The 136053-nt window shown below is 52.9% G+C and overlaps 36 protein-coding genes and 1 non-coding gene across 37 annotated transcripts; 19 read left to right on the top strand and 18 right to left on the bottom strand.

Annotated features, from left to right (window-relative positions):
- Nucleotides 1-3022: 3022 nt before the first annotated feature.
- Nucleotides 3023-4330, bottom strand: COL26b_004444 (uncharacterized protein; the record flags this gene model as incomplete). The annotated part of the gene is made up of 3 exons (XM_053177321.1): nt 3023-3657; nt 3787-4117; nt 4196-4330. The coding sequence occupies 3 exons, from the start codon at nt 4328-4330 to the stop codon at nt 3023-3025; spliced, it is 1101 nt and encodes a 366-aa protein (XP_053038680.1).
- Nucleotides 4331-5802: 1472 nt separating this feature from the next.
- Nucleotides 5803-7442, top strand: COL26b_004445 (uncharacterized protein; the record flags this gene model as incomplete). Its single annotated transcript, XM_053177322.1, has 3 exons — nt 5803-6101; nt 6152-6423; nt 6502-7442. The coding sequence occupies 3 exons, from the start codon at nt 5803-5805 to the stop codon at nt 7440-7442; spliced, it is 1512 nt and encodes a 503-aa protein (XP_053038681.1).
- Nucleotides 7443-7858: 416 nt separating this feature from the next.
- COL26b_004446 (uncharacterized protein) lies at nt 7859-8776 on the bottom strand (the record flags this gene model as incomplete). The annotated part of the gene is made up of 1 exon (XM_053177323.1): nt 7859-8776. The coding sequence occupies one exon, from the start codon at nt 8774-8776 to the stop codon at nt 7859-7861; it is 918 nt and encodes a 305-aa protein (XP_053038682.1).
- A 6781-nt stretch (nt 8777-15557) lies between these two features.
- On the bottom strand, nt 15558-16173 carry COL26b_004447 (uncharacterized protein; the record flags this gene model as incomplete). Its single annotated transcript, XM_053177324.1, has 3 exons — nt 15558-15580; nt 15798-16007; nt 16098-16173. 3 exons carry the CDS (start codon nt 16171-16173, stop codon nt 15558-15560), a joined length of 309 nt encoding a protein of 102 aa, XP_053038683.1.
- A 1139-nt stretch (nt 16174-17312) lies between these two features.
- Nucleotides 17313-17608, bottom strand: COL26b_004448 (uncharacterized protein; the record flags this gene model as incomplete). The annotated part of the gene is made up of 2 exons (XM_053177325.1): nt 17313-17395; nt 17452-17608. The coding sequence occupies 2 exons, from the start codon at nt 17606-17608 to the stop codon at nt 17313-17315; spliced, it is 240 nt and encodes a 79-aa protein (XP_053038684.1).
- Nucleotides 17609-18818: 1210 nt separating this feature from the next.
- On the top strand, nt 18819-21056 carry COL26b_004449 (uncharacterized protein; the record flags this gene model as incomplete). Its single annotated transcript, XM_053177326.1, has 11 exons — nt 18819-18986; nt 19130-19223; nt 19281-19427; nt 19484-19495; nt 19547-19580; nt 19761-19785; nt 19852-19932; nt 19989-20194; nt 20260-20417; nt 20780-20872; nt 20929-21056. The coding sequence occupies 11 exons, from the start codon at nt 18819-18821 to the stop codon at nt 21054-21056; spliced, it is 1146 nt and encodes a 381-aa protein (XP_053038685.1).
- A 3441-nt stretch (nt 21057-24497) lies between these two features.
- COL26b_004450 (uncharacterized protein) lies at nt 24498-25495 on the bottom strand (the record flags this gene model as incomplete). The annotated part of the gene is made up of 3 exons (XM_053177327.1): nt 24498-24839; nt 24905-25324; nt 25379-25495. The coding sequence occupies 3 exons, from the start codon at nt 25493-25495 to the stop codon at nt 24498-24500; spliced, it is 879 nt and encodes a 292-aa protein (XP_053038686.1).
- A 507-nt stretch (nt 25496-26002) lies between these two features.
- On the top strand, nt 26003-26890 carry COL26b_004451 (uncharacterized protein; the record flags this gene model as incomplete). Its single annotated transcript, XM_053177328.1, has 1 exon — nt 26003-26890. The coding sequence occupies one exon, from the start codon at nt 26003-26005 to the stop codon at nt 26888-26890; it is 888 nt and encodes a 295-aa protein (XP_053038687.1).
- Nucleotides 26891-28401: 1511 nt separating this feature from the next.
- On the bottom strand, nt 28402-30005 carry COL26b_004452 (uncharacterized protein; the record flags this gene model as incomplete). Its single annotated transcript, XM_053177329.1, has 3 exons — nt 28402-28409; nt 28570-29280; nt 29525-30005. The coding sequence occupies 3 exons, from the start codon at nt 30003-30005 to the stop codon at nt 28402-28404; spliced, it is 1200 nt and encodes a 399-aa protein (XP_053038688.1).
- Nucleotides 30006-30519: 514 nt separating this feature from the next.
- COL26b_004453 (uncharacterized protein) lies at nt 30520-31686 on the bottom strand (the record flags this gene model as incomplete). The annotated part of the gene is made up of 1 exon (XM_053177330.1): nt 30520-31686. The coding sequence occupies one exon, from the start codon at nt 31684-31686 to the stop codon at nt 30520-30522; it is 1167 nt and encodes a 388-aa protein (XP_053038689.1).
- Nucleotides 31687-32318: 632 nt separating this feature from the next.
- Nucleotides 32319-32690, top strand: COL26b_004454 (uncharacterized protein; the record flags this gene model as incomplete). The annotated part of the gene is made up of 2 exons (XM_053177331.1): nt 32319-32411; nt 32466-32690. 2 exons carry the CDS (start codon nt 32319-32321, stop codon nt 32688-32690), a joined length of 318 nt encoding a protein of 105 aa, XP_053038690.1.
- Nucleotides 32691-35364: 2674 nt separating this feature from the next.
- Nucleotides 35365-37420, bottom strand: COL26b_004455 (uncharacterized protein; the record flags this gene model as incomplete). Its single annotated transcript, XM_053177332.1, has 5 exons — nt 35365-35709; nt 35765-35834; nt 35899-36535; nt 36560-37109; nt 37340-37420. The coding sequence occupies 5 exons, from the start codon at nt 37418-37420 to the stop codon at nt 35365-35367; spliced, it is 1683 nt and encodes a 560-aa protein (XP_053038691.1).
- Nucleotides 37421-38139: 719 nt separating this feature from the next.
- COL26b_004456 (uncharacterized protein) lies at nt 38140-38743 on the top strand (the record flags this gene model as incomplete). Its single annotated transcript, XM_053177333.1, has 3 exons — nt 38140-38224; nt 38284-38317; nt 38374-38743. 3 exons carry the CDS (start codon nt 38140-38142, stop codon nt 38741-38743), a joined length of 489 nt encoding a protein of 162 aa, XP_053038692.1.
- Nucleotides 38744-47543: 8800 nt separating this feature from the next.
- Nucleotides 47544-49557, bottom strand: COL26b_004457 (uncharacterized protein; the record flags this gene model as incomplete). Its single annotated transcript, XM_053177334.1, has 2 exons — nt 47544-49359; nt 49415-49557. The coding sequence occupies 2 exons, from the start codon at nt 49555-49557 to the stop codon at nt 47544-47546; spliced, it is 1959 nt and encodes a 652-aa protein (XP_053038693.1).
- Nucleotides 49558-53266: 3709 nt separating this feature from the next.
- Nucleotides 53267-55086, top strand: COL26b_004458 (uncharacterized protein; the record flags this gene model as incomplete). Its single annotated transcript, XM_053177335.1, has 4 exons — nt 53267-53385; nt 53450-53950; nt 54006-54222; nt 54277-55086. The coding sequence occupies 4 exons, from the start codon at nt 53267-53269 to the stop codon at nt 55084-55086; spliced, it is 1647 nt and encodes a 548-aa protein (XP_053038694.1).
- A 1112-nt stretch (nt 55087-56198) lies between these two features.
- On the bottom strand, nt 56199-57299 carry COL26b_004459 (uncharacterized protein; the record flags this gene model as incomplete). Its single annotated transcript, XM_053177336.1, has 1 exon — nt 56199-57299. One exon carries the CDS (start codon nt 57297-57299, stop codon nt 56199-56201), a length of 1101 nt encoding a protein of 366 aa, XP_053038695.1.
- Nucleotides 57300-61353: 4054 nt separating this feature from the next.
- On the bottom strand, nt 61354-62154 carry COL26b_004460 (uncharacterized protein; the record flags this gene model as incomplete). Its single annotated transcript, XM_053177337.1, has 2 exons — nt 61354-61689; nt 61747-62154. The coding sequence occupies 2 exons, from the start codon at nt 62152-62154 to the stop codon at nt 61354-61356; spliced, it is 744 nt and encodes a 247-aa protein (XP_053038696.1).
- A 1815-nt stretch (nt 62155-63969) lies between these two features.
- COL26b_004461 (uncharacterized protein) lies at nt 63970-65612 on the top strand (the record flags this gene model as incomplete). The annotated part of the gene is made up of 5 exons (XM_053177338.1): nt 63970-64246; nt 64309-64376; nt 64430-64868; nt 64920-64996; nt 65046-65612. The coding sequence occupies 5 exons, from the start codon at nt 63970-63972 to the stop codon at nt 65610-65612; spliced, it is 1428 nt and encodes a 475-aa protein (XP_053038697.1).
- A 1171-nt stretch (nt 65613-66783) lies between these two features.
- On the bottom strand, nt 66784-68334 carry COL26b_004462 (uncharacterized protein; the record flags this gene model as incomplete). The annotated part of the gene is made up of 1 exon (XM_053177339.1): nt 66784-68334. One exon carries the CDS (start codon nt 68332-68334, stop codon nt 66784-66786), a length of 1551 nt encoding a protein of 516 aa, XP_053038698.1.
- A 2196-nt stretch (nt 68335-70530) lies between these two features.
- COL26b_004463 (uncharacterized protein) lies at nt 70531-72494 on the bottom strand (the record flags this gene model as incomplete). The annotated part of the gene is made up of 9 exons (XM_053177340.1): nt 70531-70923; nt 70983-71093; nt 71152-71335; nt 71389-71758; nt 71808-71956; nt 72012-72018; nt 72125-72221; nt 72281-72369; nt 72422-72494. The coding sequence occupies 9 exons, from the start codon at nt 72492-72494 to the stop codon at nt 70531-70533; spliced, it is 1473 nt and encodes a 490-aa protein (XP_053038699.1).
- A 985-nt stretch (nt 72495-73479) lies between these two features.
- COL26b_004464 (uncharacterized protein) lies at nt 73480-74740 on the top strand (the record flags this gene model as incomplete). Its single annotated transcript, XM_053177341.1, has 4 exons — nt 73480-73555; nt 73615-74018; nt 74041-74409; nt 74462-74740. 4 exons carry the CDS (start codon nt 73480-73482, stop codon nt 74738-74740), a joined length of 1128 nt encoding a protein of 375 aa, XP_053038700.1.
- A 1276-nt stretch (nt 74741-76016) lies between these two features.
- On the bottom strand, nt 76017-80281 carry COL26b_004465 (uncharacterized protein; the record flags this gene model as incomplete). The annotated part of the gene is made up of 7 exons (XM_053177342.1): nt 76017-76438; nt 76572-76665; nt 76716-76847; nt 76911-77426; nt 77493-77543; nt 77593-78669; nt 79142-80281. The coding sequence occupies 7 exons, from the start codon at nt 80279-80281 to the stop codon at nt 76017-76019; spliced, it is 3432 nt and encodes a 1143-aa protein (XP_053038701.1).
- A 1182-nt stretch (nt 80282-81463) lies between these two features.
- Nucleotides 81464-81547, top strand: COL26b_004466. Its single transcript has one exon. It is a non-coding gene; the product is annotated as a tRNA-Arg (tRNA).
- Nucleotides 81548-82650: 1103 nt separating this feature from the next.
- Nucleotides 82651-83715, top strand: COL26b_004467 (uncharacterized protein; the record flags this gene model as incomplete). Its single annotated transcript, XM_053177343.1, has 1 exon — nt 82651-83715. The coding sequence occupies one exon, from the start codon at nt 82651-82653 to the stop codon at nt 83713-83715; it is 1065 nt and encodes a 354-aa protein (XP_053038702.1).
- Nucleotides 83716-83867: 152 nt separating this feature from the next.
- On the bottom strand, nt 83868-85452 carry COL26b_004468 (uncharacterized protein; the record flags this gene model as incomplete). Its single annotated transcript, XM_053177344.1, has 4 exons — nt 83868-84169; nt 84228-85040; nt 85074-85128; nt 85180-85452. 4 exons carry the CDS (start codon nt 85450-85452, stop codon nt 83868-83870), a joined length of 1443 nt encoding a protein of 480 aa, XP_053038703.1.
- A 1164-nt stretch (nt 85453-86616) lies between these two features.
- On the top strand, nt 86617-88146 carry COL26b_004469 (uncharacterized protein; the record flags this gene model as incomplete). The annotated part of the gene is made up of 3 exons (XM_053177345.1): nt 86617-86745; nt 86816-87454; nt 87523-88146. The coding sequence occupies 3 exons, from the start codon at nt 86617-86619 to the stop codon at nt 88144-88146; spliced, it is 1392 nt and encodes a 463-aa protein (XP_053038704.1).
- An 840-nt stretch (nt 88147-88986) lies between these two features.
- COL26b_004470 (uncharacterized protein) lies at nt 88987-93198 on the top strand (the record flags this gene model as incomplete). The annotated part of the gene is made up of 3 exons (XM_053177346.1): nt 88987-89165; nt 89219-91420; nt 91473-93198. 3 exons carry the CDS (start codon nt 88987-88989, stop codon nt 93196-93198), a joined length of 4107 nt encoding a protein of 1368 aa, XP_053038705.1.
- A 2307-nt stretch (nt 93199-95505) lies between these two features.
- Nucleotides 95506-97672, top strand: COL26b_004471 (uncharacterized protein; the record flags this gene model as incomplete). The annotated part of the gene is made up of 5 exons (XM_053177347.1): nt 95506-95638; nt 95762-95784; nt 96154-96472; nt 96617-97413; nt 97472-97672. 5 exons carry the CDS (start codon nt 95506-95508, stop codon nt 97670-97672), a joined length of 1473 nt encoding a protein of 490 aa, XP_053038706.1.
- A 640-nt stretch (nt 97673-98312) lies between these two features.
- COL26b_004472 (uncharacterized protein) lies at nt 98313-101591 on the top strand (the record flags this gene model as incomplete). The annotated part of the gene is made up of 8 exons (XM_053177348.1): nt 98313-98412; nt 98463-98852; nt 98905-99059; nt 99117-99854; nt 99901-100028; nt 100075-100496; nt 100543-101106; nt 101155-101591. The coding sequence occupies 8 exons, from the start codon at nt 98313-98315 to the stop codon at nt 101589-101591; spliced, it is 2934 nt and encodes a 977-aa protein (XP_053038707.1).
- Nucleotides 101592-101739: 148 nt separating this feature from the next.
- Nucleotides 101740-104487, bottom strand: COL26b_004473 (uncharacterized protein; the record flags this gene model as incomplete). Its single annotated transcript, XM_053177349.1, has 1 exon — nt 101740-104487. One exon carries the CDS (start codon nt 104485-104487, stop codon nt 101740-101742), a length of 2748 nt encoding a protein of 915 aa, XP_053038708.1.
- Nucleotides 104488-106514: 2027 nt separating this feature from the next.
- On the top strand, nt 106515-107966 carry COL26b_004474 (uncharacterized protein; the record flags this gene model as incomplete). Its single annotated transcript, XM_053177350.1, has 2 exons — nt 106515-106641; nt 106708-107966. The coding sequence occupies 2 exons, from the start codon at nt 106515-106517 to the stop codon at nt 107964-107966; spliced, it is 1386 nt and encodes a 461-aa protein (XP_053038709.1).
- Nucleotides 107967-109452: 1486 nt separating this feature from the next.
- COL26b_004475 (uncharacterized protein) lies at nt 109453-113073 on the top strand (the record flags this gene model as incomplete). The annotated part of the gene is made up of 7 exons (XM_053177351.1): nt 109453-110210; nt 110260-110464; nt 110525-111262; nt 111323-111531; nt 111596-111688; nt 111737-112102; nt 112182-113073. The coding sequence occupies 7 exons, from the start codon at nt 109453-109455 to the stop codon at nt 113071-113073; spliced, it is 3261 nt and encodes a 1086-aa protein (XP_053038710.1).
- A 2516-nt stretch (nt 113074-115589) lies between these two features.
- COL26b_004476 (uncharacterized protein) lies at nt 115590-117354 on the top strand (the record flags this gene model as incomplete). Its single annotated transcript, XM_053177352.1, has 4 exons — nt 115590-115858; nt 115914-115941; nt 116015-117244; nt 117322-117354. The coding sequence occupies 4 exons, from the start codon at nt 115590-115592 to the stop codon at nt 117352-117354; spliced, it is 1560 nt and encodes a 519-aa protein (XP_053038711.1).
- Nucleotides 117355-120724: 3370 nt separating this feature from the next.
- COL26b_004477 (uncharacterized protein) lies at nt 120725-121075 on the bottom strand (the record flags this gene model as incomplete). Its single annotated transcript, XM_053177353.1, has 1 exon — nt 120725-121075. The coding sequence occupies one exon, from the start codon at nt 121073-121075 to the stop codon at nt 120725-120727; it is 351 nt and encodes a 116-aa protein (XP_053038712.1).
- Nucleotides 121076-124101: 3026 nt separating this feature from the next.
- Nucleotides 124102-125327, top strand: COL26b_004478 (uncharacterized protein; the record flags this gene model as incomplete). Its single annotated transcript, XM_053177354.1, has 2 exons — nt 124102-124255; nt 124309-125327. The coding sequence occupies 2 exons, from the start codon at nt 124102-124104 to the stop codon at nt 125325-125327; spliced, it is 1173 nt and encodes a 390-aa protein (XP_053038713.1).
- A 3946-nt stretch (nt 125328-129273) lies between these two features.
- Nucleotides 129274-131097, bottom strand: COL26b_004479 (uncharacterized protein; the record flags this gene model as incomplete). The annotated part of the gene is made up of 1 exon (XM_053177355.1): nt 129274-131097. The coding sequence occupies one exon, from the start codon at nt 131095-131097 to the stop codon at nt 129274-129276; it is 1824 nt and encodes a 607-aa protein (XP_053038714.1).
- A 1583-nt stretch (nt 131098-132680) lies between these two features.
- On the top strand, nt 132681-134926 carry COL26b_004480 (uncharacterized protein; the record flags this gene model as incomplete). Its single annotated transcript, XM_053177356.1, has 2 exons — nt 132681-132772; nt 132835-134926. 2 exons carry the CDS (start codon nt 132681-132683, stop codon nt 134924-134926), a joined length of 2184 nt encoding a protein of 727 aa, XP_053038715.1.
- Nucleotides 134927-136053: the final 1127 nt, after the last annotated feature.

Genomic DNA, 136053 nt, shown 5'->3' on the forward strand with positions numbered 1-136053 from the left:
CTGACAGGCAATCACATAGTGATCGTCTGTTTGGTAAGCGACGTGATACATGTTGCTTTCCTGAGACGTCGGTTGGTTCGTGTATGCTGACAGTCGCTGCTGCCTTAAAGTGCTCTGGGACCCCGTGGACGTGTGCGTGTGTGATGCTAATGCGGATGTGGTGTGTCTGGAATTGCAATAGGAGTCAGTATATCGTGGCCGTGTTTGATGAATGGAATCAGTACCCGAAATGAACTGATTGCTGAGAGGACATGGTGCGCACAAAGATTCGCAGCGTTTCAATATTTCGTTCAGATTTGAACTAGAATCTTCACTTTCTCGCAAAGGAATACTCAACCAAGTACCAACAAGTCACAATAAGAATGTACCAATTCGAAATCGAAGTGATTGCCCAGTGCCGTTGCCCCAATTCAACGAAGAATGTAAGGCACTCTCGATCCCAGACCTTTCTCTCATCGCCGGCGCAGCATCCCTCGAATTGCGGACTGGTTTGCCAGGTACTGCATCTTGATCCCAACAACAACCCTGCGCTTTGATGCCCTTCAGAAGACGTCTTTTCTCCTTCGTAACCGATAAAACCTGGTCTCAAGTTCCGAAATTTAATCAATTTCAAGTGTGATCGCTGCGGATGGCGGTAGGCAGTCGCGGTAGTGCCGCCGCCTTGTCGCCTGGCGGTGTGGGGTTCCCCTTTGGGGGACTGGAGGTGCGCTTAGCTCGGATGGGCGTGCATCCAACAACAAGGCAAAGGTTTGGAAAGGAAGACACATCACTTCTGAATGACTGGTGATGATTAGCAACAGCTTCCTCCATCTCAATCGCATCATACGACGCATTGAAGGGCCATAGATATGTTGCGTGGCATGATCTCTGGGTACAGCGGGCGGGCGACGTCGAGACCACACAGGTGATGCATTGAGTGACACCGCAAGATGTCCAAGAAAGTCATCTCGTTACAGCAATACCTGAACGTGAAGCCATTGGGGTTGGTTGATAGAAAGAAGTATGAAAAGGAGGCTTCGGGCCTGGTGCCGGCCGGTCTCATGATCATCGGGCTCGGTCGGCGGCCCCGCAGGTGCCCGGTATTCCTCAAAGACAACCGGAGGTGGACCCCGGAATGGCATACCGAGTCCGACTGACCTCTATGGCTACATTCAGTAGCGTCGTGAATCTCTCTGAACACCCGTTTTACTGAGTGAAACGATCGTGAGATGCTCGCTTGGGCAACAACGTGAAATCAGGATCCGCTGGATCTGGCTTCAGTACCAAGCGTGCTCACCCCGGTGTGAAGACATCATGACAGGCATGGCTCCGTTCATCGGCGTCGGCCCGTGTGGTCGCCGGAAGGTTGCGAACCAGATAACGCCAAGGGGAGACGGGAAAGACGGCGTACTCTCATGATCTGGTTGGTGGAACCGAGCCAACGAGAATTACCGCAGCGACTGTTCAAAACGAATGGGCCGTGATGAAAGAGGAAGGTAACGTCGGAGCCCCGGTAATTCTGTCAACGGCAGCGTTTTGATGGTCAGCATGAGAGGCAACGAGTCGGTAGTGCTGGCTGCCTGAGACAATGGAGGGGGCGATGTTGGTCTCATGAGAGAACGCCTTGCTGCCTGGCGGAAGCAATGGTGCGCTGGCTCGTCTGCAAACTTGCAGGTGTCCTATCGGAGGCGAGAAATTCTGACGAATCAAGAGATAGCCTTTCTGCCCGCTCAAAGGACAGGAATTTCGACGACTCATACGTCAATTCCTTCTCACCAATCAGAAAGAAAGGGATGGGGAAACTGCCCGAACAGCTCGAATGGCTCAAACGGCTCGAACGCTCGCTTGGGGCTAAGAAGCCTGAAATTTGAAGCATCGACAGCGTGACCAACGCCCCGCAACATCGTGATTTGATTATGCTCGTTTTTGTTTGTACGCGCAGAGCGACTCTTTGCACGCGCGACGGTTTCGTGCTCTCAGATCAATTCTCGCCTTAGCATTGGACACATTGTGGTTGACGCCGGCAATTTCGACTGAGTTCATGAGGACTGGTTTGTGTCGTGTTCTGGAAGATAATTAGTACAAGGGTTCGTACGTACGGGAGATGGTCAACTTACTGATGATGGACGTTCGCAAAAGATAAAGCGTCAGAGGTCTTGCTCGGTTTGCTCTTTAGAGATGGGGTGCTGATGTGTTTATGTAGGTGCGGGCGGGAACGCCGAGAAGTGGAAAAAGTCAAGTAGAAAAAGTAGAAAAACTGGAAGAAGTGTAATAAGCCCAGATCCTGGAAGTAGAAAAAACGGCGGCTCGATGCAAGGCGACCAGAATGGTCGCCTTATTTCAAGGAGACTGTCTACTCCCAGGTTTCGAGTACATGTTTGGTAGCATGTCTGGAGTGAAATTGTACTGACTGGACGGGCAACATTAAGCGCCTGATGTGATTTGTGTAGCGGGTACTTTCTTAGGGTGGGGCAGCAGGTGCAGGGATACAAACTAGGTAGTTGGCCGCCTGGGGACCAGAAGCCTCTGCCCTCGCGAAAACCAGCGCAATGCGCGTCATCAGAAATGCATGACTCAACTGCCACATTTATGCATAGTTGAACGCGGCCAAACAGTTGCTCGGTCATCTATTTGTTTCGGGCGGCATGGACATTAGAGTGAAGGGCGAAGGGCAAATGCAACGGGTGGAGATAGCTAGCGTTGAACCCGGGTTACCTACGCAGTACACGGCTTGATGCGTGACGCCGCACGTCACTGCATTGTCTTGTGGGGGGAAGACGACACAACTCATCGTTCCTCGTAGGGGTCGGTTCACGCCACCATCTCTTTGGACCTCCATGGTTGTGGTATATCAAGTGTGTCGCTGCGACGAGCCCCTTTCCAAGCTCGACTGCACGCGATTGTTTGTAACAGTAGATGGCATTCCACCGTAGAAGCGGCTCAATGTCAGCGCATCAACAGCCGTAGCTTTATCGCCCGCAATACAGAAAGCTCCCGAGATCTCTGTAGATCGTAATATGTTTCGATCTTTGCTTCAACCTCATCAGGAGTACCCCCCGTGAACCTCCACATCGCTAAGAACAACACCAGCATTCTTATCTCCAACCAGTTCCGTCAAAGCAGCCAACAGCGCATTGGCTCCATTGTCGGTGACCTGATGATGGAAAACAATCCTTCCATTCGGGAAGACTGAAACCCGACGCCTTGCACAGTAGTCCACAAACGAAGCGGCCGGGATGTCGACGGCAGCCAGATCAAGAACGATCATGTTCGTCTGAACCGGAAGCGCCAACTTGTAACCCAATTTTTCAATCTGGGCGGCCGTTTTCTTTGTTAATGCGTGAACATTGCCCATGCGTGGAAGTGTGTAGTTCAAGGCTTCCAGCGCAGCAGCGGCCATCATTCCTGGTTGCCTAGTGCCGCCTCCAAACATCTTGCGGAACCATTTGGCACGCTCGATGAATTGCTTACTTCCAAGGATCACGCTTCCCATGGGTGCACCGATCCCCTTTGCCAGGCAGATGGACAGGCTGTCAAAGCAAGCTGCATATGCCTTGAGGTCGACGCCTTCGCCGATGACACCATCAAACAAGCGAGCGGCGTCGAGATGCATCGCCACTGGCTTCTGTCCCTCTGGTACGGGGAAAGACCGCACATATTTCGAGATGGCCTGGGCGTCTTTGAGGGGAAGAATTGTACCACTGAGTGTATTTTCCAGAGACACCACACGGGTCGGTGGGAAATGGACTGAGTACGACAACTGTTACACATACTGATCGTGTTTTTGGGGATCCGAATGCAACTCACTGTTTCCATCCGCAATCATGTTCGCTTTGACATCGTCGAGAGTCAGGTGAACTCCATTCTTGGGATGAACCGTGGTGGCAGACGCCTGAGACATGACTGGCAGGGCGCCGGACTCCCAGCAATGCACATGGGCACGGTAGTCCAGAAGAACGGTATGAGGCGGCTGAGTAAGATGGGTGCGGAGGCAGATCTGGTTGCCTTGAGTGCCAGAGATTGCCCAGAGAGCGGCTTCCTTGCCAGTCAACTCCGCCAGTCTAGCCTCGAGAGCCTTGACGGATGGATCGCCGTCAACATCGTATATGTCATCGTTCACCGTAGCCTCGAGGATAGCCTTTGATGTACTCTAGGTCAGTGGAACAACTCCATAAAATTCTACGTAGGCGCCAGAGATACGAAAGATCTGCTATACCTGCATCATGTCTGGCGTTGGAACCGTGACGACATCAGAGCGGAAGTCTCTTGATGCTTTATCAGCTGCCGCCTCCCACTTAGCCATTAGAGCAGGGGAGAACGCCATGAGCTCATCATTCTTGGTAGAAGACATGTTTGCTGGATGATACAGGAGTCAGGAGCTTAGTGTTGATTGCATAAAAAAAGTATTGTGGTTTAAGGCGCCTCTGTGCTAATCGATGGCCGGGTAGTCTTAGACAACTTTGAGTATCTGGAAGGATGCAGCCGGGCCTTTTCCTTAAATCTGACAGCATTAAGTTCAGTACTGAGGCATTTGATGGTATACCGAACGCCGAGGTTGTTGCTCCGAGTGCAGCATCGAATCTGCTCAGAATTTCTCGAGTTTGGTATCTGGTGCTGCTCGGGTTCCCCACGGGGATTACACATTGCGACGAACATCTCCACCTACCCCGCGTTTCTCATGCACACAATTGCGAATCTACCAGTAACAGCGGGTTCCATTGAGAGAAGTTGCCCGAGGCAAACTACAGTTTCCCTAGGAGCCGGTCGGAGACTTCAACGTGCGTAGCTGATTGGCTTTGATTTACATACAGCCGTAGACAGACAGACAACATGAGGCCACGGAAGTAACGGGTCGCCGAAGCAGCGGAGAGACACTAGGTTTCCGGATTTGCGGCCCCACGGCGGCGCCCGTGGACGGCGAAAGTTGTGGGCCCATCACTCCGATATTCACAATCATGTGGATTGCCTCATATCAAATCATCGCAGGTAATAGTCTGATTGAATTCGGCAGCTGTTCTGACTTCTTCATGGTGCAAATTCGAAAAAGACCGCATCAATGACTAGGACAAACGGGCTGTGATTCTAGAGCATTGCCATGAGACAGGCTTCGTCATATTAGGCACTGATGAAAACGAGTACGCGAAGAAGTGTCGTGCTGTGAGAGAGTGCGGCAGTATGCGGTCTATTAGGGAAATCTTTACGTCGCACGAAACCGACTTTAGGCTCAAGAAGCTCGACAACGACCCTTAAACGGACTTGGGAGGTTTCAAGTGCCTGCGGAACAGTCTTGGAGGGAACCACTAATGTAAAGTAATTGGAGACTCCAGAAACCTGGGTCAACACAGTGGGCAAACGGTGTAAATGCCATCCGCCGGCGCAGAGTTGGATGACCAGGGAGGTGCACTGATGCATCGGTCGTTCCCGCTTCGTCCCGAAGATCGGAGATTCGGGTCCTCCCTTTGTCCTTATTATCACGACATCCCATAATTCCACTGTGGGGACACTTAGTTCAGGAGACGATGACACGCCCTGTTCTTTTTTTTTTTTTTTTTCAAGCTGGCGATACGAGCTGTTACGTGCCAAGCACTGCGGCCGGTGGGTATCGCGGGATGCAAGGTCCTGATGCCGTGACACCGCGATGCCGGCGGCGCGGAACTTGCCAAGATCCGAAGACTGCGATCTGCGTGCGGCATTGAACACGGGTGAGACCGTCCCAGACCAGTGACAAGGGCCACAGAGAATCTATATCTGCACTTTCTGCTAGTCTTGTTGATATTCCATCATCGCTAGTTATTTCATGCTTCATCGTACAACACAAACGCCATGGGTATCAAGATCATCATCGTAGGCGGCAGTGTCGCCGGCCTTTCTCTTGCCAACATGCTTGAGAAGTTCGACATCGACTACACAATTCTCGAAGCGTATTCGCAGATTGCTCCCCAAGTCGGAGCCAGCATCGGCTTGCTTCCCAACGGCCTGCGCATTCTGGACCAATTGGGCTGCTACGAGCGACTCCGAGAGGCTGCTGGAAACTACTACCACAGAGTGGTCTTTCGCGATGCTAAGGGGAAGCCCATTTCCTCAAACTCCGGTCCGACCATCTCTGAAAGGATGGAGAAACAGTTAGTCAATTCCTTTCAGTCGTCGATGCTCAAGATACTGACAGACAAAGTGCCGGATACGCATCCTTGTGGGTGGACAGACAGATGCTGCTGCAGATTCTGTATGACAACTTGAAGCAGAAGGACAAAGTCCTCACCAACAAGCGCGTCGTCCATGTGAAAACCAGCTCTACTGGAGTTGAGGTGAAAACGGAAGATGGATCGACATATGCTGGCGACATCTTGGTCGGCGGCGACGGAGTTCACAGCAAGGTACGGCAAGAGATGTGGCGGATAGCGAGTGTCTCTGATCCAACCGCTTTTCCGCCCGAAGAGAGATCGAGTAAGTGCAGAAAGACTTTTACAACATTGCCACTAATCCAGGTCTTGCGAAGAGAGACATACTAACAAGTCCGCGCAGTCGTACAATCAAGCATGAAGTGCATCTTTGGAATCTCCAAACAACCAGCAAACTTCCCACCTGGGGCCACTCAACAGTCCTCCTTCTTCCGAGGACATCTGTACCTGGTCATATCCGCACCGGGCGGCCGAGTTTATTGGTTCCTGTTTCATGAATTATATGGGACCAAGCATGGAAAAGACATCCCGAAGTTTTCCAAGGACGACGAACTGCTCCTCGCGACTCAATATCGAGGCGACCACATCACGGAAGATATGACCTTCGGGGACCTCTACGACAACCGCATCAAGTCTACATTGGTCCCATTAGAAGAGCACGTCTTCAGGAGGTGGCATTATCAGCGAATTTTGATCATCGGAGATGCGGCAACCAAGGTACTGCGACCCATCCACAATGAGCACATGTACTTTGTCGTGGAAACACGCGCTGACAACGTCTTCCAGGTCCATCCGATTGCTGCCCAAGGAGGCAATGGCGCGATTGAAGCGGCAGCGAACCTTGTTAACGCCCTCACCCGCACCGAGATTCCATCCTCTCCAGAGCTGCAACTCGAGTTCATCGAAAAGGCGCTCGGTGAAGTGTGCGCTATTCGATATGAACGAGCCTCGAGCATGATGAAGAAGGGTCGTCGTGATGGCTCATTTCTTTGCCAACAGCCTCCGTTTTCAGGGATCCTCATTCACTACGTTTTGCCCTGGCTCGGGGACGACCTATTTTTCAAAGAGGTTCTTAAGCAGTCTCTTGCTGGCCCACGTATTGAAAAGCTCCCCGCACCGGAGAGACCTCATACGACACCCTATAATGACGAGCTGCCTCAGACTTCTGCCGGATCTTTTTGGTTCGGTTGGACGACCGGGACGCTCGCAGTAGTCACGCTTGGCATGGTCGTGCACCTCGTCCAGAGTACTGGACGGTTGGCATGGATGGCGAGGAGCCGCTGATGTGACTCCTGCACTGGATGTCCTCCCTATGACCCGGCATCTTGGAAGCTTAAAATGTTTCTTTAACTTTGGCTGATTTCATTACCTACTTATTTTGTTCTTCTTCCATCTTTGCTATTAGATCTATCAATAGCCAGTCCATCAACCAAGCTAGTTTTGCTTGTATGAGTGTATATGTGTGTTTCACTGAGCCGTCCCCGAACTAATATATGTCTAGAGCTCGGCTTGTCAATTTTCTTAATCTAGAGCATCATCTATGTAATTTTGTCTGCTGCAAGAATCCCACTCTCCATACCAGGGCGCTAATAGAGATACTACACGCGGAGGTGACTCAACCCACAAACCTATGAGCAACAAGTTCAACAAGATCCAATGCTGAATCCAATAGCCCCCCAAGTGACTCATTTCGAAAGAAGTCATACCCAGCGACGACCCTCTCTTCGCTCACGGGCCTCTGCTTTCGCCTTCTCTAAAGTCCGAAGAATACCCATGAACTTAAAAGTCTTCGGAGCTGATTCAGGTATGGGCCTTGAGTTGCGCTCAGAGACTAGATCACGACTAACTCGTACTATAACATATTCGTCGCTGATGAACTGGACCACAAGTTGACGGTCGTTCTGATACAACTGTAGTGCGTGCTTCGTTCGGCTTGGGCGTGTGGGTGAACGGAAAGGGTGAAACTGGTAGTCCGTTTTCGAATCCAGACAGATTTGACCCTCGACAGTGAGCGTATCGGTCCTAGGTTTTTTTCCGTGGGTCAAATCATCATGGCTGTCTGGATAGTAAAATCCGATGTACTTGAACGACGAAGATTCCGTCCAGAAATGTTCAACGTGTTCTGGGCAGTAAAGTCGGAATGTCTTGTAATGAAGGGACCCCATGTGCAGGGTCTCACTTTCCTTCTCAGCCTTTTTCAGAGCTTCGTATGCTGTGCGAACCTCTTCCACTTTGCGCCTCTCGTAGTCCTTCTCGTCCTCTTTTTCTTTTGCAAGCTTTCGAAGATGTTCTTTCCGATCCTCCCGTAGCTCTTTCAGCTCGTAGTACCGATCTGCGTCGGAGCCGTCATACGATCTTTCTGATGCGCTGTCATCTGAGCCAAGTACATCTTCGTCGTCCTCTGCTCGGTGCTCGCAGTCGTCATCCTCGCAGTCGCAGTCACGCTCAGCCGTCACCGCTACTTTGTTGGTGGATCCATGCTTGAAGCTCTCCAGGTCAGAAATATCTTCGTCGAAGTCCTCAGAGATGAAATCAGTGTCGGAGCCAGTGTACAGTGCATTGACTCGGTAGTACCAAGCTGGCAACGGCCGCTCTTCCAACTTTTGGGAGCTGGTCATGGTGGGTGTTGTCGTCGGATGCTGTCGACCTGAAGATGTTAGCGTTGAAAGACGATAATTTTAATTGAGTAAAGACCAAGCTACTGTAGTATCCCCTGTTAGTGCATTGCTGGAGACGGTTCTCGTACCCTCAGCGTTGTAATCCTCCCCACTGCAGTGGATCAGTCCCACGCTAATTATTCCTATGCGAAACAGCGCACATTTTCCCCATTCTTATTTTGACCGGACATGGCATGGCCATGTATCGATTGGCTTCGGCGGTGAAAACACGTGGAACACTACATGGTGTGCCCATTACTACCAAATCTTGGAGGTGATGAGCTACTGTCGGGGCCGAACCATGTCGGCAGGAAAGATGCTGAAATGGACTGTGACGTTCGTTCCCGTAAGGCGGCTCCCGTTGCCAAAGGTGCCACTGAGGGCCAGGTAAAACGGCGTCGCAGCTCTACCACACACACAATCTAACCAGGAAGGGCACAGGATGAGTGACCAAAGTCCCCCCTATGGTGGCCAACGAGGAGACACAAATTCAACCCCGCCTTATCAATTCCACCTCCGAGTTTCCCCCGCCTCTCCCCAATGACAACCAACCCTTGCTAAGGCACCGCTACCTCATCACACACCAGTTTACGAGAACAGCTTTCATTGGACACAGCAACTTTCAAAAAGGGATCAAATCCACATGTCAATGATGTGATTCGATGAGAAACAATAACACTCCGTGCCTAGAGATGGCACCCGCAGCCCCTTTTTGGGGCTTCCTAAATACTCGTGTAACCACCTCTTCTGACCCCCCACCGAAAGAGCCCTGACGAAGCCTGTCCCCTTCAAAAATTGCCCAGTCACCACAGAGTCGTATCCTCCGCATGCAAGACTTGTCTTTGAATGCATCTTGTTGGCCATCGTGATTGGCTGCCGCTTGCGATAGCTTTGCTCCTCTGCTTGCAAGTGAAAAAGGTCAGGACCGACCACTGTACTTGTCGTTGAAGATTGCCAGTTGCTCTTCCATCCTCGTGTTGTGGTGAGCTTTGGTGACATTGGCGTCGGTGCTTTGGTACGAGATGCGGTGCATGCTTCCATCGTTGTAGAGTTGCTGGCCTGTGTATTGTGTGGATCTTCGTCTTGCGAGTTCGCTGTTCGATTCGGTCGAGGAATGCTGATGAGTTGGTTTCGAGGGGGCGTTGCTAGGAACTTCAGTTTACATACCACATGCAGTTCTGAAGACTGTTTACCCATTGTAGACAGAATTGGTAGAGCTCATGATGAGTTAAAACGAATGTCTTGGTTGAAATTGTGACGACAGTTCAAAGAACAAAACAGCAAGCAACCAGCCAAGCTTGGAAGGACTAAATCTGCACTGGCACTGAGGAATTGAGTGGCTGACGACGCCTAAGATACCGGTGATAGGTTGCAAATCATACTCCTGTCCCAGCTAAGGTACACCGTGCTTTTATACCGGACAAACTTGCTCTTTGACCCCTCGTCTCCCCAGTCGAACACATTAGTTTCCCTTGACCGACTCAGTCCATCAAACAACCAAGTAATGGTTCGCCATAGACTCCTCGTTCTGAGAGCTGGCCAGTCTAACCATGTGTGTACTAGCAAGCTGTTTTTGCAACATGGGAGAACGTGCCGTGGTGTGGAGCCACGCGGTAAGTGTGCAGTCGAAGTGGGCAAGGACGTCATTTGCAAGACAATTCGTTCCGCTGGGATGATTCCGCATCGACATGGGGTTTACTGATGGCAGATTTCAGACGTAACTAGTTGTTGATGGGAAGACTTGGCATGTATTGCAATTGGCCTATGCGTGATAATGCATCAACGAAGTTAGTGTATGATGCGTTCGGGTACAGCATCCGCTGTGTCTTGCGTTATTAAGACTTGACCTGACTAAAGTCCCGTGTGGCACAATGATAACTGACATACGGATTGTGACACGGATCCGATGCGAACGATAATCAAGCCTAGATTTCAATGGCTGAATGACTGAAGAAGAGTGTCTTGCGTCCTCTTGGTTCAACTTCGCTTCCCGGGTCCGACACCGGATCCGACACCGGAGGCTATTCCGCGGCATATCCCGCAGCCATGGGTCTACAGGGCGTCCGGAACGTGGCTGTTCAACTTTGAAGCCTCTGAGGAAGCATATGTGGGAAGTTTCACCCATCAGATTGAAATAATGCGCATCGGACCGTGCCTTGATCGGAGCATCTCGCGCCGAGGCCGAACGGGTTGCTCTCGATGATAACCAATCGTATCATGATTGGAGACTGGCCAGGTCTTAATACGAAGATAAGATCAAGGCAACGAATCTGGCGCCCAACTCGGGCGGAAACGTCTTTGACCTGCCTCTAACGGGCAAAGGCGACAAGAAATTGTGGAAAAAGCACCGTGGGAAGGTTACAGTGACACAGCATGAAAGTACTTCGCATGCCCTGGTGGGTAATGTGATAGAGACAGCACTAGCTGCAGAGGGGCGGCAATGGCGAGTGAAGAGATAGTTGGAGGGTCTGGACTAGACTAGTCGCGGATTCACGTGTTGTCGTCCGACCAGTGCTGAAAACTGGTTGTCCGATATTGCGGCGACACCACTTGGATGCCGCCTCACGACTCAGATCCTTGACGCAGAACAGGCAGACACAGTATACGTGTCCCGGTTGCCTGAGCCTTTGTGTTGGTTGGCCGCTGGACGAGAAAAGGCGGCTATCGGAATGAGACTGGGAATGTTGGAGTGGCTGGTATTTAAGTAGGTGGCTTGCTGCTGTGGCTCGAGGATTGTGGCTCGCGGATGAGGCTTCGTGGCGTTATTCGGGTCGGTGTGTCTGTTCATGATGGGGGAGGTAACTTGTCGATAGAGAAGGAACTCGTCGATGAGAAGGACGGAGGGTATCTGATGGTGGAGGAAGTAAATTGTCAGTAGGAAGGACACCGTAGAGAAAACAAAAACAGAGAGAGAAGTGGGTGATGGGAAGAGCACACATATAGCGGCTGGGTGAGGGGGTAATGGGCAGGGCTTCCGTGGTTTGGATCAGGCTGGAAGCTGGTATGACCGGACGGTATTGGGCGTATGAAAATCTCAGGAAAGACATCTCAAATTGCCCGCGAAGGTATTCTTGAGGGAGGGAACAAAGGGATTAAATATGTGTATTCCTCTGTTATCCTTTCTGCGCCAATAATCAACCGACTTTCAAGCTCTTCGACTTGTGCTGGGTCAGTTGGCGTGATCAGGCTGCGCCATTCCTTGATGCTCTCGATCAATCACCGAATTTAATTGGACTTGACTTCAGGGATGTGACGTCGACATTCCGACATGGGTCCGCGAAAATTCTCATTTATGAGTCGGTGAGCGCGCAAAAACGCTGCCTGCCGCCGTTACGATGAGAATCAGGCTGTGCTTGACTTGGGGGGGTCGGCAGGTCAGTGGGGTCTATTTCTCGTCATGTTCAGTTGTGAATGGCCAAGTTCAAACGCAGGAAGGTTAATCGACGGCGCGGCATGTGTTCGATATATGTCGCAGGCGTGCAATGATGGTAGGAATACGCAAGATGAAAGGAGGTGCGCTGAATAGATCGATATCATTCTTGAATTCGGGCATGGGTGCGACAACCATCCTTGATGTGTAGCGATACGCACCAGCAGACCAGCCTTCGGGCTCGGTCTCCTGCCTTTTTCAGCATGGCAATGCCGGGGTTTTGCTAGTTGTTGTCGTTGAAAGGGCCCTCTGCAGACTATGAAGAGGGAACCAGAAGAAACATAAGGGCATCATCATCATCAACACCGACGAGGGGAACATTGACAACCCCGCGCCAGCATGCAGACAATTTCCATGCGACCAAACGGGACATTTTGCGCGTCTGGAAATCAGATGGCACATGCTGCCAATCAGCAGGGTCAGACCAAAAATCGCATATCTCGGGCCAATGGCTCATCGGTCTCAGCACGGGGATGAATCCGAAAAGGGCAAGCAGGAAGAGGGGTGCGATCAGGCTCTGGTGGCCAAGTACCATTCCAGCTACTTGATCGATAGGGCTGACTACTTCGTTGAACCTCCAAGCTCATTATTGGTATCAAGGTGTTAATAGCGGCGCAGTCGTTTGTCAGCTGTAACCACGCAATTCAGAACCTTTTGCTTTCTGATATTGATGAGTTGTCGCGAAGATTAGGCGCAATTGCTGCTAGCAATTGTGATTCCACTTTTGCAACATGAGTAGCATGAAAGACAGAACCCCAATAACTGTGGCACGAAGAATGCTTAGCACTCGCTTCAGGCGGCCCAAGCCAAGCTACCGCTGCAGAGCGCTAATAGCCGGACGCTTGCTGCAGCCTTACAACGTACCTATCAGCAACCTCCGACTCTTGCGGTTGAATTCAAATTGCTGTCGTCAAAGATCAATTTGTTGGTTTCTAATGGAAATGCTGCCCTGCGTATATATCTTGCTGTCCTAAGAAGCGGTGGTATGTTGCAAACGTACACCGTCTGGCGCCGTGGTACGGGGGCAGTGACCGATCGCACTGGGTCGCCCCATTCCGGTCACCCACGAACGCCGTGTTTTGCAGATGGAAAGCTGCCGCCAGAAGTAACTAATTCCTCTTTTTGTTTTGCATCTTACTTGACTATTTGGAGCTCCTTCAAGACGATAAGTTAGCGAGGCTGAGAGCTCAGTTCATCAACATGCAGTATCATGCCAACCTTATCAGCGCTAACACGCCTGAGACAGAGTCTCCTGCAGGGTTGCCTCTCACTACGACATCCATGAACCTAAATTGCACAAACTCTTAATAGGCGTGAACGTGAATATTGAAGTCGACTGTTTTTTGATTCATTCCTGTACAACATCTGAGGCTCAGTAGCAAAAGGTGTACAAGACCCATCGGCAAGCATGAGTCCTCAAGGGAAGGCTGTTATGCTAAATTCAGGGTAACGAGCACAAAATATGTGAGCCCAATGACTTATCCACGTGAGCTTCTTTCAGAAAAAAACAATCTCAACTCGTTGTTCTCATACCATCAATCACATATCGGTACACGTTATCTTCGTCTGACTGGTGATGGAAACCCGCCTTTTCACTCTGAAAAATTTCTCGAGCTGGTGTTGGCGGTGCTGCCACTCTTGAGTCGATTCACTGACCAACATAACCACAAGTTCCGTGCAAGGAGCAGTTGTTGACGAAATCGCGGGCTCGGTCGTGATGCTCTGTGCCATCTTCTACGATGACACACTGTAAAGACAGTAGTCAGCATCGTTTTCCCAGTGGAGACGGGTTTAGATATTCACCTTGAGATCGCCGCCATCTCGAGTGACGAGATATCCACGATTGGCGCAGCCTCTCCTTACGCCGTCATCATCCGGAACAACTTCGCCATCTTTGAGGTCTGTACAGTCACAATCTACTTCCTCGCCCGGTGCCGGAAATTGGGCCATCGCGGTAGTAGCCGCCATACTGATTATTTATTAAAACCTCTCTGCAGAGTGAAGCAGTGTTCACTTACAAAGCTACTACAACGGTAGTGAAAGACACCATTTCTGCGATTGGGACTATGACAATGTTGGTGCGAAGGGGTGGTCGAAGTCGCAATTCCGATGGTGGCGCTTATCCCAGACAATGCTGCTGTGAGGCTGTCCGTTGAGCTTTATATGTAAGCGACTTGTATGAATATTCTCAATTTTAGTCATCTAGGATGCGAGACTCCTCGTATCAACCAGTAGAAGATCGTACAAAGTTTCTCATACGCGCATATCGGCTACTCTGGCGACTCGCGCCCCTGGTTGATCGCACTCGCCCCATACTGATAAGATGCTACCCGAATTAGACTTCGGATGCCCCGACATATTATCAGTTGTCCCCACTTACGAGTGAAAGTCTCCGACCTTGAGATCGTAGGCTAGGGCGAACTTTTCATCCTGATCTGCGATAGATGCATGTTGTAGGATATTTTTAGCGAACTCCTTTCATGAGCCCGTCAAGCCCGTCAGAAAACTGGGCTCTGGGGTACCGCAATGCATAATTCGAGCCCCTTCCTGTTCAAACATCATGCGGATAGTCAGCGTCCCTGTATGAGGCTTCACGGGCGCATCTCAGAAACTGAAGCCGAGAAGAAGATATTCACTACAATAGGGGTGTTGAGTCATGCATGCGCACTTCGCCGGCGCACACTGCGAAACTGCTATCGCACGATTGTGACCCTTGATTTGTGGCCCTTAATTAATAGCCTAATTGTCCGTCTGGGAAATTATGACGAATGGACGGCAGCAATCAGTGACCACGGTCAGTCACCGGCTGTGTGAATCTAATGCAGAAAGCATGCAGCAGAGGTGTAGAGTTCGTAACAAACATAGGGCTTGTCAAAATATCTTCCGCATATGACTTGGGTGATTGTCCAGGATTCGTAAAGCCATCTTTCTTTTACGTTTCTGGGACTAGGTATTCTAAGTTTGATGGTGTTTGGGAACTATAATTAAAATAATCAGAGCTTTACCCGTCATCTAGGGGCTTTCTAACCCGGAAGGCGACAGGTACGACACAGCTTCGCTGAACAAAAAGCAGTTCTCCAGATCGCCCTTAATCACTTGGATTTATTCTCAAAAACACTTTCAAATTCTTCCAAAGCTTATGAATCTTAGTTGTTCCGAGTATTGACTCGAATCAGCTACTCAAACTGTAGAGTTGGAACCTGCGTCCTCCTAAAACCGTATTTTCTGTTCCTCAGTCTTTGTTGTCCACTGGTTCTTTAGTTTTCAATGCCCGTGTTCTCAGCCGCTAGACCATCAGCCTGGAGAGCCGGTCTATCTGATCTGCCAGCGGTAGTCTGAGACCTGTCAGCCCATCATATGCTAGTAGAGATGTCGCTGGGAGAAGCAGACATACGCCGCCGTCAACAGGCATAATTAGTCCTGTGATCCACCCTGCCTCTTTACTGGCTAGGAATAAAATGGCTACATGTTCCTTATAAGCCGATCTCATTTCGAGCAAAGCTGGATCAGCTGTCGACAAATACTCACCGTACCCAACATCCCAAGCCGTACCTTCTTTCTTCATCAAGTTCTGGTCGATCCGAGCTTGTCTTGTTTCCTCGGTCATGCCACGACCTCGGACCATAGGTGTGTAAACCATGCCCGGAGCAATGCAGTTGACACGAATATTCTCCGAGCCATGTTGAGCAGCCATGGCTCTGGTCATCTGAATGATGGCACCTTTGGTAGTAGGGTAGAGCAGACTGGGGTTACCTCCGAGCACTAAACCATGTCAGCAGTACTTCATTGAGAAAATCTGGGGGATGTCGCAATGCGATGTCTCGATCTAGAGCATAAGCCACCTAAACTTACAGCCACTGACAGAAGAGATGTTGATGATGGAACCTCGCCCTTGCTTTCTCATCTCGGGAATCGCGTAGCGCGACATCATTATCATGCTTGTTACGTTGATCCGAAAGTCTCTTTCCCATGCCTCGAGGTTGATGTTCGTGGCGTTCCCGATAGCGCCCCCCACGCCAACTGTCCATGAAGTCAGACTTGTCATTTACGATCTGCATGCTTTCAAGAAAGTTCACTTACCGTTATTGACCAGTATATGAACGGCACCAAATAGCTCAACCGTCCTGGAAACCGCATCTCTGCAAGAGGTTTCTTTGCTGACGTCCGTCTGGATGATTTCCGACGTCCCACCTTCTTCATCTATCATTCGTTTGGTCTCTCTGGCCCAGTCCTCATTCAAGTCAAGCAACGCAACCTTCGCTCCGTGCCTGGCAAGGAGGATTGCTGCAGCCCGACCGTTTCCAATTTCACCTGAAGTATGTTAGTGTGCTATAGACTAAATTGACCGCGTTGGTGACCCATGCAAACAGACCATCCATTCGTGAGCCTGCGCCTGTGACGATCGCCACATCCCCTGCGAAGTCGAAAGCTCGAGGTGGAACCATACTGGCGACCTGCGTAATCTTCAGTTGTCTTTCAGGGGAGTTTGTTTCAATCGCTGTTACATGTAAACAGCGGTAGTTCGAGATGCTCTTGCGAAGATGATCCGTGTCTAGGCGCGTACCCCAAGAGCTTTCTGATTTGCGATGCAGCCAATTGTTACAGTCCGCTTGTTTTTTCTATGGCGGAAAATGATAACCTTCATGACATCACATGGCAGCCGAGTTCGGGGATACCAAGCGGGGTATTGAAATCTCTCACCCACCTGGCAGACTTCAGACGGAGTAGAACCAGCGCCTGCACAATTTGTGGTGGCTTGCCGATTGAAGAGGTGTGCGTATTTCTCGCACTTGTTTCTTCATCCCGGTAACAGTCTATGTAGAGAGGCATTTTAAGCCATGGTCTAAATTCAGCCGTCCCGAATACGTATGTCAATTGAATAATGTCATGTTCCTCTCAAACGGTTTGCCCATTGCTTGGTACACCGTAAGCATCCCAACACATGACAACGACCAATGGTGACCAGACCTATCAGTGTTGACTCTTACGATGCAAAATCTCTTGGTTCCCCATATTCTAGACTCCCATGATTACAGAAATCTACAGAAGCGCCCAGAACGACTCGGATTATGACGTTGTGGATGGTGGACAGGACAACCAATAGTTGAACCAACTCACAATCTCAGCCAGGCTCTGCTCCTTCACCCATCCTGGAGAAGTATTAGTTAGTAAAATACGTCCTACCCTAAGGAGTAGAGGTACTTACGTTGGTACGGGTCCTTGGGATCACCGCGTAAAGCGAACCCGTGCTCAACGCCCGAAAATAGTTGATAGTGATAGATCTTCTTCTCGGACTGAAGGATATCTAACGCTCGTCTACGAGATGGGACATCGAACGTATGGTCAACCTCGGAGCAGGACATGAAGAGAGGCTCTGATAAAGCGAGATCAGCTCATAATCCTTTGCAACCAGCATTCCAGCAACGGACTTGGGGAATATTCAGGATATAGAAAAAACCTCACTTTCAAGATTGAGGAAGTGATGTTCCTTCAGAAACGCCGGATGCGCAAATGCGCCGACTGTGACTGTATTTTTCGCCAGCTCATCGCAGACGTATGGCGCGCCAAAACAGTAGCCTACGCAGGCGAACCCCGTCGTTTCCGTTCCATATCGTTGCTTAACCGCGTCCACCCATTTGGGCACAGCAACATCCGCGAAAGTTGTGTGTTTGGTTTTCCAAGCCTCGTAGTCAAAGTCAGGGTTAGAGGTGTCATTTCTGTCCTTTCGATGTTTCCAGACTGGGTCCTTCGGCAATAGTCAGCTCCATGTCATCAGTGCGTGCTTCAAGAAACGCCCTTACCCCACGGAAGTAATCGAGGCCCATTACTAGATACCCTACATCCGCAAAGGCGTCCATGACCAGCAGTCCGTTGACAAACATACCCCAGACATCGGGGAAGTAAAGCACAACATGGCCGTTTGCCTTATCGGTAGGCGGTTTTGATACGTAAGTCTCAACATCTGCGATCACTTCCCAGGACCCACGTGCTTCACCTTCGTGGATCGTGCCTTTGAGACAACACTCACCACTCGGCTTGGCGAGATACCTTGGTATCTTGTCCGTAGACATGTTGTGTCGTTTTACGGGCTGTTGTTGAATGCTAAACTGACTGTATTTCGATTCTCATTACCAGTCTAATGAGATCTCATTGTACCGTGGCTGTGACGTATTTTCTGATCAGCGGATGTTTTTCTTGCTGTCGGCAAATCGGCTCGGCTAGGTTGATGACAACGGGCGTCATTCTCCTCACTCGCTCAAATTTGTCACTCACACCACATACCTGATAACAGTGACCAGTGGAGGAATTCTATCTGCCTAGCGTGCTGACCCCCGCACTCCATGCCCTCGGGAGCGGGAAGTGGGCTCCCCGCAGTCTTCCTGGGATCTCTTCCCCGCAGAAGCAATCCATGGGGCCAGTGGCATGAGAGCAATTATGAGCTCTTTTTCAAGCATGAGGCGTGTCTCTTCATTCTGCTTACTGTCAAATCCCAAGTCGGAAGAACTCTGAGGCATTTTGCATCCAGCATTTCCGTTTGAAAAGAGACTTGATTTGGTGTCAAGACTAGCAGAAATGACAGACGCTCCTATCAAGCCACAGAGTGGCGTAGGCGATATCGACCGGGGCGTCCTCCCCTCGTCTGATCTTAAACTCCAGGAGTTAGACGCAGAGCACCAAGAGAACGCTGTCGGATATAGAGAGTACCTTGAAGCCATAGACTTGGAGGTCTCGGATAAAGAGGTTTGTCCCCGTTTCCCACAGTGGAGTTGGGTTTGAACCGGAAATGCTCCAACCTCTGACAACTCGAACGAAAGCTACGAAGACTTCGATGGAAGCTTGATCTCACTATCCTACCCGTGTTTCTTGTTACCCAAGCTCTGCAGTTCATGGATAAGACGTCCCTGAACTATGCCAACGTCTTTGGGTATCAAGCAGCACTCAGTCTCAAGGGCCAACAGTTCAACTACCTCTCAGCGAGTGAGTCCCATTTACTTTGCAGGGGCCGAGGTAGACCTCGCTAAATTGTTATCACAGTGGTATATGCCGGGTATTTCTTCGGCCAGTATCCTTGCGGCTGGCTGATTGGTAGATATCCTGCTCAAAGAGTCATGGCCATTAGCATCTTCTTCTGGGGTCTGATGGTGATTCTCATGACCCAAACTCGAACTTACTCTAGTGCCTGTACGCCAGTCCCCAATCGTTTTTTTTTAATCAAAACTAACTGACCATGATTTTAGTAGGCGTCCGATGTGCGCAGCTTTTCCCGTAGCTAGGTGTCGTGATACTGACATGCGTGGTAGTCATCATGGGAATATTTGAAGCCGCCGTTACACCGTGGGTGATTTCCAAAGAATTGAAGCAGACTGTACGCCTCTAACAACGTTCTCAGTGGGTTGACACTTATGACGGGATTCTGGTATACGCGCAAAGAGATACCCCTTCGACAGTGCATATGGTAGTATGTATCATGCCAAAGCACATCGAGCCTCATACATTCGCTGACACTATGCCTAGCTCGTCTCTTGGCTGGGGCGGTATCGTGAGTCTGCTGTATTTTCTACATAGCTGAAAACGAAATCCTAACACTAGCTAACGCTGTGTTAAGATCGGATCTTACATCTCTATGGGCGTGTCCAAGCTTCCCGCTGACCTGAAACCAGAGCGCTGGGAACTCATCTTCTTCATGGTATGTGTTTAGTATGGACAGGCCGATAGATTCGTCTGACGAAAACATCTCGGTAGCTGGGCGGAGTGACGTGCGTTTGGTCGCTGGTGATCTGGTTTCTTTTACCAGACTCGCCCTCAAACGCGTTCTTCCTGAACCACCGCGAAAGACTTGTTGCAGTCAAACGGGTCTCTGAGAACGAGACTGGCATCAAGAACAAAGCGTTCGACAAGAAACAGGCTCTCTTGGGATCTTTCGACCCAAAGACTCTGCTGCTGTTTACGTCGGTTTTTGCAGCGTCAGTAGCAACCCCCTCATGAGACAAATCCCCTACTGATAAGAGCACAGCGCTATTCCCAACGGAGTTGTCAACTCTTTTTCTACGGTTATCATCCGTGACATGGGGTTCAGCATAACACAGACAACGCAGCTCAAGTCTGTTGGAGATGCGGTTCAGATCGTCGCTCTCCTCATTGGAGGCACTGTCATCCTGAATGTGAAGGACTGTGAGTCCCTCCTACAAATAATGCAAGCCTCTTGTAACTGACGTCATGTATGGAAAATAGCGCGTCTGATTACAGCCTCGGTAGCCAATCTGCTTTGCACAATCTCGGCTGCCTGCATGGCATATCTTCCTGAGTCAAATACCTGGGGTCGACTTGTGTCATTCTGGCTGGTCAACTCACAGTCGATCGGCTTCACAGTGTCTCTGACCACCATCTCCTCCAACATTGCCGGATATACACATCGTTCTCTCGCGAGCGCCATGGTTTTGTTAGTCCACCTGAATGAAGCATTTACCGGACTAGGCTTACGTGACGTTGCAGCACGGCGTACTGCTGGGGAAACTTTGCTGGACCATTTGTAGTAAAGCAATCGGAGGCGCCGCACTTTCGAGGAGCTACGATTGGGCTCCTAGTCGGCTACGCTATCAAGTTGATCTGCCACCTAACTCTGCTCGGTATGTCGTCAGGGATCCTATAACCTATTTTACCACGGCCGCTAATTCTCATCTAGTCTACATGTACCTGGTCAATCGGCATCGTGACAAGAAGTACGGCGAGCCCAATAGGGAGAGCAGCAAGGAAGCTGGAATGAGGGACCAGACTGAGTTTGAGAACAAAGACTTCAGATATGTCCTTTGAGCGCGTCACTGTGGGAAACTCGGAGCAATCAAGAAATACGAAAAGGGTGTTCAAGACAATGTATTGAGTCCCTGAAGTCCTAGCATCGTGACTTTGAGGCCTGAGAGTTGTATGTAAAGATGGGGTTGTGCCACCAAATCATGTTTCGTGAATCCGTCTATGTGCCTCCCACTATGCCAAACGCCTCACACCGAAGGTACAGCCCGTGTGCGTATCAAAGAATGAAGAAATGGTTGAAGTATTAGGTCTGACTTGCAGCCGACTACAAGACCAGACGTCGGTAACTTGAAATAGACTGGCCCGCCCGGGGGCCGTATGCGTTTCGGCGAGCCCGACGTTGTGAAGCCCAAGGCTATTGAGCCCTAGGAGCGGCCCTCCCTTGACTGAGCCGTGATACGTGCAAGCTCTGCCTCGATTCTTGCGCGGTGCTGTGCCTGACTCTCGCTGACGCTGGTGCCTTGGTTTGCGACGCGATACATGTTGCTGTCTTGGGAAGCAGGCTGGTTCTCGTATGCGGCCAGACGCAGTCTGGCCAGTGTGCTTTGTGATTCCGCCGAAGAGTGCTTGTGTGGTGATTTGGAAGCGGTGTTGCTAGAAAGCATCAGTGAGTCACCGAACGTTGAATCGCGAAAACGCAAGTTGATGGTGGTACCCGTAGTAAGCAGACCGGTCAGATCGGGCGTCCATCATTTCAAGACAACTGAGGCACGTGTCGCAGGGCAGCTGGTCGAAAAAAAGTGAAATCTTGCGGCAAAAATGCTGTTCGTCACGGATCACGGAATGCACGACAGTGGTACTTGCAACGACGTGAAGATGTACAAGGTGAATTCCTCAGGATTCCAGTTTCTCGGAATATTTATAGGGCCATAAAGAACGATGCGAACCACCGCAAGCAAAAGCTCCATCTTAGCTTGATAACTGCTTTCTCCCCTGCACGTCGTTGGCAGCTACGATGGGCTGCCTGAATCGACATTGCGCGCATCACTCAGCAGCCTATCAAGGCCCAGAGCTGAGGGTCGAGTCTATAATTGTTCTCCAGTTGGAGCTGTGTCGTTCGCATGTCGTCGGCAGGAAAGAGGCCTTGCCTGGGTGATATGCTTGGCCTCTTCGTTATAGGTTCGGGGCCATGGCTAGCCCGGGGCGGAGTGTGTGGGGGGTGGGGAGGAGGTAGGCTATCCCTGGGCGCAGGAACATCAATGGAAGTTGCAGCTATCGAGCAGTTCAGATGTTGTTTGGAAGATATGCAGGAATCCGATAATGTAAAGGAAAAGTTGATGGCATATTTCCTACGCCAGACATTGTTGATGAGTGTAAACCCCTTCCATAAGGTAGGTGCGATGATGTGAGACCACTTGGTCCTCAAGAGAGTGTGGGTGCTTGACTCTAAAGTTTCATACCTCAAGATTCGAAGCAATGAAGACTGAAGCATCGAGAACGATGGATTTAGCAATAGATAGACAATGAGAGTAGGAAATTCCGGAGTGATTCATGTGACCTGGCTCGAACGGTCCGGCGACCGTTTTGGTGCGGCGATCGGGGCAGACCGAGGAATTGTCGGAACCAACAACACTCGACGACACCTCGCGAGTCTCGCCGTGTTCCTATGTTGATATCCTTTTGCCCCTCTGTCCTTCAGGTTCACGGCCCAAGTAAAGTGATTGCATATTTTCTTCCGGATAGAAGCCTACACGCGCAAATGCCGACCAACAAGACCATGTCAAGTCTGACTTCAGACCTGACCACGCCCCGGCGTCCGGCAGACGGCTGGAGTCCGCCTTGCGCTGCAAAGGATGACAATTGACGCTGAAGCCTTGCAGGTGCTGATGATGCCGATGTCCGCCGACCAACTTTGATCGGGCGTGAAGAAGGATAGAACCGTAGGATTGTGGTGCTCCAGCCATCATGGCCGAGAAGAAAATGGAAAAAGGCGAGCTCAACTGCGGGCTACAGGTGTTGTCGAGGTGGAGAGCCAGGCGGTGCTGAGAAATAGCGCAGTTGATGTCGCCCAATCGATGCTCCGCCAGGGGTACCGAAGGAATGCAGCGCTTGCCGCCTCCATGCAGTGAGACTGTTAGCGAGGCCTCCGCCTCCATCATTCCGCTTCACTTTTCGCCTCGAAATCTGCCTTGCGATAGCGTCGGTAGCCTGGCCGCCTAGTTTTGCCTGACTTCAGGCAGCATCGAGTCCGAAGTTCGCACGCGAGGCGTCCGGTTGCCTTGCTGTCGAGATGTTGGTTCGCAATTGGAGGACCGGGACACCTGCTGGCAGGTGCTGGCGAATGTCGCTATTGGTGCCCTGAAAAGCTTGTCGTATGTGAATGGTCCTGCTGGGAGCACCACGCAAGTGTCTTCGATCCGGTCAACTGAGAGTAGGTAGCGGAAGATGTTCATCGTAGGTGCTTGCCCAAGGGGGAGAGAACTTCGCGTATAGGTAGTAGAGAGTGGAGGTAGTGAAGGTTCGCGAATATGATCGAAAGGGTCGAGGATGTTGAAGAGGACCAAGAAGACGTTTGCGTTCAAACGCACCCAAAATATATGGATATCGAGAATGATATAAAGAAAACAGAGCCTCATGTGGTGAACCAGAAGATGGGGGACATGCAGCCCTTTTAACGTCGGCGACTCCGGTCGGCCCCCAACCTGGGGGCGGAATCCCTCGCCCCCAAGGGCGGCAAGCCGCAAGATCCTTCGTCCATTTGTGATCCTCAGACCCATACGACCGGTCGCCTTTCCGTGCCGCTCGGCTGTGCAGCAGGTGTGGCCAGGGGAACGTTCTGCAGACAGTCTTTGCTCACTATTACTCCCTGTAGTGCACAAGTAGGTTCCGGCCCCCGACGCTTCGGTGCCTCCCAGATCCCTGTTTGGGTAACATGTACACGCCACTGCCTTGGGCGCCGCCCGTCCTAGCTGCATGGAAACCAATCAAACGGTGGTGCAACCGCACATTGTTGGCACTCAGCCAGCCCCACGGAGAAGAGGCATGCCCTAATACGTGTAGTGACACACCATGTTCCACGTCACTGACTCGACTTTGCGAAATCTTGGATCAAGAAGAATGCGAACGGCGGTAAGCTGGCCCCGTTTTACAGTGGGGTCTGACACTTGCTGACAGCCACAATCACACCTCTGTAAATGGCGCCGTGTTCAACAGAGAAGCAGGTCGTAATAATGATTAAGAGAACTATTTGACAACAGCTAAATCTATACCGCCGTTCTTAGAATGAGTTCACTTGTGACACGGCCTTCCCCGTTTCGGCAAAAGAAGTGATATTGTTCATGGCTTCCCGATAAGCATTGCCCCATGCGACATCTGTCCATGATCCCATGTGTGGTTGGACCACACATTGGGTGCTGTTCCGGAAATATGGGCTATTGTGTTGGTCTTGTCAGCCTACTTTCTTTGATTTTGGAAACTGTAATCCCAATCCGTGGTTGATGTGACTCACTTAACGTTGGGCTCTCCATCAAAAACATCAAGGCCAGCGCGGGCAACCTTGCCGCTTTCCAATGCTTCGATGAACGCTGCCTCATCCACCACTGCCCCGCGGCCAGTGTTAACAAGGATGACACCATCCCTCATCTTTTTGAATTCTTCAGCACCAATCAAACCTCGTGTCTCTGGAGTGAGTGGACAGTTGATCGATACAACATCGGAAGTATTCAGCAGCGCTTCCAGGCTACCTGCGTACTCCACAGAGAGGCGGCTTTCTTCTTCGGATGAAAGCTGAGTACGGTTGTAGTACTGCACCTTCATGCCGAAAACCTGCGACTTGCGCGCGACGTGCTGGACGACAAAGAACAAGATTCAGTGCCACATTCTCACTTCGACGAGAGATTGGAGTGCCATACCTTTCCGATCTTTCCCATTCCTATGATCCCCAGCGTTCTACCCTTCGGATCCAGGAGGGGAAGCTTTGACCCACCACGCCATCCACCATTTCGGACCTCTGCTTCGAGCCTGGAGGTGTCCCTGAGAGCTCCAAGCATCAAGAATATGGCAATATCTGCCGTCGGCTCAGCGACCGCGTCAACTGTGTTGGTCACGGCAATCTTGTTCTTGTTGAACCATTCCATGTCAAATTCGCTGTACCCGGCGTTGACGGAGGCAACGATCTTGAGCTCCGGCAAGAGTGGGCCTAGCAGGCCCTCATCAAACCTCTCATAGCCGCCGTTGCCCATGCCGATCAGGACACCATCAAATGGTCCATCGGACTTCCGCGCGTCTGAAATTGCTTGAACAGTGCCTTTTCTATCGCTAGGCAAGATGATCTGTTCTATCGTTAGTACCCATTCGTGAACCCCCGTATCAGGGATCGAACTTACATGAAGGTCACAAGTAGATTGGAATTTTGACACAAAATCGTCGCCTGCATAAGAAGGAGATGCAATAGATAGGACTCTGGGCTTGCGTCCCAGAGATTGCGGTGTGGAGGCCTCCATGACTTGGGCCAAGATGGGTAGTACGAATGAGCAAAGTTCTCACTGAGCGTTTCACTTCAGTTTAGAATGATTTCAGAAATTTAGTGCTCAACGATTCCGAATTATTTGGCATGGGATATCACTGCAATTTGGAGAGCTATTCTCGATGCTTGTATCGAAATGTTGTAGGATGCCATCTGGAGGCATGCAGGTCGGCCAATCAGACAACGCGGCCCAGGCCGAGCGAAGAGGGGCATGGTTGATATCAGGTCGGGTTGGCCCGACTAAGGTAATCCTACTCCGCAACGGACTGAAAAAGGTGAGTAGGTAACAATGGAACATCCCCTCACTAGTAATGGTCTTTGGGCTTATTAGTGCATCGCCCGAGTAGCCCATGCATGATACTGTGATTTAAAGCAATCCAATCTGGGCTTCATTATGAAGTATTTGGTAGCAACTTTTCAATGAAAGACCCGAGTTTGAAATCTCCAACTTTTCTTCACACAATCTCATAACACCTACGCAAACATGGCTACATCAACCATCACAATGGTCGAGTCTACCACCCAGGCCCCTCCTCAAGAAATCGTCATGAGCGACACAAGTCCTCAGCATCCTTCAGATGACGTGCCGGATCTTATCAGCAAGCTTCACGTGATTCCAACATTCACTGATCCTCTCGCTGAACGCCAATGGGCAAAGGAACATCTCGTGGGTGCCTTCCGCATCTTTGCCAAATTCGGCTACAACGATGGTGCAGGCGGCCACATCAGCCTACGCGACCCCGTCAACCCAAAGTGTTTTTGGATCAACCCCTACGCCGTCCACTTTAAGCTTCTGAAAGTCAGCGACCTCATCTTCGTTAGCGAAGAGGGAAAGCCTCTAACCAAGACAAACCACAAAGTCAACCGAGCAGGCTTTATGATACACGCGGCGCTTCATAAGGCCAGACCAGACGTCAACGCCGCTGCGCACTGTCATTCACCCTACGGAAGGGCGTGGTCTGCGTTTGGAAAGCCTATCGAGATGCTGAACCAGGACTGTTGCATGTTCTACGATGACCTTTCAGTTTACGAGGGCTTCGGTGGCGTTGCCCTCGCACAAGATGAGGGCGAGAAAATTGCGAAGGCGTTGGGGCCCAAGCATAAGAACGTCATTCTTCAGAACCATGGGATTCTTACTTGTGGAGGGACTGTGGATGAGGCAGCTGCTTTCTTCATCGCCCTGGAGCAGGCATGTCAGGCACAACTACTGGCCGATGCTGCCGCCGCAAACGGTGTTCAGAAGCGATATGTCTCGGAAGAGGCAGCCAGATTCACAAAAGCGGGATCGGGAACACCAGAAGTCGTCTTCATGCAGTTCAAGCCTGAGTATGACTTGGTGCTGGAAGAGACAAATGGAAGCTTTCTGTCATAGTTGTGGATAGTACATTGAATTTTATTACGATGATTTGCCGTGTAAAGCAAATTCTTGCCCTATGCATTTGATGCTGGAGGCGTGATCCGTTGGCATCAAGCCCGGGCAGAGTCGAAGATTAGGAAGCAATGAGGAGTTCACAAGGAACCACGCTTGTATGCATCGCTCGTCCTAGCTGGCTGACGTATTTTTCATCGAGACAGTTAGCAAATCTTCACGAGTGACCTTCGCCCAATGATTCAATTCTTGGTATCAAAATCGCGGAGAAAGTAGTGAACTCCGGGCTCTACCTCGGGAGATACGACACAGACGGTCTTTCGGCCCAGGCCGCTTTTGCCTCGGTGGCACTCTCGATTGTCACCAGCCACTCGGATTGAGCCGTGAGTAGATTGAGCGTTCATCATAAGTATCAATCGCGTGTGAGTTTCGGCGTGTTCGGGACAAAGACCAAGTAGTATTGATAACAGACGTCCGGGACACGACTCGAGACCACTCGACTAAGTTACTCTGAATTCACATGAGCACCCAGTAATCGACAACATGGTCGAGGTCCGAAAGTACCATCTGCCGGCGACGGCACTCATGCCAAACTCACCACACCCACTTCTGCATTATCCAAGCTACTTTTCGGCCCAAAAAGGCCTAACAGCCAACAGTGTCTGTCAAACGTTTCATGATAATGGCTGGGAAGTGCAGTGGATCTATCGGTACGGCGAGACGCAGCGCTCTCATTACCACTCTGGCGTTCATGAGTGTATGGCTGTCCTCTCCGGGTCAGCTACGATCCGCTTTGGCGTTGCAGACACCTCCCTCGACATGAAGGAAAACACTTGCGGACGGGACAGAGAGACAGGAGGCGTTGAGCTGGAAGCCCATGAAGGCGATGTGTTCGTCCTACCCGCAGGCACAGCACACAAAACATTCAATACCAAGCCTGAAGCCTCGTTCACACTTTTGACCCCTGGGGATGGACATCGTATTGCGGGACCGGACATTGGCAAGGCGTTAAAGGAGACGCAAGACCGCATCACGGGGTTTACGATGATCGGTGCATATCCTAAGGGTGGGGGGTATTGGGACTCTTGCAAGGGCGGGGAGCACCATGGAGGTTATGAGAAGGTGTGGGCAGTTCCTAAGCCGGAAAGGGATCCCGTCCTAGGAAGCTCTAACGATGGACTCCAGGGTTTATGGGCATAGTAGATTGGGGGTTTGGAGCAACCAGTTTGGTATATTGTCATGGAAGGCTTTCTACTACTGCTTTCTTGAAAGAAACGTTTCTTTTATTGATCTGCTGGGTTTCCATACGAAGTAGCCAAATCTAATGAGACTCTTGTTAAAGTAGTCTCCCATGATGTGATGATGAAAGGTACGGTTACCCTTAGTCAAACAAAATCTATGATATTATCTCTGAATTCATTTCGACCGGCAAGGTAAACTTCTGAACACAGTGTACTGGAGCTACAGAATTGGAAAAGTCTTTCTGGATTGTACGCAGCAGTGTAACACATCCTTCATTGGCCTGTGGTGAGGCATGTGTTCCATCTCGCTTATGACGAGAAACCTCCACAGCCAAAATACTGTTCAAAACAGGCTATTATCAGAACACGAAAAGGGCCCATTGATTGTGCTCTCCGGGTCCGAGAACAGCTTCACCAACGTATCAACCGACGCATACATACCCGCTGTGTTGAGGAACGCGCCCATGAACACTAGTCCCCAATTCAAGCAGGACAGCGCGATCATGCGCTTGCTAGAGAACTGTTGTTTCCAATTGAGATGCAGCCAGAAAATTCCAGGTAATCCGAATGAGAACCAGGCAACCAGCAAGGCAGATGACACAGCAATGATAGAGTTGAAGACTGGAATAGCGTTCGCGAGGACGAAAACCAAGATCCAGAACCCTGTTCCCAGGAGAACCCAGATGCTCCATGACTTGACGGTGTTGGTTGTCATTTGGTGTGGGATCTTGAGCAGGTCGCGCATGGTTACCACAAAGAGGTACTTGATGCCGGCGTGACCGTAAAATAGGCCTGTGCAGAAAAGAGTCGAGAGGAGAATGCCGTAAGCCACCTTTGCTGGGAGCAAAGGAGCTGTTCCAATGGCAGGGGATGTGACATAGTCGCCGGCGAGTCCATAGATGGCACCTCCAGTGACGAGATAGATGGGGATGGCAAAGGACTGCAAAATAACCAGGGCGGAGACGTAATCCTTTGCTGGGTCTTTCATCTCAGCCATGACTGTGAAGAAGCCTTGCCTGCCACCGAAGGAGTAGCAGATGCTGAGAATAGCGGTGAATCCTTCTTGGAAAGTTGGGTTCCCCCACAACTTGATTTTGATGTCGGCTCCGGGAGGAGCGAGTTGTGGTGAGGCTACGGCCAAGGCGATAACAACTATGAAGATTGGGACAAATATGCCAAACGTCGCAGGCCCTGAGTTGTGGATGGTATTAGATACCGAATGTTGAAGATATGAAGTATCAAAACTTACATGAGAAATAAGCAACGAAATTCATTTTCCTTGGAATACACAACACATAACATATCAACGCCGCGAATCCAATAAATGACACCGTGCACATGCTGTGTCCTGTGAGTGTGTTGAGAGCGACGCTGATAGCCAAACACGCCGAGGCACAAGCAAGACTGAGGTTGATGATGAGACCGACGGCACCAATAGTCGCCAAGACCTTGCCGCCAAGAACTTGCAGCGCGTCTGGGAGGTTGTCAATGTGGCGGTACTTCTTCCAGTACAGCAGGAGAACATATGCTGTGTATGTGGATAGAGCTCCGATGCCCAGGATTGCGATGAGACCGGGAATGAGGCCGATGCGTTGGAGAACCGACGGCAAGGCAAGAATGCCGATTCCAACCTCAGTATGAATCAACACGATGCCCGTTTTCCACTTTCCCAATACGCGAAACTGTTCGCCACCAGCGGCAGCAGCAGCGCCAAAGACGCCGTTCAAAGTGGCATCTTGCTGTTCATTGGTTTGACTGTAGCCGATTTGCTCACTGGCAGTTTCGATATCCTCGTCGCATGTTGGTGCTTTCTTGACGTCGTCTTGTGTGTCTTCCAGTGCGGCCGTGATGGGCTTGACACCTGCGTGATGAGACATTGGTTTGGGTATGGCGGAGTGCGAAGAAGTGAGAGCTGGTTGGTTCGGTGAGTCGGTTGTTCGCGGAAAACACCTGCGACTTCTCACATTCTGCAACAATAGCTATATCAGAGTAAGATAAAGCGAGCTACTCTGCATCACCCAACAATCTGAAGTTGCAAACTGCCTGTTGAGGTTATCAGTCTACAGTCGGGCGGTTCCGCATTTCCGACCAACGCGGTCGATGCCCCGCCCCGGATGTGCCCCCGACGCCAAGTACTTGGCTGTCCATTGATAAGGTCGCGGTCGATCCTGCCTAATCGCTGCTGGCATTAATTGTCGTCATCTGATAGGTATGGCCCGAATAATTATGCACCTGAGTTGATAAGGCGTAATGAGGTCTTAATGCCCGCACTTTGTTTCTACTGAGGGTCGATCCGGACGGCACACTATCAGCAGTGGCATGCTAAAGTTAACGGGTTGACCCGAATCAGAAGATATCAAACGTCAAGTAGAACTCATGAAGCTATCAGATCTACTTTCTTATCATCTCCTGATGTCTTTTGCAGAAGTCTCGGACCGTCCCAACAAACCGATCCATGTCCGCTGCGGTCAGAGCCAGATTCAAGGCCATACTGCCACGCGGGTGGATCCAGTACCCTGCCTCCAACATTTCCAACCAGAAGAGCCGCTTCAGGTCCCCATCCTCTACCGTTGTCCAGTCGTCCTTGCATTGTATCTGATCCCGGGACAACCCGTTCGTGGTGGCGTGAATACAAATGAGGGTTCCAAGGCCCGTCACTGTGAACCGAGTCCCTTGGACCGCCTCTAGTAGCTGCGCACGCAGAGCCTCGCCCCTCTGGTGGAATGCGTCAGCTACCTCACGTGTGAATACCTCGGTCAGGCCAGTGTAGCCCGCATTGAGCATGAGAGTGTTGTTCTGGAAAGTGCCTGAATGGGCAAGAGATCCCTGCATTCGTGGGTCGTACACGGCCATAACGTCGCGACGCCCTCCAAAGGCGCCAAAGGGCATACCGCCGCCAAGGTACTTCCCGAACGTCTTCATATCCGGAGCTAAATCATGATCGAATGTGGAGGCTATTCCACCGCCATAGAGTCGAGATGTCATGACTTCGTCGAGTATGAAGAGTGCGTTGGCGGCGCGAGAATGCTCTCTAATCGCACGAAGGAACTCGGTGGTTGCAGGAATCGCGCCTCCAGAGCCTTGCATTCCCTCGACCAATACCGCAGCGATATCTCCTTTGTTGCTCTCAAAAGCCTCAGTCAAATGCCGAACGTCATTATATTGAGAGATGATCCAGTCTTGCTGGTCGACGTTGTTCGGCGCAGCCCCAAGAGAGAATGACAAGAGACTTCCGTGGTATCCACCCCTGAATACCACAATCTTGCGTTTGCCAGTGAATTTGCGAGCGGCGGCAATGCAGTGCAAGTTGGCCTCAGTGCCTGAATTTGAAAACCGAACACTTTCCAAGTTGAAACGAGCACATAGCAATTCCGAGTATTGCTTTTCGTAGACGTTGGTGGCTCCGAGACTTAAGCCGATGTTCGATAGGACATTTGACATGGATGCCTTGATCTTGGGCTCCGAGTGGCCGAAGAGTCCGGCGGTTAGCTCTCCCACAAAATCGCAGTATTCGTGACCGTCGAGATCAATCAGCTTAGATCCCTCTCCCCGCACCATGACGATAGGGAATGGGGAAACATGAAGAAGTGTTCTGGTATTACCACCTGGAAGACTTTCCAAGGCAGCGTTGTGGTATTCCAACGACTTAGTATTCCGAGTTTCGTATTGCTGGAGAGCTTCCGCCAACAGAGCTTGACAATTAGTCTGAGATGAGGGTGTCATGATAGGCAGTGAAGAAAACCGAGTGCGTTGAAGAGGAGGTATGAGTAATTGCGGAGCTGGCCTATATGGTAGCTATCCAGTGTTAAAAGGAGTGACCATCAAGTGGCTGTCTTTGAATCGGGCTATTTCATCCAGATCAATACTTTTCCAACGCATTCATCCATGGGATCACCTGACATCATTCCATGGGCGTGCTGTGTGGAGTCAATTCCTTGTATGAGACTTGATGTCCGGGTCGGATCGTACCGATTCTCTGCTGGCCACTCATTTTTGGTGGAGGTATTGCAAAACGGGCGGCTTTAAGGAACACATCACGCCTGGGAGCCATCAAAGAAAAACGACGATGATAAGCCATAGTCCTCGAATACTCAATCTAAGTCTGACAAGTCAAAATAATGTCTGATTGCCAGCGGAAGGCGATTATTACCAAGGAGGCTCCGGGCCCCTATCCTCCACTGTCACAAGCTATGGTTCATGGCGGCTTCGTCTTCTGCTCCGGGTCAATCGGCATGAACCCCCAAACAAACTCGATTGTCGAGGGAACCATTGCGGATAGAACTGTGAGCGAGCACTCCATGGTATCAGATGAGATTCATGCTAACAACATGTTCCAGACGCAGGCTCTCACCAACCTCGGCAAAGTCTTAGAGACGGCAGGTTCAGGCACAGACAAGATCCTGAAAGTCAACATCTACGTTACAAGCATGGAAGATGTTCCACTCATGAACGAAGCTTACATGGCCTTTTTTGCTGAGCCGCGACCAGCCAGGGCCTGTGTGTGCGTTAAGGCCTTAGCCAGGGGTACGGATGTTGAGATTGAATGCACAGGGTTTATTTGAAGACAAAACCTCTCCTAGGGCTTGTACAATAATTCAGATAGCTAAAGGACAAGAAATCACTAATATTCCACCGTGATCATGTCCATCAGAAGCTGCTCGACAGATGAGCACATGCCAATATCAGCCATGCCAGCAAAGTAATTGGAGACTTGGTCGGCCTGTAAAGACGACAACACAGGCCCGCTTGGCATACATGACGCAGTCTCCAAGTCCACCAGCATGGCTTGTGTAGCATTTGACAACGCTTCAAATGTGTCCCGATATGGCGCCACCGCATCCCATCGCTCCGACATTACGGCAAGAACTATCATGCAAGAAGTACACGTTGAAGACACGATATCTTGTCGTATGGTATTCCGTGTCTCTGGACTGTTCCACAGACAGTGGACGTAGGTCAGCCCAGCAAGGAATAGAACATGCAGCGCACCCCATGTATCATTCAATCTTTGACTCAGGTATAGCGTGCGATAAAGCTCGCAGATGGCTTGTGATGAAGATGCACAGTCCAGATACACCGATGCATCGTCGCACTCAGGCGCTGCCCACCGGCTTTGATCGTGAGATGACCGTTGACGTACAACCAAGCGCCTTCTGTGGAGAAGCAAGATCGAGTGGTAATACATGAGTTTGTACCACTCGGGGCTACCGAATGCGTTGTTTGCGGCACAGCCCTCCACAAGTTGCTCTGGGGCGGCGTCCATCCACGCGCGAAGTTCGTCTTTGAACTTTTGCGTTGAAGAGGAGTTGCGATGCGGGGCCACACTATGTGTTTCTCGATAAATGGTGCGTTGCATGCGCGCCCATATACGTCGTAAGCGAATCGTATGGAGCGCGGAAGAGACCACTGTTGCTGGCTCTAAATTTGATGTACGCGCTTGAGCTAGGAACCCAGTTGGCGTGATATTCTCGTCGTCGATGTCCAAAAAGAGAGCAACATCAATGTCTTCATCGGTAATAGACACAGGTCGTCCCAAAGTAACAGCACATGCCCTGTCAAGGTTGTAGGAGCACCAAAAGACGCGGCGTCGTACCTCCGTTTTGAGTGTGTTTGACTCGACTTTTGACCATGGAATATCTCGGTGAAGCCCCAGCTCAACACACTGGCGGACGGCTAACCCTGACAACGTCCAGATGGAAACTCCGATGGGCGACCGCAGAGAGTACATGGCACAGCAAAGCAGTGCCTGTATTGTTTCCAGACTATTGAGTTGCAAGACATGTTCGAAGAGATCTTCAGCAGCCGTATAAAGACTCTCCGGGAGGGGTGCACCGGCGAAGGGCACCGCGAGAGCACCCACTGCGGTGACCATAAACACGAAGAACGCTTTTAGAGGGTCGGGAGTAAGCCCGTTCTCGCAGGCTGTCATGACAGCACCTTCATATTCGGTGTACGTCGGCCTATGCAGAAACGGATACTGTGGGTGGACGTTGTCGAAATAGGAACTTGTTAATATCCGGGCTACTTCTCTGCCCGGCATGGGTGCTGGCACCGCACGTGGTCGACTTTGGACGAAGGAATTGGAAACACCCCCGAGTGTCATACCAGGACCTCGCACCTGCGCTCCTCTCAGACGGGCAGTAAATAGTTTCGTAAAGGAGAATGCGGAGGAGGACCCGAAGTAGTGAGGCTCTCCACCAGCAGCTCGAAGGCAAAGGAGATCTAGCACAGATGGGCCCTCGCTCAGCTCGTTCATAGTCTCGACATTGTTGTTGGCTGACTCATTCTGCAGGCTAGCACAGCTTAGAAAAGAAACGCATTCGCTATCCCATTGGGTACACACCTATCTTGAGCGTTTGCGTCGATCGATGCTACGATGGACACAGGTACTTCTTGGGGTTGCTGGGTGTGCTTGTGTGGGCGGTTGAAATCATGGTCTATGCTGTCAAAGTCTCCGTCTTCGACCGAGAGCGATGCTTCGAGACGAGCCACACGCTCCTCCAGTGCCTCGACATATCCTCGAGGATATTGTCGTTTGGTAGAGGGGTCTTCGATGATGCAGGCTGTTGATTGTGCATCAGCCAAGTTCAGACCACAAGTTAAGGGCTGTATTCACAACTCACTTCTTGAGCCTTTCACACAATTTCCACACGAAGGTGCCCGGCCGTCACACTAGACAAGCGATGTTGTGAGTTCACGACATGCGCAGAGAAGTTACCATACTACGTAGGCTCACCTTTTGCTTCTTCTGCTGGCAAGCAATGCAGGCGACTCGTGCTCGTTTGGCATGGGCCCGCACGGTGATTGACGGAGATGGAGACATATTGACTGGAGTTCTGACAGTTGCTGCGGTTGTTGAAAATGGAGATGCTCCCCAACAGGGATGATAAGAGAGCACGATGTCATTGTCCGCGGCTATCAGTCGTTCTGGCTAGTAAGATAAAGGATGCACAGTGGTGGATCAGGTGCATGCATCAGTATCTCACATCCCTGTTAGAATGACCTCCCCCGCACTTAGCCTGCGATAAGGGACTTCGGGTAAACGATGAAGCATGTCACTGGCATTTCTTCCCCGCGTTTCCTTGGGGGAAATTGCCTTGGAATGGAGTTATTGCTAACGATGGATAAATGAAGCGATCTGCAAAAACACCCAGCGCACTCAGCTCTTGATAGAAGAGGTGCTATTTGCTACTAACGCACTCTTAGCAACCATCACCGTCCCGTCTATCATCATCATCAGTTTTCCACACGGATTTGAACTTTCGCCGGCTCGACAAAATTATCTAGACCCCTACCCCTCACATCTTCGTGGTCGTTCCGGGGGAGGCTGACAGCTGGCTTGCCGATTACGGGAGGCTTATCCACCAGATCAAGATACCCAGTTGTGGATGTGTTCATCTCTTGTGCCATGATCATGCCGTTCCCCATCCACGCAAGACTATCACCCTCGTTTTCGTCATTTGACACGTACTCAAAATCCTCAAATCGGGGATGCATCAATGTGGTACGTTGGTGAACAGCAGATCCAGGCCAGTAGCCCAACATCCTGCCATTAGATGTTCTCTTGGCCCAGTTATTGCACTGGTTATTCGTTAACAGTACATACGGGGCTGACTCCAAGAGAAAGTATGCTTACCGTGAAGGCAAAAGTCGTCTTCTCAAAATACCGGTCAACTTGCTTCATAAAGGCTTTGACAGCCGAGATTCTGTTTCGAAATTGTCAATATCCACCCGATTCTTGTCTAAGCTTCAAATGCAGGCACAACTCACTTTGGAACCATGTACTTCAGGTTCTCGCGCTGCAGCTTCAGGATACATTTTATCATGTACTCGCAAGTTACCTCACTCATCTGGATCGTTGACCCCGCACCAGGAGCGCCATTAGGGCCAACAAAGAAGAAGCAGTTGGGCATTTCCGGAGGAGACATTGACATGTAAGCTCCGGGCTCTTCTTCCCACAAGTCGTCGAGCGATACTCCGCCTCTGCCAAAGATTGGGGTTTCCTTGAGCGACAATGATGTGTCGAATCCAGTAGCACAGATGATAGCATCGACCTCTCTGTAAACTCCTATATCGTCCACTATCCCAGTTTCGGTGACCTTCCTGATTCCTTGGGGAATGAAGTTCAGATTGGGCTCTGTCAGAGCTTCGAGGTATCTTGGTCCTGGGGAAACCCGGCGACAGAGAACCGGGTATGTTGGCTTCAGGGCGTCAAATATCTCTGGTCTCGTTGCCAGTCTGCGCAACATCGAGTCTTCCGTGGCTTTCGAAAAGCTTCTGTTCATGTCTGATCCAACCCAATGGACAAGCTGAAACTTATTGACGAAATTTTCAACCTGGTGCCGGTAGTTGAGGTACTCCACCGGGTACTTCTCAAATCGCTCTTGCTCTTCGGGTGGGAAAGGGACTGCTTTCAATGTTAGCAATTTACCTATGTCAAAATCAACAAATTTCCAAGACTTGCAGTTATGAATGTCAGAAGTAGCCTTTCTCGGATCAGCAGCAACATAGCCTGCTGGTGAGATCCAAGCCTGTCCCCTCACATAGTGATCCATATGCTGCACTTCGGGTAAGATGGCTGGGACAAGCTGCACGGCTGTAGCTCCGTACCCAACCACTGCAACCCGCTTTCCCTTTGGATCGAAACTTTCGTCCCAGTTGGCGCTGTGAATCAATGGTCCTCGAAACGTGTGCAATCCATCAATCTTGGGCCACATCCAATTATTAAGATTGCCTGTTGCCTTAACAAAGACATTGCAATAATCCTTAAACTCAGTGCCGTCGGTCATGTTCACTAAGGTAACCTCCCACTGAGCCTCTTCTTCAAGCCATCGGGCGGACTTGAAGACGTGGTGAAACTTTACCAATGATTTCATGCCGTACTTCTCTGCCACGCTCTGGAAGTAGCGGCCGATCTCAGGACCAGGTGAGAAGAAGTGAGACCAGTTGGGATTATTCTCGAAGGTGTACTGAAATGAGACCTACAAGTGGTTAGTGGATGCTCATGTTGGTGGCATTTGCCAAGTGACAGAACTCACGGACGGCACATCTGATGACACCAGGCGTAGCAGTCAGACTCAATGCATCAATGGGCATTCCAGAATCGCGCTTACCGCATGTAACTCCAGGATACCTGATACTGTCAGTGGTCAAATCGCTATTAGAGAGAGGAAGATCTCGCTTACCTGTTCTCAAGCCAAACGCCGCCTACCTCGGAATTCTTCTCATAGATGACCAGGTCCAAATTCGGAATTCTTTGTTTGAATCGTATCCCGCATAGAATCCCGGACATTCCTGCACCGATGCAAATCACCTTCATCCTCCGAGCAAAGTCTACGGGAACGTCCCATGACTTGTGATTGCAATTGGTGTTCATCTTGGACACGATAGGACGCAGTGGGAGGATTGACAGCCCCAAGCGCGTTGGAGTAGTGTCCAGAAGAGGCCCGTAGGTTTCAGAAGCGTATTCACCAAGTCAAAATCTCATTTTATTAGACTAGTCCTATGCTCATAAGATCCAGCTGTTTAGATGGGATGGCCCAAATTGCACACCACATGCTGACAAGTCACCTCGCCAACATTGCAGATTGAGCACCACGCAGCCAGACTCAATGGTCGATTGTAATCGGAAACTGAGAGCCGCTTTGCTATGGACACAGCGGGTCATTCCGTTTGGCGGCATGTGTTTAAAGCAACTCGGGTCGACCCGACTGGCACTGATCTGCACGCTTATCAGGGTGGGGTCGTCTGTTATGAATACTCGGGTTGACCCGACATGATGGCCTCACCTTGCCCTCAACAACTGGGAATCCGTTATTTCCGGGGCAAGCAATCTTATTGGATAGATTAAATAGTACCTACTGAGAGGTGTGCGAGGTTTGCGGCCTCCACTAAGATGATGATTGATAGTAATGGACCGCAGGTGTACGAACTTGCGCTATCCGTTCTCGATATCAACTTTTGATTGAAGCAAGGACACGATACACGATACACACGTCACAAAATTTCATCATGGCGAACACATCATCACAAGAAGTCCTCACCATCTCGGAGCTGAAGCGAGCAGCTTCCGCTAAGCTGGACAAGACCGCCCGAGGTATGAATTCAAGGAATTAACTGCTGCATGTTTTTGGAACCTGCTAACATGGACTTCAGAGTACTTCAATGAAGGGGCGATGGATATGATCACGTACGTACTGCAAACATTTTCCCTCTTGGCAAACTCAATTACTAACGCGCACGTAGTCTCAGAGATAACGAGCATGCTTTCGACAAGTACAAGATTCGTCAACGCATTCTCGTCGATGTAGCCTCAGTAGAGACGAGGATTACCATGTTGGGGTCCGAAATTGCTCTCCCGCTCGCTTTCGCACCCGCTGCTATGCACGGTCTTGCTCATCATGAAGCTGAGAAAGGCACGTCAAGAGCGGCCGCAGCCAAAAGTATCCCTATGGGACTTTCAACCTATGCGACCACCTCACTTGAGGATGTCATAGAAGAGAAGGGAGAAAGCTCGACTCCTTACATGTTTCAACTGAGCGTCACAAAAGACCGCTCGGTCCCACTGGATTTGATGAAGCGGGCAGAGAGTAAGCAATATTTTGAGCCTAGTTGATCAAGGGATTCATGTCCAACAGCTAATACCGAACAGAGGCGGGTTATAGAGCGCTCATACTGACAGTTGATGCACCTGTCCTTGGCCGGCGTCTGAACGAAACCAGGAACAAGCTGACGCTACCAGATAATCTGTGTTTGCCAAATCTGGGAGGCGTTCGTTCGCATCATAATCCTGGGCGGGATGCTAGCAATTCTTGGGAATCGATCATCCCCTGGGTCAAGTCTCACACCATGCTCGAGGTTTGGCTCAAAGGCAGTAGGTACATGTGAAACTTCTGAGCAGATACAACACTAATTGCAGCCTATCACAGTATACTGCAGCGAGGATGTGCTACTTGCTATTAAATACGGGCTCGATGGAATCATCGTTTCCAATCACGGCGGGAGACAGCTGGATGGCGCCGCTGCGACAATCGACGTGCTTCCCGAATGTGCCGAAGCTGCTAAAGGCAGAATCAAGATTGGAATCGACGGTGGCATCCGTCGTGGATCTGACATTTTCAAAGCCTTAGCTCTTGGGGCCGACTGTTGCTTTGTGGGACGGATTCCTATTTGGGGTCTTGCGGTAAGAACGCCCCTTGATGTCCAAAGGTGCGAGGAGCATATTTGACTCACAAGCAATATCACAGTACAATGGGGAAGAGGGAGTGAAGCTGGCAGTCGACATTCTGGAGCAAGAGTTGAGGACGACTATGGCCCTTGCTGGGTGCTCCTCCATCAAGGAGATTTCGCGCCATCATCTATCTATATTGGGAACAAATGGAATCTTGTCTAGACTATGACTCATGTGATAGATTATTCTGTCATGGTGTCTTGTGTCTAATCAAGCATAATATTTGTCGGCACAGTGACAAAAAGCAGGGGAACATAAACAGAGTGGACTGCACAATCTGCTTCCGAAGAATAGAGCTTGGCCTTGAGGACGTGAGTGTCATGATTTAACGTTGATTGAGAAGTCGTCAGTCAACATAGACACGAACCAGATTCTGACGTACATTTCGATCTCCCTTACATCTCGATCCTACGCACTTGAGATATGGAAAGTATAGGTTTTTTTGGAGTTCATGAGAATCCCATGAGACTGTTCCCGGCCACCGTTGCCACACTGTTGCCTTGATTGAGAATTCTGGCACCCCAACCAGTTTCCTTCCAGCCTAGATTCATGGTTCAAGCTGAATTGAAGAAGTATTCGAGCTGTGGAATTCTTTCGTGGGCGTTCGAATATGTCTGAAAACTGCCCTAGCACCAACCAGCTCATTCTTCGAAATGTCGGTCTATTTGCTGTCGGGAAGAAACTCATACATGTGAGTGCAACGTACGTCCGCCGCCGAACGTCTACCCAGAAATTTTGCCCAGTCATGTTGTTGTGAGGTCTTGCAGTCTGGCCCACGATGTTGACGATAGACTACGTTCTTCAAGTCGGGAAATCGCGTACCAAGCTCTCGAAGTAGATACCTAGTTTGAAAGTAGGTCTCATCTTCTGCAACGCCCAGGTCCACACCGTATAGTCTGATGTGATGCAATTTCCGGACCCCACGAAACTGATGGAGCCTTTTAAAGAAGAATTCGTTTTCGTCCGTCATACCGTTCACGGCCCATAAACGTACAGATATGAATGTCAAAGCCACATTTCTGATGAGCTCCAACCAGCCGCAAGTCACGTCGTCGCCGGGCATAAGGTCTTCCGAGAACCAAACAACATCGACGTCCCAGTTGATATTGATGTCGTACGCATTTCGATGCCACATCATCTTCTGAGGAGGTGACATCATAGTCGTGGACGACGCCGAGGGTAGCATGGTCCATGGTGGGATCCAGAAGTTTGGGCGTAGTGCGCGTGTAACGGACCGTGACATGCGATCGATTGTCGAATCGATGGCTTTGTAGTATCGATGCATCGATATATCCACGCAGTAGCCCAACTTTGGGTACTTCCATCGATGTGTATGATCGACGGCCAGATATGCATGTGTATCTAGGTGAAACAGCTTCCACATCCTATGTATGCTATATACCTGATCATCCTTGATATAGTGACATCTCAGGTGGCGTCAAGCCGTGAATAATCTTGGTTCCAGATAGGACTCCGTCCAAATCATGAGTCGGATCTCGACGGGGAGAAGTCTGAAGTTGTAGAATGTGGCTTCCATTGGTGAGCTGGCTGTATCCATATTCGTAGCAAGAGCGACCGTAAGTGCCTGAGGAGGAGACGTTTCGTGCAAGGCTATGCTTCAACGACTAATTCGTCAGAATATGTTTTGGTGACAGCAAGAACGCGAACCAAGATGTGTACTGAAAGAAGGTATTTCAAGCTACGTAAGTAGATTTTCTTCTTTGTAGCGGGACCATACTGGTCCTTGTTTATCAGTCATAATAAGTTCCGTGCCGCAGTTCAGGCCTCCTCATCCAGGTTCACACGAAATTTACCTGAAGCCCACAACATTTACCGAGCCCCGTACCTCAATATATGACTTCTGGAGATGGGCCTGGAGTGTCAACATAGCATCGTCTCCTGCCCTAGTGTTCAGCTTGCATGGCAAACAAGCGCATTGATTTGCCGTCTAACCCAGACCGAGAGTCCCAAGAGTTCCTAGAAAGTACGCTTCTCGAGACCTTGCCACTGCAACCTGCCGATAACGTCCTTGATGTACCAGCCCATAGACTGTAAGTAAGATTCCAGGCGTTGAACCAGTGGGTTTCGTTTGACGCCTACCGACGTTTCTGTCTGATGTCCCAAGAATGGAGGCTGTGCTTTTGCAGCGCCCGTAACATATTGCCCCCTCCACTCTTTGAGCTGTTGCTTTGCCAGAAGTCATTGTCCCCAATACTATGTCCAAACATCACGATGAGGCTTTTGCACCCATATCGTAGCTCGAGATATTGTTTCATGGTTTCTGTTGAGAGATGTTGACGCAAACTACAGCCTCGTTCTAATCTAAGGCCATGTTCCAAGCGAAGTTGAGGTCTGGCTCTGAAATTCTCGTCGAAGGTTGCAAGGGCGGTTTCTGCCTTCTTCCGGTGCCGCGTCTGGCTCACGCAAGCGTTGAAATCTTGATAAGCAACACGATAGATATTGTCATCGAGGGATTGGGCCGCAGACGTAGAGATCTGCTTCTTGGCAAGTACGGCTGGTGGGTCTTGGCAAGAGCTTTTATGAGGTGCCTTCGCAGTTGAAATGCTGGGGTGCAAACCTTCAATCAGTTACCCATTCTGAGGTTTAATAATGAAATAGTTCGAATTTTTTGCAGGGTACAAGCTTACTGGCGAGACTGATTCATCACGGCGTTGCCACGAACGAAAGGCCCCAGCCTTCCATTGTCTGTCTCAACGCCGCCTTGCTTTGAAAGTCCCGACAAATGCTACAGCCTATATACATGATAGGCAGCGTATCGGGTATTAGCTATTGAACTGAGCGTTGAAGTTTGCTAATGTTGCTGCTGCTTGAGCTTTGTTCCGCCTCTGGCTGACTTGAATGTCGGTGCTTTGGTAGGATACGCGGCGAATACTAGCCTCCGAAGAGATAGCCTGGTCTTTGTACATGGATTGTCGCTGCTGTGCTATTGATTTTGCTGATATTGCCGACGAATATTTGTGGGAGGGCTTCGGGGGAGTCTCCCTGGAAGCATTGGTGGTCAGCTCTGAAAGTCCTGCTGTGACTGATCAGATCACGGGGAGTAATGGAAGGATACCCGTTGTACACTGAGTTCCAAGAGTCCATGGGGCGGTCGAATAAACTCAATTTTTCAATTGATTACTTGGAGTGTCTAATTGGTGGAGAAGTCTACGCTAACAAGATATTGTGCCTTGTGCAGCAAACATGAAGGTTTGGAAAGGGGCATTCGTTGTTGTTCGTTGCGAGCGCGAAGCGGACAGCCACAGGTACTATCTAGATTCCTTCTTTTTCGACGGTTTTATAGCGGTTCAAGCTCGGCTGAACACATCGAAATGCCCCAGTTGAGAACTGACAAACACCGCATCGATCCAAGCCCCGACTGGGGTGGCAGATGGAGTAGAATTCGTCGAGGCCACCAAATGAGACAAATGCATTTCGCACCAGCTGAACATCGCCCGTGCCGATTTCAGGGGTTCCAATGTGCAAGTTCCTATAGGCACAGAAGGCTAGCGTTCGGCTATCAGCGTTGCAAATAAACCTCCTCCCAAGGGACACATTGTAGGTACATTCGATTTCGATCGGTCGCAGGGCGAGGCGAGGTCGGCGACATCTGCGGGGTTTGGTCCGGGCCTCTTGGCATGTAATGGTAGTGTCTATGAACGTCAGCTTGGGGTTACACAAAGCCTAGTGGGCAAGTGGATAGATGCCGTGCCTGAAGCAAGCGTCCCAGCCCTGCGGCGGAGCAGGAGTTGCCATCCTGTTGGACGGCGTGATGTTGTGATCTCCTAGTTGGTAATGGTTGACATGATTCCACTTCACTCATGATCGAGGGTAAGCAACAGCAGCAGGAACAGGATGAGAGGAGAATGCCTCTGCGGGAAGATTGAAACGATAAAATCTCCTTTCGCATGCGCGGAGACCACGCAAAGGCGGTAGGTCTTCGTTGGTATCGGACATCAGGGCACTTGGCAATAGCTCTGATGGCCGATGAAGCCACTCGGCGGAAGATACTTGTGTTGACAGAATGGGGGTGAGACGCATTCCCAGAGCACTGACTCTGTGATTCCCGTCATGGTGCGTCAGGCTATTGCCAGGCAGTCTCTGCTCCACAACAGAATATTGTAGGCAAGCTCGGAAACTGTGACTTCGCAGATCGTAGACTGATGGCCTGGGCACTGGCAAAATGCTTCCGGATTCCGCCTTGGCAGGCGCCTTTCCTAGCAAAAAAATGTGAGTTACGGGGGCTTGGGTATCCCGAGTCGGCTTTTGGATGATGAAGAGCCTGACCAGCTTAGCCGGGCGTCAAAAGGATGAGACAGGCGGCTTGCCAGGCATCAGTGTCCAGCGTCTCTGTGTCCCGCAAGTGGAAAAAGGAGATTGCCAGGTTGCAATGCATATGTATCCCGGGTTCAGGTCGGCCGACATGAACATTTCCGGTGAAAGATACGGCCGTTCTGGCAGTAAACGTGATCCAACCGATGAGGCTCGATGATGACGAGCGGACGCCGTCTGCATGTTCCCCAACGTCGCCTGGTTGCCTTGTTTTGTCGCGTAGGCGGTTCGCAAAATGAGGTGGTTGTCCACATCCCGTGCTTTGTCAGGTGACGATGACCCGTTTGAATGCAACAGGCGACAGATGGAAGCTAGATGACAGCCTGGTACATGTAAGCAGCTGCGACGTTTCGAACACGGGGAGGGCTCAAAGATGATGAAGGTTCCGGTATTTTCCCAAGGCCAAAGAGCACGGTGAGATGAAATACGCATAAGAATAGAACTTGAATGACGCCGTTCCCCTCCGTGTTGATGGTTGAGGAAATAAGAGAGGACTTACTCGCCAAGACAGAGTGCATAGGAGTCGCGAGGTGGATACTAGGTGGAAACAGGGACTCCTAGGAGAAGGAGCTGAACCAGACTGCACACCATGCCATGCATACAAGAACGGCAAAATGAAGAATAAGGAGCATTGAAAGCTCCTGTGAAAGCTTCGAAGACGAGTGCTTTTAATATCTCGTCTCAGCAATGGCGATTTACACGCAATGTCTGCCAGCCTTAAGCATCCTGCACGACGGTCCGCAATGTCGCACAAATCCAAGGTTAGCCAATAACCTGAGTCCCTTGGAGCCCACTCACCTGCGAAGTCCTTTTGTTCTACGCCAATCACAAGGCAAATAGCGATTTGACACTGAGATGGAAATGCCAGTCTCTGATTCAAGCAGATGTGGACTGTGGTCTTGCGATCTGGAAACAACTACGCCTTGGAATCGCATTGCACGGAATGGGGAGATTTCAATTGCAGACACCCGAAGGACAGTTTCGCTGTTTCGTGCTTCTCAGTGGCAAGGGAGGGCATCCTCTTCAAGTCAGTTCACTGGTACGGGGGCGAGACTCAATGGCCACTAAATAATAGTGCCGCTCCTGAGATATTCAGTGACTGGGCAGTATTATTTTGTAGTCTGTTGGAACATTTGTAGACTCTCTTGCAGCTTTCTCACAGGTATCACTGCTCATCTGGGTCTCATGCTGGAAAGGGAGTTGCGCGCCGAGAGCCGGAACGGTCACTGATCTGGGCCCACTTCTCCAACCCTCCAACTCCGCTGTCCAGCCCCGGACGGAGATTAGCTCGGTGGATATGGAGCTCCACTACCCGGAGCTCCCCGCAAAGTTTCCAGACTGACACCGATTGGATATCCTGCACTTGGGACATTAAGAGAGCTGTAACTTGCGAAACCGCTAGAGAGCCGCAACTGGGTCAGTTCACTGCCAGAATTTGTATGTCGCTCTCGTGAAGTAAATAACATGGGATCGAGCAGCGACTCAAATTGAAGCACCAATAGCCTCACGCTAGTGCGCATGCCCCCAAATCGCAACAGGAACACTGCACAAGTCATCGATGCCATTTCGAAAGTCAAAGCAGGTTTGAGGGCGATGATATTCAACGCCCCTGTCCCCAATAAATTGCGCTAGACATCTCTTCCTGAACGCCCCTCGCTAACGACCAATTCCAATTGCGTTACCATATCGTCGTTACCAAGACATGCCACCGGATGGCGAGAAATAGTATCTATCTCTAAATCCCGAGTCCTGACATTCGATATCCAGTTCTGCAGAACCGCATCATGATACACGTGTCTCATTATCACCTTATGTACCTCGAGCCTTCCAGGTTCTTCGCTGTCGTCCTTGAGAGGACTCGAAATCCGATCTAGGAATGGCTGTTGAACTGCCGTTCGAAGTCGTTGATCTTGTTTTTCGCTGCAGTCTTATGCTTGCTTTTGCTGGATTGGGCGCTATAGCTCGGGTCGGAAACGTGGTGCACAGATCCGTCAGGGGCACTTTCGAACTTGGCTTGTCGTCGTTTTGTTTGGGTCGTCGCAGAATCGGCTGAGAAGTACTTGTGAGAAGGCTTTTCGGGAGCATCTCTATGCCAGTATCAGTATGCAGGAGGGCGCTGTCTTGGTGTGATGTGGCCGTACCCGGAATAGTTCGACTTCTGCGACCTGTCGCTCATGATAGTGCTGGCGAAATATCGAGTCTTCGGTGCGGCGCCTTGTGTGTTCAGGCGTGCACGGCTTTTCACGCAGCAAGATTTGAGAAAGAGATAGTGAATTATCGTGGAAATTTTGTATTCGTCACTAATGTGAGTGCTTTGTCAATGAAACAGCTGCCAGGTATGGCTGTATCGCGGAGACATTTATAGGCTCGCGGCATGTCAAAGATGGGCGCGCCCCAGATGGGGGAAGATAAGCGTTTTCCAATCTGCCTCGCTGGCCCACAAAGCTTCAGAACCCGCTAGCAAAGCTCATCATCCCTTCCAACTCCGATTGCAATGATACCCACGGTCAGCTGATATGGAATGAAAGAGGCAGGCGTCAGTCAATTCCCTGTATAGCACGCTCAGGCAATACTCCCTTCTTGGGCAATTCCAACGGGCGGGGAGGTAACCCAGTGAGGTTTCCACCTTACCTGGCGGAAGCAATATGAGGGAGGGGGAGTGTTGTTGTGAAAGCAGATAAGTTGCAGACGTGAAGGAGATAGGCACGATAAGTGGTCAGCTTCAATCGACTGTGGGCCAGCTTCAAGTATTGCTGAGTAGCAGAAGAGACTCTGGTGTTAGTGTTGGTTGTGATCATGTGGAGGCATAGCACGTGGCCGATCCGAAGACCGGTAGTCCGAAAGCCGGTAGTCCGGCTGTCATCGGAAGTAGCGCCGAGTCGAAATCGGTGTCGTTTTGAGATACCTCCGCTCCGAGCTTAAAACACGCCGAAAGTCCCGTTGTCCATGCCCTGGCCAGATATGTAGAAGCACCGTCGAAGATCTTTAAAGAGGCTGTCTCGGCCAAAAGGTCTTGCTAATCACGCTTCAGTATTTCCACGAATCCAAACTAGCGGGATGAGAAATTTGAGCATGTCCGTATTCTGTACCCGGGTATAGAGAAAAACGCTGAAGTGTCTCTTCTTTCCCTCTCTTCTAACAGCAATGTTTCGGCAACCTAAGTCGGTCTCAGTATCGGTACATTTCAGTCGCGGGGGCGGCGTGCGAGTTTCTACGGATACCCACCATCACACCATGCGCCCCACCCCACCATGAGCAAGTCGGCGACGGGGCTCCTGACACATTGCTCGGCTCACACTAGAAGCAACTTCAGCGGATGATCCTTTGCGAAGCCCAACACAGCCTCAAAACTGGCTCATGCTTACGATTCGGCAAGCATCCGACATGACCATACTTTCCTGCGATTTGCGGAAGCGTGCACGGTCTGGCTTGCGACGAATCATTATGCCGAAAGGTGGTCGCATCGGACATACCAGGCACCCTTCAGGGAGTTGAACCTAGCCGTAGGTATGTACAACGTTTGCCTGCCACATTGCGACGTTGGAGCGACGTAAAGTCATGGACAGTAACATGGTTCCACCGAGAATTAACTCATTATTCATCCGTTTATAAGGCCAGCACCAGCATAAGATCAGGGGACCAGGCAATTTAAATTAACTTTGTTCAATTAACAAACTGTATGTAACATCAAAAGTATGAGGCCATGCCATATATCCACCGCCTCCATAAGGAAATAGTCTTAAAATGGGGAGTATCTCGCAAGTCTATGATCTATAAAGAATGAAGGAATCATGAAGTTCGTAAAAGAAAAAGGAAAGAAAAAAGAAAGAGCTCATAACCATCATCGAACAACTCAGGCCTGGGGCGCAGCAGTGCGCTTGGGCATCGGCATGTTGGCGTTGCGGAAGCGAAGACCGCGCTTGTTCTTGCTCGTAGTGGTGGTGGTCTTCTTGCCGCTGTCCTTGGTACTATCCTTGCCACTGTCCTTCGTGCTGTCCTTTCCACCCTTGTCATCATCCGCCTTGCTTGTGGTCGTGGCCTTGGCAGTGATGGTGGAGGTAGGAGAGGAAGAGACGGGAGTGGTTGTGACCGCAGCGGGCGCGGAGCTGGCAGCCGCGATGGTGGAGGTGGACAGGGTTTTGGTGGCCCAGTAGGCATCGAGGCGGCTCTCGACCTCGTCGACGTTGTTGTAGGGCTGGTAGTTGGCCATGAACTGCATGCGGGACTTGATAGAGTCGTAGTTGTAGGCGTTGGAGGTCTCCGGCTTGGCGCGCCACTCCTTCTCCATGGGGTCCACGAAGTATTCCTCGGTGTACCCAAGATCCTCGAGGACAGTGACGTTGAAGGCAGCCATCATTTCGTGGTCCTCGTGGATCAGGTTGTGGCAGTGGAACATGTACACACCGGGCCAGGGGGCGTAGTGGGCTTCAACGGTAACAGTCTCACCGGGCCCGAGCCAGACGACATCCTTCAGGCCCTGGAACTCATATGGCATCACAGCGCCGCGGCCGTTGACACGCTTGATAACACGGAAGTCGACAAGATGGATGTGAATGGGGTGAGACCAACCGCCAGAGCTGTTCTCAAGCTCCCAGACCTCGATAGTGCCACGCTTGGGGCGGGCGAGAACGCGGTTGTTGACATCGGCAAAGGTGACACCGTTGATGCGCCAGTCGCTGCCGGTACGCTCGAAGCGGAAGTGCTGGTCAACTCCGGTCTTGTCCTTGGGGAAGGGGACGTTGCGGAGGGAAGAGGGAACATCGGACTTGTCATCGACAGACTGGTCGCTGACCACGAAACGCATGACCTTATCGGTGTGGAGGAAATCCTGATCGGCAGCAAAACCGCGAGTGTTGCGAAGAGTGACGTTCTCGCCCTTGAACTTGGAGAAGTCGACGACGATCTCGTAGCGCTCAGCCATGGCGATATACAGCTCCTGGACCTTTTGAGGACCGGTGAGAAGACCAGCGTCGGACGCGATCACCTGGAAATCGGCGCGCTCTCCCTTGCTGTTCTCGAGGTAAAGCAGGAAGGTGCGGGAAATGGCAGCATCGAGAAGGCGGAAGCGATACTTGCGAGGCTCAACCTTCAGGTAGGGCCAAGGCTGTCCGTTGACGTGGATGACATCACCGTAAAGACTGGTGGTCTCGCTAGCGGGAGAGAACAGGGAGCCGTCAGGGTTGTATTGCTTGGCAGACAGGATCAAAGGGATATCGTAGATGCCGTAACCGCTGGGAAGAGCAAGACCATCCTCAGCAGGATCGTGCAGAATGTAAGCGCCGGCTTGACCATAGTAGGCATTCTCTGCAGTGTGGTCGATGGCATGGTCGTGGTACCAGAGGGTTCGTGCAGCCTGGTTGTTGGGGTAGTAGTAATCCTTGTACTCCCCAGGCTTGGTGACATCCTCAGCCCATCCATCCCAAGGGGTGCGCGAGTATGAACCGTGAAGATGGACAGAGTTAGCCATGCTCGGGTGATGATTGGTGAAGCGGACCACTGCCTCCTCGCCACGTTCCATCATGAAGGTTGGACCGGGAGAGACACCATCGTATCCAAAGAGAGTGGCATTGCCCAAGTTGGGGTACACCTTCTGGCTAAGCTGCTTGATCTCGATCTCGTAGTATCTCATCTTCTTGCCCGTAACGGGGTTGATGACCGGCTTGTCGGAGCTGCTTGGTGTTAGAAACGATCCTGAAGATCAAATTGAGATATTGGTAGACTTACAACTTCTCCTGCTTTTGGGGAGGGATAGGAAGAGGGAACTCATAGAGCCAGGTGTACTCAGGGCTGAGCCAGTCCTTGGCAAGAGTGTCGGAGGCAAGGGTGAGAAGGATTGCCAGAGACTGGCGAACCGAAAGGGAAACCATGATGAATAGAATATGAAAGGGCAAAAGCCAAGAGCTGCTATGTTAGTGACAAGTGCTGGCCAAGACGGGTGGCGACGCCTTGAATGTGTCAAGAGAGGAGTGGATGATTGTCGATGAGAGTGATGAGGAAAGTGTCCGGATGAGGCGGGAAATGACCAGGGTATTTAATTGCTTTCTCGATTAGTATCGACGCTCGAGAAGAATCATACCCGGCCCGCTCGTGCTTGGCAACGGGATGTTTCGATCGAGTCGTCGTCGACAAGGGCACGCCGCGCGGCGGAAGGAAAGCCATCATGGCGGCCATTCGTGATAGAGAAGCATCGACCCATCTCGAGCAATCGATATTCGCACGGAAGTCCCGGGCTAGCCCCTTGGAGGAAGACGGGTGTTAGTCTGGGCCGCCCTCGCCAGCTCCAGCAGCGTATGGCGGGATGAGGAGGCTTGCGGCGCGCCGGGCTGGCGCCTAGTCCTCCAACCTGAAATGCGACGCTGAATGGCGGTGGAGTCGACGTTGGATCGTTGTGAAAGAACAAGAGTCCAACGGTCATCGTTGAAACAATCAAAGACAACCTGGAAAACGCGACGGTTGCAAGTCCTCAGCTGGAGGCGCGATTGTGGGGCATGGGCTTCGACCACCCGGGACTCTGGTTCAGTAGCCTCATGCCGACCCAACGGGATGGATGGTCGGGTAACTCGCCTCCACTTGCAGGCGAGCAGCTGTTGGAAGAGGTCCAGCCACTTCTCATGGACGAGTCTCTTGCGAATAGAGGCCCAGCCCACGGTTGCACATGCCCATTGAAGGCAAGGCACCTGCTGTACGTTAATGCAAGTTCGGTTGTAGAAGCAATGGGAGCGCGGTACGGAAGCGCACTACTGGCAGATAGTGCAGAATCCAGAGTATCAACCTGACAGACGAGGTTTGCCTGCCGAGCAAGTGGTCCTTCGCCGATGTTGGAGTTAACATACGAGCCGACCGAGACTCGGGCGCTAAGCAACAACGGGTATAAGACCGACGTAGCGTGGCATTTCTTTGAGGATGCTGATTATCCTTGTTGTCCAGGCCGTTGTGGCGATCTCGGCCTCCAACTCTGGACAATGCCAGTCCCCAATAGCGCGAGCCTAAATTGTTGAAACAGGCCGCTAAGAAAAGCGCAAGTGAAGACCTCCATAAGGTTATTCTGGGATATCACAGGGTAGGTCGGTAGGCTTGAGCGTCAACACCGGTAGCCGCAGATTGCATGGGTGTCGGTGCACATGGAATAATCAATAGAAGGCAGAGCTGATCTGCAAGAGCTCCATGGTACTGGAACGGCAGATGCGAGGAGCGTTGCCTCGGTGAGCGGGGGCGAATGACAGGCTCCGATTCAACAGTCGCACAACCAGGGGTCCTGAGCCCCGAACCAATGGTCTCGATCTCGACAAGAGCTGCATCGTATCTTCTGCATAAGGCCTCGACAAGGCGGGGTTAGCATCGCACAGCGGACATCCCGGTCGATCTGGTGCCTGGTCCAGGTGACTTGGGAAGTGATGCCCAAGATTAGGTCTTGACGAGACTCGGCCGGTTTCCAACGAACCCGAGTGGTGGTCCTCCGCGTCGGCTGGTGCAGCCACAACGCAGTTCGGGCCATCCTCATGTCAATGATGACAGGCTGACTCTGGCCTGGACGTCTCCCACGCTGACAATCCTGGCAGCTGGGCGCGAAGGTTCGGTGAGAGCTGGACGACAGGCCAGCACGACGCGGGTGGCAGTCAGCTAGCTTGTCCCCTCGAGTCGGATGCCAAGCTGACGAGACTATCGTGCGCCTCTTCGATGTAGCTGCATCTTGCTGCATATCGTGTTCCCGTCCATGATGCGGTGATTCGACGATATCTCGTACTAGAGGAGGCTCTGCGGGCTGCAGCAGAACGATGGGTTTCGGATGAAAAAGGACAATGGAAGTTCGGACAATGCATCTCGTCTGAAATTTCCAGTCGAGCAGTCTGATCTCAGGGGTAAAATCGAAGCCGTGGAGGCAGTGTTGAAGAAGTCGCCGGAATTGGAAAAGGGAGATGAAGAGAGGACCATGCGATGACGCCGGAATTGGAATGGGAGGAAGAGAGGAATGCGTGAGGTGGAGGGGGAAGGACGGGACGAGGAAGGAGGGGGGGCAAGTCGTGACGAGCTGCCTGCCTAGGGGCTGCCTGAGGTGCGAGGTGCCTGGCTCTAGGGACTGGAAGGTGCCTGGGCTGGCTGGCTCCTTCCCCAAGTTTGTTCGTCCCTGCCGCGCCCCGGGATGCTGACGCCAAGCCGCTAGTTCCCGCTAACGCCTCAGCTCAGACAGCGGGCCTCGCTTATGAAGCTTAAAATGTAGTTCGGATGATTGGCTCTTTTCCCCTCTTAGCTAAGCCCCCAGGTTCAGGGTCCACCACACCCTCCCTTTTTGGTCTGGGAGAGGGCCGCTAACCACCACAATCCTCCGACGACTTCAACCAACTTCGACCGCGCCAGACCGTGTCCCTCGGCGCTTTGTGTCTGCAAACCCCAGTCCAGAGCCTGGCTTATCAACCTTGGACTGTTTAACCTTGAATCCTCGTCAACTCATCCCGGCCTTTGTCGTGCCCACTTCTCCGCGTCCCGGCCTGTCGGATCTGAACAATGCGGCCACGCGATCTCTTCCTTGGCCTGAGTGGCCGTCCCACAAACCGATGTGTCTCTAAGCCCCCAACGCTCCTCGTTTCACCCCAAACGTTATGGATACGGGAACCGTTCATTTGGATTGTCTTCAAGAGAGATTGAAGCGTTGACACTCTTTGTCTCGCCTGCCACGAGGTGTCTCGCTCTCCAACGGTACGCAGCAGACGTTCCGCCAAAACACGAGGATATTCAGGGGTATCTTTGACAGAGAAAGAGCCTCTGTTTGCCACAAACAAATGCGATCTTCATGTGGCGATGATCAGTTTACTCGAGGCGCAACGCTTTCGACGAGATGGGTCAGCTCTAGCGAACCCTCATCTCCCCAGCCCGTGATCGATACCTTACCAGCTCTTCAGCTGTCCAGCCCTCCTTCTATGCGAGGCAAGTGGTCCAGATCCTTCATCTCCGCACATGATGGTGTGGCTATTGTGGAGATCTGCATAGGACTACTAACCTGAACTTGTGTTTCTAGTGGTTCGCGCATTGAATGTGAATAGTCTGGCCGTCGTCAGTCCCGCGCGCGGCATCACCGCCTGCTGAGAATCCCGGGCTGCAGTGCAGACTGCATATCAGCTCATGCAAACACACAAACACGCCCGTATGCAAATGTGCATAAGCACAGTCACTAGACTCGGCATCCGATATCGTGGTCCTCTTCTCGGTTCTGGACCAACCAGCAGAAGCTTAGTGGCCGATGATCCCCACTTGCCGCCTTCTGGGGTATGAAGGTTCTCGTCAAAGGAGTCATGACTTGGGCCCAATTCTTTCTTCATGGCAGCCACATTCTTGACCCTTTGTGCGTTTAGGTTCGCCCAGCGGCAGGGTCTAGACTGTTGGGCTCTCGAGCATTGTGCCATTGTGCGAACGAGAGCCACGCGTGGCAATCACACGCTCTGGCAGTCATCTCGAGGCAATTCATAAGACTCGAGTTTGATCGCGAAATTAAACACGAAATTTCTTATCCACCCAACTCATCCACTACACCATCTTCTCTACACAACCACTTGACTTCACTCTTGGATCTTCGGCTTCATCATGTTTTCAAAGTCTCTATTCTACACTGCGCTTGGCGCGACCTTGTCCTTCACAGGGGCTCAGGCACAGCTAGGCACTACGGCAGATGTCCCCCTTGACATCGACGGAGCCTTCGAGGGGTGAGTGCATCCCCAACTGCCTGAAATATCGACAGGATTTCCAATGCTAACCAACATCATTCAGCGCATCTGTCACTGGCACATCTTTCAACTCTGGTGGCTCCATCACATGCAATGGCCAAACAGTGACCGTCCCCAAGAACCTTCAGGTCACATTCCCAGCTGCATTCATCCCTTTCTCCAAGTTTGTGGCAAATGCAGGCAGCTATAAGGGATACGAGTGCTCCATCGTCGGCAACATCGTCGGTGGCAAGAACGCAGTAGCTGCACAAGTAGAAATTTCCCCCTTTGCCACGACCACATCCAGTGGCTACATCACTGAGACGAAGTTCAACGGCGACGTCACCGTGAATGTCGGAGGCACTTCAGTCACCATCCGCATCAATGACCCCAATGCCGTCTACTCGGCCGGAAACGCCGGCCTGGGCATCGATCCCTTCTTCACCGCGGATGACGTGAACCCCAGCGTCAGCTCCTTCTCTGGCTTCCCCATGTGCGTTCCGCGCAGCGCAAGCGACCCCCTGTGTCCCATGAGCAACCGTCCCGGGCTCAAGCAAGGATCCATGTGAGCTTTGTCATCCTCTCTTCGCCCTGTTGTCGCTTGCTAACGCCATCAATAGCCCAGCAGCGGACGCCAACGTCATGGCTCCCCTGATTGCCGGCGACTTCATCACCTTCTCTGGCTACCAGACTGGTGGCAAGATTGTGGTGTTCGAGTTGGTAGCCTTCAACATCCAAATCACCACGACTGGCATCCCAACATATGTTCGCATGGAAGATGCAAACATTGGCGTCTGGACTGCTGATACTGTCAACCAAGAGATCGCCCAGACAAAGGTCAGCAACTTCAATGCCCCTCTTAATCAAAGGCTTAACTAACCCATCTCCCAGTTCGTTGGATACACCTCTGACTCTGCAACAACCGTCAACCCCATCAAGATCCAAGCCATCGACTACGATCGCTGCACCGGCCAGCCAGTCTACCGCGACATCGCCACCGTCAATGTGCCCAACACCGAGCCCCGCAACAAGTTCGAGTACCGTACCACAGCTGGCCAGAAGGTCCTCTACGCCCGCGAGTACTACATCACCGCCAACAACTTCAACAACCAACCCACCGCAAACGGCATTCCTGCGGGCTCCTACGTCACTCCCGTCACTGAGTGGATCCAGCCCGAGGACTCTACCCCCGGCAGGACCCCGACCGGCCACGACTTCAGCAGCTACGGCTGGATGATCAACGGCCTCGGCCGCGACGCCGACGGAAACCTCTGGGGTCCCCTCGACCCCTTTCCTCAGTCTGGCGTCACCGTCTTCGACAACTCCCAGTGTCCTCCTGCCCCTGCTGCTCCCGCCACCCCTGCCACAACTCCTGCTGCCACACCCAGCTCCACGAGCTCTGCCGCAGCCGCTGCGACCAGCAAGCCCCCCGTCGACACTGTCACCATCGCGACCTCTTCCAACTGGGCCTCCTCCGGAGGTGGCACCCTCACTGTCCAGTGCATCTCCAGCAACACCAACGACAGTCTCGTCAATATGAAGATGTCCTACGTCAACAAGGACGGCACTACCATCCTGTCCATGACCGCCGCCAACACCGGCAAGGGTGTCTGGAACTTCAGCGGCAACAAGATCAAGCAGCCGACTAGAGTTACCTGCACCAGCAGCTTGGGCGGATCTGCCTCGAGGACGAACTGGTAAAGCTGTTTGCTTGGGTTTGGAAGTTAGAGCTGGTTTTCCTTTCTTTTGCATTTCTTTTCTTCTTTCCTTATGTTTCAACTATTGTATACCTATAGACCATAGAACCTTGATGAATGATGACTACTATGACATACTTTCTCTGCCCAGACCCATTGAACAGACTAATGTGTTGAAAGGAAACCTGCATCCACCTTAATCTTCAGGTATTCATTCAGGTTGAGAAAATCATCACTTGGGACTGCCAGCAGGCTTTGTTCCGCCATCTATTCACCATACTTTCTTAGCTCCCGACATATCATTTCCCCCTCGCCGCACCCAGAGTTGAGCTGAAGATTGATGCCACACTTGCTCAAGGTCAGTCATGACATCGGCTTTGTCAGTCATATGTCATGCCCATCCTTGAAATGACTCTCATCGTGCTAAGAAACGCCACCACCAACACCACACTAGCAACTACTAAAGCGGCCTCAAAGCCCGAGCCACACTCTCCGTCGCGTCAAAACTTCACATTTCCATTTTGACGCGACAACGTGGCTGACCATAGCGTCGGAGCGCGCCGAAATTGCGCGGAGTTAACATGCAGAACCGAACTCGTCAGGCCGCCGTCGCCGCACCCCAGGGGCAGTGTTCTCTCATGGATGTCTTTCCAGAAAGGGGTACCACCATTAGTCTATGGAGTGGTATATGAATAGACTCCTGACTCGGAAGGAACTAAGTCATTCGGAGAAAAGGGCATGCGAAGAAACAATGTTTTAAGCATACTTGGCGCACGTGTGATCTGTCAGCATGGCGTTGATGTGGAGATGAGAGATGGAATGTGTCACCGATTAAGCATAACAAGAATAGAGTGATTTAGTCACGGTTATGGCTATCTCTCATGAGATTAGAAGCGGAGTTGGCTTCAAATAATGTGAATTCGATTCGCTTTCCAAACACAAGACCCAAAGACATGAAATGACGCGTAACCTTCTTCCCTTCTAAGAGTGACAAAATCGCAAGTAAACAAGTAAACCCCCTCTCTACCATCTCTCGCCTCTAGCTGCGGGTATCATCCAACCCATGAACCAGAAAGTCTCAACATTGTAGTCACACTAACCCATCCTCCCCCCTATTCAAGGACCACCAGCACGACCGTTGAAGTCCCAGTAAGCAGAGCCCAAGCTGCGGCAGAACTGGGCCCCGACAACGCAGTAGTAGCCCCCGCCGGCGTTGTTCGTGTTGGGCGAGCGGAGGACCATGGGGTCGCTCAGCGACCGGATGAAGCTGCACGTGTTGGTCGTGCCGGCGCGGACGGTGTAGGCGGTGTGCGCGGTCCGGTACCACTGGCAGACGGTGTTGCCGGGCTCGGTCTCGCAGCCCTGGGACACCGCGGCGGACCACGAGACGGACACGGAGAAGCCGCCGGTGATCCACTCGCTGATGCTGCCGCCCGTCTCGACGCTCCAGCCGACGGAGACGGACTTGGAGGTCTCGGTGCCGGTGGAGCAGGTTGCTAGGCCGCACTCGTTGTTTTCCTGTGTCTTGTTAGTATGTGCTCCTGAGTTTGAGATAGTGCGGAGGGAGCATACGGTGATTTGGGAGTGGTAGTAGTTCTGGTGCGGGTTGCCGTCCCCAACCAGCTCAGTCCACTTCTGAGGGTAGCACCCCTGCCTCTTTCCGATCTCACGCTTCTCGGAGTTGGTGTCGGTCTCACTCGAGGTGAGGAACGGAATCGGCGCAAGATACCGCGCCTGCAACTCCTGCTCCGGGTTCCGAATACGCAACGCCCTCGCCATCGTAGTCTCACCATCGGGGATACACTCATGCCGCCTGCTCAAGCTCTGGAACCCCATGCCAGCCTGCACCTCAATATCGCACGAGACCACGGACTCGCCACCATCGAACAGCCGCCCGCACACGATACCCCCCGAAACCTCCTTCTTCTCGTGGATCTTGTACGTCGTGGATCCCACCGTGACGGTGCCGGCGCCGGTGCGGTCGACGGCGAACGTGATCGGGAGCGCGGCGAAGGAGCCCGTGTCGAGGGTGTTGGAGCACGCCTCCGCGACGACGGTGCCGCTGGAGAAGACCTCGACGGAGGTTGCTGTGTCGCATTCTTGGTAGACGACTTGTACTTGCTGTAGCTGCGGTTCGTCGCGGCGGCTGAGGGCGGGGGCGGCGAGGGCGGAGGAGAGGAGGGACGCGGTGGTCATGATTGCGGAGAGGTACTTCATCTTGATGATCTTGATGGAGTGATTGCTTGTGAGATCAGAAGTGAGGGTAAGATCGAGCAGTTGGTGTGAAGACAGTTGTGTGTGATCGAGTTTGAATAGAAGTGATGATGCTTGTTGTGATGAGTAGAGGTGGTGACGTTTGATGTGATGAGTTTGTGAGTGATGATGAGGTTGATGTAATGGCAGATAATGTGTATTTATGTCTTTTAGTCTCGAGATGTCTGAACCGAGATCAGAAGCATCAATGCAGTTATTCGCAAGAATTCTGGGCAACTCGCCCAGCTACTGAGGCCGTGTAACTACGCCTCCTTCCACCCCGAACATTTCGGGCACAGTTTCGACGAGAAGCCCACAAGACGAAACATCTCACGATGCATGGTTTGATCAAGATTGAGTCTAATTCTAGGTGTATCTCATCCGACATGTCCACCTGATTGAGGCTAAAGCTGAGTTCGTTCTTGTTGGATCCCCTAAGCTTGTGGACAATGACGCGAGGTGCCGCATGAGCCCCGGCACGCAGGATCAAATTCTGGAGTCAGCATTTAGGAGCTACGGCTTGGCAGTTCGTGATGTTCCAGGGTTTGATCAATAATTCTTCAAGTTCTGATGCTCCGATACTGCTTGTTAGCAGTTGGTGCCGCGATGAGAAGCCTCAACTCTGCCTTCCCACGATAGCCGAGGCCGATTCCGCCCTCCATTAGCCCCCAAGCTGCTAGAATGCGGCGGGAGCTACTATTTTCAGGTCTTCTTCAATGGGACCTGGTGGAACCATGTCTTTTGCATTTGAGGCTTAGATATGGCTCTGGTAGCCCCAGATTTCTGCAGCAGTGGCGCCAGCTGCTGGCTTCAGTCTTCCCCAGACAAGCTCTAACCCCTGTCTCCAACTTCCAACAATCAACGCGTTGGTTTGCAAAACCCCTGTCTTTACGCCTGGGGTCAAGTCTTGGCTCTTGTTGGAACTCGAATTTTACAGCTGAAGCGTTGGTTCACAACTTCCAACAACACCTATGTGGCTGGGCATAACCCCTGTATCTCGTTGGCCCCCAGGTCTTTTGCAGGCGCAGTCACCAATAGATTTCGGAAAAGACTACACCGAAGACAATTCCAACGCGAATTTCAGCCAATGAGACGATGCCAAGGCTTTGGAAATTTTACCGTGCCAATCAATTAGCTTAGTACGCGCCTTTCACGATGCAAATTAATGGGGTCAGGATGTTGTTGTTCTGGGGGTCTGGGGGCGGTGACAAACAACAGCTCACATTGCCAGATTAAGAGAGCTGTGAAATAACCATTGTCCATGGGTGCACATATAAAAGAAATTCGATTGCCTTCCCAAACTGCGGAAGATTCGCACCCTTTTCTCAAGCTCAATTTAATTCTCAAATTCATTTCTCTTCCCGCCCCCGCGTCGTCGACTGTTCAACTCCGCTCTACCTTCACCGCCTGCGAATACGCCCACCATGTACGTGACTGCAGTTCCCGAAACCTGCCCCACGAACGAAATACCCGATGCCTTGCCAATTCCGAAAGATATGACATATGTAGTCATTCCTGGACAGAATGTCTCGGACCCGTGGATGGTCAACTGCTGCCATCCCAATCCGGTGAACCTCGTGAACAAGTGCTGGGAGTGGTGCCAGGTTCCCGACGCTATCAAACAGGACAGGTCCGAGTCGGAAATTTTGTCGGTCTTCAGCAGTTGTCTGCGCGCCGAGGGAAAGAACGCGAGCCTGTCCAACGGAGTCCAAGTCCGCTCTGCATCCTCGCCGCCGAACCGTCCCATCCCCTTTGCAGGACTGTTTTTGGCGACACTCGCGGCATGCACATTGGGCTTGGTGGTTTGAGCTCTGCTCATGTGAGTGTTCACCGTCAGAGGAAGGGATTGGGCGCGGCGTCCCCAGGGGAGGGGGGGAAAGGGTCGCTCGACGGAGATGGGGTTACGACAAGCGAGGGCTCTCTTTACATCCATTCAACACGATTCTCCAGGGACCACAAACGTTAGTTACTCAGTGGGAAAGGCGCACCGTTGATTTCCGATGCACTAACACTCAATGCGTCTACAGCCGTAATCAAGGTACCGTCACGCCAGTCTTGGAACATGCAATGCAGACGTACATCAGGTGCCGACAACCTGTCACCTGTGGCAGTTCATACTAAGGACATTGGTGCAAATTTACTATGCATTTGTTTCCCGAAGACGTCACCAGTCTCGTCATGACCCATTATGAGAACTTTCCAGACAATACCCGACGGACGGATGAAAAGCTTTATTTCGGTTGTTTCATACTTTTGTTATCAGCAAGTTTACTCCTTGTGCGCTCAAGGCACATAATCACGTTTAAATATTTATGAACATGCTGCCAAAGATGCCCGCGCTTCGGTTGACTACGTTGCATTAACAGTAATGAGACATGGGTTTGACCGTAGGCTGATGGTGTCACTACTCCTGGAGACAACATGCTCGCGCCATCTCTTGTCATTAGAGTCGGGTTCAAAGGTATTGATTTCGGGTGATTGGCTGCCTGCTTTCAATATTAACCCTTCACTGGGCCAAAAAACAAATTGTGATACCCCCGATTTTGCTCAATCTAACTCTGCTCAATCTCCCTCACTCTGAGATCCTTTATTTTGGCCTCCTCAATGATTTTATCTAGGCGTTTCATCACTTTTTGTGATCTATGCGAGGTTTGCATTCGAACGTACTGCCTAGCAGGATGACGATTCGTCCAATACCTCAAATATCAGCCCGCATTCTCGCTAATTCAATCAAAACTGAGAGCATATCGGTGAGAGCGACTGCATGTGGGTGTAGGAACTTGGAAGATGAATGCAGGAGTTTTATTTGGTGGTCTTTTAGTTCACCATAGGTTACTTGAACACTCGGCAACCTTTGGTGATTCTCGTGTCTGTTAGTTAACTCACTGCACTAGGTTCAACTAACAACTCACGTATTCGAGGCTATGAAAATTGGAATGTCAGCTGTCGGATTATGGTTGGTCGAATGAAGACTATGTCCAAGATGTATCTCTAGCCCGCACTATGGCATCGTAGGATTTATGAGACCTATCCATTGACCCAGCGTGGACGAAGCCAAACTGAGGCGGCATTCTATTTCATCATGGCAGGCCAAACCAGACATTCTTGAGACAGAATTTCATTCTAATTAACATCTATGCACCATAAAACGCTTTTGATATAGTCACAGGTTCGTTTCTGGTTTGGCAGTTTAACGCTCGATATTAGTCAAACAGGGACAGAAAGTTTCTGGAAGTCAATATCGAAGCACTGAATTTATCACTTCAAGTCAACCGTCATGTGCCATTTATCTTGGGGTATCTTGTAATCACCAATCGATACACCACATGTCTGGGGTCTGCAGAGATAAATCAATGATCTCGTAGCTCCAGTCGGGCACCCCGAAATTCTGTTTGGATAACAGCCACAGCAAATGCGACATTAGTGTTTTGGCAAGCGCCCGCTGGAACCCATTCAGGTTTGCTACAAGCAAGACGTACGATTCAACGGATCAGCAAAGGATCTCTTCCCTACGCGGATGCTTTTCGTATCCTCCATTAAAGGATCAAGATGCCTGCCGGTCATAGACTCGGAGCTGAGCTGGTACTATTGAGCCGACAAGGATCCAGCATGTTGTAGTTTTCACATGAACCACAAAAAAAAACGTCTCCAACGCTCCCCTGACAAGAGGACATTTGTGGGGTCTGGAACCGCTCGATGCGGTTATACCGATCCGAAACAGTTCATCGTGCCATGACAGAAATTCTGCCAACGAAGATCGAGGAACGCCTCTTGAAGCAGGCACCCCCCAGCTCACCGGCCTCCCGCGCTTCACACGATTCAAGAACCGTTCATTGAGCAGGAAATGTACATCGTGCCTGCCGACAAAAATCACGTCGCAAGTAGAAGCTGCCGGCAAGGTTGCATTGCTCATATGAATTATATTATTGTCGTTATCTAGATCCTCGAGGCGCCCGTCGCTATCATAACGCTAACATTCTCTCTCAACATCCCGCTTTCTCACAACATCGCCTGCACTTTAGTTGCCGGGGTACCACCTGCTGAGGATGGAGGTCACGTTTGAAGGGCGAGAGAGGTGAGCGCAGTGGCCGCTGGGCTCAGACTCGGTCTTGGAGCCGGCAGGGAGGACGGCAGACATGCCCTGCTGGTAGCTGAGGGGCAGGGCGTTGTCGAGGGTGGCGTACAGGTACGCGCAGTCGATGCCGTTACTCCAGGGCTCGTAGGAGGAGGCGTTAGTGAAGGCTCCCAGGGCAGTCCAGGTCATCTGGGAAGCCCACTTCTCCTGCTCAGAGGCGGGGAGATCGTTGAAGCCAACCTCGGGCAGCATGGTGGCGTTGCCAACGACGCGGTCACCCTGTTTTGCAGTTAGTTTCATGGTCACTTTTCGGCCCAAGGTTCTGGAGATACATACCTCAACAACCATCCAAGGAAGGGGGGTGCCGCCGAGGAGGTCGAGCAAGCTGGAGCCCTTGGGAAGCATGAAGGCGCTGGCGTAAACGATGCTCACGACACCGCCAGTGCTGCCTGCGGCAGTGCGGGTGGCGACGTCGTAGCCCTCGACGGCGTTGCTGGCAACAACACCGCCGTAGGAGTGGGAGTAGATGACAACCTCCTTGCCATCGCTAACAAGCTTATCGAGCTCAGTGCGCACGGCCGCAACATCGTCGGAGAGAGAGGCGAGCGGGGTGGTGGAGCCGCCGACGGTGGGGAGGGCAACGATGGAGGTGTTGAAGTCGGCGCTGGCCAGCTCCGTGGCGAAGGGCTGGAAGGCAGAGGGGAGCTGCCAAGCACCAGGGACGATGAGAACTGAGGGCTTCATTTTTTCAGATGAAACTGGGGATAAGGGCCACGGAGGGGTTGGATCTTGTTTCTGCTGCAGGTAGATTGACCAAGAGGAGCGTGCAGAGTGGGAGCAAGGAAGCGACTGAGACTTGAGAATGAGCGGACGGCCTGCCTGAGAAAAAGAAACAAGCAGATGATCAACGCGGCAGAGGCTTTCTAAAATACAAAGTTGTAAAGCTACGATGCATGAATGTCGGTCCTCAGCAAGCAATATCCCCGAAATGACAGCGGCGATGAACGACGCTTGACAGCGGGATCGTCTCCAGTCCAACGGCCGGACATTGCGCAGTGTCCATGTCCCTTGTGGTTTTTGACGTCTCCGCAATGTTAGCGATGTTGGTGCGCAGCAGCTGCAGCACACGAGTGTACGCGGTCTTTCGATATATCCACAAACGGGCCAACGTTGGCGGTGGGTTTATTGCTCCATTTGTGTATGAAAAAGGGGCCACATCGAAACGGCGCAGGTACCCGAATCGGACACACCTGATTGGCGGATCCCAAGTCCGTGGGGGCTGTCAAGAAGACTGACAGTTTATGCAGGTTTGTGGCGTATGCAACGCAACCCTCCAACTCATAACTCAAGCCTTCTCGCTAAGTAGCTTCGAAGAATTCCCCGAAGAGTCTCTTGCATCTCTGCAACCTCGGCAGTCAGAAAGGAATTGTTCGACCATTTCTTCTTTATGTGATCAAAAATCCTTCCGAGGAGAACGAGGTCTTCGTATGTTTATCCCCCGGGAATATGACGATAATGACGCACAGTCAGAAATCTGAGATCCACCACCAACGCGCCGCAGCACATCGCAGGGTTGATGACTCGGACATGGACCCCAGCCGCGATTTCAAAGACCACCGGCTTCTCTTCCGGCAACTCGCGGGCAACGCAGAGGCCAATTGCCGCTGATGATCTGTCGACATCGGTGGCCCCATTCGTTCCATCAATGGGATGGCAGGCGGGGCTCTTGGGTTCCTTTAGCGGCGGGTCTTGATGGGGCCTCTAGACTAACGCTTTGCTCCGGTTACCCAGATCCAACGGCCTTCCCCTAGACGAAACGAGCCTCAAGGAGAGCCGTGCGCCGGGACGTTCGATCCATTTCGAGAGTCAATCAGATGGTGTTGACGGAGAAGACGGCTCTTTCAGTGCTGCCGACCTCCTGTGGATATATCGCGGGAGAAGCTAAGTCTAATATCTCTTCTTACGACATTCCCCTTGGCGAAGAATCCACAACAGTGGTGAACCCTTGTGGATGCCGTTCCTCAAAACTGATCAAATGTGACAAAGCAGGCAACTGTTCGGGGTTTGACCGGGACTCTTGCCCCCTTTTCCGTTTCCTGTTCCAGTGCAACGGTCCACATGTTCCTTTCTTTTTATCCCACCAGCCGAGGTCGTATCTGGATGGAGTTGATGGGGTGTCACTTGCAGTTGTCAAACATGACAGGCCGAAAGAGAAAAGATTGACAGTTTAGGAATGCTACCATGGTTCGGTCGAGAAACAGGTCGTCGGCGGAACCGCGGCATCCACCAGCACGTGTTTTGCAGTGTCTTGGTGCTGAAGCGAGACCATGAGTGAGATAGACGTAGGGCACAGGAAAGGAATTCCCCCCAAGACTTGTCGTGGAAAGGTTTGTTAAAATGATTCTCCATCCCCACGTGGTTCGTATCATAGAGGGCCCCCCGTGAACCGTCTGCTCGGTGATGAACCCCTCTCTTTCGACGAACTGACAGTCCCGGAGAACATCATTGTTCGAACGAGAGCCTGTGTGGCCACCAAGCCACCAGCAGCCACAGCCAAGCATGGCGGCCTTCTACCCGTACAATGACACCAGTCTCGACCAAGGCGAGAGGGACTACCTGAAGAAGCTGGCCGACTTCGCCGAGGATCAGAACCTGGACGACGACTTGAGAGGATATGTTCGGGGCATCACGGTCGCCTTTACGGCATTCGCCGCCTTCATCGTGGGCTTGAGGTTCCTGGCGCGTCACCTTCAGGCCGCGAGATATCTGATCGACGATTACTTGATGCTGTTCGCTTTGGTCTTGCTGATTGGGAATATGGCCATGAACCTGCTTCGTAAGTCGGAGATTCGCAACCTAAATATCAATGACAGATTACTAACACAAAGGCTGCTGCAGTTGTTGATCGTGGAATCGGATTGCATTCCGGCCGGCTTACATTACAGGAGATTCAGTTTCTCGATCGCGTACGTACTCCCAAACCCCACGAAACCGAGCGCGGGACTGACTTGGTGCTCAGACAATGATCGGCGCTGAGATCCTGTACGTCAACGGCGTCAACATGTACAAGATTGCTCTTCTGTTCTTGTACCTGCGCATCTTCCCCATGCCCGAGGTCCGCAAAGGCGCATGGATATGTGGCAGCTTGACCTCCCTTTGGACCTTTGCCTGCGTTATCGCGGCATCGATCCAATGCCTTCCTCTGAACACGCTGTGGGAACCTTGGAAGCCGGGAACGTGTATCAACCTGTTCCTGACGCAGTTGTGCATCGCCGTCCCGAGTATTATCGTCGACATTGCGATTCTTTACCTGCCAATTCCTCACGTCCTCAAGCTGCAGATGAACCGGGCTCAGCGCATTCTGGTGTTGTTCACCTTCCTCCTGGGTAGCTACGTTGTTTTCACTAGCATCTACCGGTTCCGAATCTTCTTGTTGTACACCAAGGATGATGTGCCATGTAAGTATTCTCGTCCATGTAATCTGGCGTCGACATACTAATATTACGAAGATTCTCTTGCTCAGGGTCTGGCATGGAACATCATCGAGATCAGCAGTGGCATTGTTTCGGCCTGCTTGCCAACTTTGGTAAGTCATCGAAAGAGGTACTATCAAGACCGTACTAACAACGTCTCAGGGTCCAATTATCCGGGTACTATGGAAGGGTCTTCTCGAATCTGCTCATCGCAGCGGCCTTGACAAGTACGGTCGATCATCAGCAGCCAAAAAGTCAACAGGAAGGTCAGCGGGCATGACCATTGGTGGCGGACGATCTGGAACGGCCTCACACGCCAGGGCTGCGTCTAAGGACTGGTCAAAGATGCACGAATCGCAAGGAGACAAGCCCGGTCTAAGAGAGGAAGCCAAGTACGGCATCGGTCTCAAGACCATGGGCGGCGACGATGCCAGCAGCTCACATAGCTCACGCGGGTCAAACGAGATTGAACTCATGCCTCAGAGTACTGTCAGCGTTACAGTGAAGAGCCCGGGAAGGTCAACGTTCCCTCAGAACGAACAGCCGCTCACGGCAAGAGAGCATTATCACGGAACAAAGCTGTCAAAGCGCAAGGAGGCGGGCTATCCTCATCACGACAACCGAATCTGGCAACATCGTGAAGTCGAGGTTACGACGGAGCCTGTTGAGCCGGAGTCGGTGTTGTCTGAGTCCAACAGGAAGAGCTTCCGGAAGTCGACCGGATTATGAGATGGGACACCCTCTTCAGCTGGTTGAGGACCCAATGAAATACCCTTTGTACAACTTTGTAATAGTAGTCATCAGTAATTACGCACAATTATTCAGATATTTGAAGCTTCAAAGCTGCCGAAGATGACTCTCAGCCATAGTGAAAGCGACGCAGCTGATTCTGCTGGTGATGATTGGGTAAGGTAGGCAGAGTCGGTCCCCTCGGCCCCCGCCCTTTGGAGGACCGTTCCCATCAGTCGGGATCCTGAGGTGGCCCGCGAAACTGGATTGATATGATCCCTGCTGCCATTCCCGCCCCTCCAGCACCGAACGATTGCGGCCGCCCCTTACCCACGTGCCCAAGACCGGCCCATGCAGGGGAAATCTTTTGACGAGAACAGAGCAAGGGCTGCCCGGCCAGGACTTCCCCAGTCAGTTCTGTCTGGGAATTTTCACTGTGTTTGTCAGACATTTCACAGCAAACCCATGATTCCTTGGCATGTGACCCAGCGTTACAATTGCAACCTCTGCGATCGATCCTTCACGGCTGGAACCAATGTCGATCACCAACAGGCGTTTCTGCGGAAATTGAAATGGGACTCGCAGATAACTGCAACTGTTTTGAGACTTATAACAAGGTATCTGCCGCTATGGGAGCTTCATACGCAACGGGCGCTGTACAGATCCTCGACTGTCCCTGACTCGCATTTCTCGTGTGTACTCATCTCGATGACTACTGCGTCTCCTCCCGTGCATCTAAGTTGGCATTTCGCACAGATGCCGTTGGGCGAATCGACAGGCTCAGTACAGTTGCAGTCCGTGCAGCAGCAGACGAACCTGTGAGCCAAAGATGTTTCGCCGTGAATGAGGGTCATTGTGTGTAATCCTACGCTGTGTTGGTTGCGGTGCGGAATGAAGTCGTTGTGATAAAATTTCTTCTTAATTAAGCTTCATTTTGCCTGACTGAGAATCGACCTTGGCTGAATTTATACCATGGTAGTTGATGGCAGTCGTCAGCGAATCACGCTACAACGTTGTTGTAGTGAATTACAGCACGAAGCTATTCACAGTTTAAGCCAATGGATATTGACGTGACTCAGGCTACTCGTCAACGAATCAGATTGAACTCAACACGGTCTATTTTTCGTACTGATGCGCTGTTTACACACATGCACCCCTGCATTGCAGAGCCTTACCGGCTGGCCTCCGCTTGCCCAGACTCTTCTCTTGCCTTCTTCAAATTCTCATAGTTAGGAAGGTGCAGGACGGCATAGATGTATGGGAAGGTAATCAGAATTAACAAAACCCAGATCGCATGTCCCCACAGCCACTGAGTGCGTGCGCCCAGTGCGTACAAACTAGCAAAAAGAGCCGGAGAGAAGGCGCGGATGATGCTGAGCCCGGTCAATGACAGAGCGTTGAGGGTTCCCAGAACCTGAGGGCTGGGAGAAACATCGTTCAAGGCCAGCTGGACGCCGGTGAAACTCATAGCAACTCCACTACCGATGGCCAGAAGTATCGGGGCAAAGACCCAAAACAAGGTTATCGCAGTCGTGTTGTGGGCGCCGGCTTTGAGGGCGAGATTTCCGAGTGGCAACATGAAGAAGAACCACGGGTAGGCGTAAGCACAGACGCGGAGTAAGCCGTTGGTTCCCCAGCGGTGCTGGAGTGGGGGGAAGATGACCAGGAGCCAGAATGCTTGAGCGATGCCGTTCACGGCCATCATCAGGGAGATTTGCACAGAGGTGAAGCCGAGCCCACCGAGGTCGACGCGCGTGTACCAAAACACCGGGACGATGGCGGTGTACGCGAAGCCAAGAAGCATGACATGGCCGTATGTGTAGAGCACGATGCCGACGCCGGGAGACTTCACGATCTTCAAGATCGAACGATTATCCTTCTTTGGTCCTCCAGGGCCATCACCACCCGCATGATGCTCTTTCTTCAGAGTCTCCTCAAGGAAAAGGAAGCTTGTCAGAGCCGCCGTCAGGCCGATGAAACCAACAACGAAACTGGAAAGCGCATATGGGTAATCGAGGAAGAACTGGACGCCGCCGAAGACACCGGGGTACTGTTGCGCCGGGTTGGCTAAAGCACCACCCAAAAGCGGACCGCAGACAATGCCGCCCAGGTTGCCGCTGAAGGCAAACCAGCTGAAGGCCCTCGCCTGCGTCTTCGGGGTGCTGTGTTCTGCGATCATGGTCCTGATGGTCACAACTGTTCCGGCAAAGACACCCGCCAGGCATCGGAACAGGATCATTTGCCAAATGGTCTTGGCCATGCCAAAGGTGGAGGTCGCAAAGGCAACGCCGACAAGTGAGAAAACGAGCACCGGCTTGCGGCCGACTCGATCCGAGAGTTTGCCCCAGAAGATCATGACAACAGCCTGTGTCAGGGAGAACAGCGACTCGATGAGGCCGGAGTAGAACCCCGCGTCCGTGTCGGCGAGGTTGCCGTTCTCCTGGACCATCTGGTTGATGTACGGAAAGATGGCGAAGAAGGCCATGGGCTCGACCATTCGGGCGTAGCAGAGCCAGATGATCTGCCACACCGGCAGCGGCTTGTCGTCCTCGGCGGCCCCATCCTGGTTCGGCTCCGGCTCATGGAGGGTGGTAGCTTGTGAGATGTCGGGGTCGGCGGTCGGAGCGACATCCTTGGTCGCCAGAAGCGGTGTCACCTCGGTCGCGTCGACGGCCCCGTTCGACGCGTTGCCGCCGTTTTGGTTTCTTTGGTCCGGCGCCATTGTGCCGAATTGATGCCCGACACCTGAGTATGATGGACCTGAGGGGGTTTGTCGTCGATGCTGACGGTCGGTGTCACCTCCGGAGGTGTTTTTGAGACAATACGAGCCCGACGACAAAGGTGAGACGAATTTCACAAAGGGCGCGTCTTCGGCGTTAAGTGTGACCGTCAGACAAAAAGTCTACGAATCCAGCTTCCCGTTCAGGCTAGGCGCGCTCGCTGTTCTGGGCCCTTATTCCCCCAATTAATCTCCGCCGACGGATCCGAACTCGGGGGTGTTGCTTGGAGCCCTGGGTACAGTAGGTAGGTGGCAGCTTTGGAGTGAGAATGCAGAGATGCGACGCGATTGTGAGCCATTTGGAATTGAGTTTTTTCAAGGTAGCAGTTCGTTTTCTCAACAGTGGAGACTGTAAAGATTGATAAATGATAAGATGCTTTCTAGGACATTGAGGTGATTCTCATTGGCCCCTGTCTAGCCTGCGGGCTTGTCATCTGCAGGGGTCGAACTCTACAAACAGCGACAGCAGCAGTTGCAAGCCGTTGCTCAAGGTGTCTCAATTGGCGCCGCTGCCGCTGCATCCCTATGGTTTATCTGGCATGATTAAGGCGACGTCAAAACCCTCTTGTCAACGGATAGTATGGGGTTCGTCCGTGAGGCACGGTTCAAGAAGGTGTCGGATCAGGAACGGGAGTTCTGGTTAGCTCGTCTCGGCTTGGCGAACTCAGCCCGGCCCGAAACGCTATTTGTCAAAGTCCGTACCTGCGTCTCTTTGTTCTCATGTCGTGGCTTTCCTGCTAAAAGACTGACATGTTTCGATTCTTTCCACCGGGTTACGCTCTTTCGAGTTTGGACGCATGACGTATGACAGATCTAGCGGGAGTTCGGGCGGAGGCTCGAGCATACCGCGGCTCCGCTGGCTCAGGTCTAGTACTTAACCGCCAGGGCGGTACGTCTCCCCGTTTTTGGCAATGTCTGTTCTCTCCCCCGGCGAAGTTCCTACAATGTCTTCTTTGAAGGTCGGTGTGATTGGCGCAACGGGGATGACGGGGTCTCATGCGACCGTGGAGTTGATCAACAGAGGGCACCACGTTATTGGGGTATCGAGAGACCCTTCAAGGCTGGGAAAGCACGAGCGTTATGAGCCCAGAAGCATCGACCTCGGCAGCTCGGACGTCTTGGATATATCCAAACAACTTTACGGATTGGATGTAGTTGTGAACGCCTACGGGCCCCACAGCCAGCTTGGATCATCTTTTGCCTACAGTAAGACTTTCCTGTGAAGTCTCCGAACAGTTAACTAATACGTTCTGACAGGGTCGTTTGTTGAAATGACGCGCAAAATATTGCTTGCTTCAAGAGAGGCTCACGTACCATACTTCGTCATGGTTGGGGGAGCTGGTAGTCTGGAGATACCGGATAAGCCATACATGACGGCCGCCGACGATGCGAGGTTCTTCACAGCGTACGGCAGAGCAATGCTAGCCAGCGAGGCCTATATAATGCACTGTCAAGACTGGGCAGGAGACTTTGCGACAAGGTTACGGACAGCTCGTGATGCGTGGCTTGCAGAACGGGATGGGAAGGGAACCGATGCGACGAAGAAAGTGCTAGAAGACATGGAGAAGACCATGGCAGATATGAACAGCCAAGGGGTGGACTTTATCACAGGGGCGCGGGCCACGTATATGTTCTTCGATGGCAACACGTCTTTTAAGTGGACGTACATAGCTCCTCCACCGCTATATCGGCCTGGGACAAGGACCGGACTGTACACGGTTGAGCTCGACAGGATGCCCCTTCAGCTTCAGAAAGGCGCGGAAAGCGGTGATAGCTTTTCGATATTCGATGGGCGTCTGCAGAGCATCTCGGTTCCAGATATGGCAGTTGCTATTGCAGACGAGGTTGAGCAACAGACGAAGGTTTGGAAGCATTGGTGTCCGTATACAGATGGTCTTGATGACAGGCCTGGTCCAACCTACGTCACTCTTACATAGTACTACCAAGTCGACTTGATCAAGAGTGAGATTTCGCTTTGTCACAATAAGTCTCTTCTTGGCTTCAAATCATGTATAATAGCTTATGAGTTCAACGTGATCAATAGACTACCAATCATGTACTGAAATCTAGAGGTCAGACTTGTGGCATCTGCAGCCCACAGGAGCGTGTTCTCCTTGCCACGTTGTTAGAACGCGGCTCTTACTGCTTCTGCACTGAAATTGGCTGGTTCGCTACCACCTCCGACCCTTTCGTGTCATACACAGGCGCTGTCTCTGCTTCAGGACGATCAGAGTCTGATGTCACACCTGCCGCATCCTGGCTAGCCTCCTCATTTGCCAGCCTCATCTCAAGATCAGGATGTTTCAGCTTCCACCTCTTAATATACCACGTGCCAAACATCAGGAAGGCCCACATTGCCACCTCGAATACTGTCGCTGCAGGGTAGCCGTGCGGATATCGAGGCGCCTCGACGGTAGGAAAGGTGAAGAGGGGAATCCAGATTTGGTTGCAAAAGCCCAGGGTCATCATGGATGAGATGATCAAACCACGCTCGCCGTAGTTCTCTTTCAGGGTGAAGTTAAGCCATGAGTACTGAGAAAGTGTTTGTTAGTCGCAGCCTTCGTGTTTAGAATCTCGCCTGAGTGACCTACCAGGATCGGAGAGGCCATGCCTGAAAAGCCGCCAAAGTAGAATGCGCAGAACTTCAAAATGTCTGGGACGTTCCAGACTGATAGCACTATGCATGAAAACAGCACGAAGCTCTGGGAATGAAAGTCAGTGAATGCCTTCATAACTGGGCTATGTCGGTGAGCAACTTACTGCTTGGAAAGTCCAAAGCCCTCTGAGGCTCAAGCAACCTGCCAATGTAGTACCCAGCCAAGACGACAAAGCGCGGAGTAGGTCAATGAAAGTTGGCAGGATGTTGACCAACTCAATGGAGTACTTCGCATCTCGAAGCCACAGGGCCATGTAGCCAGTCCAGTAGTGTGCTTGGCATAGGAAACTGCGGGATGTTAGTGATGTCATCTTTCATGTGAAAAGGTAACGAAGACTGACATGTAGCAAGGTACGCAGATCCACCACATTGGTCGCGAGAGCGTGTACTTGAAGGTCTTCCAGGTGATACCCTCCGTCTCCACAGTTGGCATCCTCTTGATTGCAAGGGCGTACTCTTCATCGGTGAAGAACCATCGCTTAGGGGAGATTGGTAAACCAGGCCAGAAGGCGAAGCCTAGGAACGAGATGGGAAGAGTGATGATGCCTTGAACGATGAACAACCATCGCCAGCCAGCTCTTCCGTAGACTCCATTCAGGTTTCGGTAGGCTGCTGCCTGGAGGTAACCAGAGAACATGGAACCCAGTGAGTTACCCATGAACCACACACCCGCTCTCTTGAAAAGTTCTTCATTCTTGAACCAGCTACCCACTTAAAGAGGTTAGGAGATTTGCTCGCTCGGTTGCGCATGAGTACTTACGGATAAGGTGAGTGCCTCCAAACGAAGATGCCTCCAGGAAGCCTGTAACGGCGCGCAGGATGTACAAGTGCCAGCTGTGCTTGATTTCGGACTGACAGAATGCGATAACGGCCCAAATGATCTGCAGAGAAGGCAGCAAGAATGGAGCACTGAATACAGTCAGCTTTTACGTGTTTTGGGTCTTGTGTCTTGAGAGGCTCGCACATCTTCGCTTTGGTTTGAAGGGTCATCAGCGGAATTTGTCCAATGACATAAGCCGTGTTGTCTTATCCAATATCAGCATGATCAAGTAGGTAGGCGAAGGGTGTGAAACTCACATGCCACGACATAGTAATTCAGCTCATTGCCCCACGCATTGAGGTCTTCTCGCATGCCCGAGACATAAGCATTCGTAACATTTTGCTGTCCAAGAAACTGTCACAATGTCAGTTAGAATCATTCACTGTACCAGTCATTGATTGTTAATCACTTACTCTACAGAAAAAACTTAAGCTTCCGAAGACGAGAATAGCCAAGTCCAACTTTCTCAGCAGCTTCCGCTCCGCGGCAGGGTAGTGAGACGCTGGAAATTTTGTCAGGGTAACTTCGACAAGCAATCGGCACGAACGACTTACGGTACCAGTCAAACACTGACAATACCACAGCTCCCACCTTGTTCTTCTTTACCGCCCGAAGAATAGCCCCCATGTTGGTCGATGTGTGCCGGAATGGTCTGCTAGAGAGCCCGAGAGGCACAGCACCTTCGGCTTTACAGCTTGCCCGACGTTTTATACGTACACCCAACTCTTCTAGGTAGGTTCCTACCCAATTTTCGTTATGTGAGCATCTTTATAAAGCTCATTGCCACTTCAATACCCTTGCAAACGCCCAGAATCAGCGGCCTGCAGTCCGCGATAAGCTTGCAGAGCTGCAGCTTCGTAAACCTCTCCTCCGGACTTCATCCGCCGAGACCCGACCAGTTGCAGCAAGCACGCCTCTTCGCCCACTATTCGCCATTATGCCAGGAATGACGATTATGCTTCGACAACTCGGGGTGTCCAATGCTTCTGGGGAACGACGCGGGTTTGCGGAGACTGCACCATGCAAATAATCTCCGAAACGGTATGGGAGGCCAGCGTCCATCGAATCGTGAGCCGGACAAAGCATCGTCCCGCCGAACTCGGTGTCCTTTTACCGGCGGGGGCACATCATACGGAGCTTGCTTACCGTGGACGCGGGGGTTTTGGGGGGTTGCTGCGGTTATTTTCCGGCGCATCTACCGGCGAGGGAGACGACGTTGGCGGACCGGGGTTGGTTGTGGTGGGGATTGCGCCATCCGTTATCAAATGATGACATGCGACGATCTCGCATCTCCAACGGCCTCGGCCATATAACTTGGCCAACTTGCTTAGTGATGCCGCGGGGTAGACTGCAAGTGTGTGACCATGAACACAATTGAGTCAAATCAACGTCGCGTTATTGGACGTGGAGGTCGTGTTGTGCGGAGTAAAGGCCGATGGAGGTTTCAGGGGGGCCGGGCTGGACTTCCGGCGAGATGCCGTCCGGAGTCGCAACCAAGGTTAATAGTTAAAATGGCGAGCTCAGAACCCTTGGAGTCTGAAAAGTCTGAGCTTGCATCAGAGATCAGCCCGCCTTCCCAAGAAAAGACACCCCGCCTCACCGCCCGCCCAACATGCCTTCTGCTGTGTCTGAGTTGTACCAGTACTCCCACGTCCCCGAGACGGAGGAGAACCTCGATTGGGCTGACCGTAAGCCTTCATGATGAGCTCCTGCAGGACTATGTCGCTGACTTTCTGACGCAACCCAGTTCCCACCATTGACCTTGCCAAGTACGGAACACCAGAGGGCAACAAGGAGCTTGCCCAGACTTTGATCGAAGCTATACGCACCAAGGGTTTCTTTTATGTCATCAACTACGGCATATCACAACAAGAAGTCGACAAGCAGTTCGCTCTAGGCCAGAAGTTTTACGAGCTCCCTCTTGATGAGAAGCTCAAGTATGAGCCCAACCTTGATTCCGGTGACTACAATGGATACCGTCCTGCAGGCAGGCGGTTCCTGAGCGGTGGCATTAAGGACAAGACCGAAGTTTGGAACATGGCGACCAAGGATGGTCACATTACCCAGCCCCTGCCCAAGCTTTTGGAGGAGCGCAAAGAGGAGATTGAGGGCTTCGCCAAGGTTAGATGGACGTCTGCCCATGCTCTGGCCGTATGCTAATTCTTGTTGAAAGGACTTGCATGACAAGGTCCTGGACCCCTTGAACCACCTCATCGCTCTGGCATTGGAGCTTCCGGAAGACTTCTTTACTCGTGTTCACAAGTGGGATGTCCATGACGAGTCTCATCTGCGATACATGAAGTACTCCAAATTCACACCAGAGGAGATTGAGAAGCTCGATGACGGTCTTTGGTCTCGTGGTCACACCGATCTCGGCACCATCACCCTTCTTTTCCGCCAGCCAGTGGCTGCGCTGCAGATCAGGGATCACGAGACCGGCAACTGGAAGTGGGCCAAGCCTCTCGACGGCAGTCTGACTGTTAACACATGCGACGCCTTGAGCTTCCTGACTGGCGGTTACGTCAAGTCTACCGTTCACAGAGTAAGCCATCCACGATCAATTTGCACAATTGTCGTACTGACTCTTTGCGAAGGTATCTGTTCCTCCCAAGGACCAGCGCCACGTCGACCGCCTAGGTCTTCTGTACTTCGCCCGTCCCCAGAATGATCTCACGTTGAAGACTATTGACTCTCCGGTCTTGAAGCGCGAAGGATTCACACAAAACGAGTTCGAGGCTGGTGGCCACAGAGTTCCGACCATGGGCGAGTTCACAACTCTGAAGCAAACATGGCAGCAGAGAAAGGGCGTCAGCTACCAGTCATCCGAAGGCCAAGAGATTTTGCCTGGTTTCAAGGGCCAGTACTTCCAATAGTCAGATGAACAGTGTTGTAAATGTAAAAAAACACTTCATTGGCCACTGATAGGCAGGAGAGCCGTATAACAACAAAAGCTCTCCAGTGCCTCGTATCTACAAGCGCTATGTCGTCCATATTGCGTCCAAAGTAAGGAGAGAGAGGAAAACATCGATATCAAGATAGTTCTCCAAGTATATCAAATCTGACTGTCACCATTTCCCTGTTTCTGTACATTCTTTCGACATGGTGCTTGTCTTCGTGCCTTAGCAAGACGCAACGATAGTCGCCGTGCCCGTCACTCCATCTAAGGGTCCGTTGGTAATCGCAAGCTCGCATGATTTGCTGATGGTGTATTGGACGTACGGTCCTCCGCTCGGCAGCCTGACGCCCGCACTCGCACTTCCCTGCGAGCAAGAACCAGCAGTGCCTCCATTGATCGAGTCTTCGAACTGGACGAGACAGCTAGCATTGGCCGTGCCATTGGCCGGAGCGGCATAGGCCAGAGCAGCGAAAAGAGCGGCGAAAATAAGGACGAATCGAGTCATTGCTCGAGATTCCTTGTAAGTATGAGATTGAAATTGAAACTTGGAGGCGATGTGCAAAACTATACATACTGGATGTTGTGAACGAGCTGAGGCCAAGAGGATAGTAAACCACAGTAATGCTTTAATGCGTCAACGAGTGAATGTTTGGTGTTAGAAAGTTTAATCGGGATGACCTTGGGATGAACCGTTTCTTGTTGTAGAGTTCGAAGTCTTAAATATTCTCCAATGGCCAAGAGCTAAGCTCAGTCAGTCGATTCATCGCCAGGGGGCCAGCCAGCCTCTAACGGTGATCAGCAGGCGCATTTCTTTTTTAAGTTGAGAGTGCAATACTCCTGTTTGAATCGAGTTGATTGTAAACCCCGGTCGTAATCCACTATGAACACTAATATTAGGTTCAGTAGGCGATCATCTGGTGTAAAGTCCAATGGTATGACTCGTCATGACATTTAGGGGCATCGATAGCATGACAACATATAGCTTGGCTCCCGCGTTTGCAATTCCTATTTCGCTGCGATGGGAAACTTCCTTGTTGGGCATTCCAATGTCTGCGCTTCCCACAGCGAGCCACAGAAATGATTGCAGGACACGAACACACCGGTTATGGCACCAGACTGCATGCGACGTAACAAAGCATGATGCATCATACACCGAGAAGCTCTACATGAATAAACTGTACAAAAACAGAACATCGGGCAAATCACATTAGATACAATCTAACAACATATCTAGCCTCCGATAACCAATACGATTAAACCTCAGCGGCCTGACCAGAGCCCTGATCCTTAGGACTGCGCCAAAACGGCCGCCTAGATCGCCAAGAACCACGACTACGCGATTCTACTTCAGTCTTAGAAGTATCAGATCCTTGCTCTCGTAGCCCTTCCTGCTCAGTGGACAGTGCGGAATTATGCACATTCTGTAGACTCCTCCTGCCTTGAGGCTTGTTTCCATTAGTGTCAGTGTTTCTCTGGTCGGTCTTCTGGTCTTGGTTCCTGTCCAGACGCTTTTTTCTTGAGTCTTTCACCTTGCCCTTGATCCTGTTGACTTCTTTCTCTAAGTTCTTGAGAAGATCGTCACTTTTCATAAACTTCTTATACTTGTCCCAAACCATAAGCCAGACATAGTAGGCTCCAGTATATACCAGGACCCAGGTCTCGAGCATCTTGTAAGCTGACCAGAAGACAGTTCGCGGGAAGGTCCAAAAGGCGAAAATGATCGACACAGAAATTACAGCAGCCGAGATCGGGACTTCATGGATCAGCACTTATTTTGAGCCGGGGAGGAATCAGGAATTTATACGTACACATGAAGTTCGCCTGATCGCCAAAGGTCATCTTGTCTGATCCGATGGTCGAGTTATTCATGCCGAAAACACTGGACATGAAAGATAACGGAAGCTTGGGGCAGTCAGTAGAGAACTTGAACATAGACATGATGAACGACGTACGAAAATGATTGTCACAATGGTGAAAATCATGATGGACCTGCCCTGCCGAACAGTCTCATCCGCTTGTTTAACCGACTGCCAAGCTTGCAAAATGCTAGCTTGCTGTTGCTTGAGGTCGAGCAGGTCTTTGATCTGTGGGTCTTTCATCAACATCTTCTTGCAACTACTTCGATGTACCCTTTTGGGTTGGCTTACCCCTTGAGCTGTACTTTCAGCGCTCTTTCTAAGTCCTTCAAGCTCCAGGACTCTGTCGCCAACATCTGAGATCAAGTCATATGCTTGTTTTCGAAACCAGATGAATTCTTGTCGTTCTCTTTCTCTGATTCGCTTAGCCTCCTTGACCTCCTTAGCCTCCTTTTCGTTACTTTCGTCCAGTTTCCTCTCAAGTGAGGATGCCCGAGACGACGCAGTCTTACGATAATCCCGATCATCATCAGGGCTCCGTGAGTTATCTCTCCATTCTCCACTTGAGTCGTAGATGTTCTCAACATGTTTCGTGAATCGTTTGATGACTTCCTTCTGTTTGTTATTGATATTAATCATGATGTCGAGTTCGTCGATGATGTCTTTGATCTCTCGTTGAAGCTTCCCTTCAGGATTGATGTTGAGAAGTGGCGGATGCAAGTGCGACGCGTCCTCGTATTTGAACTTGGAGACATACAACTGGGAGGCTCTCTTGGTCCAGTGCCATAGATGGTGAAAGGACACTGTCTGCAAATTGGTCTGTTGTTCTCTTAGTTTCTCACGCCTACTAAGTGTCAAAACGCTGGCACTCACCAAGTTTCCAATAGCGTCCCCAAATATATCCATGACCTGAGGGTGCCGATCCTGTGACCGAGTCAGATATCAATAGTCGAGAGTGGTAGGAATGGCTTACCGGGGTCTTGGTGCGATCAAAGAAGGTATTAGAACACTCGTCCAGGATGATCAGCGCCACGTCAAAGACCGAACGGATCTGGTTCTTCCGAGCATTCTTGATTCGTGTCCGGATTGATTTGTGCACACCTGAGGGATCCTGCTTGTTCGCTCCGTACCGCTTAGGGAAGCTGGTAATGATCGTCTTTTTGTCGAGTATCCACATCCAAAGCTGATCAACCATGACAACTCGAGAAACCTTGCGGATCTCACCACGGCAATGATCGCAACCGTTGGTGTCTGTTCCTATCCAGTGATCGTCCCATCTGAACGTGTCCGAAGTGTTGTCAGGGTCGCGATTGCGCTCGCAAAGATCATCCGTTTTATGATGCAGCAGTCTCTCCAGGGCCAAGTGTTTGCGAATCCATCCCTCTTCTCCAGCACAGTCTTTCTTGCCTAGCTCGCGGAAACGATGCATGTTTCTGTCGTCCATTGTGGTACCTCGATAGACGACTTGGTCTCGGTCGCGAGCCTTTGTTGTCTTCAAAGTCCAATAGTAGGATTGATCGAGTGTTCGCCGAGGATGCAGCGGGGGATCATGGTGAAGATACTTCTTCAGAAGCTGTTCATCCCTGTATATAGCAATGGCCTCGTAAAGCCTAGCAGCATCAAGGAGAAGCTGACCAAGTTTGCTTCTGGCCTTGATTTTTCCATGGCTGTCGGTTTTCAGCTTGGCCACGTACCATAGCCGTTGCTGCCCGTCTTCGTGCTTTTCATCCTTTGCTGGTCCGGTCCTATCAGCGAAACCTTTTGCAACCTCGGTAACAGTGCGATGGATCCCGGGAAGTGAAGCCGTAGATGCTCTCTTCTTCAATTCCTCCTGGATCCTACTCAAGTAGTTTGGATCTTCCGGGGGATGAGTGGGAGCCGTTCTAGTCGTTGTGAGAGGTTTTCCGGCAAAGGTTCGGAAGTCGACCCTATTTTTCTTCGCTTCTTTGGCCTCGTCATCCCGCTTCTTGCGATGCTTTGCGGTCTCTTCGTCGATTATTTTGGCGATCTTGTCACGCTTCCTGTCTTCTTCCCAGTGAAGATATGGCATCTAGGGCCATGTTAGGGTGTTTCGCGGGTCTTGAATGGTTCAAACGTTTCTTGACTCACGAAAAGCACGACGTTTCCTGGATTGTCTTCCGAATCCCAAATCTCTGTGCAATGGTTAGTAAATGATGTCGTTTGCGAGGGTCCAGCGGCCCAGCGGTGCTCACCAGATGACACCCGTTCACAAATCGCTCTCATGTGCCGCGCGTGGACCATACTCCGTCTCCCTCCGTGTTGTTGACCTCTCCAATACTCAGGTCGAAGGATCATATGACTTCTGGTCTTGACCGGGGGGGCTCGGTAAATGCGACCATGATCCGGCTTGCGATCACCGAAGTAGCGTGCTATGGCTTGCTTGATAAACGTCAGCATATGACACATCTTAATGGAGCTAAAAGAGTCCTACTTCGATCCACTGGTAGAAACGGTCAGCATCTGTTTCGAACATATGGACGGAATGATAGAGATATACTTACTGCCATGTTGTTATGAGGGATGTGGATGTATCGCACCCGATCTGGATGGCCGTTCTTGTTGAGAACAATACTCTCATCCCCAGACTCTTCGCCTTCGTCTGCTTCTTCGGGGCCGTTCGACTCTGGTTTTCCGAAGTTTTTGCCAAGGAGGAATCTTAGAGACAGTCTCTGATCAGGGAATTTACCTTTGAATCGGTAGTCATCCTTCCTGTCGGTTGGCTTGAGGTATCTCTCATCCGCAGAAAGCGATTTGTAGAAGGACTTGGAAGCATGGGACATGTACGAGTCCTTCGGAACTCCTAGACTTGGTCGTCGGAACTCCTCTCTCTGATCAAACTCCCGTTGTGGCTGAATATCTTCCGTCAGCTGCTCCGTGGTGGTTCTCGAGATTGCTGGCGTTGACTGCCTTCTCAATCCAGGACTGGGTCGGTTGAAGCTGGCCGATGCGGAAAGCTGGCCAGGGTCATTGCCTTCCGTTCCTTTCCGCTCAGGGTTGCAAATGTCCCATTCCATGATGTATCCATTGATGTCCCGCTCCAAATCGTATTTCTTTGCCTCGTCATCAGAACTTTCACCCGTGTTCTCATTGCTTCCTATGAGGTCCAGAACCTCACACCGGCCTAGATCTACTGTTCTTGGGTCCGGAGTAAAGGTGTCGGTAGGTCTGTTATTCGTCCTCTTCCATTCGCGTATATCCCGGATTCCTTTCTTGGTCGTTTTGTCACCCCTCCACTTGTCAAAACTTGCCGCCAGACACTTCACAAGATTGCAGTCCTCAGAATGGCCTCCGTCCCTCTCGTGAGGACATTTGACACCCTCAAGAGCTCTGCGCAAAGTGTCTGTTCGTTTATACTGTGCCTCAATGGAAATGGCATGACTGCGGATCTTCTTCTTGACATTCTCCTCGGCGCGGTCTCTGAAGTCCTGCTTCGTTTCATCGTTTCCATCTTGCTGGTTCAACTTCTGTATCTCAAGTTGGACTTCTTTGTCCCAGTAGGACTTGTTCCCACTACGAGACAGGAAGTTGGGACGTTCATGTATCTCAATGCAGCCAAAGTAATGTGCCAAAATGTCCCGGATGACTTCGGGCCCGTGGGGTTCCGCGGAGAGACAGGTCGGCGTTGTATCGTGATCTCCCATGGTCTTCTATACGAAGGTGATGTATTGGCAACAGAATGTGAAGATGAAGTCGTGCCTTGAAGGCCTCAGCTGCCCAGAATGTAAATCACGTATCTTGGCTGGTCGCGATTGATCTCAGTGGTCAAGTTGCGCATACGTGAAGCCAATTGCATGGGAACAGGGCCATTAAGAGACCGAACCTCGTTGGGGGCCAAAACGAGGCTCGGAGCCAAATCGCGGTTTTGCTGCTCATCCTTCACTCATCCTTGACTATATTGGTCAATGGGTGGTCAGATTTAAGACACAGTGGTTGGCTCTTGTGTATCACAACCCAATCACAGCCTGCTTGTGGCTCTTCAGCTCCGGCAGGCTGCAGCAATATACCTCGATCCCACCGTGATGGGCGGGGAAAGCTGTAAGCCGGGGTTCGATATCATAGGTGAGAGAAATTTTTGGGAGCAATGTGGCAGATAAAAGGCGCTCAAAATGTCCGTCATATTTAGCAATACGACAAGTAGCTAAGATTCCGTGTGGTCGCACAGAGACCAGGATACTGTACCCGACAACTCAGCCTCAGCTAACTAAGCTCAACTCGAACTTGATGGGCGATTATCCAGTACATACTTCCTTACTATTTCGCGTAATTGACGCCCGGGAGCCATTCTTGGCAACATCAGGCTGTGAAGCTTCATGGAGTCTGCTGCAAGGGAGATGGAGTATTGGCAAAGGTGGGCCCATGGCTCTGCAGCCACCCCGGTCTGTGATCGCTTAACGAGGACATCTTTGCGAGAGGATCACCCATTAACGGCATCAAGTCCGCTCAGCGGTCGCATCAGCTCGGAAGACCATGAACATGGCTGGCTTACCCCTCCCACCTCGTAGTTCTTCATTTCTGCGGGGCGACAGCCTGATTCAATGCTTGTTTCAACATCTTGGGATGGGGACAGGTTTAGGCAGAAGGATTAGCCTGCAGAGATACCGAGAGCGCCACAGGAGGACAATAAGACGAATGAATTCCAGGGATTAGGGCTTGCTGTTGAAGAGAAAGACGCTGATTCTTGCGCAGCATGTGCGGTGAATTGAATTTGGATTCATGTGGCAGCGGGGTGAAGAAACCTGAGATGAAGCTCAATGCGTATACGGCGAGGGTACTCAAGCTCAGAATTGGGAAGATAAATCAACATCCAGATATGGATTCAACCTGGCCGGTTGGCCCAATGGCAAGGCGTCTGACTACGATTCAATCGTGCAATCAGGAGATTCTGGGTTCGACCCCCAGGCTGGTCAATTCTTTTGCATTTTGGAGTGATTTGCAATTTTGGTGCGGTGCGATTTTTTTTTCGTTGCGGGTCCGGCCTAAAATCGGGCCTGCCGGGGCCAGGGCTTTTTTTTTTTTTTAGAGTTCCGGCCCGGGATTGGCTGCTGATCGCCGTAGCGCCGAAAACTGAAATGCGGGATGCCGGGTCATCAAGTGCCGATTTCTGCTACCGAATGACAGAAAGTTGCATAACTTACGGATGGCCGAACTCAATAAACCTAAGAGAACGATGGCGCAATGATAGCATCTGATGGTCTTCATTCCATTGTCAGCTGCCCCAGATTTGGTTACGTTAGTGTATGAGTAAATTACCTGGAGTCGGCGATTATGGAAAGTCGGGGGCGGGTGCCCGAAGTCCGGATGTATTGATGGCCCGGCCGGATAAGACTTACTAATACTCATGCCCTGGTCTTTAGTGACATTCCCATTAACTTTTTGTCTTCATTGTCGTTATTCTCATCATTGCCCATGGTCAGTCAATATGCTCAAAGAGACGAACAAACACATGCCCGGGCGACAATGCCGCCTCTGACTACGACGGCCCTGAGAGCATTGAACTGACGTCAAATGCTCCTCCGAAGCTCCCGTCCACCAAGCACGTAATCAAGGACCGAGCTCCCACCTTCCGGGAGCTCTGGGAGCTAGAGCTCGAAGCTTATTTCGACGATAACGGCCCCGCGATTCTCGGCCGCCGCGAGCTATTCGGCTTCGGATCCAATCTGCCCCCTGGCGATGCGACCATCAAAATTACCCCTCCAGAAACTCTAGCAGATATCTAGCTATCTAATCGCCGCAGCTTGGATTGAAACGACCGCATAACCAGCGCACGTCTAGTATGGAGAGCCCGTTTTATAAGGGTGGTTTTCAGATGACGAGTCATGAAACAGAACATTCGGAAGTTTGTTGCCTTGTCTCAGGAGCTACGTCCGAAGTCGATGCCCCGCGATACGAAGTTTGAGGGGGGTATAAAGTAGCTCTCGTACCTCCGAGCCCTCACGAACACCTCCCTTGAGGATCAGAGACATCCATATCACGAAAGGGGTTTATCACATCTCGAGAACCGACATCCAAAATGCCACACCGCGTTCTCCTCACCGGCGCAAACGGCTTCATTGCCCAGCACATACTCGCCCAGTTCCTCGAGGCAGGTCACTCCGTCCGCGCCGTCGTCCGCTCCCAGTCCTCCGCCGACCAGCTCAAAGCCACCTTCGCCGCTTATCCCTCCCCGCAGCTCGACTTCGCCCTCGTCCCCGACATCGCTGCCCCGGGCGCCTTCGACATCGCCCTCGTCTCCGACCCGCCGTTCGACCTCGTCCTGCACACTGCGTCCCCCTTCAACTTCCGCGCCGGCAAGTCCAACAAAGACTTCATCGACCCGGCCGTCAAGGGCACCACCGAGATCCTGCACGGCGTCCTCCGCAAGGGGAAGTCCGTCAAGCGCGTCGTCATCACGAGCTCCATGGCCGCCGTCATCGATGGCGCCGCCCCGCCCGTGACGTCCCCGCCCAAGATCTACTCCGAGAAGGACTGGTTCAAGATCTCGCGCCACGAGGCCGAGACGACAGACAACCCCGTCATCCCCTACGTCTCCAGCAAGATGTTCGCGGAGAAGGCGGCGTGGGAGTTCCTCGTCGAGAAGCAGCCCCCCTTCGACATCGCGACCATCAACCCGCCCATGGTTTACGGACCCATGCACGATGCGTCGTACCTGAAAGCCCCCGCGGAGCTGAACCAGAGCAACTTCAACCTGTACAGCTTCTTCCTCGGCCCCGGACTGACGGAGACGAGTGCTGTGCCGCCGGAGCAGCTGCACCTGTACGTCGACGTGCGGGACGTTGCGCGCGCGCATCTGTTGGCGGCGACGAAGCCGGCTGCTGGCGGAAACAGGTTTGTGGTGAGCCCCGGCGGGATCTCGCACCAGCAGGTCGCGAACTACTTCAGGGAGGCATTGCCGGAGCTGGCGGGGAGGATACCAAAGGGCGACCCGGCCAAGACGGCCCTGCCGGAGGGCATTTTTGGGGTGGATTCGTCGTCGGCGAAGAGGCTTCTGGGGCTGGAGTATACGGATCAGGAGAAGACGTTCACGGATGTTGCGAAGGAGTTTTATGAGATTGAGAAGCGGGCGACGGCGGCTTGAGAAGTGTTTCTAGGTTGTAACTTGCATGAGAACAAATGAACAGCGTGATGACCCTTTTTCAGAGAGACTGCATACTTTTCTACCTAGTAGTGTTAGAGCGACTACATTTCCTGTCTTATTACAGCCGTCGTCATCTAGACGCCTCTATCGTCTTATAGTTTGCTGCTCCCGGCTTTTGAAAACTGCAAGCTCTTGGTGTAGCTGTAGGAAAGCAACCCCTGCTTGCCCATCTCTCCGCCGATGCCGCTCTCCTTCTGCCCCGCGAAGAAGCCGCCCGGGTGCGGCTGCTCGGGCATGTTGATCCACACGGTGCCGGCCTCGAGGGACCTCGCGATGTGTTCGGCGCGGCTGACGTCTCTGCAGTAGACCGAGGCGCCCAGGCCTGCGTTGCTGAGATTCGCTCGTTGGACGACGTCGTCTTCGGTGGACCAGGAGAGGACGGGGATGATGGGCCCTTGACGAGATGTTAGCAGTATATTAGGGTACGGGGATTTTGAACTCCATCGACTTACCAAACTGCTCCTCTCTTACGAGCATCGAGTCTTCCGGGGGCTTGACTACAATCGTCGGCGGCACCCAGAGCCCCTTCCCGTCCAGGGGATTCCCCGCCGCGACGACGTTATACCCATTCTTCTCACAGTCCCTCACAATTTCCTGCACAACCTCATACTGCGCCTTATTCGACACCGGCCCAAACAAACTCGGCGCCGCCGCGTCCCCATTCACCGCAAACGCTTTCTGTACCTCCGCCGTGAACGCCTTCAAGAAGGGCTCATACACGCTCTCGTGTACATATACCCGCTTCGTCGCCACACACATCTGCCCCGCGTTAAAAAAGCACCCCGCAGCCACCTTCCCCGCGGTCTCCGCCACGTCCACGTCCTCGGTAACCACGCACGCATCGTTCCCCGCAAGCTCAAGCGTCAGCCTCTTCAGCGTCCTCGCGCAGCTCTCCATCACGCGCTTCCCCGTCGCCACCGTGCCCGTGAAGCTGATCTTGGCGATGCCTGGGTGTGTCGTCATCGCGGCGCCGAGGTCCGCGCCGCCGTTGAGGACCTGCACGACGCCGGGGGGCAGGACGGGGATGAGCAACTCTACGGACTTGAGGACGGAGTAGGGCGTGAAGGGGGAGGGCTTGACGATGACGCAGTTGCCGGTGATGAGGGAGGAGACGATTTTGATGTTGGAGAGGATGATCGGGAAGTTCCAGGGGCAGATTGCGCCGACGATGCCGAGCGGGGTGTGTGTCGCGACGATTTTGAGGGAGTCGTCTTCAAAGGTGACTTCGTCTTCGAGATGGACTTTGGCTTGCAGGTTGTGAGGATCTGGGAGGTGTGAGAGGTTTGGAGGGGACGTACTGTAGTAGAGAGTCTGTTGGCAGGTGTTTCCGATTTCGATCTCGGCCATGAGAGTCTGGATGATTGTTAGGTAGGTCGCCGGTATGCTCATGTTGAGTTATCTCACTGATTTTCCAGTCTCCTTCATGACGATCTCCATGAGCTCCTGCTTATTCGCCGTAAAGACCTCGACGATCTTGCGCAGGTATTCCGAGCGCTCCTCGACCGAGGTCTTGGACCATGTCTTCAGCGCCTTCTGAGCTGCCTCAACAGCCTCATCGAGGTCCTTCGTCGTAGCCAGAGGAGCGTCCCATAGCGGCTCTTCGGTGCGGGGATCGATGCACTGGTGGTTGTTGTCGCTACTTCGGCGCTGGCCGTCGATAACGTTGAAGAACTTCATCATGAGATATTCGCACCGAGTCTAAATTCACATATGCTGAGTCCATCGTAATTGAATCCCATGATGGCACCGGGGCTGGATATATCTACAGCATTCACGGGTTATTCCACACCCTCCGTTGCCGGAAACGTGCTTAGTACTCGCTGACCATTGCCACAGAATCCCACAATGCTACCGCGCTCCTGCGGAGAATGAGGGGTTCTGCCCAGTCGGCGACGCCATCGAGCGCGTGGGATTCCGGAACTGGCACCAGGGCGGCGTGGAATGCTGCTTAAGGTTTGGCGGCAGTTGAGATGGGGCTAGGAGAGGCGCGCGCCGGTCTGCATCTGGCAAACTCTGTCTTTGTTTGCGGGCGGGAATTGGGATGAAAGGGGAAGAGGAGCTGTCAAAATTAGCGACGTCACCTTTATAATAAGTAATCTGGACGAGGGGGTTTGCCAACCGTGATGCCTGGGTATTCCTGGGCCCGTGGTGCATATCTAATTGCTTGTTGGATATGCAGCCCTATCGCTCTGTCAATGCGCCAAAGATTGTTCAACGTCATTAATCAAATTTCAGAGATGTCGGTGTGTGTAGCAAGCAACATGACATCAGAGTAATTGTAACTCGTTCCGCTTCTTTGAGGATATCCACGGGTATGTTGGCGTCGCACAGATCATACAGGAACCTGATCCGCTCTAAAGCCAAGGAATACTCGTCTAAACTATGGCGTGATTACGAAGGTTTCAAGCAGTTCGTAAAGTCTGGACGATCCGAAGAGTCGCGCATTTGATTTTGTCCATTCGTCTGTTCGAACGTCAGCCTACCTTGACTGTCATCTGTTTCTGCTGCTTCCAAATGCCGACCGACAGGATTCCTAAGTTGATTTTGAAATGATTTGATAGCTCTAGAGTCGAGCATGCCGCTCAAACACTTCATGCCGAACTGAAGCAAATGAAAAGCGAGACCGATACCGAAGTAGCAGAAGTCAGTCAATGTTGAATTGAGTTTGTGATACTGGACGCAGGACAGTCTGGGAGAACCACGCAGTATATCGGATGTAGACCCTACAAACATCAATATATACAGCTTGGTCTGTTCTTTTCAGATGCCACCTTTGATCAAGCAACAAAACATCACCAAAAATAACCTCCACTAAGAGCTCATCAGCATCTGTTCATCGCAATGTCTATGCCAGCACCTTCCAAACCTCTTGGGGCCCTCGACTTTAGCCAGGTCACATACGGGAACAAGGCTCAGAGATTCACAGCGCAGGCCAATCTTGCCCGGCTCATCTTAGCCGAAAAGCTCCAGGTAACGGAGTTCTGCACCCGAATTCACTTGCCTGGATTGGTGATTGATACTAAGCCGTCAACTCTGGTAGGCTTTCCAAGAGATAAATGCATTGGCAAAGATCACCTTCGCTGAAGGGAAGTCCACGGATCCTGATCCGGTGTGGATCGACGCCCGATCCACCCCAGTCAAGCTCCTTGACTCGGCCCCTACAGAGGTTGGCGCACCCGCTTTCGAACTCACATGGACCCCGGAACGATTCGAAAACCTCGCCGAAGGTCGTGATGACCCCCAGACGGCGGTTTTCATGTCGGCGGTGCCCATGATGGGAGACTACCCCTTGGCTATCCGATTCGCGGACCTCATGACCCCGAACCCGACCGCCCCGCCCAAGACCGCAAAGGAGCTTCCTCTGGAAGAGCTACCCAAGCCGACGGAAGACATCGAGCAAGTCAAGCGCGACCTTAGGAGATGGGGTTACGGGCTACTGAAGAACGCTCTCACCCCAGAGCAAGTCGCCATCCTTAAGAAAGCATCTCAGGAGCAGGCTGCTGGGGAACGCAATGCCGGTGTAGCTACATTTGACGGCGGACCCAAAAAGCCAAACCAGCGAATCTGGAACATCTTGAACAAAGGTGAAGAGTTCCTTGACTTGCTCAACCACCCATTGATAGATGAAGTCGTCCCGTGGTACCTTGGATGCAGCAACCCTCTTTTGTGGTCGTATAACGTAGGTTTTGCCTCCCTGGCTTATGCAGGAAGATCTGGTGTACACAGGTAAGCTTACCGCCGCGTTAGATCAACATTGCCCGCCCTGGAGGCACGCCCCAGGTTCTTCACTGGGACCAGGGAATCATGGGCCACGGCCGCACGAAGGCTGTTGCTCTCAATATTTCATGGCTGCTGTGCGACTTCACCGAAACGAACGGCGGAACACGCATATTCCCAGGCTCGCACAACCAAAACGTGCGCCCCCGCAACGTTTTCAGCAGCGAGGGCTCCATCGCCTGCGAAGCGCCCGCTGGTACCGCCATGATCTTTGAGGGCCGCATCTGGCACGGTACCGGCCAGAACACCGAGACCTCGGGCGAGCGGCCCTGTATCCTCAGCCTCTTCACCCATCCCGCCGTGAGGCCCAAGGAAAATGCTTTGCTAGCGCTGAGCTGGGAGGCCGAAGACGAGGTGCTCTCCGAGCGCCACAAGTCGCTTGCGGCGTTACGGACCGGCCAGGCTGGTTTTGGTGGCGCACTGGGCGAGGCTCGAGAGGGAATAATTGTGAAGCGCCCGAGATCTGATTTCACGACTGTAGGCAAGCTTCGCGCGCCGCACGATGATGCCGAGGTTGCAAAGATGTTGGCGACTGGAACACATGCTAACAATGCGCAATCTGCTGTACGTGAGGCTGGAGGCTTGGACAAATAGAAGATCACCATTATCGAAGGCTTCCATGTAACTCTCCAAGTAATCAATCTTATGTTCAAGTGCCGGCAAAACTGGCCATGGCATGAAGTTCGGGTTGCGAGTGTGAATGGTGGAAGCGTCCGACGAGACGGAAGCGGAGCCGGCCGACAGAGGGGCCGCTGCGAACCGGCGCAGGGCGCTGCAGGGGGATGCACAGGGCGCAGGATGAGCCCGGCCGCCCAACCACCAGCGGCGGCTCTCCACGAAATCCGACGGCGGCCAGCCCAGACGCTGGAGGAAGGAGGGGCGATGGAGGGGGAGGGGCCGACGATAACGCTACGCGACCCGCTAAAAATCGCAGTGACAGTGGCATCGCCCCGCCGATAAGCTCAAACAGCCCTGATGTGATTCGCGGGGCCTTCAGCCATTACAGGCACAAATGCATCTCGTTGTCGTACCAAGCCTGCGGAATGCGTGCGTTGCGAGGAAACAGATCTCAAAATGACATGATGGGCGAATAGGAATTTCTGGAACGCAACAGAGCTGTCAAAACGACGCCAAACGGTCCACCTGATAACAACCGCACAGCGACACACAGACAGGACCGGGGTCAGAGCTACCCCTACCTGGCCTCACTGTAAACTCCAGCGGTGCCACGCCCGTTACTAGTCTCGTCTCGTCTCGTCTTCGCCGCTTGCCGTCGCTTTAAAACTGCGGGGTTGGCTCGACCGCGATCCCCAACGCACGCCTTCACTTCTTTCACTTTTCTCCTTTTTCTGGAATTTGCAGTGAGCAGAGTTCTGTGGCCGGTGACTTGTGTGTGACAGTCCCAGCACCAACCAGGACACAAGGCCAAACACCATGGCACCCATCGCCATCTCCCCCGAGCGAGATGCCGGGCCTCTAAACACGCTGACCACCGACTTCGACGACACCATCCGCTTCTACCTCAACGGCACGCGCGTCGTCCTCGACGAAATCGACCCCGAAGTCACTCTGCTAGAGTACCTGCGAGGCATTGGTCTGACCGGAACCAAGCTGTATGTCCGCTCGAAAGTACCCAAGGAGTCTATCACATGCTGACAGCGTACAGGGGATGCGGCGAAGGCGGCTGCGGTGCCTGCACCGTCGTCATCTCCCAGTTCAACCCGACAACGAAGCAAATCTACCACGCGAGCGTCAACGCCTGTCTGGCTCCCCTGGCCAGCGTCGACGGCAAGCATGTCATCACCATCGAGGGCATCGGAAACACAAAGGCGCCACACCCCGCCCAAGAGCGAGTGGCAAAGACAAACGGCAGTCAGTGCGGCTTCTGCACACCCGGGATCGTCATGAGCTTGTATGCGCTGCTACGAAACAACCAGGCCCCGTCAGAAGAAGACATCGAGGAGGCGTTTGACGGGAACCTGTGCAGGTGTACGGGATACAAGCCCATCCTCGAGGCCGCGCAAACGTTCAGTGTTGAGAGGGGATGCGGGAAGGCGAGGACAAACGGCGGCTCTGGCTGTTGCGTGGAAAATGGCAACGGCGAGAAGAAGGCGGGCGGGTGTTGCATGGACAAGAAGGCGGCCGACGACCAGCCCATCAAGAGGTTCACGCCACCCGGGTTCATCGAGTACAGGCCTGACACGGAGCTCATCTTTCCCCCGATGCTGAAGAAGCACGAAATGAGGCCACTAGCGTTTGGAAACAAGAGAAAGAGGTGGTTCAGGCCCGTTACGCTCTCCCAGCTCCTTGACATCAAGAGCGTCTACCCCTCGGCCAAGGTCATCGGCGGCAGCACCGAGACCCAGATTGAGATCAAGTTCAAGGCGCAGCAGTACCCTGTTTCTGTCTTCGTGGGCGATATTGCTGAGCTGAGGCAGTACGAATTCAAGGACGATCACTTGGAGATAGGCGGAAACGTCATCTTGACCGATCTCGAGCACATCAGCCAGGAGGCCACGAAGCACTACGGTGAAACCCGAGGCCAGGTGTTTGAAGCCATCTACAAGCAACTGAAATACTTTGCTGGACGGCAGATTCGGAATGTAGGTACGCCCGCTGGCAATCTGGCGACGGCGTCGCCAATTTCAGATCTCAACCCTGTTCTGTGGGCTGCCAATGCTGTATTGGTGGCCAAGTCCCAAAGCGAGGAGACGGAGATACCCATGTCACAGTTCTTTACCGGCTACCGCAAAACAGCACTTGCGCAAGACGCCATCATTGCTTCCATAAGGATACCGGTCACGGCGTCCAAGGGCGAATTCTTTAGAGCGTACAAGCAGGCCAAGAGGAAAGACGACGACATCGCCATCGTGACTGGTGCTCTGAGGATCAAGGTGGACGATGACGGTGTCGTCACTGAGAGCAATCTGATCTACGGCGGTATGGCTGCTATGACTGTGGCAGCAAAGAAGACCATGGAGTACCTCATTGGCAAGCGCATCGCCGAGTTGGAAACACTGGAGGGCGCGATGGACGCGCTTGGCGAAGATTTCAACCTTCAATTCAGCGTGCCCGGAGGCATGGCGTCGTACCGCAAGGCCCTGGCGCTGAGCTTCTTCTACCGCTTCTACCACGACGTTCTCGCAGCCATGGATGCCCAGAGCCAACACGTCGACAAGGAGGCGATTGAAGAAATTGAGCGAGGTATTTCTGGTGGACATGAAGACCACGACGCGGCTGTCGCGTACGAGCAGGAGACTGTCGGCAGGTCCAAGAGCCATGTTGCGGCGCTGAAGCAGGTAACTGGCGAGGCACAGTACATCGACGATATACCTTCCCTCAAGAACGAACTGCATGGGTGCTTTGTCTTGTCAAGCAAGGCACACGCCAAGATCAAGTCCGTCGACTATTCTGCGGCCCTTGATATGCCGGGCGTGGTGGACTACGTCGACATTAACGACGTTGAAACACCGGAACAGAACCGTTGGGGCGCACCGCATTTCGACGAGGCTTTCTTCGCCGAGGGGGAGGTTTTCACCGCCGGACAACCTATCGCTATGATGCTTGCTACCTCAGCAAACAGAGCTGCGGAGGCTGCTCGCGCTGTCAAGGTCGATTACGAGGAGCTGCCGACAATCCTGTCAATCGAAGAGGCCATCGAGCAGGATAGCTTCCACAACTACTACCGCGAGATCAAGAATGGAGACACCGAGGAGGCTTTCAAGAATTGCGACCATATTTTCACCGGCACGGCAAGAATGGGTGGTCAGGAGCATTTCTACCTGGAGACACAGGCTTCGCTGGTTGTTCCCAAGCCTGAAGATGGAGAGATGGAGGTGTTTTCTGGTACGCAGAACGCCAACGAAACGTAGGTCAACCATCTATCAGGGGATTGTGTTCCTTAAGCTAACCGCTAGCAGGCAAGTATTTGTTGCTCGTATGACTGGAGTGGCGGCCAACAAGATTGTCGTTCGTGTTAAGCGTCTGGGAGGTGGTTTCGGTGGCAAGGAAACGAGATCGGTCCAGGTCACTGCACCATTAGCGCTCGCAGCAAAGAAGACCAAGCGACCCTGCCGATACATGTTAACCCGAGAGGAGGACATGGTCACCTCCGGCCAGCGCCACCCGTTCCTGGGCAGATGGAAGGTTGGTGTCAACAAGGACGGCAAGATCCAAGCCTTGGATCTGGACGTTTTCAACAACGCCGGCTGGAGTTTTGACCTGAGTGCGGCTGTGTGTGAGCGTGCCATGTCACATAGTGATGGCTGCTACAGGATCCCGAACGTCTTCATCCGCGGACGCCTGTGCAAGACAAACACGATGTCGAACACGGCGTTCCGAGGGTTCGGAGGACCGCAGGGCATGTTCATCGCGGAGACGTACATGGAAGAGGTAGCGGATCGCATGGGCATTCCGGTCGAGAAGTTCCGCGAGATCAACTTTTACAAGCCGCTGGAGCCTACGCATTTCAACCAGCCCCTCACGGACTGGCATGTGCCGTTGATGTATGAGCAGGTGCAGGAAGAATCCAAGTACGAGCAGCGGAGGGAGATGATTACGAAGTTCAACGACGACAACAAGTGGCGCAAGCGTGGGCTGGCACTTATCCCGACAAAGTTTGGTATTTCGTTCACCGCTCTCTTCCTCAACCAGGCCGGCGCTCTCGTTCACATTTATCACGATGGATCAGTTCTCGTGGCTCACGGTGGCACCGAGATGGGTCAGGGGTTGCACACCAAGATGACGCAGATCGCAGCGCAAGCACTCGAAGTGCCGCTGGACAATGTCTTCATCTCAGAGACTGCAACCAACACGGTTGCGAACGCCTCAGCGACAGCAGCGTCTGCCTCGTCGGATCTGAACGGATACGCCATCTACAACGCCTGCGCGCAGCTGAATGAACGACTGGCGCCGTACCGCGAGAAGCTCGGACCGAAGGCGACCATGAAGGACCTGGCGCACGCGGCCTACTTTGACAGAGTGAACCTCTCGGCACAGGGATTCTACAAGACCCCGGAAATCGGTTACACCTGGGGCGAGAACCGCGGCAAGATGTTCTTCTACTTCACGCAGGGCGTCACGGCGGCCGAGGTCGAGATCGACACGCTCACCGGCACGTGGACCTGCATCCGGGCCGACATCAAGATGGACGTCGGGCAGTCGATCAACCCCGCGATCGACTACGGGCAGATCCAGGGCGCGTTCGTGCAGGGCCTCGGGCTCTTCACGATGGAGGAGTCGCTCTGGCTGCGCAACGGGCCCATGGCGGGCAATCTCTTCACGCGCGGGCCGGGGGCGTACAAGATCCCCGGGTTCCGCGACATCCCGCAGGAGTTCAATGTGTCGCTGCTCAAGGACGTGGAGTGGAAGGACCTGCGGACGATCCAGCGGTCCCGCGGGGTGGGCGAGCCGCCGCTGTTCATGGGCAGCGCGGTGTTCTTCGCCATCCGCGACGCGCTCAAGGCGGCAAGGCGGCAGTACGGGGTGCAGGCGACGGTCGGGGAAGACCGGGTGGGTGATGGCTTACTCAGGCTGGAGAGCCCGGCGACACCCGAGAGGATTCGGCTAAGCTGCGAGGACCCCATCATGAGGAGGGCGAGGGTGCTGCCGAAGGAGGGGGAGAAGAGCTTTTTTGTAGCCATTTAGAGGCGGCGCCAAGTATGCATGGGTGTTTCTGGAATGAGGGGATAGAAATAATGGGAGTTCTTTAAGGTACATTTTTTCTTTTGTCTCCGACATGATGAGAAAAGAGGGAGCCATGTTTTTCTGTATGGGTTATGGTAGAAAGAACATGGACATTTAATAGGCGCAATTGAATTCGCATAGGCAATGCAGCACATGATCAGTCAGCAAGCAGCGGGTGTCCATAGTACACCCCCTTCTCCAAGCTACACTTGAAACGGAAAAGCAACACACGATGGGCCGGCAGGGCTGGGTTGTGCTCCTCTTCTGAGGTTGCCCCAAATCGCCAAGTCCAGGCTGTGGCCCGTGAAGGCACGAGGTTAAAAGATGGGATGATGAGGGGTTGTTTGTTTTGGTCGGAGGGAGGGAAGCAGCAGTTGAGCTTTGCAATGTTTACCGAGGGACTTGTCCGTCACCGAGGAGAAGTCGCAGAAGGTGAAAGAAAGGCTCTGGACCGAATGGCGGGCTGCGGTTTCATGCTGACATTACATTGCATGCTGCGAGGGGAATATTGACGATCGCCAGCTGCGGCTACCTTACTCTCAACAAGCGACCCTCCCCAGCGCTGCTGCAAGTTGTTGCATTTGGCTACTGGAGACAGAAGTTGGAAAAATGTGCTGGAGTTTGGGACGGAGTGGTGCTGTCAGTGGGAAGTGGGCAGAAGCCAAGACTTTTGACCCCGTACACTGTGCCATCCAGCGGTTCCTTGTCTCTGTCGCTGTCGGTGCGCACAGCGATTGATGTCTGCATTGCGACGGTAGTGTGCCCAAGTTTAGTAGCTGGAGACACAGGTCTGACGGATCGCTGGGTTCTTAGCCAGGTAGCTGCTGTAGGGCAGAGCAGGGCAGGGCCCGAGGCTAGCGAAGCTGCATTTGATGTCTGTGCTGGTGTTTTTGGAGGTGGTGATGATATCATTTCTGGTGGTTAGGAGTGCTACCCTCAACCTACAGTTACCTGAGCTGTTGGGCAAGTGTCGCCGGCGAATGCTACCAATGGCAGGTAAGGCAGGTCGCTTTCAATCATGTACAAATGACATGAAAATTAGTGGTCAAATTCACCCTCGCCCAGCTTCAATGCGAATGGGAAGTGCTGAGCCACTTGCCGGCACCAACAGGACGAAGCAATCCAATTCATCAACCGCTGCTGCTCCTCGTCCGCAGTCACAGTGGGTCACGCCCAGGGAGGAAGGTTTTCCAGCGGGCAGGTTCCGTGAGGTACCTCTTCGGACTCGCTGTGAGATGCCCTCTCGCTGGACGTTACGGTTTGCCTGCCCCATGACGGTGACGCGACCCCCTTCATGGCGTGCCGTCGAGCCTTGGACACAGCTGGCCAGGTACGAATACCTGGAGGGACCTCCCTCACTGCAATGGAACCCTTGTCGTTGCCGACCTGGGGCCTCCACTGAGTCCTGACCCTGCTGGACTACCTAAGCAGCACAACGTAGCAATGGGGGTTGCGCCCAGCGCTGACCGGCTCTGACCTTGGACTCGGGTGGCCGATCTGCCTGATCTCTCGTTTTTTTCCAACGGAATAGCCGTGGTTGTCGTTGCGGTTCTCGTACCTTAGCCAGCCCACTTTCCTTTGCAAGTCGCCATTCCGGCTTTTTAAATTTCCTTTTTCTTTTCTTTCTACTCTCAGTCAGTCTCTCGTTGCGGAGCCTTTTCTTTTTGGTCTTTGCTCCAGCTTCATCCAACTTGCCGGGACCGATCAGCGTCATCGACACCCAAACGCAAATTCCTGCGTGCTGCTGCAACAACAGACACACACACACCCCTCCCCCCGGGAGGAACGCCACACCCTCGGCTGTCGAACCCGGTCACGATCTCGCGAAATTCTTCCACCGAGCGATTTGAACCCGCCCCGAACGGTCCCCCGTCCTCACCGAACCTGTCTCTACCCGGCGCCCACAGTCCGCCACCGCTGCAACCTGCGACCAGATCACGAGAATCCCTAATTTTCAAAGCATCTGCTCCACAGAGCAAGGCTACCCGAGCCACGAGCAAGCCTCCATCCGGCTGCCCGCACACGCATACCTACGCGCGCCGCGAGAGCCACGAGCAAACGCCTCCCTCCCCCCTCGCCCACTCGATTTCCTGCCGCCCTTTGGAACCTGCAAACAACCGTCTTCCTCCCCGGCAGAGTCGCAAACCGCAGCAACACGCGCAGGACCACCCCTCGTCAAATGATCTGCGAACCCTCGGTCTCTGCGTAACCTCAAAGGTCCAATGGGAGCGGGAGCCCCATTGAGCTGATTCCGAACCTCGACCCGCCATGGATAAGAACGGCGCCAAGGACGTCAAGTCCGAGTCGCAAGACGAACACAAGGAGAAGCGCGACAAGCCTGAGAACGGCAACCATGTTCAGCCTTCCAAGAGCCCCAAGAAGCGCCGCAAGGTCAATCATGGTACGTCTGCTGGTCTACACACTTTCTGCGATCGCCTGGCAGTTTGCTGCTCTCCGTCGTGTCCCCTCTGCCGGCTCCCCCGCTCGCGTGACTACACTAGCTAACCTCTGCTCCCCCTCCCAGCTTGCGTATATTGCCGGCGATCTGTAAGTCCGACTGCCCTTCACCCGACGGACACAATTGGCATTGGCTTCCCTGGCCTTTGCGCATGGCGCTGAGACTATTGTCCGCCTGCGATGCTGCTGTGCGATGCTCCGCCAGCCGGCCAACCCTTGCCATGCATACATCTGCGCCGTGCCCCTGCGCGAGCACCAGCAACATAACAATGCGAAAAGAGAAAAGATGGCTGACGGATAGTGTCTTGCCTGCTACATAGCATATGACCTGCGATCTCGTATGTAAGATCTCTTTCATTCTGCCTTGCGCCCAAAAGCCCACTCCCCCCATGCTTTCTCCCTCCCTCCTGCCCGACCAATCTCTCTACTCGACCGCCTGCTGATCATGTCGTGCTCCAGGAACGACCGTGTACGAGATGCATAAAGCGCAATATTGGCCACCTCTGCCATGACGAGCCCCGCGATCCCGACTCCAAGAAGGCAAAGAGCTCCCACGCCGCATCCGCCGTTGACGACTCCGAGTCGACGCAGACCGAGCTCGCCGCCCGAGGCTCCATCGACCAATCCGCGGCCGGGTCCATGGGCCCGCCGCCTCCTTTCGACAGGAAGCCGTCCGCTGCCTTTGGCGCTGCTGTCTTGGGCCAGGGCAACCCGCTGCACCTTGTGTCACCGAGCTCGGTGTCTGGCATGCCGGGCAACGGCAGCAATATGAACCAATGTAGGCTGCTGTTCTGCTACTGAGCTTACCCCTCCCTCTCCTTCGTATAGATGCGCGCGCTTGGCGGCGCCTGTCTCTGAAATGACGAAAACAACAAAAAGCCGCGATGGCAAGTCGGAGAAGAAAGCTGACCCCTGAAAATAGTCGCCGGATTCTCCGACGCGTGGTTGACGGCGCAGAACCACTACCACGACATGCAAAGCTACCACCCCAACAACTACATGATCGCCCCCGAGGTCACGCACGAGTTCAACCTGCTCAACGACTTCCTGCAGACGAGCCTGCTCGATGACGGCGGCATCCTCTCCGACGAGTCCCAGAACAGCCCCGCCTTCAGCAGGTCAGCCGGCGCAAACGACATGTTGCCCACCTTCGGCAACAACAGCAACAACAACGGCGCCGCCAACAACAGCAGGGCCACGGCCGCCAACGCGCTGTCGCAGATGCTGCCGCCGCCGAACCTCGAGCAGGGCAAGTCGATATCGCGCCCCGGCAGCGTGGTCCAGGGCGACAACAAGGACAAGGCGCGCGAGTACTACCTGCAGGCGGCGGACCCGTCGGGCAACGACACGCCCGAGGAGCGCATGGACCGCGTGCTCAAGGCCAAGTACGAGGCGGGCCTGCTGAAGCCGTTCAACTACGTCAAGGGCTACGCCCGGCTGGGCACCTACCTCGACAGCCACATCGCGCCGTCGTCGAAGCAGAAGATCCTGCGCACGATCGACCGCTTCCGGCCCAAGTTCCGCGAGAAGGCGCAGGCGCTGACGGACATGGAGCTGCTGTACGTCGAGATGTGGTTCGAGAAGCAGCTGATGGAGTACGACCGCGTGTTTGCGAGCATGGCCGTGCCGGCGTGCTGTTGGAGGCGGACGGGAGAGATTTTCAGGGGGAATAATGAGATGGCGGAGCTGCTGCATGTGCCGGTTGAGAACTTGAGAGACGTATGTTGCCTGGTTCTGCGCACTTGATGGTTTCGTGTTTGACTGACTTTTGGTGTAGGGCAAGATCTCTCTGCATGAGATTCTCACGGAAGAGTCTCTGGTGCGATACTGGGAGGAGTTTGGGACGATAGCGTTCGATCCCGCTCACGATACGTTACTCACGGCCTGCACGCTGAAAAGCCCGGACGACAAGTCGACGGACCCGGTTATTAACTGCTGCTTTTCATTCATGATTCAACGAGATAATCATAAGATGTAAGTCTGTCCGCTCCTCCTGCGTGGGCCGTTCACTGATTGCTCTGAATAGCCCTACGCTCATCATCGGCAACTTCCTGCCCAATGATCTTCCAGCCCGTCCGTAATTCATTGCATTGATCGAGGGGAAGGGGGCGCGGAGGCCTTGGGATTGGAGAAACCAAAAATGGGTCGGCGTCAGGATACCAGGGCATTATCTTTTATTTTGGATGCATTCTACGTTTCTGGATGGTGGAACTTGTTCGTTGGGCTTTGAAGTTTCGACGGAAAGGCCAGTATATATACATATTGCCGTTCATCGGGGAAGCACCGGACGGGTGGGGTCTTGCCGGGTTGGTGAGCCGATCTGTGGAGACCCACTCTACCGGCTCGGTGCTTCGAGGCAAGGAAGGTGCATCGTTCATCGTGCCTTCCCGGGGACGGTAGGCAACTGCCAGTTCAAAATTCGACTTCTCTCTTTCTGCCAATTTGCTGTCCGACGTCGTGACATACTCAACCTGAGATTCGAAGCATCGCCCAGATACAAACGGGTCAATACTACAGCAGAGTGCTCCCGATTGTCATTCAAGCTTCTTACTCGATTTTGCATCGCAACACGGCCGATTTTCAACATCACCCCCGAGGAGCCTGGCGAAGTATCCAATATGCCTCCCAGAGACCTGCCGAGGCCGTGGGACTCTCCCAGACCGACGTCGAGAAACATCCCCAGACCAGAAAGCGCCGGGAAGACGACCCAGCTCATAGGTTCGTGATATCATTCTGGTGTCCTGCCATCCGTGTGCTGATCCACGCAGCCTTCGCCGACAACCTCCTCAAACGTCTCCCCGAAGCCCGAGACCCCCCAGCAATCGACAAACTCCACGAGGAGCTCATGAAGAAGCTCAACAACACCCACGGCTTCCCCAATCTGCCACGAGGAAAGTCTAGGAGCCAGAGAAACGAGCTGGATCGGAAGGGGACCGAGTTATGGAACCTTTGCATGAGACTCCGCCGCGACGAGATGCCCGGGGAGCCGCCGACGCGGAAGAGGCTCTTGCTTCGGGGCCGGGTGTTTGCGTTCTTAATGATTGATATTGCGAGGTTCTGGAAGGTGGCTGAGGATGCGCGGCCGGAGGACTGGATGCCGCTGGCGGATGTGGTGCATCTGATGAGGTTGGCGCTGAAGGCTGGCAACATGTGCCTTGGTGAGTTTTGGGATGGGCGCTAGACGGGATGAGGTTTCTGACAAGGGCACAGATGATTGCGGTGCGAAGTTTGCCAACATGGTGTTTCTGAAAGCTTCGAATTACAGCGACCTCCTGGGAAGACTGGCGCAGACGATGCTGGAGCCTGACGATCTGGCGGAGTGCAAGAGGTTGGAGTCGGAATACTACATACTACGCACCGCAATGGTGAGCATCTTGATGATGAAGATGTGTACGCTCGCTGACACCTGGGGGGTATAACAGTGCTGGAAGGAGGGAAACCTCAATGTCGCCGACTTCATGTACGACAAGGGCCAGCCGACGATCCAGACGCTTGACCCCAGCCCCGCCGAACTGCTGACGGAGGTTCTGTTCGAAATTGGCAAGGACTTCTCCAAGAAGGGCGACTTCAAAATGGCTGTCAAGTGGCTCGAGCGCGCGTACGATATCATCAACAGCCAGGAGCTCGACCGTTTGCCAAGGGATGCGCTCGAGCTGCGCCTTTCCGTGTGCCAGGCACATATCCACGCCCTGTTGGGGATGAACACGCCCGAGGCCTCGCAGAAGGCGCATGATTTGGTCAGCTACGTGGAGCAAGAAGTTGGAGAGCAGCCGGTCGTGCTGCTGCTTCGTCTTGAGTTGCTGCAGAAAGCGCCGGCGGAGGTTTTCGACGTCGAGGCGTATGCCGATATCCTGAAGCACATGGTGCAGCGGTTCAACTTCTCGGAGGCGCATTTCAAGTTACTCATTCACCATGCGCGCAAGCTTCATGACAAAAGCCCGTCAATGGCCCTGCGTATGGTGAATGGGATGCTGAAGAGCAATATTGTTTCTTCGGGACGAGACGAGTGGGTGGAGAGGCTCGTGCTGTTGAGACTATGGATGGAGGAGAGCCAGAGGGACAGCGAGCTTGCTATCGATGAGCTGATGAATGTGTTGCGAGGTGTAGAGGAAAACTTGACGCAGCCTTTTGGCGCGTCTGCCGCCGTTGCAGCTCGGACTGTGAGTACTTCACTGCAACTCCCCTTCAGTGGCTGACATTGTATAGATTATGTGGAAGAAGATCGAGGTCAACTACAACCAAGGTCACTTTCAACTTGCCGAGGGTTGGTGCCGGATCGCGCTGCAATCCATGTTTGAGAATGGAGGACCTGCTAACAGGTCGAGACTCTGCAGGTATGCATGGCCAAAGGCTGCCAACTGATTTTGCTGACAGCCGCAGGAAGCTCATTCTCTGCGCCCTGAATCGCAACAATACCGAGGGAGCCCGACAGATATTCCATGAGATGCCAGGATCGGCACGGAACGAGACCATGACGCGGTACCTCATGTATAAGGTTGCACTCCAATCTGGGGATCATGACTTGGCGGCGGATTGTCTGGAGCGAATAGGAGCGGGAGCAGCTCAAGACCCCAACTTTCTCTATGCCTGTGTTCTGGACGCGCAAAGGGCTAGAGACAAAATCTGCGCCGGGCAGGCCATGAAACAGCTTCTCGAAAGACATGAGTTCAACGAAGACTCCCCGATACATCTACCGGCACTGCTTCGCAGCAATATTCGAATAGCCGTGGCGGCTGTGGAGGGAGAGAAGGGCTCAGCTCGGAACGCTTGTATTGAAGACGTGGCTGGTTTGTTCGAACAAGGTATGCATTTTTCAGCATTGGAGTTGGCGCGACTGACGTTGTGAAGCTGCCAAAGCAGTCCAAAGAGACCCCAAGGACAAGGAAGGAAATCGTTTGTTTACAGTCAAGGAGCTGGACTGGTTTTGCCAGAACGCTTACAACCTTGGCCTGAAGAACTCGTCAAACTGGGACCTTTATCCTGTCTTGCGACTATTTGCCTCTTGCCTTGAAATCATCAACCATTATCCGTCAGATCTACCCACGGACTCAACGGTTGACCTCCGCTTCCGTACCATGTTTAGTCACTTTGTCATGGCAGCCGGCAAGATCTCAATAGCTCGAACAGAAGATAATACGGCGAAGCAACTGCAGTGTTACCTGGATGCAAGGAAGCACGTCAAGGCGTACGACTGTCTCTTCCAGGTGCAAGCCACAGTAGCAGACGCTCTTACGAAGAAGGATTTGAACATTAAACTTGCGGCGCTACTGGTTTTTGATTTCGAGGCAGCGCTGGCTCTAAAGGATTACGACGGCCTGGGAGAAATCCTTCAGCTCGCAAGGTCGTGCAAGGATGTCAGGTCGTGGAAGGCAATTGGCGATCTTGCGCTGGGGGGCAAACTACCTGGCGACAGTAAGCGGCCTACCAGACTCCTAAAAACATTGGCTAACAATCTTGCAGAATTATATTCAACGCTGGGAATTGTCGTCAATGAGATTTGGGAGCTTGAGAGCATGAAGTGCGACAAATTAGCCAAGTATACGCGATGCATGTTTCAAGCGGTACGGTTGTTAGACGCGGAATCGGGCCAGAAGGTCATCTTACAGGCCATCGGAGTGGCCAAGAGTGCCAAAGAGGTGAGCGTTTGGGAGGCTATGCGAAAGACGTTACTGACTTTGGACCTCCAGACCCCGAACCCTTATCCCACGGAAGAGCTAGAGTGGCTTGCGACGACGGCCTTCAACCAAGCCGTGGACTGTTACAACGAGAGGAGATATGAAGAATGTCACACGTGGGCAGACCTCGCGACCAACCTAGCGCACTATGCCAGCGATGGAGGAGCACTGGAGAGGCAGTGTCACGAGAAAAGGGCGAAGCTTGACTTTGACATGAAATGATGGGACAGGTAATCCATTTCTGCAAAAGGGGTACATTGCAATAGAGAGGAAACTAGATCAACTGTATCTATAACTAATCCGCCTAATACAATAAGTGAACAACCTTCGCTTACATTCCCGTCATATCTCATCAAATCATGTCACATATCTACGCGGTAGCACCAGCGGGCTCACCTTCAGTAGTCAACGCAGAAGCCTCCTCATCATCGGCCGGCTTGACGAGCTTGATGGCCACCTCCGGGTCCTCAGCATAGACGCGAAGACCAAGAACGCATACGGCGTTCCAAGGGGGGTTCACAGGCTCTTCGCCGTCGTCGACGACAGACTCGGTCTCGGAGTCGGAATCGGATTCTTCCTCCTCCTCGACAGCCTCAACGGGGGCATCCTCTGTCTGCACCTCGGCATCTTCAGTCTTCTCCTCGGTCTCACTTGGCTTGGCCTCCTCAGAAGCCTCCTCCTTCTTCTCCTCCTTCTTTTCTTCCTCCTGCTTGTCCTCATCTTTCTTTGGCTCGGGGGCAGGCGCATCGCCGGGTTTAGCGCCAGCAGTCGATGGCGACGTCGCGGGCTTGTCCTCCGGCGGCGGCGACTTGAGCCCCGTGCTGCCGGTGGATTCCTTGTCAGAGTCCTTGACCTCGGTCCAGTCTCCGTCCTTCTCCTTCTCCTTGCCCTCCTCCTTCTTGGCCGTCGCGGCCGTCTCCTTCTTCTTGTCGTCCTTCTTGTCGCCGCCCTCGGCAAGCTCCGAGACGACCTTGGCGCTCTCCTCGAGGGCCTTGGCCGCGACCACCAACGCCTTCTTCTGCTTCCTCTTCCGCTTGGCCTTCTTGTCCTCCTTCTTCTTCTTGGCCTCGGCCTTCTTCTTCTCGAGGATCTCGTCCTCGTCGACGACGCCGCCCTTGGCGTGCGCGATGTCGTACTGTAGCCCCACCTGCCGCAGCTTCTGCGGGTTGCTCTCCGCGTAGTCCTTGACGATGTCCTCCACCGTGCGCGCCGCGTTGTGCCGCGTCGCGGTCACTTTGGGGAGGACCTCGTAGGTGCCCGGGTCGAGGGTGACTTCGCAGCTGACGGAGCGGTTCTCCCACTTGTGCACGGGGCGCACGCGGCAGATCTGCTCGGGCTCTGAAGAGGTGTTGCTGCCGTCCGTCTTTTGCAGGACGAAGTGCAGCTCGAAGTAGTACTGCCCCTCGAAGCCCTTGAAGTAGCGGTCGTCGAGCTGCGTGAGCACGATGACGGCGGTGCCGGCCTTCTTCACCTCGACGACGAACTTTGTCTGCAGGAAGCCCGTGACCCACGACACGTTGGCGGATGTCCACTGCTGCACGACGGTCCACTTCTCGTCGAAGAGCCGCGTGCGGTGGATGTACATGAAGGTGGAGAGCATGTCCTCGTACGCCATCCAGAAGAGCCCGTCGTCGCCGAACTTGTGGTCCATCTTCTTGAGCCAGTACGGCGTCCACTCCTTGCTGCCGTCGGACCAGGGGCCGTTCCACTCGCCGAGCCCGGACTCGGAGCGCTCGCCCCACGGGTTGCGGATCTGCACGAGGCGCACCCGCTTCCCGTCCTCGTCGACCTCCTCGCGCGATTGGAGGATGGAGTAGGCGTGGCCGAGCGCGAGGCCAGACTTCTGCCAGTCCCAGCCGGTGCCCATGGCCGCGAGGGCGAAGACGAACTCGCCGTCGGCATTGACGAGCTCGCGCCACAGCTTGTCCTTGCGCAGGACGCGGTTCGTCGCGATGGTGGAGGTGACGCCGCCCGTCATGTCCTCGACGGCCTCGCCGGGCCAGCCGCCCGAGATGGCCTCGTAGTCGCCGTGGACCTTGGCGTACGCCTTCTCGAGCAGCGGCAGCCAGGTCTCGTTCTGGTCCTCGCAACGCGCGAAGTACAGCGCGTCGCTGCCGGTCTGGTTGCGCTTGCGGTGGAGGCGGGCCTTCTTGCCCGAGGCGTCGTAGACGTCCGAATAGTAGTCGAAGTCGTTGTCCTTGAGGTAGAGGTTGTCGTCGACGACAGCGGAGACCCACTCGCCGTCGCGCTGGAAGACGAAGCCGTAGACGCCGCACTCCTCGTCGCGGGCGACGCAGACGCGCGTCATGAGGTCGCGGCGGTGCGCGATGGTCGCGACGGCCGCGAGCCACCAGCAGTCGCCGTTGGCGCCCTGCTTGATGTCCGAGGAGGAGTAGCCGTTGACGGTGAACTGCGGCGACTCGAAGATCCAGTCGACGCGGTGGATGGAGCCTGGGTTGTACCACTCCGAGCCCTTGACGCCGCGCGAGCTGCTGATGCCGCGGGTGCGAGGGTTCTGGGCAGATTGTTTGGCGGCGCCGGAGTTGGGGTTGGAGGTGGAGATGTTGCCGAACGGGCTCCACATGTCGCCGGCGCCGCCCAGGAAGCGGGACACGGCGGCGGGGTCGATGGGGATGGTGGAGTTCGGGCCGAGGACCTGCGCGGCGGTCAGGGTGTCGAGGGAGTTCTTAACGTCCCAGGCGCTGACGCCGACGGCACCGGAGGCATCGCCGATGCCGCCGTCGCCGTCGCGGACGAGGCCGTTGAGGCAGTTGGACTCCGGGTCGTGCTCGATGTCGAAGTCTGGGTCGGTGAACTTCTCGTTTGTGCGCTCGCACTCACGGACGATGCGCTTGACTTTGGCGCGGCAGTCGGCGGCGGCGGCCTCGTAGGAGCGGGCGGCGTTGAGGGAGGAGGAGGCGCCGTCGCGCGGGGACGGGTCGGTGGGCAGGAGGGAGGCGTAGAGGACGCGGGGGAAGATGGAGGTCACCTTGCCCTGGTGTTTTGAGTGGAAGGAGGCCCAGAAGTCGGAGAGCACGGCCTGGGGCGCTTTCTTGCGGGATTTGGAGGCGGATGTGGAGGGGAGAGGGGGTGGTGGGGGGTCGCCGTAGGTTGCCATTTTGGAAGGGCTGTGATGGGTCTCGTGGTGGTTTGGTTGTTTGAGAGTTAGGAAATGAATGACTGGAGAAGGAGGACTTGTCTTCAGCATCATCGACAGAGGCCTCGCTGGGTTTAAATGGCTTGCTTTGCTTCACGGAACAGCTCAGCCGTACAGCTGGACAGCTTGCCAGCCCTCCATCACCATCAGCTTAGAGCTGCAAGTCCCCCCTCCCCGGCATGATGTGCTAGCTAGGGCTGACGCGCTTGCGATAGCTCCCGCTGTACCACCGCGCGACTTGCCGCTTTCCTGGCTGTCAACGTGCCGAGAGTTTGATATTGGATATCACCCTCGCAAGGCGACGAATGAAGGTGATGGGGTCGTCTGCATGTCGGAGCGGCCGCGCGGCTCGTTCAAGTGGTGAGAGTCGTAGTTCGATGCAGCTCGCGCTTGGTTTGGGTCTTTGGTGAGTAGACAGGCTCTCGTCGGAGGTTGGGGGTTGAAGTGAGGCTGCAGGGTTTCGGGGTTCAGGGTCGTCCATCCATCGGGTCGGTTGGCGTTGCTCTTAGCGCTGTGGGTGTTGGCATGAAATGCAGCTTGCCTTGCCGGCCGGTTTCCCTCAGGTTTTCCCCCCTCTGGCCAACCAGCGAGGACGAAAAAGTACGAACGGCTCATTTCGGGTTTGTGTCTCCTTGTTTTGGGGGGCTGAACGAGCGGGAAGGAAGGTGTTGTTGGATATGTTGTGTGGAAAGGCGAGATCTCACGTAATATCTTAAGATGGCGGGTTGGCGATATGCAGGTCATACAGGTGGATGAAGCAGGCGTTTACGACGGTCCGTTTTCGGGGTCAGTTGCGGGGATGAGTTGGAGAGAGAACATGGATGCCTGGATGTGCATGTTCGTCATATGATTCCCCTGTGTGCCGTCAGCCGCTGGTTTGGTAGTTGGTGAGGAGGTTTGAGACAGCCTTGCGGTTCATTGTAGGCTTTTTGCATCTTACACGCTTAAGGGCGGGTAAGATCTGCCTTCTGCCAGTGGTCGCGCATGAACAGTGCCGTACCTCGGTCGAGAATGAGAGAGCATCAGACAGGAGAGCCTCCTAGGAATGAATGAATTGGTCGTGCATTTGACATGCTGTATTGCTCAATGTGTCCAATATTCAGAGCAAAGCGGGCTGGTCGATGAAGCTCGATGATTGTGACGGCATCGCTCCACCAAATGCCCACGATGGTGAGGTTCGGTTTTGAGATCGACGGAATCCAGAAGCATCCTTTTTTTCTTATTCCGCTGCTCCGGCAGAGACACTGGAATAAGGGTCGACAGAACTGGTCAATAGGCTGCCTGCAGAAATGCAAGGGCGGTCTTGGCTCCGTATTCCGCCCGTGTAACGTGGCTCGATGCTGTCATTCGCCATCGTCCAAGACAAAGTGCATCCCATCTTGCCCATATTGAGGGCTGCTGGAGACAACGTTATGTCATGCTCGCCATGGGAATGTTTGTTTCTCTGGTGTTCCCGGCAGAAAAAGGCATCAAGCTGGTCAATGCCGGGGCCCAGAAGATGCGGGGACGGTGCCCCTTCCTCCCATGGGTGCTGACTAACACTGTGTTTTAGCGGCCGTTTCCTCCAATGCCCTGCGCCTGACCCTGACCGGGACTGCCCTCAGGACCTGGACCCGTGCTGGACTGGACTGGTTGACTGGGCGGACTGGCACTCCGTGGTTGCGAGGGTGAGTAGCGTTATCGGCTGAAGTGCTTATCGGACCCTCGGCCCAAATGACTGATGGAAGCCCTCCACTGGGCTGGACGTCACCTCACTCGTTGCCGATTCCCTCCCATCCACTCCGTATTGGGCCTCAACTGTAAACCTCCACAACTCTGCCTTTCCTCCGCGCCACCAGCGGTCCCACGAAAACACCCACTTCCGATTCGGACACGCTCACCGCAACTGCGATAAATTTCCATCGCCAGAGTTTCAATCATGATCTCCCCTGCCACTTCGAAACCCCCCTTCTGATCCAAAGTCGACGACAACAACCACCGTCAGCACCATGTCGCAACAACCAACACAGCCGCCGTTCGCCGCCCCCGAGGACGATGCCGCCATCACCCATCTCGTCCACAATCTCGTCGAGGAGGCTGTCCGATCTGTCGAGGACGTTCCAATGCCGTTTACGCGTAAGTTGAGACTCGCAGACAAAGAGACGATGGTCCGGACAAGACACGCTGACTAGCCACAACAAGCGCGAGCCCCCACTCAATGGCCTGTCGAGGAATTGGCCGTGCGAGAAGCCATACGGCACTCCCTCAGTCCCGACAACGTCAAGGAGCTTGTCGATTTCTCCGCCTTGATGTACGTCGAAGAGCCCGATGATAACCTCGTCTGTCCCATCTGCAAACTCCCCGTCATCACCCCGGTCATCACGCCCTGCGACCACACCTTCTGCCTCGAATGCCTGAAGCGCCACTTCTTCTCCGCCGACACCTGCCCCATCGACCGGACCAGGTTCCGAGCCAAGGACTGCAAGACGTCGAGGCTCCTCACAAATATGCTCGACAGCCTCGTCGTCAACTGCCCCAATGCCGAGCGAGGATGCGACGAGACGATGAAACGCGAGGAGGTGGTCAGGCACGCGATGGGCTGTCGCTACACGTTGCAAGACTGTCCGGAAAAGACGTGCGATAGGAGGGTGGAGCAGTGGATGGCGGCCTCCGGGAAATGCTGGCACTTTGAGCAGGCGTGCGAGTACTGCGAGGAGAAGATGGAGGCGGCGTCCATGGCGGACCACATTGCCAGAGATTGCCCGAAGAATACCACGACCTGCGCCGACTGCGGGGAGAAGATCAGGGTGTCGGATCTGAAGCAACACCTCGCAAATCGATGCCCCGAGGCGACTGCTGCGTGCAAATACGGCGACTACGGTTGCAACCACGAGGCAATTCGCAAAATGCTTGCTGCTCACGAGGATGAATGCGTCTACAAGGTTGTCGCCGTCGTCGGAGAAAAGGTCAAGAATCAAGAGAAGCAGATCGAGAAGCTCCAGAAAGTAAAGGAGGAACAAGAACGACAGATTCTGGAACTCAAGGATGAGAGGCGGGACTGCATGTCGTGGGACGACGTGTTCAACCTGAACAACGTCCAGGGCGGGCCCAAGTTAAAACCGACGGAAGCAGTCATGAGCATCTACGAAGACATGGAGCGTCGGATGGAAGAACTTAGAAAGGACTTCACCGACCTCGAGGGTCGACAGACGGTCATGGTACTGAACCACGTCATACCTATCAAAGAAAATATGTCGGAACTCAGAAGCACCTTGGGGATACTCAAGATGCACATGGCTTGGCTAATGAACAAGAGCCGGGAGGAGGTTGAGCGCAGTCGGCTGGCAAACCGGACTGCCAGCGGGACGAGTCGCACGAGAGGCAGTTCGGACAGCGACGGAGAGGCGTCGTCGTCGTCGAGGAGGTTGAGTGACGGGTCGAACGGTATACCCCGCCTGTAGGCCACCGCATCACACCTTCGAGCCACGGCAAACTGTTACGAATTAGCTTGGATTTGACGGCCAATATTTTGCACCTCACGCGAGCTCGTGTACGAGTATATTTGTTTGGACGTTGAGGCGTTTTTGGAGGGACCCACGGTATCAACGACACGGATTGGGCACGGAAATACCCTTGGGGCAGGCACTCTACGCAGCGGGCCGCCCTTTGAAACAAAATTGGTTCTCACGTACAAAGGTTGCTATATCCCAAAAAGCTACAGCAGGTCTTGGGTGCCTCGAAGCACATAGTAATTGAATCGATATCGTGATTTTTGGATGCGGATGAGTGAGCCAGGTGGGCCATATTTGGAACATGTTTCTAGACGCCGTTGATGTTTTATCAGAAACCTTCATGCAGGCCGTATCCAATGGGCTTGTTTTCGGCGCAGGTTCATCTGAAGCAGTTGCAGACGTCTACGAGCATCATCTGTTAAGGGTCTAAGGGTCTCAAAGCCGCTTGAAACAGGAAACAAGAAGTCCTGATGTATAATTACATAAGCCCTTCGAAGACGCCTTTCAAAGACCTCATTGATCTTCACCGCGTGTTTGTGCCTCAAATGTAGTACCTTACGTAGCTGACTTCTGTTTGTGTAGAAACTCTTAGAAAGCCAGCAGTGGCAAGCATCTCAAAGGCAGCTGCGACCAGATTATTAATGAAGGTTCAGGGTGCACCTTCCCTCACTCAACCCGGTGCCTTACCTCATCAGCGGACTTTGGTGGTGGACTTTGCATTTCCCAGTGGACAACCCGCTAAAAATCGGAGAAAGCTGGGTGCCTGGCCGCCCTTGTCGGATTTAACTGGTTCACACCCCACATTTCACCGCTTGGTGTGCACCTCCATGCCGACACCGCACTACCTCCCCACCACTGCGAGGCCCTGCTGGACGTCAACACTTCTGAACGCAGCCCACCTTGAGCTACCTCACCGGCCTCACCTTCCACACTGCATCCGATCGAGCTTCGTTCAGCCTTGTGCAAGGCGTTGGAAATCTCACAACCTTCTCTTGCGCACCCAAGAATCACCTGGGATCGGCACACCTGCCTCGTACACTGCTCGTAGTCCTACTGTCTCCAGACGACTGACGACGACAAGATGGATCCCAATGAGAACCAGGCACCAGATGCGCCTGACACGGCGAAAATGAACGAGGTAAGCTTCTTTATGGACTTGATTTGGTCCGCGCAGCTCCTTGAGAGCTTTTCTGCTGGTCCCCTCCAAGCGGCCTTGACCGATTCGACGTTTCGACCTCGGAACCCGATTCCACGATGCCGGCGACCCTGCTGCCCTTTACCCAACATCGCCAACCAGCTCGATTGAGTCCGGCCGCTTAGATTGCATCGAACTCGCCGATAACCTGTTCATCAACCCTTCCAATCAATTCCCACCGCCTGATGCGCTGTTCTTTCCAGCAATCACGAAGTTACAGCTACACATCGAGACACCAGGATGGCACAAGCCCGGAGGACGAAGACGCAATCGCGGGCATGGGCCAAGATCAAGTCGGAACTTTCGCTGACCATTCTTGCTGTACAGATCCGGTTGCGACGTCTGGCCAAGCTCGGTTCTGCCGCCAGGACCTCTCCCAAGCCGGAGGGCGACACATCACCGAATCCCGGAGCTTCGGGCGCCTCGACACCAACCGAAGAGAAGGGCAAGGGTCTTGCCGAAGAGCCGCGCAAGATCAACATCACTTCGTCATCGACACCGAAGGCGAACCCTTTCAATCAGCTTGGAGTCAAGGCCGAATCGAACGAGGGTAATAGCCAGAAGCGAGCCGCTAAGAGCGAGACCACGCCAGCACCCGTTCCGAAGCGCCCGACCGTCGTCCAAGAAGAGTCCATCGATGACTTCTCCGACCGCACCCTTACACAGATTTTCCGCATCACTGTCGACCCACACAGAGTTACCGACATCCATGGCCACAAGCTTATGTTTCTGCCGGGGGCGAACAGCGAGTTGACGGAGTCAGATGCGGCGCTGAAGCTGACGACCAGCGTTCTGGACAGTGCCCTGCTGGAGGCTTTGTCGACACTGAACCACAAGAAGTCCATTCTCGGCTTCCTGTTGCCGTGCTTCAAGCGCACTCTGCGCCTATACATCACGGTCAAGGAAACGGCCAAGGACAAGAGAGAGGTGCTTGATGAGGCGAAGAGATTATGTGTTAGCAACTGCTTATTTGCTTTGACTCTGCCCGACCTGTTTGGGTAAGCTATCGCGGGACAAATTGCAGTGGCCGAAGTTAACAATTCGCAGCCGATCGCAGCCTGACAGTCTGGCGTCATGTCTCCTGAGAGGTCACGACACTGATGACGGCGTGTGTCTGGATTTCCTGCGGGAAGCTGTGAACCGGTTCCCTGAGGATGAGCAGTACCCAGTGGTGTTCGCCGAGGCGATCAATACCCTCAGCCTCAAGTTGTCAGAGATGTCCATGGATGGCGACTACAAGCCATACCTCAATGTAAGTTCCGGCAAGGCATCGGGCGATGGCCTTTGGGAACGGTTGTACTGACGCAACCAGGCATTGATGACATATACCAAGTTCCCGCCCCTGCTTAATGCTCTAGCCCAGCACACCAACTTCCTCCCTGCACAAAACTCTGGCCCTCTTATTGAGAAGGCATCTATCCTGGGTCCGTTCTTCCGGATCTCTCCACTGCAATCCGAGGTCACGCTCACCTACTTCCCAAACCCCCGGGGATTGGACAGAAGACAAGCAGCCCAGCCGCAGGAGGCACTGCGCGCCATCCTGAGGGTACACCAAGATGAGTTGTTCACGATCGCCAACGCCTTTATCCGAGCCGACAGCGAAACGAGAAGCCGCGTCCTTGACTGGTTCGCGTCCGCCATCAACTCCAACAAGAAGCGTAGAGCTATTCAGGTTGATGCCAAGGAAGTCTCTTCCGACGGGTTCATGACCAACCTGACAGCCATTCTCGACCGATTCTGCTCGCCGTTCATGGACACGACTTTCTCCAAGGTTGACAGAATCGAAGTCGACTACTTCAGACGGAGCCCTCGCGTGGACATCAAGGAGGAGACCAAGATCAACGCCGACCAAGCGACGTCGGATGCTTTCTACGAAAAGAAGGCCGAGGGCACATCCAACTTCATTTCTGAAGTATTCTTCCTAACTCTCGCCGCTCATCATTACGGCAGCGAGGCCACAAATGCAAAGGTCAAGAATCTGGAGCGCGACATTAAGTTCTATGAGACGCATGTGGCTAAGATGGAGGCTGAGCGTCACAAGATGGTGAACGTGAGTAGCTCTCCGCCTGGCAACGTCGATGACATGTGCTAATGCTAATCACCAATGCAGAACCCTGCTCAACTCGCCATGTACGAGGTGACTCTCAAGAGGCATACCCAGGTCCTGAATAAGGCAATTGCGTTGAAATACGCCATAGAGGGTGTCTTCTTCGACGAGAAGATGCAGGAGTTGTCTCTCCGCTTCATGCGCTACGTTGCGGTCTGGCTTTTGCGCCTTGCCAGCCAAACGGACTACAAGCCTGACACAACGGATCTTCAGTACGTTTTTGCCGTCACTGCCGATTCCTCGCACGCATTCAGAGCCATCACTGACCATACTCAGACTTCCGCTGCCCGCTCAGACGCCGGAGGCATTCGCATGCTTGCCGGAGTACGCTCTCCAGAACGTTGTTGACAACTTCAAATTCGTCTACAGGTGTGTCTCTCGATGTGCAGTACGGCTGCGAATGCTAACATTTTCTAGATACCTCCCACAAATCATGCCGTCCGCAGTCGGCAGTGAGATGATTGCCATGTGCATCGCTTTCCTCCGATCATCCGAGTACATCAAGAACCCCTACCTCAAGTCGTCTCTGGTCACGCTCTTGTTCTCCGGCACCTGGCCCTTTTCGCATTTCAAGAAGGGTGTCCTCGGTGACCAGCTTTACGGATCCAAGTTTGCCAACGACCACCTGCTGCACGCCTTGATGAAGTTCTACATCGAGGCAGAGTCGACCGGAGCTCACACTCAGTTCTACGACAAGTTCAACATCAGATACGAGATCTTCCAGGTCATCAAATGTGTTTGGGGCAATGACGTCTACAAGCAGCAGCTCACCAGAGAGAGCAAGTAAGTTGTGGCCCCTGAAAGACAAAAACGAGGCGACGTCGTGTCGTAGGTGCGAGGAACGCCGCTAACATTGGTACAGGGTCAATCGACAGTTCTTCGTGCAATTCGTCAATCTTCTGCTCAACGATGCCACCTACGTTCTCGATGAGGCGCTGACGAAATTCCCCAAGATCCACAACCTCCAGCATGAACTGGAGGCTGACCAGAGCATGTCTGCACAGGACAGACAGAAGAAGCAAGAGGAGCTTTCGGGTCTTGAGAACCAGGCCACGTCGTACATGCAGCTCGCTAATGAGACACTGGCGATGATGAAGCTTTTCACATCTGCCCTGTCATCTGCATTCACGATGCCCGAGATCGTGCAGCGCCTGGCCAGCATGTTGAACTACAACCTGGACACTCTGGCTGGCCCTAAGATGGGACAGCTGAAGGTGAACGATCCTCAAAAGTACCACTTCCAGCCGCGAGTGCTGTTGTCGGACTTTGTGGACATTTACCTCAACCTTGGCTCCTCGCAGGCTTTCATCGAAGCTGTCGCCTCGGACGGTCGCTCCTACAAGCCGGCCAACTTTGACAAGGCTAGCTACATTCTGTCGAAGAGGTCCATGAAGGAGACGGAGGATATGGAAAAGTTCAACACCCTGAAGGAGAAGTTCAAGGAAGCCAAGGAGATAGCAGAGCAGGCAGAGCTCGACCTGGGTGACATCCCGGCCGAGTTCGAGGACCCCATCATGGGCGATCTGATGAAGGACCCTGTGACCCTGCCATCGAAGCACATTGTGGATCGCTCGACCATCGTTCAGCATCTGCTGTCTGATCCCAAAGACCCGTTCACGCGGCAAGCGATGACGATAGACGACGCGATCCCGCACACCGAGTTGAAGGCCAAGATTGAAGCGTGGAAGGCCGAGAAGATAGCGGCAGCCAAGGCCAAGGTGCAGAGTGACGCTATGGACACCACAGAGGGCTGAGGACAAGGAATTGGCTATGGACGAATGGGTTACAGGATTATGAAATTGGGCTAATGGCGGCTTTCGAGGCGGCCAACATGCATGTGTTAAGATTAGACATCGGGATTCACTCTGGTTTAGTTAGGGGATCAATCATGATACCAGGCAGTGGTTAGACCTGGATTAGAGTATCTCTAGAAAGAGCGAGCAGTGAGTAGCAGAATGGCTATTTGGAGCGAGATGGCCGGTATTTGTGACAGAGAGGCTCGCCTCTTTGCATCGATGTGAACCTGAGGCCTAAGCCGACGGAGCTTTTCGCCTGTCATTCAACCGAGTGAAAAAAGGAGACGAGATGAGGCTCGGGCAAACCGGGATGAAGGAGCTGGAACCAGAAGCAATGGCTACGATGGCGAGAAGCAAAAAAAGTAAGGCCTGTCTGATGATTCGTAAGAGAGAAGTGCTGGCAGAAGGGGGCGAGGCGGCCCGAACAGGAGAGTAGTAGATTCATTTGTTTGTAGGGCATCAATTTTCCTGACGGGGTCGGGGTCTCCTTCACCGAGAGATGGGATGGGCAGCACAAGGTGTGGTTCCGAAGGGGGTTGCGAAAGATTACGAGAGCCAAAGTCGAACCACAGTCGGCGGCTTTGGGGGGCTAAGCCACGGAGGTTGAGGCGTCGGGGTGATGCGTGGGGGGTGCTATGTGCGGGCGTTTGGGGGTTGGATCAATCGGTGAAGAAGAGTGAATGAATCCCGGGATTTGGTTTCCTCTTTTCTTTGCTTTTCTCGGAGGATGCCATTTGGGAAATTTGGGATGGGCATTGACATCCGAGCCGTGTTATCCTTTTAGAAGTTTTGAGCCCGCCGATGGATATTGCTGGAGGAGACGGCTCTTTTCGTGCTTTGAATGATTGACGAAGCGGCGGTGATCGTTGGTGGAGGGAGGGGGGAAGAGGCGTCCCAGGTCCGGGGCCAGGGCCGCTGTGGCGGAAGACCGGCACGGGGGGTGATTGGGTGGGAGCGGCTCGTTCCAGGGCGGCACCTGCTGGGGCGGGTGGGCGGTTGCAGTGGTGGGCCAGCCGAAGCTGTCAACCCGTGCCAAGCTTTGGGCGTAGCGCGTTTTTTGGGATGCTGGGTGCTGGGCGTGGTTGGGATGTTTGGCTTGGGACCTGGGGAAAGCTTCCCAGCTGCATCTCATCCGGTTGGTTGGAGGAGGGGTGGTACACTGTAGGGGGTGAGGCATGTGGGTAGTGAGACGTGGGCAGCTGTGAGAGAGAATTGAAGGAGGCCGCCCTTTTCCTTCCGTTGTCCTTCTGTTGTCTGGGAGAGAGGGTTAGGGGGCACATTGGGATACTCGTCCGCAACAGACGAGAAACATGTGCTTTTCGGGTTCTGCTGGAAACAGGAGAGATGGAGAGAGAGACAGACTCAGACTCGGGTCTCGCGGGCTGGGCGAAAAGTCATCTCGTTTGCCGTGCTTTTCTGATTTGCGGATAATATGCTGTTCCCATTGCTGAGTTTACTTTTTGGGGTTATTTTTATTCCATCTTGCTATCGGTGTTTTGATCAAATCATCCAATGCTGACGCAGTTCTGGACCACCCCTCTGATTGGGATAAGCTCCAGGGCAGGCCTGGGACACGTATCGTTATCCGATGTATTCAGCGGGAACAGTACTGCGTACAGCTTCTGTTCTCGGTGAAATTCGTCAGGGAGGCCTACCTTCGTTTCGACTTGGGACCCCGCTGTTGGAAAGTGCCTGCCCTGCCCTTCTGCATGGCTTGCATGCTGTGGATGTCATCGTCGATGATGTACCAGGTAAGGTAGGTAGGTAGCTCTGGTAGTGTTCGGCATGTACGTACCGGCTACACCGCACCTTCCCATGTACACTACTGACTTATTCGTAGCGTGCCGTCAGCGTTCCTGCCCCGCCTTCCGGCTTCAGGTTCGCTCAATCACCCCACCTGCCATTGCCTTTCTTGCCGCAAGCTACAAGCTTGCTACACGCACCACCACCACCACGGCAACGCAACCTCCCAACTTGCGTATCCAGCTTAGCTTTCCTGCCTTTTGGGTACCGGAGCTTGGGCTTCACCAGCGTACACACACTGCACACTGCAGAGTACCTTAGCTCCCATTCCACCTTATCCCGATCTGGCCCTGTCCTTGTCTGCCCCCCTGATGCACTGGACCTGGACCTGGCCTTGGACCTGGCCTGCGGCATGCAGTGCCACGCCCACGCCCGCGTCCAGCTGGCTTGGCTCCGCCGAGACTACTCGATGCCCTCCTTTCTCCTCTCTTCTCCCCTTCTCTCGCTCTCCCATCGCTCATAGACAAATCGTCCCATCCACTGCTGCTTGACAGTCTCGCCTCGCCTCGTCTGCCCAAAGCTCAGACTCAGCTACAGCCAAAGCTCCCAGCTCCGTCTTCTCTTATAAACGTCGTCCCTCATCCGCCTCTTCGACACCGTTCGAAAGCTGCTTCTCCTCACAACATTGCCCATTCAACTCCTCCTTCGTAACACCTTCTCGCCGTCTCAAAATGGTCCACCTCGCAACCGTTGCCACGCCCCCCGACTCGGGCTCCGAGGACTCGTCCTCCGGCCACCTGGCCCAGGTCATGAACAAGCTCAAGGACGTCCAGCTCAAGCTCGCCGACCACGAGGACTGCTACACCACCAGCGTCTACGGCTCCCGCTTCGCCAACCAGGACCTGCCCAAGCGGGAGATGCCCGAGGACGAGATGCCCAAGGACGTCGCCTACCGCATGATCAAGGACGAGCTCAGCCTCGACGGCAACCCCATGATGAAGTGAGCTCCCTCAGCCCTGTAACTTCGTACGCCAGAGATCTGACACGATAAACAGCCTGGCCTCCTTCGTGACGACATATATGGTGAGGACTGACAGCCGCCAAACCCCATGGCCCACCCCCGCATTCGACCTCCCACGCTGACCCCCACATCCAGGAAGATGAAGCTGAGAAGCTCATGTGCGAGTCCTTCCCCAAGAACTTCATCGACTACGAGGAGTACCCCCAGTCCGCCGATATCCAGAACCGCTGCGTCAGCATGATTGGCAAGCTCTTCCACGCGCCCCAGGGCGAGGGCGAGCACGGCGGCGCCGTCGGAACGTCCTCCGTCGGCTCCTCCGAGGCCATCATGCTCGGCGTCCTCGCCATGAAGAAGCGCTGGAAGAACAAGCGCCAGGCCGAGGGCAAGAGCACCGAGCACCCCAACATCGTCATGTCCTCCGCCGTCCAGGTCTGCTGGGAAAAGGCCACTCGCTACTTTGAGATCGAGGAGAAGCTCGTCTACTGCACCCCCGACCGCTACGTCATCGACCCCGAGGAGACGGTCAACCTCGTCGACGAGAACACCATCGGCATCTGCGCCATCCTCGGCACCACCTACACCGGCGAGTACGAGGACGTCAAGGCCGTCAACGACCTGCTCGAGAAAAGGGGTCTTGACGTCCCCATCCACGTCGACGCCGCCAGCGGTGGCTTCGTCGCTCCCTTCGTCGTCCCGGACCTCGAGTGGGACTTCCGCCTTAAGAACGTTGTCTCCATCAACGTCTCCGGCCACAAGTACGGCCTCGTCTACCCGGGTGTCGGCTGGATCGTCTGGCGCGCCGCCGAGTTCCTTCCCCAGGAGCTCGTCTTCAACATCAACTACCTCGGCGCCGACCAGGCCTCCTTCACACTCAACTTCTCAAAGGGTGCCTCCCAAGTCATCGGCCAGTACTACCAGCTCATTCGCCTCGGCAAGAAGGGCTACCGCGCCATCATGTCCAACCTCACCCGCACCGCCGACTACCTCTCCCAGTCCCTCGAGGTGCTGGGCTTCACCATCATGTCCCAGCGCTCCGGCGCCGGTCTGCCGCTCGTCGCCTTCCGCCTGCCCGAGAAGGAGGACCGCAACTATGACGAGTTCGCGCTGGCGCACCAGCTGCGCGTTCGCGGTTGGGTCGTGCCTGCGTACACGATGGCGCCCAAGACCAACGACCTCAAGATGCTGCGCGTCGTCGTGCGCGAGGACTTTAGCAAGAGCCGCTGCGACATGCTCATCACGGACATCAAGCTGTGCATGGGCCTGCTCGAGCAGATGGACCAGGAGAGCATCAAGCGCCAGCAGGACTTCATCCACAAGCACCACCTCACGAGCACCAAGTCGTCGCACAACCACCCAAAGTTCAGAGTTTGTCCCCAACCCCCCGTGCGCGAGAGGCGGATCTTGCTGACTGCTGGTTACAGAAGGAAAAGCACTCCCTGCAGGGTAAGACTGGCAAAACGCATGCCATCTGCTAAAGCGTTCCGCGGGTGTAGTCATAAAGACAATTTTGGACACGAGATTAATGATTGACATGACTTTTTGGATGAGTGACCGGTTGGTCGGTCGGGCTGGTTTTGGATAAAGGGGGAAAAGAGGTGGATTGCTATTGTTCGGAGAGTGTATTCTATATACAGAGTAGCATCTTAGAAATATGATGCGTTTTTGGCATCGATTGACTCTGCAGTCTCCTGCAAGGCTGATGACGACTTGGACTTCTCAACTCGGGGCACTCTACCTAGGTTACCTGCGTTTAACTGCAGCAACAGACGAAAGTCAAGGATGACAAGGATGACAAGGATGACAAAGATAAGGAATCTGGGGAGTATTGCTACGCCGGCGCATAAGTATTATGTTAGTTATGTTAGTTCTGAAAGCTTATTGCATATTAACAGTTTTGTCACCCCCGTCGTCTCTGTCGTCTCTGTCGTCTCTGTCCCTATCATCGTCGCTCTCGTCGTTGTTGTCAACCCTATTGTCTACTATGCCTACTACCTGCTCTGATAGCAAACCCCATCTGAGGCGAATGGCCCGTGTGAAATTGTCACTTCCGGAGACTCGTCGTCTCTCATGACTTCATCGAAGGCCAAGATTTAGTCTAGAGACAAACACCCGCAGGATACCAACACAAATTGAGGTTGCACTTGATAATTCTGAATTCTACTAATATATCCCTCCAATGTACCATGAGGGTGGCTCGCTTAGGGGATGTCCTCTCTGCCGTGAAGAAGTGTATATAAATCTGGCTTGCGTGCCATGGACAGTAACCAAGACACCACGAATGAGCACAGCCAGACCAAACCGACAGTAGTCACATTCGGCTCCAGTCGCTAAGGTCCTGTCTCACAAGCAAGCCTTGCTACAAGAAATGAAGTCTGAAGACACGCTGGTGGGTTCAACGAAGGTTTGAAGTTCGCTGTCCGGCCTTTTCTCCGCCGTATTCTGCACCGTCAATTTGTTGCGGATAAGGTCCTCCAATGCCTTGTTCATACAATCAAGATGGCTCGCTTAGGGATGGTCTCTCTGCCGTGAAGAAGTGTATATAAATCTGGGTTGCGCGCCATAGACAGCAACCGAGACACAACAAATCAAAGCCATACCCAACCGACAGTAGTCACACTAGATCCCAGTCGTTAAGGTCATGTCTCACAGAACGAACGAGGTTTGAAGACACGCAGCTGTTCTTGTGTTCAACAGCAGTTTGTAGTTTGCTGTCCAGCCTTTTCTCCGCCGTATTCCGCACCGTCAATTTGTTTGTCTGGACAAGATCCTCCAAGTGTGCCTTGTTCATTCAATTGACGTGGCTCGGTTGGGGCATGGTCTACCGCGAATGGTATATAAATCCGGCGTGCACGAGGCGAACAGAAACCAAGACACCACAATACACTTGGTGCACCGGTTAGGCTCCAGTCGGAAAGGTTCTCTCTGACAAGCAAGCCTGGATGCAAGGAGCGAAGTACGAAGACACGCTGGTGGGGCTGTGTTCAATAACGGGGTGAAGTTCGCTGTTCGGCCTTTTCTATGTTGTATTCTGGGGATGTATACGGCACGGAAGTGTTTGGCCTGGTGGAATCCTCTCTTGCCTGCGAGCACCTTTTCAACCTGCTCAACGAAAGCGACAGTGATTTTGACTTTGTTCTGGGTATGCAGAGACCTTAAGGCTCTCTGCCCGCTACACATTGCTGTGGATGGGAAGTCTACGATGTACCTGGATGCTTAATTTATATTGTCAAGGCCGCTTGCTGATGGCTTGTGGCGGAGCGACCGGTCACGCAGTGTATATAAACTTGGTGGATGTGTGATGGCTAAGAGAAAAGTTAAGAAGAAGTACGTGACCATTGAAATGATGGGGGTCTTTGAACTCCCATCCAAGGGTTGAGTTCAGGTGCTCTGCAGCGGCAGCTTGTTGGAAGGTGGATCTGACAACACGCGTGAATGGTGTCCCTTCCATGAATGAATATTCAGCAAATAAGTGGCAAGCAGCCGAGATGAAGAATGGTGAATGATAAGCAAAGAGATCGGCAAGTTCTCCACCGATTCAACGTGAGGCTCTGCTGGCATGGAAAAGTTGCACAAGGTAGCAACGGCCTGCTGTACTTGCAATCGGTCCAAAAGTCTCTATGCATTGTCTCTGCTCTGGCTGTTGAATATCTCGCGATATCTGGTGGTATTTATCCTTTGGCAAGCAGTATGCTGAACACGTGACGGGGGACGTGGCGACTGGCAATCACTATGGAACCACGAGATACATAGACATTCGGGGAAAGTTCCTGACTCTCTGAATTAAATTGCAGCCTTGGAGTTTAAGCAGAGATTCGATTCTACATCGCGAACTAAACTGCTCCGGACGGGCTCTTTTCGCTGCGGTTTATTGATCAATGTTTCAGCGGAATACCTCGGTATCAATGACAACCGATGTCTGCGAGCTGGGTATTGGACGGCATGTCAGGCGGCCTTTTGGCGTTGTCGCTGGTGACGAAGACGATACCTTCTCAGGACGTACCAGTTTCAAATTTCATACTCGACCGCTGCTACCACATTTGTGGGCTTCAGAGTCACTCGCAGGGCGCTGTTATTCTATTTATAGCACTAGCACTGGCACATGCCGACGGGGCGTTGAACCAGTAGTCACACGAAAGACTGGTGGTTGCGTCTGCACTTGGTGCCTTTCGGAAGGATCTCGATCTGCCGTTTGATGATACAGTCTATCATTGTAGGTCGATGATAATGAGGGGGCATCTGACTGGCAACACCCGCCGAGGCCAGAAAGCTGCGGCGTAGAGAGGTTTCGGCTCAATCGCTCCTGTGAGGAGATGAATACATCCAATATTATATCGGACGAGTAAACGGTGATGTACAGAGAGTGACCTAACTCTGTAGCATCACAAGAAGTTTGAAATGAGCTGGATCGTTGCTGAATACCACACCCTTGTTGTCACTGTACCTGGCCTCAAGGGCCTGATGCATTGGCCTCTGTGTTTCTCCATCAAACCGTAGCATACTGACTCAGTATTTAAACTGCTTGTTGCAGGTATTTTCAAAGGACGGCAGCATACTAGGTATTGGATTGAGTAGGTACTAGACTTGCGGTGCTGATTCTTCCCTCACCGCGACCATCGGATCGTAGGCCTCCCATCTGCCCTCACAAGCCCTTCTACACTCCTAGAATAAACTTATCTTAGCTTCAGTTTACTTAAGTACGTTCATCCGCGGAAGGCCCTGAGGCCACGTCTGATTAATAAAGAGCTCCATCACATTGACCTCGCGCCTGTAACTCTTTCACTTTGCTCGTGCTGCTCCGCTTCGCTGCGCGTTAGGAGCTACATTTTAAACAGCCCATCAAGCCGTTCAGGATTTACTACGGCAGATGGAATCGAACCATCGTCGAGCTTTGTCGCCATCCTCCTTGGGGCAGTTCGGTACGCGGCATCCCATCAGCCAGGTCTCAAACCACCAATCAAAGTGCGTCCACTTGTCTTCGCAAAACTCCCTCTGGTTCACGGTGTTGATGTCCCCAGTGAGTGCGTGGTTCGTCGACTGGAAGCAGTTCTGGTAGCAGTCGGGCGCCTGGTGGAGGGGCAGTGGCTCATTGTCGGGAATCTTGTTCAAGCCGCTAAACCGAGGGGAATTGTTCTTGGGGCCGCCCGCTGAGACGCTGACGGCAACCGTTGCGAGGACGAAAGTGGCACTAATCTTCATGGTGGTAGGTTGTGTGTGTGTTTTGGTTTACGTCCAATGGTAATGATGGTGGCGACTGTGAACTGGTTGTCGTTTTTATATGTAAGAGGAAATGCACTGAGTAGTGCTCAATGCTCATTAGCACCTCTCTTAATGGTTTGGGTTCCAAGGTTCGCAAAACTGACGAGAGCTCATAATACCATCAGTTCATTCCACAACAGCCTCAACAGGGTATCGCAAAAAGCCCAAATGATGGCTTAGACCTGCTTGTCCCTTTCTCTTCAACGGTCGAAGCAAGAAGATAACGAAAAGCAGCGGCGCGCGCTACAAACGGCCACCAACGGATCGTCTTTGAACAACTACATCCTCTCTTTCCATGTGAATTTTGGTCCTGTTCGTCGAGATATTGATACCTCTAAGATGGAATATTGTCCTCTCTTTCATCTCGTAATTCATCTGGTCATATGCCCATTCCTACACATTCGTTTAAGTGACCCCAAAATCAGAGAGAGTTCATTCAGGACAGGAGCTCGTCGGCTCTGACCTTGCTGAGTCGGACCCAGAGACAGGTGCTATTGCGGCTCTCGGTCCCCGCCCTGGTCCTGCTGAAGGCCGGCGGCACCGTGTGGCCGTTGGGTCTGATGGGCGGCGTGGGGGCGACACGAAAGACATGAACAACCAACACAATGACATAAATCGACACAAAACAATGTCTTGGAGAATCAAAAGAATACCTCGTGGGGCTGGGTATATCCACTACGACAAGAGAAACCTGTAGTCCCTTTAACCCGAAAGGGTTGAGATTGGGGTGTGTCCAAGTCAGTCTTTTTCCGATGTCATCCGGTCCATCTTGGAATTCAAACTTTACTTTTGTTCCCCATTCAACAAGGTAACGTTCATTTACGGCGGAACATTTGTGGGTTTCTGCAAAACACATCGGAGTTACATTTTCTTCCGATAACTATGCTGTCGATTCTCACTTGAGCTGAGCAAGCACTTTCCTTCTACGACAAATCGCAACCCAGCACCTCAGCAATCCGACAACATTACAATACATTTACTTTAACTCAAATCGACCGAGTGTTCTACTAATCTACCTTACTGAAATCACTTCGCTCTAATAAACATCTACAAAATGAAAGTCAGCATCTCTTTGCTTCTCGCTGCCATCGCTACGACTGTTAGCGCCGGCGGACCACACGGTTGGGGACATCCCAACCTGGACAAGATATCTCCAGACAAGCCCTTACCTCTTCACCAGCTGCCCGAGTGCTATCAGAGCTGCTTCCAATCCGAGAATAACGCCTACGGTGGCGGCGACTTCAATACAATCAGCCAAAGGGATTTTTGCGAGGACAAATGGGGGCATGCTAGCTCTTGGATGAAGACGTTCGGCCTTAGCTGTTCAATCAGGGAATGTAAGGATAGGGAGGATGGTAATCGGATGCTTCGCTGGTACAACTCGATATGTATGATCTAAAAATGGCATGTTCACGAGTCTTACGCCAGAGACATGCATGGGTGGAAAAACGGATAGAAGGGAAACACACAGTGCAGAATTACTGTCCGGAGCGCAGGCATTTTGCGCCGCAGCGGAAGGAGCGAGACCCGTTTTCTCTGGATGGATCAGAAAACCCAACTCAGATCCACACTTGTGGGTGCACTCAAATACCCATCAGCCACTGGTCAACGGAGCGCGAGACCTAAATCTACACACCGTGCTGCTACATGACCTTCTTCGGGGTGGGGTCTGTCATACCGGTGTTTACTTATGTAATATAAGACCACCCGCCGACTTCAACCGGCCATGAGCACCTGCCGGAGCTTGCAAAATCAACAAGTTTTAGACAGAAATGACGGAGAAGAAAATCGGAAAACAATCTAGAAGCATTGCGACGGTCCATACTTGTTTGTTATTTCAAAGTAGTGTGAAACGATTTTACGCCGTGTTTGGAATTCACCCCAAAGCGACATGTCACATACGCTCCAAGAACCCCCTAGGGCACTGAATTGCGTGCCATTTCAATATCTTCTGCCTAACCGTCCTTTAGAAAGTAACAGTCTCTCTTGAAGTAAGTGAAATTGGTGTCCAAGAGACGGGCACGTGGGCCTCGACGCTAAACATGATCTGGCAAGTGCGGTTGCCAGACGAGCTGACAGCAGTACAAAGTGGCAGCAGCAACTGGACTACGGGAGCGTAGCTCGAGGATGAGGAAGCATGGACGAGTCCTAAGTCTTTCTAAAAGTGACGGACAATATTCCTGAGAAGTATACCAATCTGCGACTCCGACCTCTGGCCTGGTTTCATGATGCTATTAATCGGAGGGTACGACAGTGGGAAGCAAGAAACCGAGAACGCTTGGAACCACAAAAAAAGACGTGTTGTGTCAAGGTGGTCGCTACATCGGAAAATATTCAGGAAAAATGACCGGTCAGTGGAATATATATACTAGAAGAAGGTTCAAAACATCAAGGACTAGTATCGTGACTGAGTTGTTGATATTGCCCCTGTCGGTATCCGAGTGCAGGTTCTTGTCGTGAAGCCAAATCCAGCACCGTCTGTCTACCTCTACATTTTGCTCGCTGGATAACTTATATTGGCCTGATACCCACCGTAAGCGTGGAATCCCAAGCTGCAGGCGGTCTGTCCCGGCGGCAGGTCGTAAGGCCTCGTGCAAAACGAGAAGGAAGGAGCCATCCGCCCAACGACGCTGCTCCTTCCTAGAGAGAATCGAGCTGCCCGTCCCATCCGCCTCGACCCACCCGCCCTCTCGGTATATCTCGACGTCTCCTCGACTGACCCCTCTTTTTCCTCTTTTCTCTTCTTCTTCGTGCTCACGATTACGGTATGCCCGCCCCCATCAAATGTGCGTTTTTATCGTTTTGCTAACTGTTACTAGAAAAAGACTGCTCCTCTTTTTTAGAAAATCGTACGCATTCTTGTTGCCCGCTTCCCGTCTTCCTGCCCTCGCTGCTCTCGTCGTCGTCGCCGTCCTTTTTCGTCCTTCCTCGTCCTGCGTCGTCCTTTGGCGTCCTTCTTCGACATCATGTCGTGGTCGTGGTTCAAGGAGGTGCTGGTGACGCTCGCAGAGCTGATCCTCGCCATCGGAGAGGTTATATGGCAGTGGTTGTGCGGTTGGGTGCCGGTTCTTCTGGTGGTCGACCTTCTCGGTCACTCGTTTGCTGTGCTCTTCGCCCTGCGTAGGTCATCGCTACTGTCCTCTGATTCATCATCTCTTCTAACTGTGTGTTAGTTCCTGGGATCATTATACCTTACTACACCCTGCCCGGCTCCTTTCTCGCGGTCACCTCTCATGACAAGAACGTCGCCTTCGCCCTCTTGGGTGTTTTTCTCTTCGTCCTAATGATGACTGCCGGCCCGCTTGCCCAGATGTGGCTTGCCGCGCTGAAGATTCGACACCGAGGTTTCCGTCCGCCTTCTGCCGCCGTCTTTTCGTTAAAGACAATTATGCAGGCCAGTGCGAGGCCCGCCCTCTCTGCCCACCTGCTCGCCAAAGGCCTCCGGCCCAACGCCTGCGACCGTTGCTCGCCAAGCCCCCGGGATCTCGAGGAGGGCCGCGCCATGATACACCTCGACCGAATGTATCATTGCGTTGAAAATTCTGGCAAGGAACTGGGCTGCATTCCGGTCCTTGACCACTATTGTTGGTGGTTGTGGGTCCCCGTGGCCTTGCCGACTATCAAGAGCTACCTCCTCTTCATGGTATGGATCGTGGTGTTCCAAACCGTGTCGCTGGGAATTCTGGCTTGGCCTTTGGCCATCTCGGCATGGCATTCGACCGCCTGGCTGTACGTCTTCATCGCGGCCTGCTTCCCATACATGCTGGTACTCGTCCTCGCCGCCCCCATCAGGAAGCAGTGGAGACGTCTGGCCTGTATGGACTCGCCCGGCAAGGAGTACGCACAGTATATCCGCCATCGACCTGCGCCCGCCTTCCCGATGTATGTCAAGCGGTCCGACGGGACGTATGCTCACCGTTTGATGAGCTACAATCCCTGGGATAAGGGAACCATGCTCAACCTGCGGTCTGTTCTCGGAGACAACATCTTGACCTGGCCCTTCTGGTTTGTCGTCCCCCGCCGTGTCCGTGACTACGGCACGGGCGAACAAGACTTGCCGCTGTCGTCCTGGTTCCTTCAAGACGTCCAGGATACGCAGGCTTCTGGTGCCTTTACTTTCGCCATGGCCGGTATCCCGCTGCAGACGCTCGACCCGGCTCGCCATCGACGCGGGTTCTCTTCGGAGGACTAAGCCCGTCGTCCTGGTCGCTGCCGCTGCCGCCGTCGTCGCCGTCGTCCGCCGTCTCCTCCGTCTGCTGCCGCCTCTTCTCTCGGTCTTCTCTTCTGGTCGCCTCTATCGCTAGGGCCTCTGGGCCAGACAGTTCCGCGCCGCCCATGCCCATAGATACGAACACCGCGAGCCGCCCCGGATAGGCTATTATTTTCTCTGCCCCGCCCCCCTTGCCCCATCCATCCACTTGCCGCCCTCCCAAGTGGTTCCCGAGGAGTCAACCTCATTAAAAAATCAGCCTGACATGTCGCACCTTCACGTTGGTGTCAGGTGTCAGTACCCAAAATCGCGATTCGGGGGAATCGAAGATGGGGAAACTGACGCGACAACGGATCACAAAGCAAATCAATCATCACATCACAAATCGATCCGTACTTTGCGAGCTATTTCATCCAGAAGCATTTTCAAGTTGTCAACCTTACTCCACGCTCGCGTCCCTGGCTAGTCAATACATTCGGCCTCGGACCTTCTCAAACAAGCATCAAAGTCATCATGGCAACACTACCTTGATGCTTCCGAGTCTCAATATCACTGGGGCACTTGAGACTCGACGACACACATCATATCCTTTGGTTCTCCTCGGGGCGGAGAGATCCTTTTGGAACATTCATTACTTCACTTCAACCCAGTACTTGCAACATCCTTTTCAGGTCCTGGGAGGTCGTCATCATACCCATGATCAACCATTCACATCACGGATTGTCTCTGGGGCAGGAGAGACAATCGATCCATCATCACCTTTCTTTCAACCTTGAGAAACATCTTCGCAAAATCAAACCACTTCATTTGAAACCACACTCCGACATCGAATTTGGCTGGCAAAGCTCGAACGCTAGTCACCTTCACACGGTACAGCGAGTCCATCTCTTCGTTGGGTACGAACAACCTTCTTCGATCGGCTACCCAACACGCATCTTGGAACAGGGTTGGCGACCCTTCCACAAGTCAGACCATCGGGTTACTTATCTCTCTCGGAGACGACAGATGCCAGAACTTCTCGCAAAACCTTCGCTTGGCGTGCTTGGAATAGTACTGGCACCCTATGTTCCTCAGCAGAGAAACTCTGGCAGACAGATCTCTGGGGCAGCAGAGATTGGTTCTTCAACACTTCAATCCTTCACACTTCTTCTTCTCTATGGGGCAGCAGAGACTACAAGATTTCACACAATCAGACTTTGATCTCTAGGGCAGCAGAGACATGTCGTTTCCACAACATCACACTTCTCTTCACACTACTCTTCATAATCTGGGCAGCTTCAAAGTTTCGACTCTATTTCATCATCCAGAATAATCCCTTCGAGGCTTTCTGTGTGGTATCTGGGGCAGCAGAGACACACACTACCATCCAACACTACTTCTCAATCACCCATCACGTCGTCCCTAGGGCGCAGAAACTTGACCTTTCTCATAATTATCGGTCAGACAACTCATCCTTGAGGCGGCAAGGATCATTCAATGTCACACCAAATTTGGACACACTTTCTTTGGCGGCAAAGATCCGAGTTCGCTCAGTACAACAAATCCTCAATTTCCCATCCTCGCGCTACTACGGGCGTGAATATGCAACTTCTCAGGCCTTTATTACACTGAAACCTTCTTCACTCTTCGTCTGTGGGGCAGCAGAGACCTTCTTTTCTCAACCCAGCTGAGGGCATTCCTCATCAATCTCCATACTCAACTCCTCTTGGCAGCAGGAGGCCCAAGATACTACGATTCCATCGTTGTGTTTGAAAATCACAAAAGCATCAATGTTCAACCAAAAACACCACATGAATTTCTCTGAGGCAGCAGAGAATTCTCCAAACCCTTTGCAGTGTTTTCAACGTCTTCCATGTTGAAAAGCCAAACAAACCAACCACATCAATCACATTGCAAGTCTCTGGAGCAGCAGAGATTCGCAAACCCATCAAACCCTACTTTCCCATCGTCTATGACGGCGAAAAACGACTTAGCCAATTTTGAACAACCCAAGTCATCATTGGCATCATCTCCTGGGCGGCGGAGATGTCACCCTACCCTACTCACACGTCTGCGCCTTCAACGCGGTAACAGAGCAGTCCGATTCATCAACATGCAACGATCGGCATCTTATTTGTGGCGGCAGATCAATACTCATACCATGCACTCTTCTGTGGCTCGTCTTCAGGCGGCAGAGACTTGGTCACTTGGACCCAATCACTCTCACTCTCCTGACTCGGCACTTTCTTGCCAAAGACTAGAACATGCATTCCTTTCCTTGTCTATGACATTTCCAAGACACTCAAACTTCAAACCAGATATCTCTGAGGCGGCAGAGATTTCGAGATTATTCATCTTCAACACACACACACACACACACCCATAACGGCATCAAGGCGAAACTGACTACTTCATCTCAACCAAACAAAGCAATGACAACATCTCTGAGGCGGCAGAGATTTCGAGGTTCTCCATCTTCAGACACCCACACACCCACACACACTCGCACGCAAACATACACACAATGGCGTCAAGGTGAGGCTTACCACTTTACCTCGACGAAACAAAGCGATCGCAGCATTTCTGGGGCATCAGAGATTCGCGATTCATTTGAATTAATCAATGGCTTCGTCTCAATTTCCTGGGCGGAAGTCATTGACTATTCTCAACACCACTCCTTCGTCACCTACACGACTGGCGGGTTTCATATTCATCCTTAGCCACACTTTTCATGACTCTGAGGCGGCAGAGTCATCCCATCTTCTACGAGCTTACTTTCATCATGGCAGCCAGTTCGAAAACCAGATTCCAAGATGTGCAAGGTTCGACACCATCACAGACTCGGCACCTTTAAGGTAGAGCAGCAAACCATGTTGCGGAACCAAGCTTCAGCTCAACCAATAGCATCCATGTTCAGCGTCTATCCCAAAGCAGACGCACCCAGTACGGTTGCACGATCCCCATGTCACCATCTGCAAGACCACGGTGAGACTAGGCGGCTCCTGGTACCTTGCGCGAGTACAGGAGGCAAAGCCCGACAATTGCTGCAGCCAGCGAGGAATCTGGAGCAGCTATCATCGGGGAAAGCTCAATACCAGAGCATTTCAGCTCGATTCGGCTGACCCTAGCAAGTAAATGGCAGCACTTTCGCACATTCTGGGCAATGTCAACACCACCCACGGCCTCTTCTCTGGAAGAACCGGATTGGCACAGAGAAGCGACTTTGACAGGAAGTCAATTCATCACCTACAGATGCCGTCTTCTTCCAAGATGGCACATCAAAAGTCCACCGATGGGACGCCCCACGGTCAACATCGGCTTGTCTGTCAATCATGTCGTTTGCACTACACCTCTAGAGGCTAACATTTCTCCAGGCACATTTTGCGGACGGCCGTGGCCTTCAGACCGAATTTCATTGAGGTACATTATCAAAGATGGCATTCTGACCACCTCTCACGCTTCCAAGGCTTGCTGCTGACATTTGAGAGATCATGGCAAGTAAAACTGGAATATTCACCTGCCAAAGCTATCACCTCCGGAAGGCCGAATCCAAATCGAGAGAATGGTAGTAGCAGATGGTTGAAACCGCGCAGGTACCGAAGGCCAGTATTAGCGCAATATCCCTAGGCATCGCTGCAAATCTAACAAGCTCTCCAACAGACACATGCGCATGTCATGGACCGATACCGACAAGCCCGAGTACGCTGCTTCAAGACCACAAGGCCCGCTACCTTCAAACCATGCCGAACCCCGAAAACAAGAATGAGCAGACCGCGGAGGGTGTATGAAGGACTTTGGATGGATGAAGGGCGGAAATGGACAGAGGGCTCTGCACAAGAGGAGGTCACAGGAGCGCATTGGCTACAGTGATGCGAGGGGCACGCAACACACGTGTAGAGCTACGAAAATGGGCAGTTTTTAGAATTGGGCTGTTCTTATTGGGTTCTTGTTACGGCGGTGTGAACTTCAATATACCTCTCTGATCCCAATCAAGGACGGTTTTGGTGATTTTCTCGGCCATTTCTTGGCCAGTAGTGTGCTCCCACTCGTCGTTCAACACCATTTGAAATGAAACATCGTCTACCAAATCTGCGGTGATTAGAGGGGTACTTTGAGACGAAATGTGCCGGAGTAGAAACCCCGCAACCTTCTCATCAGCTATTCCAATGATCCAGACAATCGCATCGTCATCAACTGTAATGATACCATCATTCTGTGTCAGCAAGCACTCCAATATCTCGCGCCTTTTCACCGCGTTCGAGGCCTCTCTCTGCATGATGCCCAGCATATCGACCGTGACGCGGTAACTCTTATCGGCAGGTTCCAATATCCTCCGAACTACCGTCATATTACCCATCCCAGCAAAGGTTTCAAATGCTTTCTGGGTGACTGAAATGGTGCGTGTCCTCGCCCAGGTCGTCATCAAAGCCGAAATACCTCCTCTTTCCTCAGTCTCTTCTGATCCACCACTCATCGCGAAGGCCATCCCTGACGTGATGATTCTCAATTCTTCACCCGCGCGATTGAGGATCAGAGACGCAGTCTCAGTACTACACCAATTGAACATGTAGTCGAAGCAATCCAGGCTGAACGTCAAATTTGGATGGTTCAACTCCAGAAGCTTTCGCATCATGCCCCCCGCTTCGACTATTGCTAGAGAGGCAGTCATTTCCGTGATGCAGAAAGTCTCTCCTCGCCTCAGTAGCTCCTCCACCTCGTCTAATCTGCCGCGGACGATGAGGGTCTTGAAAGCGTTGTCGGTCAGGGTCGGGAGTTCGAGGAGAAAGTGCCGCATGGCCGCGAACTGGCCTAGGTTTCGAGCAAATTCTGCTCCGAAGAACAGGAGCGATTGAAGTTCGTGGACAACTTGTACTTCGGGCTTGTTGTAGTCTGGGACGATGTCACTGCCAAGATCTGAGATGCCGAGTAAGGCATACACCATATCTCGGGGGTCTGTGGCTTGACTTTGGCGGAAGCTTCGTAAGAGTGTGTGAAGGTGCTTCTTTTGAGTATTGGCCTTCCGAGACGGACTCGGCATAAGGTCCAGGACCGCCTGGCGGTGGGGGTCGAGGTCGAGGCCGAGAAGCCCTGGGGCGACGGCGAAGGCGTGCGAGCGGATTGAGTGTTGTCCACAGCATATGGTAGCAGCTCTTGCGTTGGCTACTTCTTGAATGATCCAGATCCTATTGAACCATGGCTGGTGAAGTAGGGACGTAAGACCACAACGTTGAATGTCGGTCAGAGCGGCGTAGTCGAGATGATTCTTCTGCTCCACCTCAAGCCACTGTCGACTCAAGAGGTCAGTGTTGGTCCAGTCTGCCGGCTTGGAGACACTTCGTTGCAACTTCCCAAGGCTCTCCATGAGGACCTTCGTCTCGTACGTTGAGGGTCCTAGCCACACGAGAACCTGGTCAGCCTGTTTGTAGATGTCGCTCATCTGTCCAACTTGATGCCCTCGCTCCTGGAGATTCGTCTGGTCGATACAGATGGCGTCAACCCATAGAATCCTGTTCTCCTTGTTGCGGAGGTGCCCGAGAGCCGAGTAGAGGTTCTTGGTGACATGCAGAATCTTGCCATTCGCGGTGATGGTTTCGGACTGGTCGGTACTTCCCCAGGCGTATGACAGGGCCTCGTATGGCATGGCGCTGTCGGACTCAAGGCTTGCTTCGAAGATGTTGCATGAAATCTCACCTGCCATTCCTTGGTGGAGCATCAGTAGCCGGAAGGATCGCCCTGCAAGATCCAGCGGGCTGTACCTGAAGAGCTCCGTCATCTTGAGTGCGGAGTCGACAGAGTCCGTCGACTACTGAGATCTTTGACGAGTTTAGACGTCTCAGTGTTTCTTCCCCGCAGAATCGAAGACGATGACCATCGCGACTGGCATGCCAGGAGACGGCGAATGGACGCCTGGTCGGTTTGTACGACTTTTACGGGGACAATAACGATGGAGCAGGTCGGTTCGTTCTCTGTTGTGCTGCCTGCAGTGGTCATGCAGGTCAGACTAGCTGGCCAATGGGACCCCTGGTATTGTGATCCAACTGCCAGAGCCAGTCAGCATGCGTCCAGTGCTCCGGCATTGGATGAATCTCACCTCGAAGTCGAAATTGGGTCTCGTAGCAGCCCTCAAGGCGGACCGCAAGCTTCAACAAGGACTAGAGCTATCGCGTTTATTCGGGGTGGCTTCTGCAACATCGTGGTTCGGAACGCCCAAACGGGCAGCAGGGTATCAACAGTCGTCACGGATGGCCATCCACATGTGGTATTGGTTCATCGGAACCACGAGATCGTGAGAATTGGCGTATGTCTTCGTCGGGGTCCATCATCAAAGGGTCCGGATGGCATCGGCCTTTCATATGCTCGTGACTCGACTGGAGATGTTCCTGGAGAAACACAACCAACAGGAAGCCAGGAGGCCCTGCATCTGCGGTCTTCAGTGGAGTTCTCCAGCGGGGGAGGGGAACTCAGCAGCGGTGTGGCCGACGAGCGAAGAGCGCTAGAAGTGACAACCGGCAGGCACTGATTGGCGGACCTGCTGGTCGGATCCGGGGGACCGCCCAAAGGGGAATAGCGCTGCGTCAAACAGTGGCCGCGTGCCCCTCCACTACCTCCAGCCAGGTGCCTTGCCCCGTGATTTCCAGGTTTAGCTTTTGTTTTGTTCCCTATTCTGTGTAGTTTAGCAGTATCAAGGTGCAGTGCAGTCTAAACTTGGGCCCTTTCACATGTCAGCTGCCCAACCCCAAACGGACGTCACCATCTCACCTCTGTCCAGCAATTGAACCGAGCCACCGCAGTCGACACGGGACGCTTTTCGCATTGAAACATGTGCCGCCAGCACCCTGGCCCAAGACCCTCTGTCATGAGGCTCTTTGATTGCTGCTCTCCCTCTCACAGCAATCCTCTCTGACCACGAGAGCTCCCATCCCCGCGAGATCCGATCCGACACCATCGTCGTCCACTGCAGCTCTCCGCCATCGTCTTGTCATCCACCGAAAGCTTCCAAATAAACTCCAAATCCCTCCTTCGAAGCAGTCGATCCTTCGGGTGGCGGTCCGTGGTCCCAAGCCGTCCGTCGCTGCACTCGTCGCCAAGCGCTTTCCCGAGCCCGGTCACCTTGCCATGGCCTTTTAGTCTAAGGCTATCGCATTACTCGCGCTGCGCCGTCCCGTCGACTCGTTCGCCGCCAGCTCTTCTACCAGCCACGACCTCGTGGTCTGCCGTGTGCCTGTTGCTTGGTCAGCTCTCGGCTGCCCTCGGTGCTCCAGGCCCATAAGCTTGCAACGAAAACCTACAAACATTCGACGACATCCCTTTCCTTGATTGGAACTGCTGCCCTCGACACAGCATCTTTCAGTCGCCATGATCGACCACGTCCTCGGACGGCCTTCGGTCAAGTCGCGCCGACTCCAGGTGCTGGCCGTCCTGGCCTTCTGGTCGGCCTACATTTTCAGGTACGAGACACATGTCCTCGGAGACCCAATGGTGGAAATACGGCTGACAGTCATCTTTGCAGAGGTCATCCCCATGGCCCTCCCTTCATGCGCTTCCTCTCCAAGCTCACGACAAAACGACTTACAACATGGCAGATAGTCGTTGCCACCATGCTCTACCTATACGCTGCACGTAACTTCAGCACCCTACTCGGTCTCGCGAGTCCCGAGCCCATGTCGAACATGTACGATGCCACCTACTTTCGTGCGACGTGGGTCTTGACTGCGCTTGACGCTGGTTTCTGGACGGCCATGAAGATCCGAGCCAAATGGTTGCGCGACCTTGCCAGCATTGTCTTCTCCGTGTTCTACATGTTTGCCGCCGAGAAGGCCGACGAGAAGGTCCGGAAGGTCCGAGGTATGCTTACTGTAGAGCACTTGCGGGTCTCCTGGAACAAAGGGACCACGCCGTACTTGCGCTTCTTCCAAGGTCTAATGCGACCTCGCTTTTCCCGCTGGCCGCCCCGCGCGATCCGCATTCCGCGCCCAAACGGCAGTGATTATAAGGAGCCAGTATCCGCATGGCTCTACTTCGACGGCCCGCTGACGGACCTCGCGAGGCACAACCGAATCATCCTCGATATTCCTGGTGGAGGATTTGTCGCTATGGATCCTCGATGCAACGACGACAAGCTGTTTGCCTGGGCTGCGAAGACTGGACTTCCAGTGTTGAGTTTGGACTACAAGAAGGCCCCAGAGTTCCCGTACCCGTATGCGCTCAACGAATGCTTCGACGTCTACACCACCATCATCCGGAGCAAGGGAAGATGCATTGGCATGTCCGGAAAAGAAACGCCTCGCGTCGTGCTCACAGGCGACAGTGCTGGAGGAAACTTGGCTACTTCTACGACGCTGATGATCATTGAGCGAACGTCGGCCCCGATGCGCCGTTACGTGAGCACTGGAGATCTGCCCCTGCCTGATGGATTGGTGCTGTTCTACCCCGGTCTCGACATGAACATCGGCAACTGGATGTCGGACGAGCAAATGTCACTGATGAAGGACAGGAAGATGAGGGCTACGAACAAGTCTATTATAAGACGAAAGAGCATGCAGTACAATGACCTGGTTGGCACTCCACACCAGACCGACGACGAAGAGGAGAGTGCCTCCAAGCAAACGACGGAGCTGACGGCGAAGGAAGTTGAGATTGCGTCTTCGCAGGCCCTTGCAAGTCCGCACCCGGAGTACTCGCACAGTGGCCCTCAGGCCTTGTCCAACACGCAATTATCGTCGCAGGATGCCAAGCGCAAGCAGAGCACGTCGCATCATTCAGAGCCTCTACGAACACGTCTTGCCATGTCCTCCATGATTTCTTACTTCAACGACCGCGTCCTCACTCCTGAGATGATGCGTGCCATGATCATCTTGTACATCGGCCCTCACAACCGCCCCGACTTCAGTCAGGATTATCTGCTCTCGCCTGTTCTGGCTCCGGATTCTCTCCTGGCCCGTTTCCCCAAGGTCTACTTCCTAACCGGCGAGCGAGATCCCCTGGTCGACGACACGGTCATTTTCTCTGCCCGCATACGCAAGGTTAAGGAGGCCATGTTCGACCAGGCCCAAGCCGAGAGATCCGACTTTGGCGACGGCTATGAGCCTGTTTTCAACGCGAAGGACGTTGCTGTGGTGACGCTGATACCAGGCATCTCTCACGGTTTCCTCCAGTTCCCAACGGTGTACCCGCCAGCTTGGAAGCTCATCGACAGATCAGCCGAATGGATTCAGGATAGTTTTGCTCACGCCGACGCCGTTCGAGAGCGTGAAAGTCGCGGTCGTCGCCGCGTGGGAGGACAGGCGACGAACGGCAACTCACAAGGAAGACATCACACCCGCACCGAGTCGAGCGGCGATGAGGACCGGCCTCTTGAGATCAGCATGACTAGAGCGAACCGAAGCAAGACATTAACAAAAGAACCTCAGCCAATGCAGGAAGGCGAGTCACTTGTCGAGAAGGTTGAGGCTAGCAACGGGAAGAAGAACGGTAGGGCCAGGGGCGCAAGTAAGAGCACAGGCGCGAGCCTGGTTAAGCTTAAGAGTACAGATGATCTACTTGGAAGGCGCATGCAAGGCCTGGCTGGTGGGTTGACTGGCGTTGGTGGTGAGCATGATTGATGACTACGGGTGTTCGAAACAGGCGCGTGGTGACGAGGTGTTCTGGTACATGGTTCCTTTGTATGGAGAAATATTGGGAGGTCTAGAATGTCTGTAGATTGGATTCGCCAACGAAACTGTACACACATCAGAGTAGGATCAAGCCTTATAGACATGACAAAACCCAACGCATCCCATTCATTGTCCTTAATTAAGAACGGCACTGACCTGGGAGCGTCCAATATTGCGAGGGGGTGTGAATCGTCAGGCTCGCTTTCGTAGGCTGGGTAGTAATTGCGAACATGTGCGAGAGGCCTTACGCTATACTGACGGAAGCTTGGCTACATGTCGAAGATATAAATTCACCTTATCTCCTGCACTAGAGAATAAGAGGGTCAAGGAAATGGAAGATCGGAACGTAAATCATTCGAAGAAGTATGAGACCAGCCAGGTCCATCCAGCCTTGGAGTCGAAGGTGACGTGCCCTGACCCAAGCGCAACAAGACGTTTGTTGAATGAGCCTTAGAGGTTCAGGGTCGATTGCGTATACATGGAATACGTCACAGGAGACGCAGAAAGACGACACTCCCAATCAAATGGTTAGTTTGGTTGACCGGAACTGACCGCAGCATGCGGCAAAAGGGGCACCAGCATATATGAAAGCCAGGTGTTTCCATTGTTGAAGTTCCAAGTTTGCCGGGTTATGGTCACCCAACGAGGCAAAGGACAAATCCACCAAAGCAACTTCAATCCATCCCACTCTTTGGCTTCTGTGGCTTCTGTCCTCGGGTGATTCATACGGCATTGCAACACAAAAGCCTCGACTCTCAAGCACGATGATCCAGCTGCTGGAACATAGTCCAAGACCACTCACCCTATTCTCCACCCATAGTCTATGTGAAGAGACTTCATCACGGTGTTTCTGTGCTTCTGGTACTGGGTTTTCTTCAGTCACGAATACCGAGCCTGGTTCATGCTATACACCTTTCGAGGTGTCAACGATTACCATTGCTATCCCAACTTCCAAGAGTGGCAACCCGACGATAGTTCCGTGCTGGAGAAAGCCATCGGCGACAGGTCATAATTCGAACAACTAGGCTGTATAAATTAAATGTAATCATTAGCTTCTTTAGCCGTCGGAATAATAG

Source organism: Colletotrichum chrysophilum (genome assembly GCF_026319265.1).
Source record: "Colletotrichum chrysophilum strain AFK26 chromosome Unknown scaffold_27, whole genome shotgun sequence".
NCBI lineage: Eukaryota > Fungi > Ascomycota > Sordariomycetes > Glomerellales > Glomerellaceae > Colletotrichum > Colletotrichum chrysophilum.